Genomic DNA, 143,087 nt, shown 5'->3' on the forward strand with positions numbered 1-143,087 from the left:
TTGGGTCTTACTGATATCAAGAGCTGAAAATAACACTTCAGCCAAAGTTCAGTGCACTGAAAGAACAATCGATTAAGCTCAGTTTTATCTGGAATAAACAGACTGGACAAAAAAGTAACATGAATTAGAACTTTCATTTTCTCTGGTCTGACTGTTTAACTCTTTTGTTTGATATGGGTTAGACAAAAAGGTGAAAAATTCCCCTTCATTATAAAATGCTAAAAGGCAAAATATTCAGAATGGACACAGCAGCTGTTGTTGTAAAGGCACAATACTCAAATATTTAAATTGAGAAAAGCATTTTAAGAGGAAAAAAAAAGGTAATTTGATGGCAGTAACGCATCTCAGAAATGTTGAAAAGCAGGCAACAAAATTACGTTTGACCAAAATTAGGTTTCTTGGCAACAGGTCAGTAACATGACTGAATATAACAAGAGCATTTATATTTATAACTAGAGCATCATGAAACGAAAAATACAGCCCAGAAAAATAAGACCCAGGACTTCTGAGAAGCTGGAACCTTTTATCAGACAAGAACGGGACAACTTTCTTCTCCCTCGGCTCTCCCAGCTGCTCTCCTCAGTTCCTAAATGTTTACCGACTGTTGTTAGAAGAAGAGGGGATGCTACAAAGTGGCAAACATGGCTCAGTCCCAACACTTTTGTTGCTGCCACTTTATAATGGCACATTTTGCCAGTTTGAACGTGTTTTCCCTGATCTGTTGTGTTCACGGGATTTGGAAATGATCACTTTGTACACGGAGTCACAGCTTTTTTTGAAATCACAACAGAAAAAAACTGCCTCATTCAGATATTTTTGTCCACATTTTCTTAAGAAAGCAAGTACTTAGTCATTGATTTGCAATTTATTAATCATCATGAGAGGTCAGTGTTTTTGATTTTTTATTTAAAGAAAGCTGTGGATATTCCTAAGAGACGCGATATTCTCTTGAGGCTTACGCACTGTACAAGTCGTTCATTTCACTGTTTTCTGGAAATCCACTGGAAATAGCTCTATTTGGTCAACTAGTGTGAGAAAATACCACGATACGTGATGAATAATATTGTCATATCATTGCATCATATCCCTTATCATTAAAGAAACAAATACACTCAGCATTGTTACAGATCATTTCGTGACTAAAACCCATTAGAAACCAAGTGAGCCAGTTCCTAAAACATTCTCTTTTCAGTCTCCTTATTGCAACTGCTGATAAACACAGAAGAAAAAAATAAACCATCCCAAAGAGCCCAGCAGCACAAGAGGAAACCACACGAGAGAAGGCACTAACATCGCTCCTGCTGAAGGCAGAAAAATTGAAGAAAAAAAACATTTCTAAACCATGGGAAGCCCATATGATAATCATTTCCTGTGACCTTTGAACAAAGTTATCACTGTGTGACCTTGGCTGTTTGAGCAGCACAGGAGATGAGGAGAGAGCGAGACAGCAGGTAGCTGGATCAAGTAGCATCACATCCAAGACGGAGAGAAGAGCGATAATGTCAGCCATGTGAAGAGCGGATTAGCTAAGGGAGGATAAAAGACGAGTGAACAGCAGACTGAATATAAAGCAGAGCTACAAAGGTTTAAAAAGGAAAAACTAGCAGTTGCTGTTATTTCCTTGAGTAACAGATTAAATGTTTTCACTTGACCTTCTGTTTCATTACCATCATTCTGCAGTATATAAATCACTGGAATGTCAAGTGTGCTTTGAAGTATTAAAAGCAGCTTTCAGCTTTTCCAGGATGATATCGAGGCATTCCCAAGCAATCTGAGATGCTTTATCTCTCCAGCATTTCCTGGATCGCTCTGGGTGGTCTCCTCCTGGATGCGTAAATCTGGAATAAGTCACCTGAGAGGCATGTTAGACAGGTGTCAGGCGTGTCATACCTGACTTGTTTTGATGCTTACCAGCAGCATCACATATATTTATGCGTCACTGAAGAGCCAGTGATGCATAACTCCTTTAGAAAGCATGGGAGGCTTGATATTCCAGTGAGAAATGTTTGTTGTTGAGCTGCCTGAAATACCAAAACATTACACGTGAATTATTTTTGATCTTTGAGACAAACTAAGCTGTGTTTTATTAAGAGGTGCTTAAAGTATCCCGTGGAGGGGGATTTGTAAAATGTCTTCTCTGTCACTAAAATACCTTGCCAAGGTTTAAGAAAATAATTCAAATGACCTTTGTCGAGTAAAAGTATTGTTTGTTAGTCCAGAAATCGGTGCATGTAGTCTGTATATGTGAGGTCATTTGCAAGCCAGCTAAACATATGACTTATTCAGTAACAAACATAACAACAAATGTATAAATATAATTATTTTAAAAGGATTGGAAACTTATTGGAAAGTAATGTGAACTAAATGAACACAATACATTTTTGATTTCATTTTGGTTTAGAAACTGAATGAACTGAAGGGTTCTTTCTTTCACCACAGAGGGCAGCTTCCTTAAATGCTTGGATACGTGCTGTTCGCATTCTTGTGACAAATCATGATCTGTATTACAATCAATAAGGAGAGCATAATGGAGAGTACATAAGACCGTTGATTGAGGTTGACAGCAGAGAAGGAAATTGATTATTATAGCCCATCAATGTGTATCTAGCTGGCTCAAAGAATGCAGCATCATCATCCATGAATAAAGGCATTTTGACAGCATGGTGAGAGCAGCTCGAGAAGCTGAGGGAGTTGTAGAAGAAGGACAATAGCAGGAATTCCCAGTTCTCATTGAGAACTGAAAAGGGGGGAAATTACCCACGTAAACCTTTGTTAAACACGACTGACCAATTGCAATGAAGTTGCCTTGTCACGTGTGACAATCTAAATTAGGTGCCTTTGATATCATTAGAAAACATAAGTGCTTGTTCCAACCTTTTTGTGCAAATCATGAAAAAAAAATTCATTTTCAGCACATCACATGCAAAAAGTAAATCTATGAAAGCGTCCTGCCGCACAAATGCATCCAGCATAGCACTATCAGGTGGAAATTTCAAATGCATTATAAAGATCAAGGAAACAGAACTGAAATAGCACTGAAGAGTGATGCCACCATCGCATCAGCTGATCCCTCGTTGCTTGAGTGTCAGGATCATAGGTACTTTCATCAGCAAGAAGCTGCCTTTGCTACACTTTAAACCTGTAATCTTATTCACATTACCCAGCATTGCACCATGAACAGGAATCATATCTCAAGACCAGCGAGCATCTTCTTTGAATGAAAATGTTAGCCCAGTCTTCAGGCTGTGTGTTTATATATGCCAAATTGTTAGATGACAGCAAATACCTTATAGCTCTTTCAGTATCACCAGCAATATGTTTCACAAAGTGATGTCACTGTTTATTTTACAACTGCTAAGCAAATAAGAAGAACAAAGTTTGTGTGCAGTGTGTGTTAATAACTGTTTGATCGGATCACAGTGCTTGTAAACTGCTATTCAGCTGCTTCCCTCCACTGTAGCTCTGCTTTTGACGAACCTGCTTTCACATTGAATTTGAATTTTACAACCTCTGCAGGCATCAAACCTCTCAGCCTGTTTTTTTCCACTTTGCTAGCATGTCCCCTTTGAAGTCAAGAAGTCCACATTTGTAACAACGTAATCCTTGACAATTGCTTTATTCAAATTCATTTCATTGTGGATTTTTCCAAGAAGGTGAACATGTGTGAGATGTTTGGAACAAATGTGTTTTCTTTCCTCCAGGCTGAAAAGAAAATGAGCAAAGTAACCAATTCAAAGCTCTCAGACAGACCATGTGAGATGTGATTGAGCAGAGATATTGTGATGCATGGTGAGATTTTGTTTGCGATACAGCTTGATTTGCATGCGTTTCTGATTTAAATGGAAAGCAGGAAGCTGATTGATGCTAGTTTAAGAAGCAGAGAATTGCCTGCGTGAACCGCAGGCTTGCATCTATTTTGTCAATTTAGTTTCAATTTATACTTTTATATTTTTGTCTCTCACTAGTTAAACATCTTGCTACAATTGAGGTATCAAACGAATTTTAAACAGTCGGGTAAAATAGCTTTTTTTGCCCTGTTGAATTCTTCTGTTACCTTAGATTAGTCTGTGAATCAGGAAGCAAAGGTTGCTCGGTTTAATAGATCAGAAACAAGCTCTACGTTGTTTTTCTTTTAACAAAAACAGAGATGTGTCATAGGCAGACACAGGGCGCCATGCGGCCTCACAATAAGTCTCCCTGTGCCTGTGTAGATTCTCTCTGGGTACTCTGGCTTCCTCTCACGGTCCAGAGCCATACTTGTTTGGTTAACTGGTGACTCTAAATCTGTGTGAATGTGAGCATGAACGGTTGTCGGTTTCTATGTGTTCTATGCCGGTTCTCGGCCTATGACAGCAGAGATGCGCTCCAGCCTCCCCGCAACCCTGAATTGGATAAGCAGTTGAGAAAATGGATGGAGATTTGGCACAGAGGAGAAAAGGCAACTTCTCACTTCTCACTGATATACTGTAGCAATGAATCTCAGAGTGGAAAACAATTTTCAGATTTGATCATAGTGGGAACAAATGAGAAGATCTGACCTCTCATGTCTTTTTCCCTCAAAGGACAGGTGAAAATGACTTTTTGATCACCTGGAGAGACTTGACTCAGAAGAAAGAAGCAAGCATGTGCACAGTTGAACAGGGTTTGTTACACCTCTGTTACACCTCTGCAAATAGTCAGCAACTGTTTGGATCAATGCCCTCAGAAGCTGACTAGTGCGAGTTGAGTGACAGAATGAGGACAGATGTAGACAGGAAAGGCAAGCTTCATCTTGTTATAGATAGTGGTGGAGAACTTATGCACTCTGAAGGAGACACAAAAATTGGACTTGAGTTTGAACCTGGCATTAGTACAACATTGCTGAAAGATATGATATGATGAATGAGATCAGGAGCCATGGTTTAAATACTGCAGTATCATTGTGAGTGGGTGAATCTCAGGTTTGTAGGTCGATTGGCAGGAGAGGTGGAAACTGATCACCAGGCACAGAGAGAAACACAGAAAGTCTGCAGATGAATTTCATTCAGTTTCATATGACGGTTGCTAACTGAGTTTCTAGCTGAAGTGTCTCAATAACAGCCATGACAAAAGCTGACTGAATTGTCCAAATTCAAAGGAAAGGTCCTTTGACTCTTCGTTTCTCTTTTTCCTTTCAAACTCTAAGAAAGGAAAGATGGTAGTACCGTCCCACACTTCAAACACATCACAAAATTTTACAACTAAGAAAACTCACATCTGATCATTATGTAAATCACTTGTTTGCTGCTTATATGTGACATTTTGGACTTTGAGCAAATTGTTTTTGGCTTGTGTGAAGGCGGGTTTTAAAAAGTGATCTATAAATAAAGATTATTAGCTATAATGAAATGATAGGAAACATTCATGATCTTCGTGATCATTTCCATTATTACGTTCTCATTTTAAGCACTGTGGTTTTAGGATTATTTACATTTCGGATTGTGGTAGCAGCTTTCCTACAGTCACAAATGCAGGAAGCCCGAACAAAAGCAAAAAATTCGACTGGATCGTCCTTTCAGCCCACATGGAAACCTGTATTTCATTTGTATAAAAATTATGAACCTTTTGATGAAATCACATTTTTCAATGATTTGTCCACATTTATGAAACATGTGCATAAAATATGGTAATGTGCATTTTTATAGTGCCTCTTGAGAACACCCTAGTTTCACCCCAGCAGACGACTGTGCACATGTTCCAATGCACACAGTCCCTAAGTTTTTTTATTCTTGTCTTTTTTAGTCTGTTGTAGTTTTACTGGGGTACTCCAGATTATTGTCCTCTTTCAATGAACCAGTTTGGGCCAAACTTTAGCTGTCAGATGTAGATTTGACTCTAGAATACTTTGGTATACAGAGGACTTCATGGTAGACTCGTTGACTGCAAGATGACAGTTAGTATGAGGTGTTTGCGCTGATACGCTGTGCATTAGGCCCAAACATTTCAACTTTGGGAACAGAGAAGAGCAGCTGCTGGACTTGCAGAGAGGAATGTTGTCCCAATCATATCTGATAAAAGCTTCTACCCCTCAGCAGTCCTGGGTCTTATTTTCTAGGCTGTATTGTTTTTTAGTTTTCAGTTGGTGAAAGGTCTGGACTGCAGGTTGGAATTGTCTTGCACAAATATGCAAGGCCTTCCCTGAAAAAGACATTATCTGGCTGGGAGCATATGTTGTTGTAAAGCCTGTATATACCCTTCACCACTGATGGTGCATTTCCAGATGGGCGAGATGTCTATTCTCTAAGCACTAATGGACCCTGTACCATCAGAGATACAGGCTTTTAAACTAAGCGCTGACATTAAGCGCTGATAACACTCCCTCTCCTCTTTAGTCTGCGGGACACGGCAGACATGTTCTGACCACAGGATAGATTTCCGGTTTGCCTCAGTCCATTTTAAATGTGCTTGGGCACAGAGACGGTGGCAATGTTATGTTTTATTGTGACTAAAATGTGATCATGTGATAATATATGATCATTCTGTTTTTACTTGTGTTTTATACAGCATCCAATTTTTTCAGAATTGGATTTTTTCATCTTTTTAGTACTCTTTATTTATTTATTTATTCTTTTCACATAGTTAAGTAGCCTACTGTGAGTGCATTGGATTCTCTCTTGTTCATGTTGATTAGACACAATGTGCCACTGAATGTACACTGCAATGCAAACCACAATCCCAACAATGGTATTACAATGATTTGCCTAACAGTGTGTAAATAGTCTCATTTTTAATGGAGCAAGCATTTTAATTTAAATGTCTGCACTTGATCTTACTGAGAAGCCTGAGACTACAAAACCTTGTGGTTAGTGTGGCGATCCAGACTTTGAAGAGCTCGATGAAGAAATTAGACCAAATCAATCAGAACATAAATGCATTTGCATCTTAACACTAATGCCCAACATCCTTTAATGCCAGCAACTCATTTCCCTGGAGACTCATCAGAATGACAGATGAAGAGTGCCAAGGTAAAATCACAGACAGATGGGTCACCGTGTGGGTGTGTGAGAGATGGTAAAGGGATACGAATGTACCCTTAAACCTCATATCTCTTAATGGAATGTAATACATAATCTCATTCTCTCAGGGGTTCTTTTTCTAAGAAGAAACAAGGGAGGGAAGAATATGACTATTTTAAATGGCTGTTGAGGTTGATGTTGATGTTTTGCATTATCAGCCAATCAGGCTCTTTTGAGAGCTGTGAGGCTCTGACAAGTCATTTGTTGCTGTTCATTAAGGGAGGCCGTGGGATCGCTGAGTGATGAAATCCTGAGGATGCTTGTCTGTGATGTGGGCAGAGGCTATTGAGTGGCATCGATAATGATAAACGAACTGTGGAGTCGAAAACAAACAAACTGGTCCGTGTTCTCTCTCTAAACGTGGCTCAAAGGTCAAGATGTTATCGAAGAATTAACAAATAGCTCAGTCAGCTGACGATAGAGGCTCCTTGCTTTCAGATCAGAGGAGAGAAACAAAGAGAACATGATGTGGAAAGAGACTACAGCATATGTAGATGGAGCGATACGGCTATCATTATCATGTTGAACAAAATATGGCTTTCATTGTTGTTGGCAATTCTTACCAATTTATCCAACAGTAGCAACAAAAAAGGATTATGTGTGCAAAAAAGGAAATCACTAAGTCAAATATTCTCACTTTTAGCACCTGGTATGATATTAAGCCTGTTGTAGTCATGCCAAAAATGAAAATGAAATTTAAAAAAATGCAGATCTGTGTCATTAAATAGACTAAAGAAACAAAACAAGTTAAATGGCCGAAACAAGAAACCCGATCAAATACTTTGCATCGCAGTTTTTTTTTATTTTGTTTGCTCTTCCCCATCAGCACCAGTTCAGTGAAACAGCCCCAGAAAGCAGTCATGGAAAATAAATCCTACTACAGTGCAAACATTATCCTCACCCCCAGGCCCTAATTGCACGAAGAAGTTATAAAAATCACAGCTTTCCTATTGACCAGGAGCAGATGCTGAGTCCTTTTAATTTTCCAGGACACAGCACAGGAGCAAATCTCATGCTACAACTACAAACAAGAAGCAGACAGGCTGATGTCAGAAACCTCTTATAAAGCCCAGCTGAGCCAATTGATTGGCTGGGCCGAGTTTCCTTCCCAGCGAGCCAAAAGCAGATGATGTAATAGGCATCATCAAAACCAGCATTGTTATAGCACTGTTATTATTTCTCTCCTAATTGGGACAGAGAGGCATGTTGGGTAATTCACCAGCTCATCACAGTTAATCACACCCAGAGTAGTTTCTCTGAGATCCCACAGATGTACTGAGAGGACTGGAGAGGAGAGCAGAGTGTGTGGGGTAAAGGTAGCTGGCTAGAGACAAAAGCTACATATTGATTCCCTAAATTAAAAGAAAGCTGTCAAATACATGTTTCCCTGTATGTCGTCTACATTGAGATTCTCTTCGTTGCCTCCCCCCAGGTCTGATCAAAGCCTTGTGACAAAGCATCTCGTCAGCTTTCCTGTCAGCAAATGTCACGAGGACATGGAGTTGGACTGCAACAGTGGAGTAGTGATACAAAAATACAGAAGCCACAGAACCAATGATACCTAAAAATAAACATGCATGATACAGCCCTGTATACAGATGCATATAGTGTGTAAAATCTGACTTTTTAAATGGGCTTTAATGTCCATATATCCATTTTCTTAAAAGCCTATCCAGTTGGGATGGGCTGGCTTCTATCCCAGTAATCACTGGGTAAAAGGACTATCACAGGGCTAACATCACTTGTAGTGGGTTGTTCATTATTATACCTGTTTTACTGTATTTCTATCCATCTGAATATAATAGTGTAGAAATTTTTACACAAATATTTATTCAACAGAGAGATGGTAATTGCTGTTACTTTGTCAAGCTAATGTTTTATAGCTCAATTTCAACTGTTTTTTTTGTCTAACTTAATTTTCACACACCGACAGTTTGATGAACTCAACATAGTATCAGAATAATGCAAAGTAAGATACGAGCTCACACACATAAACTGAATTTATATGTGGATACATTTTATTTGAAATTACAATGTTTATATATTTGGATACAAATACTTGAGCACACGAATAAGGAGGTAACAAGTCAGGTTTTTACAAGGAACAAAACAGGAATTCTACTGTAAGTTATTTTAAGTTGTACATTGCTACTTTTAAGTAGCATGTAATTACCTGGTAATTTTACAGAAAAACAATATTTCCTCATATTACATCGTATTTTTACATATCTTTTTTTTTTTTACATCTTTATTTAACAGTCATGTTGACTATTATGCTGATGTGATAGATCGATTTCCTGTTATTTAACTGTCCTTTTTAGGTTCTCCTTGCTTGTAAAATTCCTGTGAAAAGTTAGACAAAGTCAAGCCACTTCATAATACGGCCCACACTCTGAAAAGTACATCGTACCAATAATGTAAGTTGGGGGAATACTGTTTGTTAAATTAACAGGAATTTCACATGGTATTAAAAATTTATAGTCTTACTGCAAAAACCTGACTTGTTAATCTGCTATTCTGCTCTAGCTACTCTTAAATATTTGTATCAAAATATAATTACGTTGTGAAATCAAATAATAAACACTGAAAATCCAATTAATTAAAGGAGAATCATGCCCTTTGTAATGGGCCGTATTACAAAGTGTTATTTATAAGTAAAAGGACTAAAACTAACCTCGACACCCAGAATCTCTAAACCAAAGACTCAAAACATCAAACCTCAGATTCTGATCAAAATAGAGAACAGTTAATGATCACTCAGAATTTAGAGTTTAACAGAAACTGTGGGTCAGAGACTCAGGATCATGACAAAATTAGACTGTTCCCACTCAATAAAACAGGAACCAAACATACAGATATAGCCCTCCTTCAGTGGGAGAGAGAGCTATCAGCTATCTATCAGCTGAATGTGTTTTGGGAGTTTGGCTTTATTAAAATGAAGTCATTAGAAGGTTTGCACTTCATCAGTAAGCCACATCTGTGGCATCTCCCAGTTACAGCACATTTCTAACAGCCTGACAGTCCTAACAGTGACAGCTGGCCACATACTTTGTATGCACCCTGTGAAAGCTGTGGCTTAGCAGCATTCTTTCTCATCACACTGATGGTTGTGGCTTTAAGTCCTAACTGCTGGGAGAAATATTCCTGTAAAAGACATGCAGTGTGGACAATATGGCAGTCTTGCAGTCAGTCCTCCGGGTCCTGCTTAGTGTACGAGAGTCTGATTATTATGTATCCCACGTCCTACATCAGAGGTGTATCTCCTGCTCTTGTTTGCTTGCTTGTTGTTTACATGGCTCTGTGAGGCTGAGATGGTTCAGATGATGGACAGGTCAGCAAAGATGCACTGTGCTCTGGGAGAAAAGCAAGGAAGACGAGACAGACTCCCAAAGGCACCTCATTCACACCAGGAGAGGAGCTGACAGGTGAGGGTGCAGGCTGGCACTTGGTGCCCAAGAAATATTTGTTTCTCTATTCTATGCAAAAAGAAGAAACAAAAGGTCAGCTTCTAACCAGAATTTCTAATGGAAATAATACAAACAATTAGTGCATCTCTGAAATAAACATATAGAGAGATTAGAAGATAACTCATCAGGACATTACAAGTGGAATATCAAATTGTTATAACTTAGGCAAAAGTAACAAACAGTAACAAAGACAAAGCAGCTTGTAAGAAGAAATTTAAATTGTTAAAAAAAAAAAACATCATAATTTTAAAAGTTAGTCAGAAGTCTCTTGGATACATTTCAGTGGTATTTGTAACAAAGTTAATGAACAGATGTATTCACTGGACACATGAAACAGATTTAGAGGGGACTGAACATCACCTTTTCACAGACCAGTGATCCAGTGCATTGGCATCATGGCCCACAGAGGTCATTAACAAGTCAGACTGGACACCCACTCAACCCTGACTTAAGCTTGTCATTTACATATCTCCCAAAATACGTGGCCGCTCGGTTTCAACAAAGAAGTTCTTCATCCTGAGCTCAGGACAGAAATAGTAAATTGCAAACTGCCATCCAAACAAACGCTTCAGCCTCATTTAAAGTTGCAGTTTGTCCTTATTAGGAAAATTCTTTTTCAGCCCTCTTTGCCCGTCAGTAACTATTTTCTCTTTTGCCTACATTTACTTATTCATTACTTATTTATTTATTTATTTATTTACTTATTTTTTTCCTGTTGAGCCATGACATTTAAAGCCCTAACGGTCTGAGGCATCTGGGAAATGTTTGGCCGTAAAAGAAATATGCATAAAAAACAACAGTCGTTTTCTCCCACAAATATTTTTGAGATGATCTTTTTTTTAACCAAACATAGTAGTTCTAGTTCTACTACTACTTTAACCTGGGCTGGAGTAAACCTTTCAGGGACCAAATCCACATGGGACACAGTGCCACCTTCTGAGGACTGATAAAAATTTGTGTACATGCTTAAATTCAAATAACTATATTTAAAAATATGATAATGTACATTATTTTCCCAACCTCCCAAAAAGTGGGGTAGAATTTTGTTGTTCTACAAAAATAATTTACAAGCTAAAAAGGGTTAGCATTTCTTCCCTCTGGATTATCACCTACATCTCCTTATGCTATCTCACACCGGAGCCTTTTGGATGCTATAACTTCCTAAAGCAAAGAGGACTTTAAGCAACTGCGGCTGAAGAGATCGCTCTTGTAGCCCAACTGCCTAAAAAGCAAAAAATTAACAAAGGCAGCCAGATGGGGTGATGCTGGGGGCTGTACAGACTTCACCTGCGAGAGTGTAGTTTGGATCCTGTGTGAAGTCACAAGTCAGGAAAGAGTCACACATCTGTTTGGAGGTGCTTAGATTAAAGAATTTTAGATTCTAGATTAGAGAGATTTCTGCCGTGTGCAGCTTTGTGCAGCCATTTAAATTTATACATTTGTTGAATGCATTTCATCCATGCCACAGTCAGTGTAGCACGGTAAAAGTAATTTTGCTTAAGGTCTGTTTCATTAAGATAAGAGCCAGCTGCATTGAAATCCTGTGTGTTGATGTTGTAAAAATATAAGCATCTGGCATGCTCAGACTCAGCCCTCATAATTTCCTGTTGTCAGCCAGGAAATTGAGTCTTGATATAATTATTTGGCAAAACAGTTATTTTCTAATATGCGCTTCAGTCCCCAGTTGTGTCCACCTATCACCCGACTCGTTGCATATGGGAATCTCATAAGAATAAGAAGGTCACTGAAGTGAAACAAGCCTTAATTAAGGCCACTAATTGAAAAGTTTTAGGTTAAACGTTTAATTTGTCACCACAGAAAACCAGGAAACCAGTATTTGCTTTGGTCAGTGTTGTTCTGGGAAAAGTTGGGATTCACATGGTTGCTAATGTGTACCACCTACCTAAACATTATTGCAGACCAGATGCACCCCTTGTTTTAAGAGGCAGTCTTTCATGGCTATCTCCTCTTTCAACAAGATAACAAACCCTGCAGATGGTTTGAGGAACATGATGGAGATCAAGCTACAGCCTCCCAGTTCCCCAATCTAACCAAACATCTGTGGAGTGTCCTGGAAAAGCAAGTCTGATCCATGGAGGGTCCACCTCACAGCCTGAAATACTTCCAAGGATCTGCTACTCACTTTTTTTCTGAGGTCTTGTGGAGTCCATGTTTTGAGGCTAAGAGGGAGCTCTTTATAACATTAAACATATAGTTCTAATGTTATGGTTAATGGGTGTACGCTGGTTCCTTTTGTTACTCTTTTCCCTTTAATTTGGGTGTAAAAAGGTACAAATCCACACAGTGGCTGAGTTTACATAGCTGTTAACAGGAGGTTATGGCAGATGTAATCGAGCTGTTACAAATGATAAATTAGATAGATCTGTGTATCTTTTGCCTCATGTTGTTGTTGTTTTAGTTAGGTTTTTTTTGGTTGCTTGTTTTTCCATGATAAGGTAGAAGACATGAGGTAAAAAAGTATCCCTTTAAAATTAAAAGCACATGTCATCCACCAATGGCATGTATGTTTGGCATGCAAAAAAGGTGAAGGTGGTGACCTCATCTAGGCTGTGGCCTTTTGGCAATTTGATACTGCTAACATGTAGCCTGTGGAGATTAAAGGCATAGTTAAGCTTTTTAGAGACAAAAATGTATCAGCTTTCCCGCTGAGAAGAGCAAAAGGTCAATATCACATGTTTGTGGTAACTAGCCTGAGGCGCTTTCTCACTTTGATCACGTTTGGTTAAGTTATCTACCTATTCTCAATATCTATGTTATACCACTGTAGAGAGACAGGCACAAAAATGGGGTTTGTTATAAACAGTTAAGAACAGAATGATATATACTGGTTATAATGATAGATACATGTATATATTTTTTGTCTGCTTTGCAAGCATAGAAACATGTTCAGTTTCAAAGACAAAAGCAAACTAACCTGTAAATCTCGAGGTTGATGTTTACAGGAAACACCTTAATGTTGGTATGACCAGTACATGTGCCTTTAACCTGTCAAAGAAACATTTAAGGGACATTTTTGATGGTCGTCTCAAACATCTCCAGCTTTGTCATATATGTTAAGGTTCATGTCTGTGATATTTAAGTCTTTTTTTTTATTCTTAATTCTCTATGTAATGATGACCTGAACAAAATTCCAAATTTTCTTGACCATTAAGTGCGTATGAGCAACAATCATAGATGAAAAAAATGCAAACAGGGAACATAACACTAAATTCACACAGGGACGAGGAAGTGAACCTAGTATACAGGAAAATCAAAAGAAATGGGATTTTTAATAAATCTTTTTAACAAAACAGATGAAAATAGATGTGAATAGTCATTGTAGGTATGATGATGTTTGTACATAGTCTCAGCAGATTGGCCCACCTGTAAAGAGGAGAGACGGTACATATAGGCACCATACGCAAGATGTGTAAATACAGCTGAATATACAGGTAGTTTGTTAACACAAAGACTGACCAGGACCTCTAAAGTTAATGATTATAAAATATAAGTATGTTGGTTGGTTGGTTGGTTGGTTGGTTGGTTGGTTGGTTGGTTGGTTGGACACCAAACTTTGTGAACACAATAATTCAAGAAAGACATGACCTTGGGTTTTCAAATTGATACCATAAGTGTATCCAGTAAAAATCTTGGACAAGTTAGAATCTCTGTGTTTTCTTCTGAATAACCTGTGATAATTCAAGAAGGAAGTAACCTAGGATGCTTAAACTTGTATAATAGGTGCATGTTTTAGGGGGCTGAGGGTTGCACTGGCAGCTATCAGTATTTAAAAAAATGTCTCTTTCATTTTTTTTCTTGCTTATTTATCAAGAACATTAATCTAATAGGACAAAAAGATGCTTTTTACCAGTTTTATCTGATGCCTAATTTTCATCTGCAGTTAGTCAAAAAACAAATAGGAAGACTGTCATTAATAAACAAATTATACTAAATACAGTGGGGCAAAAAAGTATTTAGTCAGCCACCGATTGTGCAAGTTCCCCCACCTAAAATGATGACAGAGGTCAGTAATTTGCACCAGAGGTACACTTCAACTGTGAGAGACAGAATGTGAAAAAAAAATCCATGAATCCACATGGTAGGATTTGTAAAGAATTTATTCGTAAATCAGGGTGGAAAATAAGTATTTGGTCAATAACAAAAATACAACTCAATACTTTGTAACATAACCTTTGCTGGCAATAACAGAGGTCAAACGTTTACTATAGGTCTTTACCAGGTTTGCACACACAGTAGCTGGTATTTTGGCCCATTCCTCCATGCAGATCTTCTCGAGAGCAGTGATGTTTTGGGGCTGTCGCCGAGCAACACGGACTTTCAACTCCCGCCACAGATTTTCTATGGGGTTGAGGTCTGGAGACTGGCTAGGCCACTCCAGGACTTTCAAATGCTTCTTACGGAGCCACTCCTTTGTTGCCCGGGCGGTGTGTTTTGGATCATTGTCATGTTGGAAGACCCAGCCTCGTTTCATCTTCAAAGTTCTCACTGATGGAAGGAGGTTTTGGCTCAAAATCTCACGATACATGGCCCCATTCATTCTGTCCTTAACACGGATCAGTCGTCCTGTCCCCTTGGCAGAAAAACAGCCCCATAGCATGATGTTTCCACCCCCATGCTTCACAGTAGGTATGGTGTTCTTGGGATGCAACTCAGTATTCTTCTTCCTCCAAACACGACGAGTTGAGTTTATACCAAAAAGTTCTACTTTGGTTTCATCTGACCACATGACATTCTCCCAATCCTCTGCTGTATCATCCATGTGCTCTCTGGCAAACTTCAGACGGGCCTGGACATGCACTGGCTTCAGCAGCGGAACACGTCTGGCACTGCGGGATTTGATTCCCTGCCGTTGTAGTGTGTTACTGATGGTGACCTTTGTTACTTTGGTCCCAGCTCTCTGCAGGTCATTCACCAGGTCCCCCCGTGTGGTTCTGGGATCTTTGCTCACCGTTCTCATGATCATTTTGACCCCACGGGATGAGATCTTGCGTGGAGCCCCAGATCGAGGGAGATTATCAGTGGTCTTGTATGTCTTCCATTTTCTGATGATTGCTCCCACAGTTGATTTTTTCACACCAAGCTGCTTGCCTATTGTAGATTCACTCTTCCCAGTCTGGTGCAGGTCTACAATACTTTTCCTGGTGTCCTTCAAAAGCTCTTTGGTCTTGGCCATGGCGGAGTTTGGAGTCTGACTGTTTGAGGCTGTGGACAGGTGTCTTTTATACAGATGATGAGTTCAAACAGGTGCCATTCATACAGGTAACGAGTGGGGGACAGAAAAGCTTCTTACAGAAGACGTTACAGGTCTGTGAGAGCCAGAGATTTTCCTTGTTTGAGGTGACCAAATACTTATTTTCCACCCTAATTTACGAATAAATTCTTTACAAATCCTACCATGTGAATTCATGGATTTTTTTTTCACATTCTGTCTCTCACAGTTGAAGTGTACCTCTGGTGCAAATTACTGACCTCTGTCATCATTTTAGGTGGGGGAACTTGCACAATCGGTGGCTGACTAAATACTTTTTTGCCCCACTGTATATTATCCTGACTATAGATTTATATGTACACACATAATAAAGTCATCTAACAGTAATTATTCACAGTAATATATTCATAAACATTTAACTGTTTCTTTTAAAAATGGTTTGTTGTGTCTGGTTTGGTTTGTGCTAAAGACGCCTTCCAACTCCAGAGCTTCCACTTTGATTTCTCTCCATTAACCAGACAGCCCGTCTGCTGTGAAAATCATTTGGCTCTTTGTATGTTATGACTGTGATGGTGTGTCAAATCGTTATGATGCTATGTGGAGGATGGGCTATTGTTCGCGGTCCCTGATGAATATTTTGGAGATGTGCACAGCTCAATTCCATAAATGACATTTGCTGCATTTCACTGATTAACTTTTTATGGCAGTGAGGCTGAACCTCTTTGAATTGTGTCTCCTTCTCTCCCCAGGTAGACTATTGTCTCTGTGACAACATTGTTGCAGCAAAAAATGTCAGCACTGCGGGGTTTGAGACCACCATGTTCAGATTAGATTGCAAACAGCACATGAAGACGGCACAGTGCATGTAACCATCCACTCAGGTGACATTTAGATGAATTGAATAAAACAGTTGTTTTTTTTTATCTATTTGGTTTTAGGAAAACAGGATTAAATCAAAGTAGTGAACATTAGCTTTTTTCCTATTCAGAGTTACGTTTTTGATGGTAATTGCTTGTGAAGCTTGTTCACTTTACATATGGTGTCCCTTTAGACTTTGTGCCGTTTGAAGCATGTGAAGGAATGGTGGAGATGAAGGGGAAATCTTGTTGGTTTGGACAGCTTTGGGCAGTGCTCTGACATTTGTTTGATACATCGCCGCCTCAAAGATCAGTCTGACCATTCATGCAGCACCGCAGCCGAGACCGACTGCTCCTCTCTGAGGAACTGAGCCGAGACACTCGCTGACTCAGTGGCCTCCGTGTCTCTGCACCAGCTCGCTCCCGTTTCCCTCTGACATTTTGATCGACCCATCTCAGTAGCTGACTGGACGTAGAATAACGTCTCAGGAGACGCTGAGGGATGTTTGTATTGATGTGATCAAACACACACTGTTAACAAGACTTTTGTGCCATAACTCGTCATGTGTTCACTGTGTAATTTATATGGAATGAGGTTTGTTGTGACATTATGGATTTCTTTTGTCCTCCACTCAGATTCCATGCTAGTCAGCTGTAAGATCTTTAGTTGGTCACCAGGTTTGCAAACATCTCAGGAGGGATTTTTGGCCCACTCCTCCTTACAGAAAGATCCTTTAGGTTGTTTAGAGTTGCTTGGCAACTCTAAAGCTTCAGCTCACTCCACAGATTTCCTACTGGACTGAGGTCTGCACTGGCTAGACCACTCTATGGCCTTAATGTGCTTCTTCTTTAGTCAGTCCTTTGCTGCCTTGGCAGTACCATGGACACACATCCAGTCTGTTGGACCCAGAATTCTCGTTGGATTGTAGGGGAGCAAAAACGTATTTGACTCAGTGACATAAAAATCAATTTGTCCATATAATGAAATATAGATTTCTACAGTATATACACATAAAGAAAAGGAGAGATCCACGTACAGCAGGACGGCTGAATACATTTAGCTTAACCACCTTGGATAATCTCCACTCAGGTCATCTAAGGACTCTGTCCTGGACCAGGGTCACCATAAATAGTCTTCATTCATCATGTCAAAACAAATCTCTCTGGTCATCTCATATTATAAAGTATAATACAGTAAAAGACATAAATACCTGGAAATAATTCAGGACTCCTTGAAACTGCATAGAGATAAGAGAGGAGGATTTGATGGAGAGCAGTGGAGAGAATTGTCGACCTTATCACTTGTTTGGAATAGATTTCTGGACTGTTTGCGTCTAATTGCATTTTATGTTCCACAGATGCATGACTGGTGTGAACTCCACAGAAGGGAGTCAAAGACTTTTCCTGTATTTCAGAATCAATGCTTACCTTAAGTTCATGACATAATAAAGTATAGTAAAGTGTTGTTTTAAAGTGTTGTTTTTAAAATGGGAAATATCTCAAGAAGGTTGGTATGTTCAGTCTTGCTTCAATTTTACTTTTATTTGGTGGCAAAGTAATGAACTGACTTTACATAGAAGGTCCATATTGGTTATATGTGTTGTCCTCCAATCATCATTCAGCTCTCAATGTTTGGCAGGAAGCCAGTGAATGAGTCCAGCAAATCACTTCCCCACTTTTGTCTCTAAAGTCCTTTATCCTCTTCTGGAGCTAGGCCAGTTCATTTGATGGCTTACTAATTAATGTTATTGATTTTCAGAGTAATCCTGTCATCACAATAAATAATTTCTAGAAGGGGAAACAACAGAAGAACCCCAGGGACCCGAGAGGAGCACTTGAAATCCTGATGTATTCTTCAAAGCCAGTCCTCACTAAACCATGTCGGCCCACATGGGTCAAAGCAGCAGGATTATTAGTGAGAATCCTCTATTATGAAGCTTCGTCTCTAATGAGGCCCACTAAACTCAGCGCGCAGTGAACCACAACGCCCTCAACTGCCCTCATTTGGCCACCCTCTCTTTCTTTCATTCCCTTCCTTCTGTAAATATAAAGTATTAAACAGAAAGTACAGTAATTTCAAATAACTCAGTAATCTTTGTGTCATTTATCACATTAGAGTAGCAATGGAGAGACCATGGGAAAATGACCTTATTTTACAGTAACTGTCAACACAATCCACATGTTTTTAAGTGCCATTGCCCAGAAGTTGTTTGGCACAAAAGAAACCAAGTCAAATTAAATACTGGCTGAAGCCAAATTCAATGCAGTTGAAAATATGACACACACACACACACACACACGCACACGCACATTGGTTGGCTTGATAAATTGATAAATACCTTTCATGTAAGAATTTTGTGACGGTGGAACATTGCTTGCACTTGAACTCAGAACATATCTGTGTATTATTCTTGACCAAACTCTGATAATATTGGTGTCCCTGCTGACTTCTGCATGTTGCTTGATCCATCACATTCCTCCTGCTGTCCTAAAAACTTTAACATGCACAAATGCATAAAGCCAGGCTGTAGACAGAAGTGATACTGTCTGGTATAGACCAATAAAATGACGATGTGTAGTTACTGATATACGTTGCAAGCTTTCTAATCTATGTAAACATGCGTCTTCTCATGGATCTGCAGATGAATTACTGTCTAGTTCAAAATTCAGCTAGTTCAGAAGATCGTTTTGGAGGGGGAAAGTTGTTAAGTGTAGTGCTGCAAGAGTATACAAATCCCTAATTTGTGAGATCCATCAGTAAAGAAGACAGGTTTACAAGTCTAAAGTGGGTAAAGGCTGGTATTAATAGCTAATTATTTGTGTCTTGGACATTACAGCTGTCCAGATTCCACTTCCCGTGTGGAAGTGGAACAGGCATTTACAGTGTTCTCAGATGAGAAGCAAAATTAATGTAATGGTTAACCTTCTTATGAGTATGAAAAGTGATACTGCATGCATTGGGTTTTGAGTGGACATTGAGTACAATCCCAATTCTGAAAGAAAAAAAAAACAGAAATTCAAAAGTCTCAATAACCCATATTTTATTCACAATAGATCCCTTATATAGAATTCAATTATTATGGTGCCTTTATACAGAGCAAGTTGATGGTTCTTTAGGCACTAATGCACCCCCATACCATCAGAGATGCAGGCTTTTGAACTGAGCACTGATAACAAGTCGGATGTTCTTTATCCTCTTTACACTGCAGGAGGGAGCATGCATGTTTTCCAAACAGAATTTTAAATTTCAATTCACTGGACCACAGAACAGTTTTCCATTTTGCCTCAGTCCATTTTAAATGAGCTTTGGCAAAGAGAAGACAGGAGTGTTTCTGGATCACATTTGACTTCTTCTTTTTTGCATGATAGAGCTTTAACCATTGACGGATGGCACGGTGTTCAGAGGCGGTGGTTTCTGGAAGTATTCCTGAGCCCATGCAGTGATTTCAGTGGCAGAGCCATGCCTGTTTTTAATTACAGGATTGAGAGCCCAAAACTCATGGACATCTGAGAATGATTCAAAAGAGATTTCACCAGATTCTAGGAATCTTATGATCATATTTTGCATTTAAAATACATAAATATAGTATAAATAAGTATATTATATTAATTTGAGGTGAAGGTCTAAGAATTTTCATGAAATAGTAAAATGTCTCAATTTAAATGAGCGATATTTTCCATGCCCTATTTGGAATAAATGATGATTATAAGAGATTTGCAAATCATTGTATTCTCTTTGTATGCCCATGTTAGACAGCATGTTTGTGGAACTGGGTTTGTAGTTACGCTTGTTTCTGTATCGTCTGCTAATTGAGAGCTTGGCAGAGTGGCTGTGTTTGCAGTGACTGATGTGTTTCATCAAATACTAGTTAGTTGTACAGAGGGCCTGCTTCCACTTTTAGAAACATGTGTTTCATTGAATTCTTATTTTGGTCACACACTGTTTATTTCCTATCCTCCACAGAATCACACAACACTGAATCAGGGTGATTTATTTTGCTACTTACAGGCACTCAGTACCAGCAGACTGAAAAACACACAGATTTCCCTCTTTACCTTGATAGGGAACCAGATATACGATTGTGCATGTAATCCTGGAGACTTATGGCTTCAGACAGTGTATTTGCACCAAGGCTATGATCAGCAAGGCTGCTTTGAAATATGATGGCAAGTCCAAGAGACGACCAGGCTGCAAGAGGGAGTGAGAGTGGAGGAGGAAGTGATAGCTTCAGAGAAAGAAGGACAAAGGCAGAAGGGGAGGGATGTCAAGAGGAGAGAAATAAATAAAAACGATAACATTGTTTAAGAAAACAGGTATGTGAGTTTCAACAGAGAAAGGGAGAAAGACAGAAAAGGAAAGTAAGCTAGTGTCTGAAATCAAAATAAAATGTAAAAGACCACTGAATCATTTCTGCTATTACTTTCATTGCATTAACAAAATGCAGGAACAGCAGGTAACACAAAAATCCTCATATTTCACAAAGAATGACTTTGCTGAAAATAATCTTTGGCCTTACTGAGTGCCAATCAATAACAGAGCTCATCCTACCAGAACAATAGAAAAAAATCGCTCATATGTTGCCTAGTTTGGGTTTTCCCTTTTCTTTTCTTTTTTTTTTTCTTTTTTTTCTTTTTTTTGAGTGAATTGAGGGACAGTCACCATCTTTGCCTCTCTTTAGTGCATGGTTAATCAAAAGTAGCGTCTTCCTCTATTAAAACTTCCTTACACCCTCTTTCCTTCTATGACCTTGAAATTGTTCTTTCTCTGCCATCATCAAGGATTCTCCAGCTTCCAAATCGAAGAAACGAGGAGGTTTCTGTAGGAGCCTGGAGCAGGGAATGACAGACATGTTTTATCACATGGCTGACAAAAGATCATAGACTCTAAGCTGGTGACAGTTTTTTCCCCACAGTGCTCATAGAAACCAACACATGATACCGTTAGTTCATATGCAGCATACTGTGCCTTTGAACAAACCTACCAGATTAGCTATATATTGTAATGTCAGTGTTGTTGTTGTGTCATAGTAATTTGTGTTTTATCTTAGTAAAGACACACTCATTTCAAAAATTTACTTTAAAACAGCAATATTAATTAATATATATAATATTGGTATTACTACGTTAATCAGTGTTCTTTTCAAAACCATTAAAAGCACCCCACATTTTGCAGACTTAAAAAAGACACTCGTGGTTTGATGGGAAACTGTGCAGCATCTCATAAATAAGTGATGAAACCAAAGTGACTGACTGTTTACTGCTTCCTGTCACATCCTCATGGGGAAAGGATTTGACCCATAAGGTGACACATTAACCAGAGTACCAAGGAGACCTGATAGCAGAATAAATACACAACTGGGAGAAGGGTGATAAAGTACAGGTGTTCCCAGACACCAAGAAGTTGAAAAGAACCAAAGAGAGGATGTAAAAACTACAAAAAACTGTCAAAAAAAATGACATAACCTTCAAATTAAAACAGGAGCTAGTAGAATGGAATAAATAAATACAAAGAAACAGCGAGACACAAACAAGGGAAAATAGAAAGCACAGGAAAAACTAGGGTTACAAAGGAAACTGTGACACTTCTTCACTCTTAAACATACGAAACTCATTCAGTGTCAAGTCATCTTTTTAAATTCACAGGGATCAAGTCCAGAACAGAGAACATAGTCTGTATTTCCTGTGTTGCTTTAGTTTTCTCCTATAATGGCAGCAAAAGGAAGAAACAAAAGTCAGGTGGGTGGCTACTGTACTGTTGTTGGCATTCATGTGTGACTGAGGTCTTTAATCCTATTATGGACAAATTAATCCCCTGTGATGCTTGTTATGTATTTTTCAAGCTATTATATAGTGTGCATGGCAATTCATATTAGTTTAAAGCCCCATTTTTCTTTACAGCCTTAGCACGAGAGTCTGTGGCCTCAGAGACCTATGAAGTCAAAATTAAAACCAAAGACAGACAATTACACAACCTGTCAACAATTTTTAATGGGTTCATTCTGCAGGCTTTTAAATATGATCATGTGTTTTGTGTTTTTCCCCTGCAGCTCAAGTAAAACAATAAATCTGTCAGGTGTGTTTTTGTATCTGAACTCCAACTCTAAGTGAGAGGCTTACTAATGGTACTGCCATTCAGTGTGCTGATTAGCAGCATCACTATCACCTCACAGCAAGAGATCCTGGTTCAAATGCATTGACTGGCCGAGGCCTTTCTGTTCTCAGTCTGTGTGTAGAGTTTACTTGATTTCACTCTAGCTTCCTTTGGCTGTCCAAAGACCTGCATGGATTAGGTTAATTTGTGATCAATTGGATAAATGGATAAATTGAATTGGATAAATGGGGGGAAAATGGATGGATGGCATTTAAAAAAAAAAAATAGTTCAGTGGTGAAATGATCAGCCTCTAAAATAGAATTTTGATGTACACTAAATGTCATTTTTAAAATGTCTATGCCTCATTGAAAAGCAAAGGGTTTTCTTGTATAGCGGGATATTTTTCTTTTTGTTAGGTTATTTGCATCAACACATTCATACCCATGCTTGGTCAGGGACCCTTTCTCATCTCATTACTTCAAGGTGACCGGCCTTAGTGTAATTTTCTGATGCACCCAAATAACCTTTTAGCAATGAGTTTCAATATGAAGGGAAAAAAGAGGTTCAGTTACCACAGTTGCACATCTTTGTTACAAAGGACAAACACAAAGAGAGTTACGCTTGCATTCACAACTAAAGCCAGCTTACAATCACTGCACTAATTAACCTAGCACCTGGCAGAAACAATAGAAACTCCACACAGAAAGGATCACAGCAAATTCAAACCCAGATCTTTCTTGCTAGGAGGGGACAGCGCTAACGAGTGCACCCCTACAATATCACTCACAGAAAAGATCTGTAATGCTGGTACAGCAACAGTCTTGTGTGTTTCTAGGTAACCCTGGGAGACATCAGTACAGTAAAAGAAAATTACTGACTTATTTAGTGACTTTAGAAGTACTTATGCAGGCTTATTTTAGGCTTTTTAAAATATATTTATTTTTTGTCTTGCACCAAAGTCATTTAAGCTCCTGCCAGAGTACAATATATGCTTTAATTTCCTCCAGAGCTAGTGTTGTATCTTGAGATAAAAGTGGGATCATACCAGCACAGAGAGCAGTCAAGCAAAAGCTGCAGGAAATACAAAGTGTGATAAATTAATGTGTTCCTCCTCTTTTTTGTATGTACATATTACATCAAAAATGTAATCTTAACGAGGATATAACTCATCATTGTTTGAGATGATATTTAGACGATATGTACTTGGAAACAGGATGTTTGTCCGTCTGTGTGGTTTCCGGAGTACTTTTTAGCTCCATTTGGATATATCCAAATTAAATAAGCGACATGGGGTTGTACAGTTGATCATGCCCTGCACTGTCACAAAGCTCAAACCATCTCAAACTGGTTTGTTGAACATGACAGTCACCAGATGTTAATCCAATGGAGCATCATAGTGGAACCAGAAATTCTCTAATTTTCAGCACCTTATTTAATCTCAGTCCAATGGAGCACTTTTTTGGATGCACAGCCTACAAATCTGCAGTAACGGTGTAAAGCTAGTATGTCAGTATGGACCAAAATCAGAGGAATGTTTCCAGCACCATGAGGAATTAAGGCAGTTCTGAGGCAAAAGGAGGTCTAACCTGATGCTAGAAAAGTGCCTGCATGTGTTCCATTACAGGCACCCTGTCTTGGTGGTGCTAAATGGGCATGAATGTGTCACATTTGCACTGGCAGACCGTGCTGAGGGAGAAGGACCCAAATCCAGATGCTCGGAACGAAACTATAATTTAACAAAAGTCAAGCAGTTCATTTTTGGCTGGAAAAAAGGTACAAAAAAAAGGCAGATGCACACTGAGGCCAAACTAACTAGAACTAAAGTGGAAAAAACAAAATGCTAAAAACAAAAGAGGCGAAGAACAAAATCTTGAACATGATTAAAAACCTGAACATGAAAAAACCTCAGAGACAGCTTAAATACACAGAAGGGTGGTGAGGGACGTGGACACACACGGGGAACACAGCTGACACAAATGAACATGACGCCACAGGTGAAGCAAAACTAAACACATTGAACATGGAACACGAGACTGTCAAAATAAACCAGGAAACATAATGAGACGAAGACTGTGACAGCACAAGCCTGACAATATGACATGGAAAACGCAGACATGAAACATAACAGACTGGGGAGACAGAAGGATACACAAGGAGAGGAACAGGGAAACAGATAAGGGGAACGAGGCTTAGACATAACTAAAAATCATACGTAAAGTACAAGTGACTTACACAGGAAACAGAAAACAACACAAACAAGGGAGCATGGATGAAATTTTAACTAAACAAAACCTAAGACATACTAATAATAACAGTAGAACTTACCATTACTCTAATACATCATAAGAAATCAGACATACAAAATAAACTCAAAATGCTGGGTCACAAACCCAGTGCCCTGACAGAATTTGACCATAAATGGTTGTCTGTCTCTCATGTTGGCCCTGTGATAGGCTTGTGACTTTGTGTGTGACAGCTGGAATAGGCTTTATTGTAACCGTAACATCTCCCCAAAGTTGAATGAGTTCTGGTTTTTGTCATAGTAAAGTGAAGTTTTTACTTCAGTGTTGTCTTGTGAATAACAGCACAGACTCTGCTTGCAGAAAGTCAGATCTCTGTTACAGACTCCCTGCAGACTTCTCTGATAGGATGAATACCGCTCCACTGAAGAGAAGGAAAACTGAATCGATGTCCTGAAAATGTGTGTACCTGCCACACAAAGCTGACTTGTGTGACTGTGACAAAAACAGGAATGGGTCACCACAGTCACACAAAGAAACTGGTGGAAACTGGTGGTGTTTTGTGTGGGGGAATATTTTTTTCCTCTTGTTTCCTGGTAGACGTCCAACAGCAGATCTGTGACTCAACTCCGAGTCTTACATATCCTGGGACAGATGGCAGCATCCTTTCTTTTCTGTATCTTAGCTTCGTTTGATCAAGGCTGTACACTTCAAATTTTAAACCTGAGGTGTTTTTAACTAGTGAGAGCAATGAATCACTTTGTTACGAGGTTTAAATGTTCATCGGAGGCCAGCATATAAATGTTTCCTGGAGAACATGTTCATCTCTCTGTTCTCTCAATCAACAACTGTCAGACAAAGAAACACTAATTAGGTCATAGATTATTGTCCCAGTGTTTTTAGACCTTAAGGACTGAGTGAATGTAGCGAAAATATCATTTTTACAGGAAGTGTGTGTTCCTACAGATAAACGGAGAGGTCTGACAATACAAGCATCCTTTTACAGTTGTTAGTAGAGGTGTGTATTAAAAGATTATTGACCACAGAGCAGATCCAGGTAATGTCTTGAGGGCTTAGGGGTTAGTCCACAGTGAACATCCCTAACCATATCAACTCACTTAATTGGCTTTATTATCTACATTTTTCTTTTAGTTTTGTGTTTTTTGGTGCATGGCTTTTGTATATAATAACAGTTTTATGTGTCGTGTCCAGAGACTAAGGATGTAAATCAGCACTCTTCCAAAAAAGTGGCAAGTTCACATCTTATATTTTTAAACTGTATAAAAAGAATAAACATAAAAGTAAAATCTTGGCTTTACATAAACCAAAGGTTTAAGCCTGGTTCCAGTAACTACAGCCATTGTTTCCTCATCAATTCCTTTTAAGACAGCAACTTTCCATGAATGACTTAAGCAACAGTATATATAGAGGGTTACATAGAAAGGGTTATTATATGAGTCTTTATGGTGTACTTTTACATAGCACTTACGGTTACATAGTTACATGATAGGAGTGAGAGAAGAAGAATTATCAGTATGTGTGCCGACCAAAAGTAAGCCTCTTTGACTGCCCACATTACACAAAGTACAGCTCTGTTAGATATGACAGCTTTGTCATCATGATGACTGTAAAAGCTTTACTGGAGTGCAAGGGATGGCAAGTACACCAAACTGTGATGTTTGATGACCGAACAGGCTCGCTATAATTATGACTGGACTACTCTGTCAAAGGAGTAGTAAACTGTGAGGCCTGTGGACTATGAGAAATGACAGTGCCTCTGTTTCTAGAAAAGAAGACGCTGTTAGATGGGTTTTCTTTCTTTTATGGCTTATTGCCACATTGCAGCTTTCTTCCCGTGTGGTTGCCTTACAGTTTCTCAGTCGCTTTGAAGCAATTCTCACATCAGTAAGATTATTCTCACCACTCTTAATGCAGTTCTCACATTGTGAATGTGTTTCCTCGCCTGCATTAGTCTTTTGCGTTGTGTTTGTACACAATTTCACAATGCTATTGGTTCTACACATACTTCATCACTACTAAGCACATTTTGTTATTGCTTTGAGGCAATAATTTCACAGTTCATTTGAAAAGTTTTTGTCAGTCACAACTCTCACCTAGCTTAATAGCATTGCATTAGTGTACTATACAGTGGTCTGTGCTTTGTCCTGAGTTTTCTTTTTTTTTTTTCCTCATCTGTTTCCTGATGCTTATAGTGTCATGAGTAATTTGTGACAGGAGGAGAGCAGCAGGAGCAAAAGGGAAGATTTATGAAACAGTGCAGGCCTGCGATGAGACACTGGCTCAGATTGTAGTTTTTCGCGATCGCTTTGGTGCTATTCTCACAGCAGAAAAGTCATTCTCGCTACTGTTATTGCAGTTTTCAAATCAGTAACACGTTTCCGAACCCACATTTGAGATTCTTGACATTCTTATGCACACTGCTACTGGTTCTACGCATACTTTACTATCGAAACAGTTTGTACTTTTGTCAGTTACAGCTGTAGATCACTGACTTTCCTGAATACTGTCCAGCATTGGGTTAGCATTTTCAATCAAATTACTTTGAGATTTTTCAAATATGTATGTACGAGCAAATACAGTAACACACTGTCAGAGGTTTACTTGAAACAGGTATGCTTTCAGGGATGCTCTTCTGCATAGTTTGTTTGTAACAAGTGCTTGATTGAGTTACTGTTGCCCTTAAATCAGCTTCGAGGCTCTCTGGTCATTCTCTTCTAACCTCAACAAGGTATTTTCACCCAGAAAACTGATGCTCACAGGATATTTTCTGTAAACCCTGGAGACCCAGCAGACCAGCACTTTCTGAAACACTACCAACAACAACCAACACACTTTTACTCACCTTTCTTCCTGATGCTCAGTTTCAACGTCATCAGGCTGTCTTGGCCATGTCTACTTGCCTAAAATACTTTGAATTACTGATCTGTGGTTGGCTGATTAGAGAGTTGCATTACAACAAGGCAGGCAAACAGGTGTACCTGTACACTTTATACTCAACATTAGGGCTACATTTTTACTAAACTCTTTTCAAAGTCAGCAAGGTTTTGATCAAAGTTGGAAAAAGTTGGACTGGTAATCTGGCACGCCGGCCATGCAAGTGTTACGCTCTGAAAAGGGGATAAATCAATAAAGATGCTCAGACACTGCTTCTGACAATGCTTCTCTTTCAAAAGTTTTCTGCAGCTTTATTGTGAATCATTTAGAAATACAAACATACAAAAGTATGAAACATCTTAATAACACAGCACATTCTCTGCTAGTTCTAAGATAACGTCTCAAGACAGTTTTCTTTCCTTTCCTCTTACTTAAAGGTGAGCCTGTGTCTTGTCTTTAATACACATATGCTGGTCTTTACTCTATGTAGTCAGGTTGAGTTTGAGTAAAGTACTGAAAGAAGATTTTAGCAAAATAAACAGTCATCATACCTGCACGGAGACACAAAAGAAGAAAAGAGACATAAAGGTAAAAACTAATTTTCTGTTAGTTAATTCAGTTTAATTCAAATCATTTCCATTTCATTCTTATAGTGTCAAATCACTGTCACCTCACTGCCCTTTATACAATCACCTGATTGTTTTTCTGTTTTCTCTTTTCCAGAGAAAGCCCAACAATCGTGTGATTCCATATGAGCAAACACTTGGCGACAGTGGGGAGGAAAAACTCCCTTTGAAAAGGAAGAAATGGTTGATGGTGATCCTGTGTGTACTTAAGTCCTCTGTCTTCCTCTGCTGATGCCTCATCCCTGCCTGCTCTCTGTTTTCTTATGTGCCATGTTCTCCTCTTAATGTTCTCCTCCTGGTAGTTTGTTTCTAGTTTTTAGTTTCTAGTTTCTAGCTTTTGAGTTTTGCATGTTTGTACTTTTAAGTTCAGTATTACAGCAAGTGATGCAGCATTCTTCCATCTTTCCTGTCTTATGCTGCTCTAAAAGCTAAAAGCCACTTAAATATATGAAAATAACCATGTCTTTGATACTGTAACTAAAATAGTTAACTTCATCAGGGCAAGAGCACTGAATTACAGACACTTAATTTTTTGCACTTTTGGAGGAGCATGAACCTGGACATGGTGACATAGGCTACCACGCGGCTGTGAGGTGGCCATTTGTTTTCATGATGAACATTCTGTACCAGAAATATTTCAGTGTGAGAATTTGTTTTCAAACTCTATAAAAACTTCATCTGTCCTTTGAGTATTAGTCACTCTTCTGTTGGCACATGACTAAAATCCTTAGTCTTCTGCATCAGGCCCTCCTGCAGACATTCCCTCTTTTCTATTTTTCCAGGGCTGGACTGGTAATCTGGTATCCCAGGCATTTTCCCAGTATGCCAACTCATTTGTGGGCTGTAAAAGCACCGACAGCAGCCCATTCATTCATTTTCATTACAGACACTTATGGATGGGACTTGAGAACCGGTTCTTCTTTGTACTGGTTTTCATCTGTGATTTGTGTTGTTGGCTTTGTTCATACCTAAATATTAAGAGAAAGATCGCGTGTGTCCTCATTGGGATAGTGATATGTTTTGGCATCTGGGGCTGTAGCCTCAGGTTAATTAGTGAGACAGTGCGTTTCAAATCAATTTACAGAGTAACATGAAAGTAACTGTGCAATTAAGTAACATACTGCATTACTTTTAAGAAAATTGTTCTTTGTAATATGTGCAATGATTACTTTTTTCAGTACTGACCCCAAAACTGAGCACAACTAAGAGGGGAAATAGCTTTAAGATGCATAAACATTTGACCACGCACCATGTAATTAATTTGCATGAATGTAATGTCTGTAATGTAACGTGGTGGTGAAGCCAATTGAATCACTAAGTGATACTGATAATCGGAATTGCTAAATTCTTATCAGTTCCCATCCCTACTGATACTATATTTCTCAGTCAAATCTCTTAACACGACTGGCCCTTCCCCTCCCTTTGCTGTGCGCTCACGCAGCTTGTAGAAAAAGTTTAGTGTGGAAGTACTTGCAAAGGTGGAGCTGAAAAGCTGAGGGAAAACATTAAAAAGAAACTAATAATAGATACAGCTAAATATGTCAAATTGACTATGTTAGCTGTCAGTGCTGCTACACCGTGAACAGTAGTACTGGCAACAACTAGTAACAGCTAGTAACCAGGTCTCACAGTCACAGGAAGCTGCTGCAGCTGCACCAGCTGTGGAGAAGTGAGGAAGAGACAAGGAAGACATGATAAGTAAATAGATGGAGGGACATATTTAGGAAGAAAGAGAATCTGAAGCAAAGTGAATGGCTACTTTGACCATGAGCCACTGCTAATAGCTAAAGTGTAGCTTTTAATTATTGTCACATGCTGCAGCGCAACTAAGAAATAACCCTACAAACAACTGTACCAAGCAACCTGATTAAGATCTGCTTCAATATCTATATTTAAACAAAATGAAATGAAATATAAACATAATATGTGTATGCATCAGAGATATTTATGGTGGGATTATGGTGGGCCACAAAAATGCAAGGGATGATTATTTTTTTTGTCACAGTCCAGTTAAGTGATACTTGTGCGTAAGCGCTTGGCAAAGAAAAGCAGGGAAAAGAGCCATCACTGCTGCTGATTGCATGAGATGAGTTGAGTTCTTTTACACAGGCAATCATTTGCCACTTTTGGCTGATTGCACAAGAGTTGAGATTTGATTGACTGTGATTAACTTATATAATTATTCAGCAAGAGAGAAAATGGGTTTTCATTCCAAACTGACCCTCTTTAGTAACTCAGTATTATCACAGAAATTTGATATGAGCAAATAAAATGCAATATATTAGCTAGAGCCGCCTCAGACTTCCTGCTTCGTGCAATAACTGCTTCCTCTTTGCACTTTGACGAGATGTGACATCTCACTGCAGATCACAGAGTGGGCTGCAAACTTGATCGGCTCCAGAAGGGCTGCTTGATGCTCAAGTCACTCTCAGTATTCACGGCTGCTGATTCAATAACTGATATGCAAACAAGGATGTTAGAACTTTGATAAATATCACAAAACTGAGTGAATACTCCTGTCTGTCTGAAAAGTTGTGAAAGTGCCTTTGATAGCATCTTGTTTCAGTTCCAGATGATTTGCCGGATTGCTGCTAGAACTTTCTGTGATTGCTTTGTTCCACTAATTGTTGCAGAAAAAGACTGCATGCACCCAAAAACATATAGACACAAGTTTGGATTAGGTCCATTGATAATAATGACTTGCTTTCAATATATGAAAGTTCAGTATAGCACTTCAATGTTTCAACACCAAAAAAGCTGTTGTTTATTAGATGAGATTTACATTCATATTTCACACTCTTGCAGTCAGACTAATGACCAACAATCACATGGAAAGGACTCCACCAGGTGTTGTGAATCTGTTACTACAATATAAAATAGCATGACTGCATTATTATTAAGAGACGAGTAACACATTGTGACAGCCTGTTTAAAGGTTCTTGATTGTACATGCTGCTTCTTTGTTTTTATATGCCTATAAAGTGCATTATTGTAACTAAAGAAAATGGCACATTTCACTGATTGTGGTGTAGTACAAAGGCACAGCATACTCCATTCTTTCTCCAGATAAGCCATGGCATTGATGCTAAAGTAAGAGAAACAGGTCAGTGTCCCTAAGTGTATGTATTGTGTAATGAATATAAAATAGTCAAACCTAACTACAACTTAGTATATATTGTTTTGGGGCAGTGGATTTCTCCAAATTAGCCATCTTTGCAGGGACAGGAATTTGTTATTGACATACTGCAAACTAATCTCTGCTGCTAATAAACACTGTAAAGCTGACAGCTAACAGTTCTTGAGCTTACTCTGACTCAACAACTAGCAAAAGCTTGTCATTCTAAGAAACTTCCCCAGCTTTTCCAAAACTGTATTGCTTTTGAGCAGACAGGTGTTATTTAGAAATGGTTTTCAATGTTTACTTCGAAGGCCAAGGAACTTGAATGCTAAAGATGCGACAATGAATTAGAATTAATTTTCTGAAGCAGCTGAAACTCAGTAGGAGTTTAATTACATTCAAGACTTGATTTAGCGGTACTGAGTAGCACACATTTAATCAGCATTCTTAAATACAGCCATGGCACAAATAACCTTCATTTGTCCAAAGTCTGAGGCGCTTTCATAGTTTAGTAGTTATACATTTGCCTCCCATATGAAGAGGCTGTGCTCAAATCCTGGGTAGTATTATTTAGAATTCACTGGAACATTGCAATTCGTCAAACAAGAAAATTCAAGCTGCCAGAAGTTTTGTCTAGATGTGCAAACATTAGTGTCTTGTACCTTTGGATGCTTGATGTGATTGGCTATGAAAATAATCTCTCTTAGAATACTTTGGCCACATATGAGACAACAGCAACAAATACTCAACTGCTAGTTTATTAAAAAATAACATTTAATACATATTGATACAACACTGTACAGTATAATGTGTGCGCAGGGGAACAAAGATGTCCCAGAGAAGACTGTGAGTTGGGCTGCTGGTAAGTTGAGAAGATGTGCTGGAGTTTAGTTCTTTTTTTTTTTTTTTCATGCTGCATTCATCACATGTAGAGGGACAAATGATGCGAGACAAGGCCTCCTTAGCGACTCAGCTCTGACACACTCTGGAAAGACCACTCTTTCGTTATCGTTCATCTTTTTGCACGATACGTGGATACAAGTTTCTTTTTTTGTATTTACTTCAGCTACAAGCAGAGAAAAAATTAAATTGATCATAACTGTTTAATGCTTCTCAACTGCCCCCAGTTATGAATGCAGCATTAATCCTGAGAGGAGAAACTGATGAATCTGCTGTGAAGGGATCAATCACTGTGAAGAGGAAGGACTTTAATCCATGAAAAACCAATCATAACTCTTAAGTGGAGGGAGGCCACTCCAAAAACATTTAAATGATCACTACTGTGAATGAAATCCCTGAAAAACCACACAGTTTCTGCTAATACTGCCTGGTCCTGTCATAGTGTCAATTCCTGCATCATCCAGGACTAATGCAATAGTGCATGTCGTTAAAACAAACAAAAAAAGACATCACAAAATTCCTAAATGTATAATGGGTCAGAAACAGTGGATTTTATACAGAATCTCACAAAATAGTGGTGCACTCTCCTGACAGATGTATCCTCCTTTTAATCAACATCATGAAACAAGAGTAACTTTCAGACATGCGCACAGTATCCTAATGCACCTTGGACACTTTTCTGTAGAGGTCAAACCTCACTAAAGTCAGACCTTGTAATGTGCCACTTTGTGCACAAGTCTGAAATACATCCAGTCACATTACTGGATAGATAAAAACACAAGAATGCCAAAGCGCATGCCTCTTGTGCTCTTTGACAGGTGTTCAGCTCAGCAGACATTCCTTTATGATGCCTTTTAGCTGCGTAATACAGAACAGGTAGGGACCTGTCCGAGCCTGTGTGAGAGGGTCAGGGGACGCTTCTTTCAGCAGCACCTTCATTGCAACACACAGAGAGACTCTTCTCCTGACAACAATGACAGAGAGAAATAACCCTAAAGTGTGCACATTGTTTGCACACACAGGAAAAACTGTTTGCACGACTCTTCATCTCTGCAGTGGAAGCAGTAAGTTATGTGAACACAAAAGTTTGTGTTAAAATGACATGTGCCGTAAGTTTAACAGGCTGATAAGGCAAGCATGTCTGAAAAGGGCTCATGTGAGATAGCAGCATGTAAGTATTTAATGTAACAGCACCTAATTTAAAAAAAAAAAAAAAAAAAAAAAAGAAAGTTAAGTTAGACAATAAGAAAATTGTTGGAGATAAATGTTAGATCAGACTCTTCCTTTTATATCAGCCACATCTCCAGTTTACAGGGCTTTTTGGCAACACTAATATTTTTCTTTTAAAAAAAATGCTACATTTAAAAATAAAAGTATTTTATTTTAAACGGCAGTGCTTTAGCCATGTAATACACAGGTTTTATTTACCAAACCATCACTATTAGCTCTGTTTGTTAGCTAATAAAATTAAGATGATTTTATGCATACATTGCTCTTTAGTTTAAGTCATAAAGTGAGAGATTTTAAAACTCATGTGTGACTTGGAAGTGACCGGCTGCTCATAAGCTGTGACTGTGCTGGACATTCTTGCAGATCTTGATGTGTCTCAGCTTCAAGATGTGGGTGGAAGACTTCTTCATGCTATTTATTTGACTAAAGAAAGGCTAGATATTACAGAAAGTCTAGCTAATGACGCAAATGGTGTCAAATATTTAACACTCAGTGACAAGTACAAAAAATGTGTTAAACAACAAACTAAACTGGCTAATATAAATTCTATTGATGGACTGAGGATTATTAGGTTAGAAAAAAAAAAGTTCTCCAGGATTTGCAGAATTTTTCGATCCTGAAATATTGGAAGAAACAACTCATCGTCCTAATGGCAGCAATTTGAGCTTTTTATAGAAAAGTTTCTTCAAGATTCACACAACAGATTGTATAGCAACACAGTTGCATCATTGCCCTGAGAAATATGTTCCCTCACGGCTATGGGTCTGAAGATGCCTTTTGATTTTGTCAGAGCGGCTGAAGCACTTGCCACACACAGGACAACTGTATGGCTTTTCTCCTGTGTGGATCCTCATGTGCACCTTCAAGTGAGCCATCTGTGTGAAGCCCTTTCCGCAAATCTGACAGCGGAACGGTTTTTCTCCCGTGTGGCTACGCTGGTGTTCTTGAAGTCTGCCTGAGGAGCTGCAGCATTTTCCGCATACTCCACAGCGGTAAGGTTTTTCCCGAGTGTGCACTTGCACATGCACGTGTAAGTGGCCAATGTGACTAAACGCCTCACCGCAAACTTTGCAACAGAAAGAAGACATGTGGCCTTGTAGGGGGGACTTCTGATGGGGACAGTCTACGGCGCTGGCTCCCTGGTTCCGCATGTGAGAAGCCTGTCCTCTGTTCGCTGCGTTTCCAGCACCCTTAGCACCAACCATCTGTCCGCCATTCTCCACCCCAATAATGTCAATGTTGTTCTCGTTTGAGCAGTTTGGATTGACCGGTGCAAGAGGCTGGGCGCCGTTGTTGGAGGAAGTCGAGCCTCTGTGGCCAGCTCCGCTCTCTGCCTTCACATGCCTCGGGGGACCTCGAGATCCAGGATCCCTTTCCCTGTTTTCCACACCCTGATTCTGCGGGACGTTGGATGTGTGTGGGCCATCCTGAGGATATTCATTTCCAACACGAGGAGGAGAGAACATATTCTCTGATGTGCTGCAAGAACCATGTCCCCGAAGCTGATCATCCGCTTGGTTGGCCCGCATATCTCTTTTGTCCTTGATCTGAATAGGAATGCGTTCTTCGTGCCCCATGCTGGGACTCCACTCGCGTCGCGGATGCTCACCATCCTCCTCGTCCAACAACGCCATGGATGGACGATCTGAAAAGACATTGGAAGGAAGCTGGTCAGACGAAACCACTGACTGCATTGAAGAAAATATGTTAACAGCCTGTTGATGACATTTGAAATCAAATATTAAAATCCCTTGTTCCTCAACACAAGAGCTTGAAGAAATGGTAGATGCATCTTCTTTGTTAACCTTTTTCTGTTCTTTCTTTTTAACATGAAACAGGCAAAGAGCTGAACGTGCGACACTCTTAAGTAAAACTAATAGAACAGAAATATTTCATTTTAGTTATGCCATGTTAAAAATCTGACGCGGTCACAGCTTACAGTACGAGTGACATGGTGGCATCCTAAACCTTTTGTTTTATGACCAATAATGGCAAGACTATGGCCTAAAGACATACTCAGTAAATACAGTGTATGTGTAGTCTAGCTACAAGGGTAAAGTTAAAGTGTACCATTTTAAAGATACCATTCAAAGTCTGTTGATGGTGACATGTTGGACATCCTGTCTATATAATTATTACAGATGTTTTAACTGCATATTTTGCATCAGGGTCACTGAGGTCATTGTCCCAACAACTTATTTCAATGCATTTTCCCCAGAAAACTAAAGCAAACCAGGCCTTTGTGGTGATTGCCCAACCCCACACCTCCTTTTGAAACCTGAATAACAAAAGAGTGTGCCTGTAAATTACTTTGGGTCAACTTCTTTTGTTTTAAATTATTCTATATAGATAAAGTTATGCCACATTTAGCCACTCCAATCTTAACTGTGCAGATCTGGTGAAAGTCCCACTTTCTGTCAGTGCAAAAAATTTAAAAAAAAAAATTCCCTGAGATATCTTCATATAAAGGTGAAATTTCAACCTTATGTCTGTTTCTCTTTAACATAAAGTAATGCTGCTGTAGTAAATGAAAGAAATCTCTCAGCATGACTCTTAAATTGTAAGAGATGCATATGTAATATTACAGAAAGGTTTCAAGTAGCTTGTTGCCCCAACTATGTTATAAAACAGGAGAGTTTAATTGTTAAATTTTTTTTTTTCAAATCCTTAATTGGTTTGGGAAGTTTTATTGTAGACAAAGCTATAAAACTTTCAAAAACAGATGCAGCAAAAAGTCAGACATTTATGCCGTCCTTCACATTTTCCAAAGCCATTCATTAGGCTAAACTGGAGTCTTTGCCTGGTCCATTCAGGCACCCCAGGCCTTATGTTTAACACCCCTGACTTTAAAGTGATGTATTAAAAGAAATTACAGAGGATTTAACAGGAATTTGGTAATTCAGATTAATGTGTCATGCAAACAACAGTATCTATATTTCTAATAATTAAATGGCATCTCTGCCAGCACTTTGGAACCCGAGTGAATTATGGGTGTTTGTGAATGAGGGGTTTAAGACCGGGGTAAACAAACACTGCTGACACATCACTTGTGTGGTGGTTTGTTTGCTTTTCCTTCTCCAGCATGTGTGACTGTCAGATAATGTATGCGTCTGCAAAACAAATTCGTTAGTATACACACAAGGATCCAGATACAGCTCAGTGCTAGCCCGGGTATAGGCACTAGGCTAGTAGACTAGCAGGCTGGCTAACGAACAAAGGTTGCTATCGCGCTAGCCCCTACACAACAACAGCACCAGCAGCTAACATCAACTAGCTTGTCAGCGACCAAACTGGACTTGCTTGGAAGCGGGTCGAAATTATTCTGCTGCTGCTGCTCTTCATCATTGACGTTTCTGTTTCAGTTCCTCTGCCTACCAATCCCCGCTTCCCCGCATACACTCGGCTAATAGTGCAGAAGAAGAAACCACTGCACCGTTAGCTTAGAGTGGAGCTAACCTGGCCATATTTCAATCCCAGCCTCTCGCAGCCTGCGTCTCAGATGGTCGTTCTCCCGCTCCCGGATCGCTATCTCCTCCTGGTACTCCAAAATCGTGTCCTCGACAGATTTGTAAATCTCCTGCGCAGCAAGCATGAGACGCTCAGTCAAAAAGACGTTTAAAAATTGCAGTTTGGTCATTTTTGTTTTGGGCTGCACGGAGCTCCTGCCACCAGCTAAAACGGACCAAAAAAAAAAAAGATGCTCGACCCCGTCACGTGACCCCCAACTACTTTCTTCTGCCTTCTTACCCCCAGGGATTGTCTTCCAATGATTTTTGTTTTTCGTTATATTTCCTGTGCTTTGACTTGCAGTTTTGGGGTTGTTTCATTCTTATTGTGCAGAATGTTTTCAATTTCTTTTATTCGTTTCAAATTCATTGGGCTTTTTTTTAAATGTAATTCCAACACGTATCCGTTTCTGGTGATTTAAAATTTGCACTCAGGAGCCAGCAAGAATGAGAACACACAAAAATAAGGAATACAAATAATATTTGCTGTGTTATTTATTTATTTATGTATTTATTTATTTATTTATTTATACAAAATATCACGTGTACATAAGATTTGTTGCAAGAGTTGTTGAAGCTAGGGTGAGAAGAGAGGTGATGATCAGTGAGCATTTGAGATTGTTGATGGAGAAGCACAGAGTAAGTCATAAGGAGCTGCACTGTGCCTTTGTGGATGTAAAGAGAGAATATGACAGGGTGCCAAGAGAGGAACTGTGACACTGCAGGAGAAAGTTAGAAGTGGCAGAGAAGTATGTGTGGGTGGTGCAGGAAATGTATGAGGTAGGAGTGAAAGATGGGTTCAAGTGGAGGTGGGATTGGGTCTGAGCACCTTTTTGTTTGCAGTGGTGATGGACAGGTTGACAGATGAGGTCAGACAGGAGTGTTCGTGGACTGTGATGTTTGCAGATAACACTGTGATCTATCTGGAGGTATGCTCTGGAGAGAAAAGGAATGAGCAAGACAGGGTAGAAATGTGTGAAAGAGAAGGATGATGGGTATAGGGAAGCTGATAAGAGCAAAGGTAGTGAAAGTGGGTGAGTTAGGATACCTGGAGTCAACCATCCAAAACATTGGACAGTGCACAAGAGAGGTGAAGAAGAAAATTTAATCAGGGTGGAGTAACTGAAGACAAGTGTCAGGAGAGATTTGTGACAGAAGCATAACAGCAGGAGTGACAAGGAAGGTTTATAAGTTACTAGTTAGACCTGGTATGATATACGGCTGGAAGACAGTGTCACTGACCAAAAGAGAGGAGGCTGATCTGTAGTTGGCAGAACTGAAGATGTTGGGATTTTCTGTGGGAGTGACCCGGATGAATGAATGAGATTAGAAATAAGTACATCAGAGGGAAATCTGAGGTTGAACGCTTAGGAGACGAAGTTAGAGAACAAGACTCCTGAAAACTCAGTGACTGGATTAAACACACACACACACACACACACACACACACACACACACCTTCATACATCAAGCTGCTTTTTCCCACTGTCATTGTTGCACTTTTCTATTGCACTGTTGTGTCTGCACTGTCTTGTGTCTGTATTGTTCTGTTCTGTCTGGTTTCATTGTGTTTAGTTTTGGGGGGTTTTGTTATTTTTGCACAATCGCACTTTATGTAGTCCTGTGTTGATTGTCTGTTATATGTTATATGTAGCACCATGGTCTTGGAGGAACATTGTCTCGCTACACTGTGTACTGTACCGCTGCACGTGGTTGAAATGACAGTATGCCACTTGACTTGACTTGACTTGACTTGACTACAAGCCCATTATCATCAATGGAGCTCCAGTGGAGAGGGTGCAGTCCTTCAAGTATCTTGGTGTCCACATCTCCTCAGACCTGACATGGGCTGCCCACATTCAGGTCCAGACCAAAAAGGCTAGGCAGCGCCTGTATCACCTACAACAACTGAGGAAGTTCAGGGTCTCTCCAAAGATCCTCAGGATTTTCTATACAGGCGCTGTGGAGAGCATCCTCACACAGAACATGACATCGTGGTTTGGGAACAGCTGTGTGAAGGACCAAAAAGCTCTCCAGAGAGTGAGCCGTACAGCAGAACGCTGCTGCAGGATTGCTCTCCCCCCGCTTCAGGACACCTACACTAGAGATGGCACGATACCACTTTTTTATGTCCGATACCGATACCGATATCATAAATTTGGATATCTGCCGATACCGATATGAATCCGATATAGTGTTTTTTAATCAACAAAACTGTTTTTTAAAATATCTTGCTGCATTTTGCAAGTCTGCAAGTTCATACTCAAGTTTAAAACAACAACTACACTAAAGCTATTCTGTTATACCTGTATACAAAAAAAATATTTCATAGTTCAGCAATACTGATCAATCTAATAAACTTAGACCTACACCATCCTCCCTATTCTGGTATTTTAAAGAGTACTTAGCGTAAATATTAAGCAACCTAACTAATAGGGTTCCAACTCCCAGCAACAACAAAAATAAATAAATAAAAAATAGGGAACCACCCCTCACGCTCCACCTCATGATGCTTAATCGACGTAATCAACCTTAATTTGATGCAGTGTGGAAAAAAAATGCACAGAAATCAATTATTTTTCAAGAAATATTAAATAGATTCAACATCTTTCTTCAACAAAATTGCAGACTGCACAGATGGTACCTTCCCAAAGTAAAAAGTACTATAGCTTACTAGGGTATTTATATTAGACTTAATAGTCACTATATACAGTAATTGACTTCTATTCATTTTACATCAAATTAAAACTTTGGGTGTCAGATAATTATTTATTAAAAGCTTGACATTTTAAATGAGAATAAGAAAGAAAAGTATGTCTTTGTGCACCCTTTTCCCTGTTCATGCCCTATCGGCCCCCCTGGCTAAACTTTGCTAGATCCGCCCCTGCACAGTTACCAGCCGTCAGCTACGTAGAAAAAGATCCTTGAGTAGAAAGTAATATTAAATACATTCTAACAACAGCTTATCAAGCTTAAACGTGCTTCTGTTGTTCAGCCGCTGGTTTCCTCTTTCTGGTGCAAAGTGGACCAAAAACAAACAAGAGACACGGACTCGCGACAGAAAAGCCGATCAGCTGATCATTTAAGCAGTTTCACGATTGAAGTAGCAGCCGGAGAGCGAGAGGCAGTCGCTCGTTAAGCTTAACGTGGGAATGCTTTACAAACATTCAGAGATGGACTTACACACTTGCTTTACTTCTCTCGGGGATAACTTTGTCGGAGATGAAATGCCAGGTTGCTAGCGAAGCTCCAAATGCTATCCAGACCACCGACAGGTCCCGCATGCCACAGCCGCTCTATCACGTGACGCATACTGCTCCGACTGCTAACGTTCTGAGGCGAGTTACGGCGTGTTGCAAGTTTTGTGAGGTGCTTTCGTGATATTTAATGGATCGGATTACATTTTTTATTTTTCTCCGATATCCGATCCAGTAATTTAGGTCAGTATCGGACCGATACCGATACGTAATATCGGATCGGTCCATCTCTAACCTACACCAGGAGATGCCGGACTAGAGCAGCGCAGATACTGAAGGACCCGTCCCATCCAGGCAACAAACTGTTCCAACTTCTGCAATCTGGTAGAAGGTTCCGCATCTTCCGGGCAAGGACAGAGAGACTCAAGAGGAGCTTCTATCCCCAAGCCATCCGTGCCCTAAACACACACACCCGCCCTCTCACATCATCTATAATTGACTGAGTCAGGACTCTTCCAGACACTAAACCAAGGCACAATGTACATTTCAATTCCTTTAATTTTAAATATGTTTATATTGTCTATCCTGTAAAATAGTCAGATGTCTATTCATATTAATGTACAGAATTCACCTGCTTGCTGCTACTACTGCACATTCACCCAATGTATATACTATATATATATATATATATATATATATATATATATATATATATATATATATATATATATATATGTATAATGTTTTTCCTCTACACCCCCCCCCCCCCCCCCCCCCCAAATTTTTTTTGCTCATGTCGAGGAGCGTGTCAGGCTACATTTCACTGTGTGTTATACTTGTATAACTATGCATGTGACAAATAAAGAACCTTGAACCTTGAACCTTGAAGACTGAGATATTTGACTACGTGTAGAGGGGGGAAGGTGGATACACTGGACACAAGATGTTGAATATGCAGCTGCCACAGAGGAGGAAAAAAGGAAGCCCACAGAGGAGATTCATGGACGTAATGAAGAAGGACACGGTTGGAGCTACAGAGGATGAGGCTGAGGCAGATGATCCGCTGTGGCGAAAGAAGAACAAGATTGTAACTAAACCCTCCTGACCAGCAGGTGGCGAAATCCCAACCACACGCTGAAAGAACCGGAAGTGACATGACATCAAACTTCTCCGTCTCCCACGTGTGAGAGCATTTCAGTCACATTGGTAGGTCTGCGGCTCCATCATGAAACGACCAAGTAAGTAAATAACGTTGTTACAATAATACTTCATTATGAATAAAGTGGAATAATTATACAGAGCTTTACTGGTCTGTTAATCACGCGGTTAACGAGCTAGCGGCTGTCATTGGTGGCCGGTAAACCTGTTCAGTCTGCTTTAGCGCGGCTTCCAGCTAACAACCACTAACTGTTTTATTCTTTTCTGTCGTCTTCAGAGTTAAAGAAGGCAAGCAAGCGGCTCTCATGTGCCAAACGTTATAAAATACAGAAGAAGGTAAGCGCCTTAACTTTGACACTAACTTCTAGCAGGACGTTTGAGTAAATGTTTCCCACAGGAGGCCCATGTGGACCAGACTCTTTTTTTCAAACGGATTTTTGTGTCCCCATGTAACTGAGTGACCCAGTCTTGTCGTGTATTTAGGTCCGGGAGCACAACAGAAAGCTAAGGAAAGAGGCAAAGAAGAAAGGAGTGAGCAAACGAGTGAAGAAGGATATCGGAGTGCCCAACAGTGCTCCTTTCAAAGAGGAGATCCTCAGAGAGGCAGAACAGAGGAGGCTACAGGTTAGCAGTCAAATGGCTTTTCTTGCGCACATCATCACGGGAGCATGTTGAAGGTTAATGCACAGTCCCGATCTAACCATGAAAAAGTCTGTGCTTTGATCATCATGACATTCATGTGCAGTATGTCTCTTGTGTTGGTAAAGTGTAAGAGTCTTTCAATGAATCTGTCTCATAGGTCGAGGAAGAAAAAGAAAAGAGGAGGCAAGCTAAAAAGGAGCAGCGAGCTGAGAAGAGGAAGAAAGAGAAGGAGGCTGCGAGTAAAGCAGCAGAACCCACGGCGAAGAAGGCTCGCAAGGTAAAAAGGCCATCGCTAAGACCTTATGTGTATTCAACTTTTAAGCTCTTCTCTGCTGACCTTGTCTTGTTTAAATAGGATGACAATGGAACTCAGTCAGAGAAAAAGCCTGCCCCAGACAGGAGCTCAAAACACTTCCTTTGTGCTGAATTAAACAAGGTAAAGCTACCTGCTCCCAGGTGTGGTCTAACCCTGGAGAATAATAGCTCTTAACGCTCGAGGGATCTCCTCTGTTTCAGGTAATCGATGCATCCGATGTAGTAATAGAAGTCCTCGACGCTCGTGATCCACTGGGGTGCAGGTGTCCACAGCTCGAGGAGGCTGTGCTGCAGAGAGGAGGCACCAAGAAATTACTTTTGGTTTTAAACAAAATAGGTAAATTGACTTGGGATCCTGCCTCATGTTTCACGTACAGTTTAAACCCTGATGTGTTTGCGTGAATTTCATTGGATTAAACTGGTTTTTGGCTTTGTCTGTTGCAGACCTGGTGCCAAAAGAGACCGTGGAAAGGTGGATCCAGTGTTTGCAGCAGGAGTTTCCTGCTGTGGCATTTAAAGCATCGACACAGCTGCGGGATGGAGTTGTGGTAGGTGGTGCATTTTACTCTCCACACTTTAAAAACATGAAGACTTTGCCATTCAGATTTTGCCACAACAGCCAGTAGTTCCGTAAGTTTGATTTATTTAGTTATTTTTACGCTGGATGCGTGGCACAACCCCAAGTAGATTTGTGTCTCCGCCTGGGATTGAAAAAGAGTCAATTCACCTGAGATTTTGCACAGTGAGATTTTGCTAAAATGATTTTCTTGCCATCACCCAACATCATAACTAAAAAGCGAAAGGGAGACTGATCACATCTCATGTTTGGTCAATACTGAACTGGTGACAGCTCCAACTTTCTGCTTTGAAAGCAGTCCACCGTCTGTTTAGATCACAGATGCAGTTTATTCATTTTCACGAGTTGTCTGTCATAGAGGGCTGAAATAACGAGCGTGTTTTAAAACTGTTATTCAACAGTGGCTAGTGTGAGTTCTGTGGTTACTAAGAAATGTTAGAAATTAGGGTTGTTGTTTTTTTTAATGATGTGGAGGACTGAGAAGGTTGGACAGCTTCTTCTGTGCTGTTATAACTGGTTATAGCCTCCAAGAGTAGTAAACAAACCACATGATTAATTCAGCCTGTTCTACGCAGAGCTGAGATGTGTTTGTGGATCATTTTTAAAAATCTCTATGCATGCAGACACGAGGTATCCATTTTTACAAAAGAGCAATCCTCAGCCACTTTAACTGTTCATGATATCTCTGTTTCGCTCTTCATTAGAAAGCCAAAAAGCGCAGGATAGTGGCCTCTAATGAAGTGCTGGACAGATCCAGAGGAGCAGCCTGCTTTGGAAACTGTTGTCTTGCAGAGTTGCTCATAAGCTACGCTGATAAAACGCAGAGTGAAGGTTCACTCCGAGTCGGCGTAGTCGGTAAGTTTTTCTTTTTTTTCTTTTTTTTTTTTTTTGCCATCAATGTCCTTGATGGGTGTTTCATTCACTGTCAATTGTTCAGGGTACTGAATCTTTTGCACACTTGCTTTTACCTTCAGGTTTTCCTAATGTTGGGAAGAGCAGCATCATCAACAGTATAAAGGGGTCCCTAGCATGCAATGTTGGCATCAAGAGAGGCACCACCAAGTAAGTGGCAATCTTTAAAAATCCAGTCTCTAAGTAGAACTCTTCTGTATCACTGCTTGCAATTGTTCTGTTTAGTTTGCTTTAAAAGTTGTAATTTAAGTGAATATTGGTGGTGAATACGTTTCTCTGACCCTCTCGCTTGTTTTGCATCATCATTTTTTTTTTCCTCTCTACAATTCACCAGAATGATGCAAGAGGTGCACATCGCAAAGAATGTGAAGCTAATAGACAGCCCAGGAGTTGTGGCATCGCCATCCAACCCTCCGGCCTCGATGGCTCTGAGGAGCCTGCAGGTGGAGGAAGGCGGTGAGAGTGTGCTGGAGGCTGTCAGGAATCTGCTTAAGCAGTGTGATAAGACCCAGGTACGAAGAGTTTCTCTCACAGGAGGTGTTAACATTACAAATTTGGTCGCTGCTGTAAATTACAGTTTTAATAAATTAAGGTTATTTGTTCTGATTGTTCCAGATCATGCTTCAGTATAACATCCCAGACTTCAGAAATTCTCTGGAGTTTCTGACCCTTTTCGCCAAAAAGCGTGGTTATTTGCAGAAGGGCGGCGTTCCCAACACAGAGCAGGCGGCCACCACGTTTCTTGCAGATTGGACAGGGTGAGTGTGCGCACTTTTATACTGTCTTGGGAAGGTGGGCAGCTGCAGTGCATGACTGGAAATGAGGACAAAATGCACTTCTGGAGTTCATCATGAAGACTTCTAATCCAACTCTGATCCAGATACTGTGCTGTACTGAGCTGTAAATATGCTGCTTGGCAAACTGCTTAGTGCTTTTGAATTAAAAAAAAATCCTGCTCTCTGGCTTGATGTCTCCTCAGAGCCAAACTGAGCTACCACTGTAAGGCACCAGAAAACCACAGCCTTCCTGCCTACCTGTCTGATGCCGTGGTCACTGAGATGCAGAATGGCTGGAATCTAAACAAAATAAAAACGGGAAACAAGGAAACTCTGAAAGGTATTAATGTGAAATTTTGTGAAGTTTTTTTTTTTTTGGGGGGGGGGGGGGGGGGGGGGGTGAGTGTCATTGTGTAATGTAAGGCAGACACAGTACACTATTACAGAGGTAAATGGTTCCCGGCCACTTTATTAGTTACACCTGGTTAGTTACTGGGTTAGAGCCCCTGTTGCCTTCAGAAGTGCCTTAATTACTTGTGGCATAGATTCAGTGAAGTGCTGGAAATATTCCTCTGGTTTTGGTCGATACTGAAATCCCAAAAGATTTCAGAGGAAGCAGGTTTCAGCTGATTTTTGAGTTTTGTGACATGGTCCGTTATACTGCTGGAAAAGGACATTGTCAGCAACATTAAACATAATAAATAATAAGCAAATGATGCTCAAATGGTTTTAAGAGGTCCAAAATGTGAAATGGACCAATCCATCTGACACAACTATCATGCACATTTAGAGTCATAAAATCACCTTCCTTTCCCATCTGATGCTTGTTTTGAAATTCAGGGATTGGTTGATAGAGGTCTAGAAATAAAAGTTGAGAGTGCAGGAAGTAGTTACGGTTAATATTAATGTTCTATTCGTGTGAGGTGTAAAGAATTGCAGTTTGGCCTTTTCAGGTCAGCACTTGTGAATGTATTACAGTGTTTTCATTTTTTAATCTTGTTGAAAACATTCCCTTTTGCAGCTGTTAGATTTCCAAACCAGGCCAGCAGTATAGGATTCACCTCTAAAGGGCCGACTTCAGGTTTGCTGAGTGTCGCCGACATCCCTGAAGGAAAGCCTGGAGCTGCAGCCACAGAAGAAGAAGCAGAGCAGAACGAAGAAAGCAGCGAGGTAATTACAGATGGGAAACCTGTCAAACAATAGAGCTGCTTAAAATGTTAATGATGGTCCACTCTTCTGGAAATGAGGACAAAAATGCAAGTCTTGAATTGTTCATGAAGACTTCTAATCCAACTCTGATCCTGATGACTGGAACCCTTTTTTTTCTCTTAATAAAACACACTGTATATTTTTGAGCTTGTTGAGTTTAAATAACTGAACCATCCGCTCTTCTTACAGACTGAAACCACGGAGGACTCGAATAAAAAGGAGAAAGCTGAGAAACTACAGAAAAAGACAATCAAAAGTAAATGTTTTGAAAAAGATTGCTTTCATTTGTCACTAGAATATTGGTCCCATCAAGGCAGCTACTTAACATCTCCTGCTTTCTCGTTGCAGGAAAAAAAGGAAACGTGCGTTTTCAGTCTGTCCCCATTGACATCAGCCTCTCAACAGCTATCACAGACGACGCCTATGACTTCAACACTGATTTTAAATGATTGAGCGGGTGCCTGCAGCCTGGTGGACATTCAGACTTTGGATTCAGCAGAATGCATGAAAATGATGATATACAGTCACTTGGGTGCCTTCACTTGTCCTGCTAGTGGACTGATTTCAGAGTACAGCTGGGTTGAACCCAGCTTACTGTGGGATTAATCTGAAAGTTTTCAACTGATAAATCAGTCGGTTTGTTTTTCTTGGAATGACCACCAACCAAGAGATGGACTTTATTGCATAGCATGCATCTGTATATATCTGATTCTTTACAAGATCTTTGTAATATCTTGTATTGCAGTGTAAATAGACATCGTACTACCAAGGTAATAAACCTGAAAAGAAACAATCTGTTGCCTTCTGCTGTGTGGAGTTTTCTGTTTTTTTAGATCAGTACATTTCAATATGAAAACCCTCTTTAATTCAGTTTTATTTATATCTACAGAGCCTACAGTAATACCAGAGAAAACCTGAACAATCGGACAACCCCCTATGAGCAAACATTTGGTGATAAAAACTAACTTTTCTAAACTCCCTTTTAACAGGATGAACCCTCCAGAACCAGGTTCAGGGAGGGACATCCATCTGACACAACCCACTGGGAAACATCTTAGCCTAATTTTAAAGGTATTAACTACAGTGTCTTTGTTTTGTTATTGTCCATCCCTATTAGGAAAATGAGAGCTAGCACATGTAGAGGTGACCAAAGATACCAGCATCTTCACTGTACACAACAAAAGCAACGGTATGATCACAAAAGACTGGACTTTCCAAATATTTATCAACTTTCTGCAAATCCCTCAGACATGTTTGAAAAGTGTAGCAATTTCTGATTCATGAATGGCGACTGCTATTTTTGGGAAATCAAATCAAATTCTGGATTTAAGCCTGATATTTGGCACACTGTCACAAAAGGTACCGAATTCTGAAGAAGATGCAATTGTAAAAAGATTTAGCAGATATTGGACAAAAAAAGAATCACGAGAGTTTAATAAACATGTAACCTTTATTTGATATACAAAAAAAAAGACATTTACACCAGTAAGGGAACTTTAAACAGGTAGTAGGAAAATGCTGATAATGAAGCACTAAAGTAGGAGATGTTCGTGCAAAGCTGTTCTGTTCCTGCAGAGGTGCAGTGATCTTAGTGGTTTGTGGAAAAAAAAAAAAAAAGAAAACCGTTTTTTTTGTTTTTTTTTTTGTTAAATATGAAAGCGGGACAGGTAGTGTTTATTATGGTAAAGTAACATGCACCATTAGTTTGACTGCAGTTAACCTGTAGAGGATTTATACAAGACTTAAAAATATAGTTTTCCACAGGAAGTACTGCACTGAGGTACTGACATGAGGAATTTGCATGGCTAATGATTATAATTCAAACTTAGCTGATCAGAAAGAAGCAGGAATAAGCTGTGGCTGTGACTCACTCTAACGACAGCTCAGATAATTGAGTCATTTAATATGCACATTAAGTAAATAAATCCTTATTTAGCTGCTAAACACACATACTTAAAAGCCATTTACTTTGACAAGGATGGTTTATGCTCAGCTGAGTGGGAGTAAAACAGTATTTGAAATGGTCTACTTTTAGTTTAACAAAATATTTCTAAAAAAATGCAATTCGAAGCTATCAACAATATACTCTGGATATAGAAAAAAAAAATCTCTGTTCATTGGAAGATGAGAATAGGCAGGTCCACATTCGGAGGACGATGGAACTAAAACACATGACATTTGCATAGTTCCTGAGATATGAAGAAGTTTTCCTGCTGCTACGAACCCGATCTGAAGGTTCAAGGAGCCCATTTTTCAGTCTAGCTGTCCCCCGTGTGTCTTCGCACAGGGTGAAATTTTCCTGTGGGGTCGGGAATGAACCACTTGTCCCACACATCAGTAAAGGAGGATCCTCGCCCCCAGGGCTTATAGTGTCCGTTCCAATGCAGGAGTTTGGCAGCTTTCACAAACTGGGAAGAATAGCGGCTTCCAGCACCTGTTACACCTGAAAAATGAACAGAATTGTTTCTTTTATTTAGCATATTTAACACTGAAAGCACAAAATATAATCCGTTATTGTATGAAGAGAAACATATTTTTTTTATCACCAAAACAGGACCATCCTGTATGATCATCAAACATGTGATCTGAATACTTTTATCTTTCACAGAGTTTTTGCACAATTAAAAGTCACTTAATGACATCAAAAGGCTGCTGTAGGACTAGTCTGACACTGACAATTTGCCTCTTTGCAGAGACATTTGACCACACTGGCATGTATTAGTTAGAAGTGAAGACAAGGCTAGGAGGTGGCTGTTTTAAGTCAGTTACAGCAAAATGCTCAGACTAATGAACAGCCTGCCATATATCTATCTGGATTGTTTTGGTGTGATTTCCACCATTTTAAAAATATTAGATGTAGAAATCGCTGCCTTTTTCTTGAACATAATGGAAGTATCTTATTATGTGGTGGTGAACATGGAAAAACAAAACTAAATTCATGCTTTCTTCTGAAGAGCGAAACAGTTGATGGGTGAAGTCAGATAAAAGAGTAAAAGAATAGTTCTTACATTTAAGTGATCACAATATTTTTTGTTCTTTTAAGAAAGCATGTCGTAATTTGTGAAGAGACGCGTCGCTACTGACTTTCATTACGGCACTGTAAGCTCCACAAGGTGCCATTTAGATCCATTATATTCTAAAGAAGGCAGAGAAATCTACAACTTGGCACCATGAAAAAAAATTACCTATTTAAATGATTTACCCCCAAGTAATTTACATAGTATTCATCTGGCCTTATAGACCACATAAATAATTAGATTCTGAGGCTAAATGTGTCTTTAAAAGCTTGTCAAGCAGCCTGGTCTTGTGGATGTATCTGATATCTCCACGTTGGACTTGTTCTTGAATCAGCAGCATTAACGTTTGTCAAAGTTCAACGCTGCAAGTGAACAAGAACACTGTTGTGATGTCATAGTTTTTTAACATGGAAAAAAATAAACCTGCTGATGTCCACTCAGGAAAAAAAGTTTTTTAAAAAACGTTTGGAGTTAGATTTGAGGGTTAGAACGTGAACATGGTTAAGGTTAGGGTAACGAGCTATACAGGGAGTGCAGAATTATTAGGCAAATGAGTATTTTGTTCACATCATCCTCTTCATGCATGTTGTCTTACTCCAAGCTGTATAGGCTCGAAAGCCTACTACCAATTAAGCATATTAGGTGATGTGCATCGCTGTAATGAGAAGGGGTGTGGTCTAATGACATCAACACCCTATATCAGGTGTGCATAATTATTAGGCAACGTCCTTTCCTTTGGCAAAATGGGTCAAAAGAAGGACTTGACAGGCTCAGAAAAGTCAAAAATAGTGAGATATCTTGCAGAGGGATGCAGCAGTCTCAAGATTGCAAAGCTTCTGAAGCGTGATCATCGACCAATCAAGCGTTTCATTCAAAATAGTCAACAGGGTTGCAAGAAGCGTGTGGAAAAACCAAGGCGCAAAATAACTGCCCATGAACTGAGAAAAGTCAAGCGTGCAATTTTTAAAATTAGAAATCAGCCAGAACTTACCAAGGTGTCTCACGTGCCACATGGGGTCAATGCTAGAGTGGCGTTTGTAAAAAACAATGAGGAGTGGAGGAGTGGTAACGCTATCTGCGAGGGTTTTACCGTATAGATCCTCCCTGAGAAAAGGAAAACATCACGGTTTTAAAACAAAGAAAGAGATTCACTGGATTAAATTTCAAGGTACATGTACAATGACAACAAAGGTCTATTCTATTCTAAATTCATGTTTTGTAACTAACAGTAGGATTTTTTTCCTTTGTTTGAAGTCCATTCATTATTGCGCCAGTCTGAGTCACTTACTGTGTGTTGAGCTCCATCCAGTGCTCCAGCTGCTGGGTGATGTTTTGGTTCTTCCATTCAGTCAAGTTGGCAATGAAGACCCCGGGATTGAAAGAGCAAGTGTTGGCTCTCATCCCCAGCTTCTTGATAGCTTCTTTCTTGAAATCCAAGAAGCCAATGTAATTATTCTGTTAACAGAGATTTGTCATCTAATTAAGCATTACAGTGTATGATATTCTTAACTTTTTGTTTTACTCTGAAAAGCTCTTGTGGGTCATGCCCACCTGATTTCCCGCACCACGAACAATGCCTTTGGCAGATGCCGAGTCACAGTCATCAGAGAAGGCTGCGGCATGTCCTGGTTTGAGGTTGGTTTCATAGAGCTCCTGAATGTCACCTGAGAGCCAACAGAAAAGAATTTACTGATCTAAAAAAAAAAAAAAAAAAGGGGGGCCTCATTTCATAACCAAATCTCTTCATTTCTGGAGACTTCTCACCTTGTACAATGACATCATCGTCCAAATAGATAGCTTTCTCTGCTTCGGGAATGTAAGCAGGAAGATAAAACCTGGCAAAGGTCAGCTGAAAAAAAATACAGTTAAAACAAGTTTTAGCTAGTGGGGAAGGCATGCAAACAACATGTGTATGCCTGTAGTTGTCTTACTAGTTTTGCAGCCTCCGGGGTCTGAGGATCCTTAGATATCTTCCCATTAAGTAACTCAGGCTTAAAAATTACTATCTTATATTTGACACTGTTTAGTCTAGTATTACTCAGCCATGCTCTGTAAAATAAAGAAAAGGACAGGTCAAATATGACCAAGTTCACAAACTCCCACCTTTCCGCACCTAAGGAGAGAGACGTGCTGAAATATCTTACTTTAAGTGAGCGACGGTTTCATTCAAGGTCACGATGTTGAAGACAACATTGGCTTTGCTGTTCCTGTACACACTGTTCATGGCAGCAACAACAGCACCAAGTCTGTCCTCAGCAGCGGTGATGAGAACAGGAATCTCCTCACCCGTCCTTGCCGAATTCAAGTCTGGAGACAGTTCAGACTCAAAGGGAAGAATCAGCCCTTCATCTGCACATAAAGGCACATTTAAAAATGCATTACATCAACTTTTTGTATGGCTTTACTTAAATTCACCTAACTGCTCCACGCAAGAGTGTGTGCCCCACACTACAGTGAAGACTCGAACACAGAGATAATGACCATACCTGGCTTTTCTGTGTGCAAAAAGTCACTGAGATTGAGGAGATTTCGCTGGACTATGATGAGGAAGGCAACAGCCAGCAGCACAAGAATGATCACGTTAACTGAAAGACACAGTAAGTATATAGTCCTCTCATTATTACTCTGCAAGTTTTCTATTTCTGCTTTTCACACACTCTGCAGAACTAGTTACAGCTAAGCTGCAAATGATTCAAACTGACCTACCTCTCCTCAGTCCCATAGTAATGATCTCATCCGTCCCTCCAGCACGTGAAAGGAAAAGAAAACAAACCAAATAATAAAAAGGTTAAAACATAAACATCAGAGGTGGTTTGCGCGCAGAAGGCGCAGGATCATCTGGCAGTTAATGAGGACTGCTGCTGTACCGCTGCGTGGCAGAAACCTCATAAACACGAGAAACCACCCGCAAACTAGCGGACATTAGCGTTGGCTTTTAGTACGTTAAAACAAACAAAAGTTTTGCAATTTTTGCAGAGTTTTAAGAAGAATTCACTTTGAAACCAAACTGCCAACTCAACATCATCAAATCCGCCCCATCCACACGCCTTCGCGTAGTAAGAGGTGTCTCTGATGTGCCTGACTGAAAAAACTACATCTTGTCGCGTTTTACTAACACAAACGTGTCATAAGCTACGTTTATATATATATATATATATATATATATATATATATATATATATATATATATATATATAACTAAAATAATGGAGCCACATATTTTGACTGGCACTTGTGTGGCCAATCATACTAAACCCAAATTTGACTGTACCACGTACGGCTTCGTCCAATCCGTATGCGTTGTAGATCTTTGCGCTTGCGCGGTTTCCTCCGCTGTAATTGGGTCCTTTTCGTTTTCAGACGTATCTTTTTGAAACCGGAAATTCAGTTCCTTCGATTTGTTCTCGCTAATTCTTTCAATTTTATGGTAGCTTATTTCATTTGGAAACATGCTGCCTATATTCAAGTCTATCCCCACGCATATGGTAAGCGGTAATTGGGTTATTTGATCAGAAACTGCACGGTCAGGCTCGCACTGACTTTCGTGCATGCTGTGCTATTGAGCTAAAGTTAACCTGTCTAACGGTAGCTGGCCGATGTGTCTGTGGCTACGCAGGTAACAGCTGTTATATGATTTATCCCCTAAACCTAAAATCGTGAAGAAGATCATTCTTCCTAATTAAGAAGATTTAAAAGATAGGTTTACCATATGACTCAGCAGCTATTAGTTGGTTATTGATATTGCAAATGCATTGTCTTACCTAAAGAAGCTTGATGTGTGTGCTCGGACCCATAAGACAAACTCATTACTACACTGCAACCTTCAGTCAGGAATTGAAGGGTCTTGGTGTTATATTCATCTGCACACTTTACACTGAGAAAAAGCTGTTTTAATGACGACATTGGTACTTGTTTCTGTTATTGCTTGTGTGTGTGTGTGTGTGTGGGGGGGGGGGGGGGGGGGTTAAGTAGCATAGGAGGGCTTAAGCAATCATGGTGTACATCCTTTTCACGTATAATAATAAGAGATTCATTGACACACACTCCTCCCTCCCCAAACAACTGTTTTCCAGGATTATAAAGGTCAGAAGCTGGCAGAACAGATTTTCCAGGGAATAATACTCATCTCAGCGGTAACTAACCAAAATTTCACACAATCTTTTTTTTAATTTTTACTTGAAGTTAGATTTTAAGATATTTGTGTAATTGTTGCAGGCGATTGGATTTGTGTACGGTCTGATCATTGAACAGTTCGGGTGGACAGTGTACATTGTCTTGGCTGGTTTTGCTGTCTCCTGTGTGGTAAGTTTGCCATGATAGATACATTGTGCACCTGTTACATGTTTCTGTCCTTGCTCTCCTTTCAGCCTGAGAGGAAAACATGTCAGAATTAGACACATTGTTGTTTTCGCTTGTTTTTTCACACCTGTCCAGCCCTTTAACAACATCCATCATAACTTAATTTTGGGTCTGTTCTTTGCTTTAGTTGACCTTGCCTCCATGGCCTATGTTCAGAAGGAATCCTCTGTCCTGGCAGCCGGCTTTACCAGAGAGCACTGCAGAGCCCAGCCAAAAACCTCAGGAAAGCACCAAAAAGAAGAAGCACAAATAACTCGCAGGCACCCCGTATCTGCCTGTTAATACATCTTTTTATATTGGATGTTGTACTGAAGTCTTGCAATTCACATTTGAAGCATTTAGTAAGAACCCTTTGTTACAGTGTTACCCAGCAATGAAACCTGTGTTTCACATAATAAACACCTGATACAGTCCATGTTTTTTTTTAAAATTATGTTTATGTTTGGGAATGCTGAGAATGCACATGCAGTCATCTTGTTTTAGTTCTTTTATCAATTAAATGTTTTATTCTGGTTTTCAACATAAAACAAGAAACAAGAACAAGAAAAATAAACAAGAAATACATTAAGGATTTATTAGAAATTGTTCACATGTTAATATCTACATCTAATTTACATTATTTTGTCTATAAGAAAATACAATTGAGCAGTAGGGGGAAGATTTAGTGTCCTCAACAGATGTAACCATTCTAGAAATTCTGGTTTGCATTATACATAAGGTGATATTCCTCTACAGCAAATGGAAAGACAGAGCGTGCTTAAACATGACAAAAATATTTGCATAGGGATCTGGAAAATCCTTAGATGCTTTCACATTTTGTGTTTATACTGAAATTAAGTTCATTTACATGTGATGTACACAATAAGATTATATCTGTATGACAGTCCCATGATAAACCCTGCAGTCAGAAGTGAGATCTTGCATGTTGTCTGGAAAAAAATGTAACAGTCCCAAACAATCATGTTGGTAGTGGCAGGAAAAAAATGCCTTTGAGCAGTTTTCAATTCAGTCCATGTTTGAACATGAATGCTGGTATATTTCTTGCAAAGACCATCTTGATGTGCGTCATCATTTAAGATTTGTTGCTCCAGCTTACTTCGGGGTTTCCACACAGACGATTGTGAAAAACATTTAAGCTTTCATATATAGTGCTTTTTAAATCTTAAAGGCCATATCCTCAAAGAATTTCAGCTGCCTCACCATTACAGCATAGGCTTGGTACTTCTCATCTCCCATTAGGTTGCGAAGGCACAGCTAAAAAAAAAGGAAGACAAGTGGGGTCAGTTTACTGTGACCTGGCATGTTTATCTGTACATGATCACGAGTGGTGTTTTAATGGCAAATTTGTTAGTCTCATTAGATATTCTGAATGTACGAGGCCATGAAAAAGTATTCACCTCCTTCCTGATTTCTTAGTTTTTTCCATATTTGTTATACTTTCATGTTTAGCAACATCAAATTCCAATATCTGACAAAGATATTTCCAAGTAAATGCAAAATATGGTTTTTGGATTATATTTTCATGCAGGAAAAAAGCTACCCAAACCTACTTGGCCCTGTGTGAAAAACCTAAAACTAATAACTAATTGTGCCACCCTTGGCAGCAAGAACTGCTATCAAGTGAAAACTGACAATAAGTCTTTCACAAAACTGGAAGAATTTTGACCCACTCTTCAGCCACAGTGGATGGTTTACGGTCATGCCACAGGATCTCAATCAGATTTAAGTCCAGACTTTGACTAGGCCACTCCAAAATTTTCATTTGGGGTTTCTCCCAGCTCTCCCATAAACTTTGACGTGAACTGAGAGAACTGAGGCCTGCACTTGTTTAGATATTGTTCTTGATTTTTTTAAAACCAAGAAGATTGGTATAATAATGTTTTTCTCCTCTCCACTACTATATGGTTTATTAAACCTTGACCTATCCATGTAATTTTATCTTGATATTGGATGTGTTTTACCCACTTCTCTTTTAGCGTCATCCTCCTCCTCCATCACTTCCAGCACTTTGTCCAACAGCTTGACCCCCAGGCCCTTCACCACATCTGTTCTCAGACGTTCTATGGCTCTTCTTATTTTGGCCGGACCAGATGGAGAGCCTTCTGAAGTGACATACATATTTAACACAATGGAGTTTCATAAAGACTGACATATTGCAAAGGGTTTGAACAAAGCATCTAACCTATTTGACCGAGTGACAAGTTCTCCGCTTCCTCTCGAGCCTTCCCATGAAGCAACAGGGTATCCCTGTACTTCCTGTTCAGTTTAAACTCTGGCAGTGCGGTAGAGCCAAATCTGCCTCTGTCCCCCTCGCTTACACCATCTCCAACATCCATTCTCAAAGTCTGAGTCATCATATTAACTAAGTCGTGCATGTCGCTGGATTCAGTCTTTCTGCAGAGAGACCACAAAACATGGATTATAAACACGTTTAAGAAAATTTAGGTTTTGGTTCAGTTTTATAATTCAGCTAAGTTGCACTCAATTCTACTGCCGTATGCTCTTACCTTTCCCTGCAGTCTCCTTCTGAACGCTCTGTGGAACTTGTGGATGAGCTGCATTCATCTTCATCTGACTTTTGCTCCAGCAGTTTATCCTGCTGATACAACACAGATATGTGTTTCAGACTCAGTACGATAGGATCAGATTAGCCTCACAATAGGCAGAATTTGCAGTGGGTCACTCTCAGTCAGGCCAGTGCCACAGTCAGTATGTAATGTAGCTTACAAATGAACAGTAAAGTCAATGCACTGTCACAGTGGGTGGCGTGTCTGTACCTTACTATTGGACTCTGCAAAAGAGGCAGACACAGATCGAGTAAATGGGGCACTGTCGTGCTCAGCCTTGGTGGACGTGACATCATAAGATGCCCTCCGTACAGCACTAACACCTGGGGAAGACAGAAAACTAATCAGAGACAGAAATGTAGAAACAAATATTAATTTCTGTAAATCCTTTTGTTTGTTTTGCAACAAAATGCTCCACTTTGAGTTTCGAGTATCGTACATGGTTGTCTGGCACTCTCTTGGGACTGCCTCAGTCTTCTTCTCTCTCTTGCAGAGAGGGGACGATCCTAAAAATAAAATTTGATAGAACAATATTGCATAAACTATGAAACATGACAAGAATTAAAACAGAAATAACCTTTCTGCCCCCACAGATCCAATTACACAGTATGTAATTGGATCTATTTGTTTGTCTGTCTGTCTGTCTGTTGGTTAGCAGACTAGCATTCACAGTTCGAGGTGATTTCATTTTGGTGAAAATCAGTAAAAACTGCTACCCAAAATTTATTATAGATCATCTTCAAACTTTACAACAACATTCTAGGCCTTGGGATCAGCTAGATAGATCAGCTAAACATTTGACCTTGACTTTCATTGTTAGCACCCAAAGTAAAGATTGACCTTGAAGAAAAACTTTCAAGAAATTATACTGAATAATGTAACATATGAAATGGAGCTGAACAACATATTTTCTATTTTTTCCAATACGACGGCCTACAACGTCAAATGATGCCATAACAGGCTGACGTCATCATATTGTAATAAGGAAATAATAAAATATCAAAGTTTGAGTATAGCCTTGGCCTTGCTCCTGTTTTGACACTGTTCTCTTTACTCTTGCTGACATTTGTTTCTAAGATGTAGAAGACTAAAAAATGCAGATATAGATAATCTGTTATCTCTCTCAAAAACGTTATGTCTTAGGCAAAGCAAATGTTCAGAAATTAAAAGCTGTGGTTTTAGGGGAATGCCCTCACCTGTGGTGCTGGTAAAAGTCCATCATTATGGGAGCTAACTGATTCTGAGGTCACAGTCACATCAGCTTTCTTGGTCTCCGAGTTCCTCCTGCTCCTCTTTTTCCCCTCCACAGCTACAGTATCAACAGGAAGCTGAGGTAAAGGTCTAAGAGCGGCCACCTTGGACTGAAAGGACAAAACAAGATGCAACAACTGCTTTAATTAGCCTAACTCACTCCTTTGTTACTGTCACGCATGCTGGCTGGCTAGCACTGCAATAGAAAGTGGTTAGGAATAGATCTTAACCAAAACAAATGCTAAATGAAATTTGCTGACTGGAGAGTCAGTGAAAGGTCAGTGAAAGAAGATCAGCAGCACATTCTTGAGAGCATCGTTAAGAAGGCAACTGGATTTCTTTAGGTTTGTGAAGACGGTTCGCCTCTCATCCAACAGGGACTCTCCTCCGATTATTTTACAACTGAAGAAGCGTCTTGGATGAGAGGTGAAACAGCTTTACAAACTTGAAGAATTCCACTTCCCTTCCTTGTCAAGCTCTTAAGAATGCCTGGATGATTTTGATGACTGAGAACCTACACAGACACATTCTTTTTTGTCTTGCCATTCCTTTAAAATATCATTAGAACGATAATGATTTCAGCAACATCACTCCTGTATCAGTCTTTACCTTGTCCTGGTCCTCATGTTTCTGTCTTGTGTGCTTTCCTCTGTGCTGCTGTGATATAGATGGTTCTGATGATAGGTACAGAGGAGTTAGACATGTAGCAGCTCGATCTGGCTTACTGGCTTGTAAGGGAGATTCTTCCTTAACGGGTTCCTGAAAAAACACAAATACAATTGCATTAACACGAGGCAACGTGTTCTATACTATATCTGCATTATTTAGCACTCACCAGTGGTGGAGGGAGTGGCTCTAACAGCTTTTCAGTAGATTCTAGGCTTTCCTACAGAGATATAATTGAACAAATAAAACAAACACCGAACACTCCAGATGAAAACATCAAAAGAAGGTACTTTAGGACACTTACTTGGATGTCTGAGGTAGGTAGGTGTGCTGGAGCATGCTTGAAAAGAGTCACAGTGTTGTTCTTATTGTCTGCATCTGCTTCTAGAACCTCGTTTTCTGGATTTGGGTCCTGTGGATCAGCTTTTTTAAGTAACTCCATGGTATCATCCTTATCGTCCATATCTGAAATCTTTTTCTCCCCCGAGATAGATAACTTGTCCCCAGGGTTTGATTTGGCCTGTCGCTGAAAGTCAGACAAGTCACCGGCCACCCTCCCTTCGTCTTCTCTCGTGCTGCAAACACCTGATACAGACTTCAGAGGGGGCTTTAGTGGCGAAGGAGGGGGAAAGGGATCTGGTTTCCCTCTCACCTTGCTGTCTTTGCTCACATTGTGCGTGAGAGGTTCATTAGCTGCCCGGTGATGCGACACGACAGGCTGGGGCCTCTGCACCTGTCTCTGTATCAGGTCATTGTCCAGCTGCACGGGGATATCAATATCGATATTGCTAACAGTAAGCAGGGATGCTCTGAGAGCATCAGGTGAAGAGGGTTTGAATGGCGGAGGCGTCTGGATGGGAGTGCTGTCTACCACACCGTTCCGGCCTTTAAAGTGTTGCGATTTGTCGTCTTTCTGAGTTTAACAACAAAAATAACAATCACAGAGGGTTCCTTGTTTATATGAACATCTTTAACTGAATCACAAAAAGTTTAATAGGAGTGTTCTTTCTATATAGCAGCTATATCCAAGTAGAAAACAAATACTTTCCACAAAGGGGGGAGTTTTTTAATGAGCGCAGATGAGATGAAAATAAGAAAACTCAAAAGAAAGGATTGACTGAGTATCATTACCATTACACACTGATATGTGTAGGCTTCCATCAGTCTACCACTGTGTAAATAAAAATAATATAAGTCATAGGATTCATTTTATTACGGTAAATCAGTATTAGTATTCATCCTTAACTTACCCGCTTTACCCTGGCACGAGGTTCGGGTTGTGGACTGGGAGCCAGCCTCTCAGGCTTTGGCTGACATGACATCACAGGTGACACACTGCTGGTCCTACAATCACCACTGCCACCAACAGGTCTTTTTCGTGACTTGGCAGTTTTTCTGGGGAAGTGAAAATCAAGACACATAATAAGCCTTTAAGAACAAAGAGATCACTGCACAAAGAGAGGGGCAGAAATGATCAGGTTATAAAAACATACAAAGAAAATTTCAAAACACCATTTTTGATTTTTTTCATTAAAATGACTTAGAGGGAACTTACTCTTTTGTTGCCTCAAGGAACATGGCAATTTGTCGTTTTATGTAGGGCTGCCGGAGAATGAGTTTGACATCGGGCCTGTCTTCAGGTCTCTTAGACAGCATGCTTTTGATTAAATCTCCAAGCTGGGGCTCATACTTACTGGGCATCTGTGGAAGCTGTTTAGAAACCCAGAAGACAATTATCACCGTTCAGAATAAACCACATGGGACAAGTGTTAATTATTAAAAAACAAATCCAAATGGTTGAAGACACCTATCAGTCACACAGAAACCACAGTCTGGGCTTGTAAACAAGTGAGCTTAAGTGACACTCACAAAATCACCCAAACGTTTTAGGCTCATTAAACTACATTGTGGTATAGATATTATTTTGATATAATATATTAAAATGGATTTATTCAGTAAGGAGTTCGCATGTTCTCCTCCATGTCTGTGTGGGTTCTCTTCAGATAGTCCAGCTTCCTCCTGGAGTCCAAAGACATGCATGGACTAGGTTAACAAGTGATTCTAAATTGACCATAGGTGTGAATGTGAGTGTAAACAGTTGTATGCTTCACTGTGTTAGCCCTGTGGCAGACTGGCGGGTGTTCCAGGTTGTAACCCAGACAAAGATAGATGGATAGATACTGTAACTTACAATACTTTACCTAAAGAAAACACGAATAAAAAATGAATAATAATTTTTTTAAAAACATAAATATGTTAAAATATAAAGCTCACCTTTCCCTCTACAATACGATACACCAGTGAGTTCATGTCCTTGGCATTGAAGGCGTGTTTCAGTGTAGACATCTCATATACACAGCAGCCCAGGGCCCAGACATCTGACTAGAGACAGAAAAATTAAACCCATAAAAAGATGTATGCATCATTATCATACAAAGTCTATGGGAGCATCATTCATGAGAGCGGACTTCATGACTTTGTACCTGGCATAATGTGACCTTTAAATTAAGTACTCAAAGCATAAGTACTTGTTAACTTGTCTACATTACTACTTGCAGTTTCTTTCATTTATAAGCTGGATACCTCAGCTACATAACATTTTGCCCTAATGTGGGCCAGTATTAGTGGATACATTCCTTGGTTATACTGCACAGTGTGCTAACATGTAATGAGCCAATAAAACACTATATCAGGGAAGCTAAAGTTACACATACAGTTTGGTGCCATAACCTATTTGGCAGAGCGCTAGCACTGTCTCACTTCTGTGGGAAAGAAACACGATAGTTCATTTCTTATGTGATCATCCTGGCACACTGTCTCTGTGCACTGCCAAAGCTTTCCTTCTGCATTGAAACAAAAAACTTTTAATAGCTACTAAAGTCTATGTCTTTGTCCTGCTTAGAGAACAACTCCTCTATGCACCAACGGCCTGGGAACAACAATCAAGGAAATCCTATTTATGCATGTGCTAATGTGCCCTTTAATGAAGCCCTGAGAGTTGCTGCCTCCTAGCTGATGTGTTTGACTCCATATACTACACATTTGTGTTTAATAAGTCATCCCAGTCCTTTACCCTGCTTATATAACTTCAAAGACAAGGAGTCATTTTAAACAGATATCCAAAATACCTTGTGGTTATAAGGTTTATTAGAGAAGAGTTCAGGACTCATGTAGTATGGGGTTCCTATGAGTGTGCTGGCCATATCATTCTGGTTCTCCAGTACTCGGGCAATGCCAAGGTCCCCCACTTTAATGATGTTGGTTTTCGTCAGGAAGATATTCTGCGTTTTAAGGTCCCGATGAAGAATGTTCCTCTCATGTAGGTACTGATATACAAAATAAGAGAAATAAGAGAGTGACTGTCGCTTTATGTGAATAAATGATGGAAAAAATGCATAAACTGATGCAGAACTCACCTGCAATGCCATGGCTATCTGGACAAACCACTCCACCACCTGCCTCTCGGGTAACAGCTCTCCTTTTTGTTGTTTAAGCCTGTGATAGAGGTCTCCACCTTCACAGAAACCCATCACAATGTACAGCTGGCAGTCATCTCCTTCCCAGGACTCCTTGTAAGTCACAATGTTGGGATGGCGCAGTTGAGACAGCAGCTGCGCCTCCTGCTCCGCAGCACGTCGTTCACGTTTGGAGGAGGTGGTCAAATTCAATCTCTTTATAACATACTACAAGAAACACAAACACGTGTGCTGAAAAACAAAACCTATGCACTTTGAATAGATTTTACAAGTCTATGCCTTTGTTCCTCTATAGACTAGCAGCCTGGGAACACCTTTAATGAAGTACACTGGTCAATAGTTGTTATGAAAAAATACATTAAAAAACAAAAACTAAACTATATGAATGCATACAAGTTTATTAGAAGATGCATTGAAAATTTTTATATTTTTAAAAGGCCAACCCACAATGGTACAACGGGTAGCTCTGTCATCTCACTGCTAGAAGGTGCCATACTGCTGCTTCCCCTATGACATCTTGAATAATGCCCAGCTCCCACTGTGACATATGTGAAAAATAAATAGGATGGATGGATCAGCCACTTTCAGACCTTGTTCCTCACATTGAAATCTGAGGAAATGTTTGAATATGAATATCTCGGAAACTATTAAAGACATGCCTGAAAATTTCACTGGTATTTCATAACGGGTCTGTAATTACGGAAAAATTAATAAATAAATGTCTGAGTATTGGCTAGTTAAAATATGAAAAAAAGAAAGAAAAAGAAGATTCAAATAGTCTTGTAAACTTATTTACATACATATTTGAACACATAATAAAATAACTTTCTGAATGAGATATGGTTCTATTCCAAAATAATGCTGAGAGAATTAATTTTAACATGAAATTCTTGGTCACAAAACGGCAGAAAATGCTAATTGCATCCATCTGTCACGCTGGATCGAGCAAATGTGCAAGTTGTACCACAAACAAATAAAAATATCAGAAGATGGTTTAATCCAAATGAAACAAAGTTCTGGAGTTACACATGGTACTCTAATTGTAACTGGCATAGCATATCTCACAGAAATCATTACAAATATTCATGTACATACAAACTTTGGCCCACAAAAATCGTGTTGCAGGAGGTGATTTCATATATGCTTCATCGTGAAAGAAAACAAATTGTGCAATGAAAAGCTGAGTTATAGGAGCAAAGAGTTCTGATTTATAAGTCAGTTATGAATGGACTACTTCACGTCTGTCAGACGCAATAATAGAGTATAGAAATATTATCATCACAGTGGTCAACAAGCTTAAGCTGTTGTTATAATGCCAAAGTTAGCAGAAACATTGGTTTTCAGTGGGTATAAAACCTTAACTCAGTCCGTGAGACTTTACAGGACTTATGCTAACTTTGTGCTAGCAGTACTTAGCAGGGTTTTAGGGTCTCTACGAAAACGTTTAGCATGTGGTTGAAAGGCGTGCTTATTTTAACATATCTGGGGTTTGTTTCCACTTACAACCGCTCTGTTTCTCACCTGTTTACGGTCTGTTTTGTGTTTCACCAAGTTCACCTCCCCATAGCTCCCTTTCCCAACGACCCTGATGAAAGTGTAATTATTCATCATTCCTCAAAACGCTTCATTACGAGGCCCGAAACGCCAAAAGTTTACAGGACCAGCTCCCGTCAAGCGTAACAGCTCTATTCAGTCCCGCATCCTGCTGTGAATGCGACGCAAACAAATCTGCTGGGAGAAAAAACTTCCCCCTAGGTCAGCGCCAGCGACGAGATGTTGGAAACGCAGGAAATCAGCCCTGCTGCACAGTTTTTTCGTCACTAGGCAACTGGTCGCTCACTGCCGATGATGAGGTGAGAGGGGGGAAAGGAGCGCTCAGTTTGTGACACAGCGCCACCTAGTGCCTGGAGTCACAACAAGAAGCACCTTCACCGCAGAGACGCTTTGTATGCGTTTCAGGGGACAGTGGCACAACTGTTCACCTAAAGCACCTTAATTCACGCTTCTACCCTTTGAGAGAAGAATACAAAGCGTAGAAGCCACCGAGGACGTGTGACCTGTTTAATTACAAATGTAGATGTTTAAAAACTGAAATAAAAAAATGACTGAATAAATAAAACGAATAAATACATAAAAATACAAATAAAATGAATAACGAAACAAAATACTATTTTTTTTTAACAAAACAGGCATCAAATTAGAAGTCAAATAAAATTTCTAAGATCTAAAAAGAAATATTTATTATTTGTTTCTTGTTTCTTTACATAATAGCAAAACGTTGTATGTTTAAAAAAACATATTGGGAGACAGGGTTTTCCCTTGATGACGCCACTGGTAGCACACTGGACCACTGCATTGGCTGTAACCTTTCTTTATTAAAATTACGAGTTATACATGTACTATTTCTGCTATGGCATGGAAATTATGAACCCTTTATAACAAGTCATATAATATCCTATTTTAATGTTTAAATCCCACATCCAACAATATAGGTCTAAGCTTTGTATCAGCAGAGAGAAAACTACATTTAAATGCAAATTTACACCTGACATCTGCAATGAGTGAGAACTTCAAGACACTTCAGATAATTTAAAACCAGTGGCTCTTTGTCAGGATGCAAGCTTAGATGGTGCTGAAGAGCAATTTAACAGCGTTTTATGATTCCATTGTGAAACATAAAGGGATGGACAGGGTACAATGATTTAAAAAAGGTTCAAATAAACTGATACACAACATCCTGTGTGTTAGCACACGTGTTTCAGTTCCAAGAAGACCACTTTAAGCTTGCAATGATCTTGACCTGTTTGAGGTTATGTAATCCACTAGATGGAGCACTACACCTGTACAAGCTGACACTGCACAATTTCAGCTTAGAGGTGTCTGCACAGGACAGAGTGTATGCACATGGTACTGAAAAAAAATTGTATGGGTTTATTTATTTTTGGCTTCAGTTTTAAAAATTTGGTTTGTCACTGATTTTATTGTTTCATGAAACAACAGGCAGAAGAGTTGGAAGCAAATTTTAAAACTCATGAGTTTTTACTTGCTGTAAGCAACATGCCCAGTAAACTGGAGTAGAATACTTGGACTAAATGTAAGTAACATTCCTACTAGTCCTATATGTGGTGCTATCCGATGGTGTTAGGGATTTTATGATTAACATCACTCTAGTTCAGTGGCTTTGATGGGGGTGGGGTACATTATATTTTAGGCGGGGTAGTGACACCCCATACCCCCTTTGAAACACGCTTCTGCTCATGTCTAGCAAAAAAAGCAACCCTCGTTTGATCAAACATAACGATTATTTTATTGCAACACTGTCGCACTTCTATGTGACAGCAGGCCAATAAAAGCGGCTACACCACTCAGCGTGTGCATGTCACAAGTATTTATCTAAACTTATTAGAGCTTATAATACCTAACTAGCCTACACCTGGAAGTCTGTTAACCACAGCACCTTGGCTGTTAACGTCATAAAAACCGTGACACATTGTGTTTATTACAGCCACTATCGAAACAGCACGTCGATACAGGTGTTCTCGCCTCCAAGCATTTTATTACAGGTGTGGGAGTCACGAGTGAGGGGAGGGAAAGAGGGAGGAGGCAGCTACCGTCGGTGAGACAGAGCCGTTCACCTATGCGCCACACTGCTAGAGCGGTGATTGGTCCGCTTCACTGTGTCCGTCCTTGCCCTGAGGTGACGTCAGGAGGAACCCTGCTGGTGGAGGTTGGCGCGTGCAGATTCAGCGCGAGCGCTCAGAGTAGGAGAGACAGCCGGCGGGCTCCAGGCAGAGACTCCGGACCTTCGTGACAGCACATTTTCAGGTAGGAGGGAGACACTGCGTTAACTTTCATTTTGACTCCCACCCCTTCCGACAAAGAGCAGATAGGCGCTTGAGCGCGATTTCTCGTCAGGGTTTGGACAGCTGCTCTCCCCCACTGAGCTCTCTGTGAGGTAAGCTGTCGTTAACGGGCACTTTGGCTGCATTTACCTCGCCTGTAAGGACTTTTCCGTAGAAGGAATGTGTTTATAACAGCTGAAGTGAGATTTGACGACTTTTAAAAATAACTCGTTTTCAGCGTTTTAGGCTGCTGAAGCATAAACAGCAGCCGGGGTCACGTTATATCCTCCCATTCACTCCGAGAGGACCTCGGTGTAACTAAAGCTGCTGTTTTGAAGATCAGATGCTGACATGGAATATACTAGAGACTGAAGTGATCGCTTTTTATCCTCTTCTTCTTTCACTGAAACCATATACAGGTAGATATCTATCTAAATGGCTCAAGTTTAACTTATGGTATGTCTACAAAAAGCGTTAGGCCAGAAGGATCCCTGTTATTAATCTGTAAATCAGAAATACTGTAATGATTTCATCAGTAAAAACACATCACACTGTACGTCTTCCCCGGGAAGTCCTTAAAGCAGTTTGAGTGTAACCCCATCTGTCTCTGTCGTTTATTTGCTTTCTGTTTCTCTGTGGCTTTCTTTACACACCGTCTCTCACTTTCTTAACACTTCACACACCTCCTCACCTCTTCTACTAAGAAGTCCTCTTATCATTGATAAGCTGGCCTTAAGAGGAGATTTGGTGTGCGTCACTGACAGCAGATGACCAATCAACACTGCTGTTAGAAAAATCTCAATGTGTTTGCCATGGAAGCAGTTGGGTGCAGGTCGGTTGATTGATATGCAGGTATGGATGGGCTCCATGGCGTTCAGTTGACAGCTGCTTTCTGACTCTGGGAAACACAAACTGGCTCTTCTTTCTTCTCTTTCACTGTCTGTGTTTATGCTTCTAAATATGTTCCACTTGGCACCCTGTGGAAAAAGAGCTTGCCCACATCTGCGGAGGTCTTTGTCAAGTGTTTGACCTAATGAAACTTGTTGTTGTTGTATGAAATATGTGAATGGAGTTTGTTAGTTTGTTTTGACAGCAGCTGCTTTCCCCCCCTGTGTCTTTCGTCCTTGTCAGTGTGCGCAACATTCTCAGAAACAAAAAAACTAGATTCCTCAAAAACAAAAACACTAGTTTTCCAAAGAGATAATAAAGATATCAAGATAAATAACCAAACATGTTGGGGGTAGGTTTATGAAATTTGATTCAAAAACATAGCCAGACTCATCTGAAGGTTTTAAAATCACTGAAAGATCATCTCTTTGCACTAGTGTAGTGAGCTTTCAGTGAACTCTGTCTGCTTTAACAGGAATGCATTCCTTGGACATGTCTTTGACTTTTTGTTCATACTTGGCAGCATATTTTCCCCTCAGTTTGCCATAGATGGTGTGGAGAAGTATGGAATAATAGTGATTAAGCTGAGCCAAAATCAGTTTTTATTCTTTAAAAAAACAGAAGAATAATAAACAGAACCAATTTGGAGTTTATCTGCATCGTTATAGAGACACAAGCCAAATAAGTTATTTGCAGAGCTCTGTCTCCTTAAATGTTAATTTAACTTTTTCTACTTCCTCTTTTTTTCAGTCTTTTGCATTCATTTTGTGGTGTGTTCATGTGTGTGTTTGTGTGTCTGTGAGTGTGAGAGACGGTTTAGCAGGGCCGGACAGAGCTTTTTTGCACGTGCCATTTTGTCACATTTAACTGTCGTCGTGTGTGTGTGTGTTTGTGTGTGTGTTTCTTCTGTCCACTGCGCATCACAGGAATGGGAAACCAGTGAGTACAGCAACTCTCTCTAATTCTTCAACAGGGGGTGAATGCTGCATGTCACCTACTTCTCAGGGAATGTGACTATGATATTGTGCTTTTTTCCAACCTCCAGCTTCTTCAGTCCTGTTGCTTATTTACTCAGTTGAGCAGCTTATCGTGTCCCACTGGCCAAAGTCATGCCATCCGTGGACGTTGAAGGGCTTTTTTTTTTTATCCGCTTTATGCTCATACAATACCATGCATGTATCTTTCCTCTACTCTTCCACATATTTAAGCTTTGGCCTTTTCTGCCCTTGCGTGTGTGAAACATGAACCTTAATCTGCTGTTTATAGCATTTGCCTGTTTTTTTTTTTTTAATAAAAAAAAAAAACAACAGACACCCTTGCTCATGTCTAACTGGATTAAACTCCAGTGGCTTGAAATGTGTTGTTTTGATATAAAAGTGCTGTGAAGGAGGTTTAGGTGCATGTTGGCATTTGCTGCGTAATGCTACCTTTAGAAAATGCAACCACTGGCAACAAAAGGTTGACGCATATATGGATTAAAAATTACTTTGATGTTCATTGTCACTTCTTCTCAGTGCATGAATTAACATGAATTTCCATATGAGCAAGGTGAGATGCTACAAACAAGCAGCATGTGAGAGGTGTTTTCACTCTTCCTCTGGCTTCATGTTCTCAAAAGTCTTTTGCTCTTATGCAGTTAGGGGGATTAAAAAATACAAAGCCTTTCAGAACTGTGAAGAATTTTATTTTCAGTTGTTTAATTCATTGTTTAGTCTCTTAATGGAAGTCATGTTTTACTGTAGCTTTTTATTATGCAACCCAACCATTTTGTATACAGAAAACGAACATCTTTACAATCAAGGGGTCATGACTGTGTAGTTGCATAGTTCTCATAAAATATATCTTTTATATATATTTAAATAAATAAATATTTCTTATATAATATTATACTGTTAAATGCCTGACTTTCAAAAAGCACGTGTACAAATGATCCACGTGAACCAAAAGCTCAGACTTCAGATTGCTCTTGGGTCTGTATGTTGTAAATAAAAGAGAGTTATCATCTCAACAGCTCAGACCTTCTGTTTGCAACAGGTAGTCAATCAGAAGAGTTTTGGCTTAAAGGTAGTGGAGCAATAACTTTGTGCTTTGGAATGTGGACAAACTGAGGGGCTGCACCAAATCCTACAATGCGATAGACAAGGATTATTTTGAACAGTGAATCATGCAAAGCTTCTGTGGTTGGGGCCAAGAAACAACTATGATGGTAGAAATGATTGCAACATATCAACTTTAAGTAGTTGTTTTGGCAGTGCAGGTTCAAGGTCCTGACTTGAAGTTACTCCAGGTTATTTTGTAAGGAAAACATTAAAGTAAAAATTGCTAAATGAATCCACAGTTTCCATAGAAAGAGACAGGTGGTGAGCATACACATGGGAATTCAGTTAGTCTGCTCTTTTATTATTTGTTGATTCTTCACAGTAGTTACAGGACTACAGGCTGTGCAACATCAGATGTATCAGTAAAGTATTTACACATGGTTAACCATACTTCCTTATACAACTATCCTCACTTTGCATGCTGGTTTTCATGTTTAATTTAGAGACACTTCCTTTTTACTTCATCTTCTCTAAATAGCGCACCAAATGATGTGGTGTAGAATGACTCATATGTATTTAAATGTTAACGGTAAGCTTTGTTCCGACAGGCTCATTTGGTTGGTTTGTTCCTTAGATTATATCGGAAATTGAACATGAACACATACAAAAATTAGCACTGAGAATTACTCTGTAGATTAAAATGAAACAGTTCTTCCTGTGCATATATGTGCACTTTATGTCTGAGCAGGCTATTTTGATATATTCAAGCTAAAGGTAACACACCGCAGCCAGCCGTCAAAGTAACCAGAATGATTTCCAGCTTAGCTGCCACCTGCCATTAGACACTAAAGCAATTTAGACGCTCAGATACCATAGCAGCGCCTTTGGGTTTCCATGGCGACATGTATGAAGCCAACTTCTGGCATTAGTGAAGGTAACACGACTGTCGCTGCGCCTGTCTGTGTGCGTCTGTATGTGTGTGATCATGTGAAAACCCCTGGACACACGTGGGAAAAAAAAAAATCTTTGAATTCATGCTACTGTGCGTGTACACCAATCAGTGCCTGCAGCTAGAAGAGGCCATGACCATTTGTTCTGAGATAACTGCAGTGCTAAGCCTCGCCTTGTTTATATGGCTACAGTGCCTCTCGGCATTAAAATGAGCTGATTCTGAACTAATTGGAAGATGATTAACTGCGCTGTTATATCGCCTTTAGCAGAACAACACTGGCCCAGTCCAGAACAATATGTTATATCATCCCATATAGACAGACTGTGAAGTTGCCAGGCAGGCAGCAGGAACAGAGGAGGAGTGAGGCATGCTGATATGAACAGGGCTATTTTAGTCTTCGAGATCTTGAGGCACTTTCTAGGTTTAGATTATGATAGCTGTGACAGCAGGGTCCTCTGTGATCCCTCCCACTCTTCAAAGTGTGGTGAGGACAAACATCTGAAAGTTAACTTCTGGTGTGAAAAATGAAGTGAGAAGAAAACAGGAAGAAACAAACATTGTTTCAATGAGAGCTGCATTTATAACTTTTTAATGGTAGAAGGGTATTTATGGAGGGCTTAATACCTTGGCCGGGTATATGAGTGTGAATCTAATTTTGTTTGACTTTATTTGAGTTCACCTAACTTGCCTGATGCTCAACTTTAAATAGATAAACACACGTTTCATAAGCATAAACATCTGAGTTTCAGTTCTTCATAACAATGTGCTTCTTCAGAGGGGCTCATCTTAAAGTTGGACTTGTCAACACAGCTTTGCAGCTCTGTGAAAAAAACATTGCGTGAGGATGACAAATTTATATGTTATCTGGATCCATAATACAACCAGAGTTGTATGCAGCTCTGATACAACTGCAGTGGTAAGAAGTTAAGCACTTGAAGTTATGTACTTAGGACATACAGCAGCAACTGAACTGCTTCAGGTCACTGTTTGGTTTACTTACTAACCTGGCAGATACAAGACTTGGCTTTTGGCCCTGTCTGCAATGAATTCCTCTTTTGCTGATTATAAATTGTATTGCACATGACTGCACTGATGTAACTTCACAACATCTCTATATAGTTGGAAGTGAACTTTATTGTTTGCCATTTTGAAGCTTTATAGCGCTGCATATGCTACATGTTACAACCACTTAAAAGGAATCACCAGCACACAAGCAACCGTGACCAGATATTTACCAGTGTTTTTGTGTAAATGACCAATTCTCTCCTGGCCCTGTGCTTAGAGTCCTATGCCATACAATGTTGACTGTGTGAAAACGCAACAGAAACATGCAGCTGTTGCTGTAACAAAGTGTTGCAATGGTTTGCCTGTAGTTGCAACTCAGTGTGGTTAGTTTTTGAAAGGCGCTGTAGAAAGGTCTGTGATCTCATTTGTATGAGACACAAACACACCATACAGTGGAGGACATCGAGGTGATGGTATACCTGCTGCTTGGTCTATGACTTTTTGTCATACTCAGTGTGAAAGAAGAGGGCCAGAGAAGGTGGCGGGCGTTGTGTGTAGCCATTTCCCTCGTTGCCAGGATAAAAAAATGGCGGGTATGATTCTTGTGAAGGAGTCGGTCTCATAACTCATCCAGTACCGTCACTCCTTGACCAATCAGTGGCACGGAGTCTGTTGACATCACAACTCGACTTGGCTCGATTGGAAACCTGGTCTAGTAGGTACTAAAAAGTACTTGGTATAAGGTACTATCACCTAATGGAAAAACCTAAAAACCAAGTTGAGATGAGTCATGTGGATTCTAGTGGAAAAGTGGCTTAACAGACACCCACCTGGCTTATACACACCCTAATAAATCAGCTAAACAACTAATATATTCCCAACACAGTGAAATAATGCTCACATAGTAATGTGACCTACATTTGGATATGAAATGTTTAATCTAACTGATAAGGGTAAAAAATAGATTTGCAATAAAAAGCACAAGAGATGTGAGCCCTGAACTATCAGTGAAGTATTTATGGCAGTTAAATGCCGATATTTATGAATATTTTCTCCTTATCCCCCTTTTTCCTCACTAGCATTGTTTCTGAGCGTCCCAACAAGAAGATGCCGCTGGATGAGGACTGTCATGCCTGGAAAAAGAAGACCACGGACATAAAGGAGAAGTATGACTTCAAAGACGTCCTGGGCACGTAAGTGTGTCTTTGCCACAGTGTTGAATTCCTTCGTGCTGTTGGTTTGCGAGATGTCTTTGTCACACTCTAGAAGACATTGCAGAACCATGAAGTGCAAAAATGGTGTGCTCTTTAATGCCTGTCTATTCACTTGTCTCACATGGACAAAATCCAGAAATATATACTTGACACTAGATTTCATTTTTTTTATAAAACCATTATACATGTAATTACCTAGTAAGTGTTGCTGCTTGAAGAATGTATAAACCATAGTTGGTAAAGGGCACTCAGCCGTGAATGTATTGAATAGGCAAATGATGCACCCATACGCGGTGTTATGCAACCATCCGCCTAAAAGGGCTGCCTTTTGCAAGCCAACTTCATGCTGGGCGCTCTTGTGAATGTCAGGTTTTTAGTTTTGTGTTCCACCTTTTGTTTCACCTGCCTTTTTCTCTTTGAAGTATTATATCTACTCAAACATGGACTTATTTTCAGAAAAATCATCTGATCAAAGCCCGTGAATTTAGCTAATGACCTCACAATTACTTGTTGTGTGTGACACTGATTTTTACTTGTATTTGTTTTTTTACCCAGCATCTAGTCTCCCACAGTTTGTCTTCACTTGTCAGGGTCAGTGGCTACATTTATCTGCTGCGTATATAGTCTATATGGTTATCAGCAGCTGAATAAATAAATGGATGTATGACAAACCCTGTAACAGATGTTATTGTTCTCTCAGACTGATTAAAAAAAAAAGGGTCATCAAATATGATTTGGAGGTTTTCAGTATACCATGGCAATCTGCCCAAGTAAAGTCTATGTATGAGGAACACTGCCGTGTCACCGGTATCCTGTTGATCTACCTCTCTGGCCCAGTGTCAACAATCCTGCCACAAAGCATTACACTGAGATGCTGATCAGCTGCTGCTTGTGTGCAAATGAATACAATGTTAGACCTCTTAAAGAAGTGTATTTCTTAGTCAGTACACAAGATAAACACACAGCCTCGTAAATTTAAACCTGTTTAATGTAGTGTCGACGAAAGGCCAAAATGATACTCCTGAGAAGGATCAGCATTAATACTGAAGTAATCTATTGATCTACTTCGATTATTCTTATTCTTATATTATAAGATTGTTAAGCCAAAGGACCTCTCAACAAATTATCACTATTTTATATTGCTGAACAGCCAAATGAGGAACACTTCATTCTCTATTCCCCTGTAATATACTGTTTAACTGGGAAACATGTTTTACGTAACAGTGATTCTGTGATTCTGTAAATGTGTGGCTCACTGTTTAAGAAAGCATAAAGTCAAACTGCATAGCTGAGTGTCTTTGTTTATTCCAGCACATATGTCATTATATGAGACTAGTGACACATAAAAATATGTAACAGACTTGGATTCTCACTTCTTAGTCTGTCACTGTGTTTTTACGTCTGTGTCGCTGGTGAGTGTGAAACACTAGGAAGGAGGATTGGCTGCTCTGAAAACTATTTAAGCTGTTTTTCATCAAACCACCAGCAGTCTTTGCCTACATTCAGTATTATCAGTACTTGCAGACAAGATTGCTATATCGCTGAAATATTTTTGGATGTAGTGTCCTGCGTTCAGCTGGCTGCAGATTTGTGCTTGTCCCCTTATTAATGATCTGTTTGCTGTGTAATCTCTCAAAGTGTGTGCGTGCGTGTGTGCCTGTGTTATATGACTTAATATTTCTTAGTGTGATTCACTTGGGAATGTGACCTAGTTTGTTTTTTTTTTTGTTCCCATAGAACATAATGTTAAATTGATTTATACTTTCTTGCTTTTGTTATTTCATGGGACAAAAAATGTGAAAGTGGCTTCTTTCATGAATAAGTCATAGCATGAGATGTTTAAATCCTGCAAAACATAGCATATAAATCACAAACATTAAGTTTAGGATTTATTCACATGGGTGTGATTGTGATTATCACTTTATCTCAAATGGTCATGCTTGATTTTTGAATGGCAACCCCGCTGTTTGTCATTTATAGAAACTTGAATCATTCCTGACGTATCTGAAGCGCAGCTACACTATATGTGCTAGTATGCAGGAATCCCACTGTTGTAGCTGCACACAGTATGCTAGTCAAATCTTGATGTGATTTGGCTTTTATAAAAATATAATTTATTCTGACATCAAGACTGTTTCTGCCTTTCAGAGGTCATGCTGGGATTGAGATCGTCCTCCTGTCCAAATAGTCCCACTGTCTTTCCCACTATGAAATGTTTTCCCAAAATTACTTTAGCAATTTGGATCCCATTTTTCCCCTTTAAGCCTATACTGTTTTGTGCATGCATACTTGTAACACTTAATGCCTAGAATAACTCCTGGTTATAAGCTCGTTAAGCATGGATGCCGAGTGTCATAAGACAGGATGTTTGTCCAAGGTGTCTTGCTTAAAGCGTGTTTTCCATACACCCACATCCTTGTTAGTTTTGGATTAAGTTCTGTGAACTTAGATGAAACCTAATACAAGGTGAAAGCTAGCTGGTTTTGTGAGTTTATAAAACCTCCCCTTGCTCCTTTTGTGTCACGAGTTGACATAAGTAGAAACATATTCAAAACCTAATCATAATATGAAGAATACATATATATATAACCAGCTGAGCCTGGTTGACAGCCACATACATGAAAATCCTTTCAACCCTCTTATTGTCATCCCTCTAGTTCTCCACCTGCCCCCGGTTTGGGGCTGAGCTTGTTTATGGAGAGATCACCGGCTCAATGCATCACTCAGCTGTTTGCCACATTCATTTGCCTTTGCTGGATTGTTGTCTTGGTAACAACAAGAGACACTTTCCATAATGGACTCAAACAGTCACTATGGAAACAAAGTTTTTGATTCGCTATTAATAATCCACCACCGGGTTCATGTGTGTGCTTTGTGAATCGGATTAAAAATTAAATTTTTTTTAATGGAAACACAGAAAATTTGATGCGCTTCTATACCTTTCTCTACACACGTTTTGTGTTTGTTTGGTTTTTTTTTGGAACCTTCCTTGCTCATATTTTGACCATGATCGGGGTGGTCACTGATGTAAAACCATTAGTATTAGTCTTAAACATTAGTCATCAATTTACCTGTCCTGAATTTGCAAAAACATTCAGTAAATGCAAAATAATCAAATGTGTATTTAAATGACTTGTTATTTATATATGTCACATTTATTTCCTTCAGGGGTCTTCAATGACACAGTTATCCCAGCACTTTAGGATGCTTGGTCTGTTGCAGTATCAGTGCAGATACCTTGGCTTTAGGTTTATGCCAATACTGAATACTGATACAGCTCCAGTGTACATTAACAAGCTTTGTTTCTCACTGTGAGGTAAAGACTGGAAATCATTCTTTTATCTTTCAAGCAGCATCAGGTTCAAATTAAACTTTTTTTCAAACTTCACAAAGCAAATGTAACAGGTACATGCAATGGTATAAATGTACTGAACTGCTTTTTATGATCAAAATAATACCAAACAATGGTACACACAAACAAATTGTACTTTTGATGTTGATCAAAGTTTTTGCGCTTGCTGTCCTAAACGCTCTTGCTAGTGTCTCTCTTCTCTTTCTCTGCTTTCCATTTTACCCCTGTGTACCCCTCTGTACACACATGGAGTGTAGCTGGACAGAGAGACAGGTATTGATGAGTGTAATGAAGCTGATGGCTTACTAATGCTACTGCAAGCACTATAAAATCTTCCTAACAAGTGTAAAATCGAATATAGCAACATCCAAAATGTTAACAGAGAAAGAGAGAGCGAAGCTGAAATGGAAAGCACACTCCTTTTATTGTGGCCAACTCACTTGACCATTGTTTGTTGGAAATCACCTAGTCAGTTACAAACTATAAAAAAAAACCCCAGAACTTGTGGCGTAGCATAGGGCTGGGCCATATCATACCGTTCACGGTAATACTGGTATAATGTTGGGCAACGATAAGAAAATGAAATATCGCGATAGAATATGGGTAAAACGTGCATCGTTGAATGAAACGGATGAACCAGAATTGGTTTGTAAAAATGCTGCAACTTCACTGGTGTGGAACTGGTTATGCTGAGGATATGTTGGCCAATGTTGGCCAATTTCCACTGGAAATGCCTTTTGGTTAAACTGTCAGCAAGGAATTTCCATTTGCACTGTTAATTTTTTATATTATATAACTTTAATGCACATAAAAAAACAGCTGCTTGTGAAAAGTGAAAATACATTGATGTTTTTTTTTCCACTAATAAAATTGTGGAGTTGTAAAGTATTTTGTCTAGTGTCAATTATATCGTCAGTTATATCGTTATCGCAAATTTTCAAATGTATATCGTGATAAATATTTTTGGTCATATCGCCCTGCTCTAGCGTAGCATGTGTAAAATACTCAGTGTCACTTCCCTGACCCATGTCTATTGGTGCACTTTTTTCTGATGAGTAACCTATTAAATATAGAAATGAATTAAATAAAGCGCTGTGCAAAACTCTTAAGTCACCTTTCTTAAAAATATATTGTTTAATATTTTGCTTGGAAAATAGGTGCAATAATTTAAGGAAATGTGTATCAACATGCATGGAAATATGGTATATATAAGGTAAAACAGAGTTTATATAATTCTAATGAACTTGAAAATCAGTATTTGGCACGATCACCTCTACTCTTAAATACAGACTGACCTCTCTTAACCAAGCTTTCTGGTAATTTCTTTAAGCACTCTTCAGGAATAGTCCTTCAGGAATAGTCCTTCCATGTATGCTTTTACTACACTGGCAGTGTGTTTGAGAAATGGAAATGGCTGTTGTCAGTCAGATGGTATCCTGATGATACTGCATCTTGTCTCAAAATCTGGTGTTCCTTTTCTGAATTTATAATAATTTCACCAATTTTGACAAGATCTCCAACACCGCTGACTGAAATGCAGCCCCAAACCATGACAGAAGCTCAACTATGTTTTACAGATGGCTGTCTCCTGACCTCCTTTGTACATACTAACAATTAGAACTAAAAAAAAAAAACTTTTCACATTTGGATTCATCACTCCATCAGACCCTTTGGTCTAGTTAGTCTAGTTATTGTGCAATTTGGCATACCTCAACATTTTCTTCCCATTTTGCTATCCTTAAAAAAATGGCCTTTTGACAGCCACGTCCTAGCTAAGTTATCCGTTTTATGAAAACAACACTAGTTCATCTTTCGAGTTAGGAGCCTTTTTATATTATATGATTCATAGGTCGGTGTTAAGTGGCTTTGAAAATAGTCAGGTACAAGAATTGGACTGAAAATGAGTGAAAAAGCAGCCAGTCTCCAAAGAGAAACTTCTGCAAGCTATTGCCAAGACCACTTTCAAAATTACAAGAAAGTCTGGCTCCTTGGAAATAAAATAAAGAAATTGGGGGTAGCTCAACCCTATTGCACAGTACTCTAGGTCAGCCCCATAGAGTTTTGTGTTGTTACAAATGCCCCATCCAGCTGTCTGATCAGTATCTGATATAAGTGTTGTATCAGTGCATCAGTCCTATGAACCACATAACAGCTGCTTGCATTTGGTTAATCCCCAGCTGCAGGCACATGTTTCAGTAATCAAAACAGATGGGGATTAATAAAAACAAGCAATGGTACTGCAATCAACTTAAATCCTCCCTTAAGTTAACACCCCCAACCTCTCTCTCTTTCTATTTGTCCTACCCAACTCAAAACTTGGATCTCGGCTGTCAGAAAGCCAACCTCATTTTTGGCTCCACATCTCTATCACCTGCTCTCTATTTCCTGGTTTCAAACTGTGTTCAGTGTTGGATGGGGGATCCCAGTGTATCCTGCTGCCCTTTGATTTTCAGCTGAAATTAAAGCGTTCATTATGCAGGGTTGAGGACACACAGCTGAGCATAATGCCACAGATCCTCTTCAGGGCTTTTGTTAATCACATATAGAGTATTACAGTTACGTTTCTAGTTAAAGATCTGGTAATATTAAAAGTAGCATTTGTCACAGTTACCTTGAATTCAACAAGGGTAGGTGTGCAAGGCTTGGTGTGTATGCAGTCATGCATACATATTCAGATGTTTTTGACTGAGAAGTTTGAATTTCCTTGTCTCTGCTGGTACTTTCCTAACCTTTTATTTCAAATATTGACTTTCGCTGCTCTCTCTACAATATGTTGGTAAGCATTTGTCATGAGTCATGTTGCCCCGGGTGTACTGCTCATTGTCACAGGCCCTGTATTTGGAAAATAGGAAATATCTTATATATTGTGTAATGTATTATTATAGAGCCTTTTCAACTTAATATAGAAAATATGAGTGAATCTGCTGTCAGTAGTTATTTATTTGAAACTGTTTCTATGTTTCAAAGACTAGATGACCTATTATGTCATTTGAATCCCAGTGTCCTCCATTATTTCACTTTTTCCCCCTTCTTTCTGTTGTTAAGATGTTGATCTTTTCACTGTAGTGCCTATAAACATCTCTTTGCAAGAAATGTTCCCACACTTTGCCACAGGCTTTGAGATTTCTTTAGTGATGATAAACTGCACAAATGAACCATGCTGACTTTTTTGACATTTAAATGGCTGCACATGTTCTCATGCCGCGAGCAGTAAGGCGGAATTCTTGGTATTTTTAGCCTAGAATACATTGCAAAACATAGAGGAGATAAAGCAACAAGAGACTGGCTATAGGAGGAAGTGGACAGAAAAAGCAGGGGTGCATGGTGTAATCATCTAAAATCGTTATGGCTGATGGATTGGCCACTGCCTGTCTTCGTCAGTCATGTTCTATGGTGACCCAGTGGCCCTCGTTGTTTGTAGGATCTGCTATTGGCTGCAATTGATTTGGTAAGAGTTGTGTTTTTGTACATGCGGGGGTGATGGAGAGGCACAGAGAGTAAAAGGATTCAACACTTGTTTTTCTTTTCTGCCCCGTTGTGTATGTTTATAGGCACATGCAGTATAATTATAATAATCAATAAAACCTCTCTATTTCTGTTATCTCTTGTTGACCTTCAGCTCCCCCCATTTGACTTGGCAACTCTGAGAATGAAAGAGGATCCATTCATCACTTCTCTTCTCTTTTTACCAAGCAAAGAGCACAGATATTTTTATGTGCTAGACTTCAGAGTGAACTTATATTGTTTAGTGTCTATTAGATGGATGAGATACTAATCTTTTTAACTTCATCAGTGTGTATTTCTTTGATATGAAACTGTGTTGCTGATGAATCCAGCATTTCACTGAGAAACAAGATTTTTGTTGATTTGTTGTACAGAATCAACAGTTAGTGCTGGGACACAATCTGTTAGTGAAAAGAGGAACCTTTTGCTCCACTTGTTACCTCATACTCATGCCTCTGGGCTATTACATGGGTTTTAACACTGATTTGCCTCTCTGTCTAAGGGCTCTCTGCTCCTGAGTGGAAGGGTTCAATAACTCAGCACTAAATGTTCATACGTCTGAGTGGGTTTATTTGGGCACTTTTACGCACAGTTTCATTTGTGAATGACGATGATTTGCATGACCAGAGATGAGGCTTTGACCACGCTGTAGCATTAAATGTTCTTACAGTAAATCATATTATTGTTTAGAGCAGGAAAGTCAAACTCATTTTACACCATGGGCCACATTCAGCCCACTTTGAGCTTAAGTGGGCTGATTCAGCCAAACTCCCCTTTCTGTCAGTGTAAAGATGTTTAACTACGCATTTAATCCCATTTATTATCAGAAAAAGAAGTGCAGCTTCAACAGTACAGCTCAGTTTTTCTACAAGGATAAAAATGCTGCCGTAGTAAATGACAAAAATCTGTCAGAACTCATAAATAAATGTATAAAACTACAGAAAAAAGTTCTGTTAGCTTACTGCCTGTAGGAAAAGCTGTTTAAAACAAGCAAACAAAAATAAAAAACGCATTGGAGTCTTTACTAGGTCAGTTATGGCCCCTGGGCATTATGTTTGACAACTCTGATTTAGAGAGACCACGGTCTCTAAAACACGTACTAACCTCTCTTATAGTATATAAATCTTATAGTAAATAAGGGACATGCCTTTGTCTGGATCTTGCACTCACCCGTTCAAAGTTTCATTGTCATTGAAATGACTGTTTCGATGACAGTCAGTTGCCATCTTCAAAGTGACTTTGGCCAGCAAGGCAGTGATAAACAGCAACGAGGTAGAGTCAGACTGTGGTGGCCAGTTTGCAGCTGAATGGGATCAGATTACAGATGTGCATTGTGTTTGTGATTAAACTGCAAAAATCACAAATCAGTTGTGGTATGTTGCAAACCTGTTGCTACCTGCATACACAGGAATTCACATTAATTATTTAGTGCAGCCAGAACTTCAGAGATTTGAAATTAAAATTCAGAAATCCCTGCACAGTTAATGATACTGTGGCTTTGTGGTGCAGTGGCCCACTCATGTGCCTAACATGGTCCCTGTTTTAAGACTGGGAGGAGACACAAATCCCTTGGGGGGATATGCAAATATGAAGAGCCATCTAGTGTGGTGACACGTAAATAAGGAAACAGCTGAAAGAAGTTTCTTCAGATGGTGACGTAGTTGCTGTAGGGGCCAGTTTAACTGCAAAATGTCAACTTTGCACAATCAATTGAGTCGGAATCGAGCAACTTGCAGCGTAGACAAGTTGCACTCATTGGTTCTTACTGAGTCAGGTTGCTTGCACCTGATTGGCGATCTGTATTTTTAAATTAGATGGCAGTTAGTTGAATTCTTTGCCAATTTGTCAGAGAGGGATTGAAGTGAGTCCAAGATGTACTGCAGTTGTTTGGACGTTGCATCTCATTAGGTAACCTGTGCAGTCACTTTGCAAATGAAAGTGATTGCCCAGAAATTGAGTGTGTATTACATCCTCAACCACAGTTAGTTGCCACAAATATTGTGTTTACATAGTATTTCCATAATCTTGTAAAGTAATACAGTTCCTATACATAATTACTATATTTATATTGTCTGAATTTGGATGATGCTGCTGAATCCATATTGCTGCAATTTATTACTTCGTTGCTGTGTTGTGCAATATTTCCAAGTAATAAGTGAGCAATCACCCCACACATCCCTATGCCAACATATTTATAGTCTAAAGTGTAGTGTGGAGGTTCAGACACACATGGAGTTTGAAGGAAAATAAGCACAGACTCACTTTTACTACAGCATTTGCGTGTGAAGTTGAATCAAACGAATTCAAAATGATGATTAACAAAGCCGTTCAGACAAAAGAAACAGCCACCTTTATGGAGCAGATGAATCTCACAGCATGAGAGCTGCCCCACTTCATCTATTTTTCATCTCTCCGTGCTTCTTTTTTTCTGTCTGTGTCCTAACTCTCCCATCTCTTCATTTACCACCATATTTATCCCATCGTATTCCTGTAATAGTGCTTATTATAACGTCAGTTTTTAATCTTCACATAAACCCCCAAAGTATAAATTTTTCTGTAACGTTATCACCTCATAGCTAGCTTAAAAAGAAGACTGGTTTTCTTTATTTTTTTTAAATTGAGCCTGAGCTGCAGAATAGATGATATTAAAAGGAAGAAGGTGGATGGGGCTTTGCTCCAGTACTGTAAAGCATAGCACAAGACAATACATTACTGTGTCCTTGTAATAGTGTCTCTGGCTTATTCTGTCTTTTCGCTGCTCTTTCAGTTTCAAATTCCAAAAATAGTAATCAAGTGGGACAGATTTTTGCATTCTAAATATGCATTCATTAAGACACTCTAGCAGCCATAGCACAGATCAGTGGAGTTTAACCATTCCTTGGAACAATGACAGTTTAGAACTATTTCCAACTCCAGCACAATCCTCAAAATCCATCCCTGCTTATGGCACCTTCAGCCCTTCAGCCCTGCCCTGACCTAATTCAAACAGAAGTCTGCAACTCAGCATGGCATAGCCTGCAGTTCCTGAATCCACACACACACACACACACACACACACACACACACACACACACACACACACACACACACATATATGCCCACTGTCTGGCCCACTTAGGCAACTCCATCTGCTCACAGCAATATATCCTCCTAACAGCTTTTAGTACACTCGCAGGCTTGTCATGTACATCTTCCCACAGTCCTTCTCCATTGTTATAATCCTTTATTGTCCGTATTTCTCACATTTCAAGCTGTCCACATATCAGCAAACTGGCTTGAAAAGACATTCCATGCGCTTATTATCTCCAATCCAAGAAATCCTTAGGGATGCGTGTTCTTTGCTGTCTAACTTAATTATACTCCGCTATATGATTTGATTGGGGGATTTTGTTTTCATGTATGTGCTTCAAAGCAATTCCTGCCAGTAAGTGGAGTTTAAACAGTGGAAAGTTGGGTCTATTTTTATCTTAAATGGATACTAAAGCTCTGGTAGTAACAGAGTTTAGGCCTCTAGATAGCAGTGAGCTATGTAAACATCCACCAAGAGTAACCATTTATGTCTATTTGTCCTTTTTCCGGCCAATTTATGGCAAATATTCATTCCTTTTTAAATTTTATTTTTGATCTCTTTCAACACTCAAACTACCAGCAAACTACTCTGTGTGTGTGTGTGTGTGTGTGTGTGTGTGTGTGTGTGTTTTTGTTTTTTTTAGCTGGGTAGAGCTTCTTGTTACTTTGTCTTTTGTCAATGCCTGTCCAATGGCGTACTGCAAAGAGGTGCGTGCTGGAAATTTAATTTGTTTACCAAAGAGAGTCAGAATCCATAAATAATCAAGCTATAAAATAAAATCAATTAGTGAAGACTTTAAAGGCCTTTAAACACAGGACACGTAAAATATTTAGTAATCAGACCACTATATTAAGCAACAAGAGTCCTTGTGGCTTAACATGCACATCGGTAGTGAATATACAATGATATGGAAATATTAACTTAATACTGTTTTACCTCAGATAAACAGCTAGGCGCAATCACCTCTCTGAAATGATTTCTCTGGCTCCTCAGTTGTGGTCCCAACTATGCCAACAGGAGCTCAAACTGCCCCATTGACTTCCTGAAATATGTACGAAAGCATTCATGATACAGCTTCAGCTTCTGGAGCAAATCATAAAATTCTCCTTGCTGCTGTCTTTTCATGGGAATTGGATGAATCCTGAATCTCTGAAACAGCCGGACCAGCTTATCAATGCAAAATACCAACTTGATTTTTTTACAGTGCACTTTTTGAGGGTAAATCTTCCCTAAATGTATGTATATACTTAGCATTTCCATGTCAAAAAGTTTTAGAAATTTCTTGTTGCTTTTTTGCAACTTGCTCTGCATGCAATATCTTAAGTTATAGTTGAACATAATCTTTACTAGCAGGTAGATGTATATATGAGCATTCAGTATATCAGGGCAAGGTTCAAGGTGTAATGGAAGCTTTTGGGGGATTGTTGTATGGCTCTCCCAAATACCTTTTTATGGGCTCTGGAGAACGGCAAAAAATTCAAAGTTGGATTTTACTTAATCCAAAATTCAAAATAGTGTGTGTGTGTGTGTGTGTGTGTGTGTGTGTGCGTGTGTGTGTGTGTGCGTGTGTGTGTGTGTGCGTGTGTGTGTGTGTGCGTGAGTGTGTGTGTGTGTGTGCAAGTGTGTGTGTGTTTATCATTAGTTTTGTTTTTTCCCATGGACACAGTGAACAGCTTCTGGCTTTCCCAAAAAATACTTTAAGGACAACAAGATTTGTGAAGTCAAGCTACCTCATGAGGTGCATTTTTAGAGAGCTACCTGCTGTGGTGACCCCCCTTGTGGATAAGGTAGCCTCTAAAAGTAGCTTTTTCTTTTAAAATGGATACAAAATTGAATGGTCAGCCAGTCTAAGTTTAACATTGATTTATTATTGGAGTAAGAAATATGCTCATATTTCTTAGTGCCAGTTAAAATCCAGGCAGCAGTGTTCTGAATTAACTGGAGTTGGTAAGGTGACCTCTTACTGCACTGGCCATAGTTCAGACTTGAAACCTTCAGTTATTTTGTGATGACAGTTTAAGAGTGTTTCATTTTGTTATTTATTGAGGAAATAGCAGATAACAAAACCAAGAATTTCTATCCTCAGAAACAATGTTAGCTGCAGAGGCTACGTCATGAGATGATTGGTCCAGATAGACTGTGTATCGTCAGAGTGGCTTAATTATTCTCAGTGAAGGACAAATTTTTTCTGCTGAAAAATTTTCATGCTACAAACTGACCATTATTGATGCCAGCACTTGTGTACTTGTAGATTTAAAGCTGTTTTAATTTACAAATAGTATTCCATATAAAAAGTCAGAAAATATCTTTTGTTGGTGTCTCATGAACAGATCAGATGGCTAAAAGTAAATTGTTAGTGTTTCCAATATTTAGATTTGCAGTTACAGAAATATTTGGATAGTAACCTAGAGAGGACATAGGAATCATGGGATTGCTGTCTGCTATCACCATTCAGAGACTGACAACAGTACAGACTTCAGGAGCAATGTTTGTCTTTTGGTGAATTAATGAGTTCACTCTAGCCAGTAGCTCCCCATGTTGCTCATAGCTCTAGATGTAGCAGTTTAGTTTTCTTGGTTTGGTTATGTAATATTACTTCACTGAACTGTAGTGTGGATTGTACTGAGGTATTACACTAAAAAACATAGTTTAGCCATGGTGCTGGTCTTTGGTGCACTTTGTCAATATCAGTAGGTCATATTTTACACCATCCATCCATTCGCTTCCGCTTAACCTTTTCAGGGTCACGGGGGCCTATCCCAGCTGTCATAGGGCGAGTGGCGGGGTACACCCTGGACAGCTCGCCAGTCTGTCGCAGGGCTAACACATAGAGACAGACAACCATTCACACTCACACCTATGAGCAATTTGGATTAATCAATTAACCTATCTCCACAAGCTGGACGGTGGGAGGAAGCCGGAGTGCCCGTAGGGAACCCACGCCAACACAGGGAGAACATGCAAACTCCACGGAGAAAGACCCCAGCCTGATGGTGGAATTGAACTCAGGACCCTCTTGCTGTGCAGCAACAGTGCTAACCACCGTGCCACCGTGTTGCCTTATTTTATTTAATGGTTTTTAAATGGTTTATTTAAACCTTTTAAAAGTAAATAAATCTCTTTTTCATTTTACTTTTCACATTTGTGATACAGTATGTGTATACATCCTCACTCGGTATGCAATCACAGCAAGTCTTAGCCCCATAGGAAGGTTTAATGCTGCAGATGTGTAAACTAGGAGAACAGAATGCAAACATACTCATCGCAGCTCCACACCAATACAATGCTTTGCTAGTTTGTGTTCAATGCAAAGGGGTAATGGTGGGCTTTCAACGACAGAAAAGGTTTGGAGGATAATCTGGAAGCTTCTGAGTTTATTTGATCTTCCACTTACTGATTTTCACTTCCTTTTTTACTTGCTAGGCACACTACTGTGTTACGTGTAGTATAATATTGGAATATAGTATAGGAAAAACTTTCAGTTTGAGTTAAAATATGCCAAAAGTTAACCCATCGTATTGGATGGGTTAACCACTGCCTTTATGTGATTTGATGCCAAGGGCTCTTATACATGTGTCCATATGTGATGAGTTGGAAGTGAGAGATGTATTTGGATATTGTCATAACCTGCTGCATCAAGGCGCCAGTGACAAAGGAGGCACGGTGTATAATTTTGAGATATTAGCCATGTATAAATGGTTGTTTTGATCAGGTGATTCAAAACAATAGGCTGTAAACACAACATAGGCAACATTATTTACTCATGAGGTAGATGTGGTTAATGTAGGCTAAATTCTGGCAGTTTTTGTGTGAAGTATTTTTCACTGTCTCAGATTTGTGTCTTTGCCTTGATGGAGCAAAAAAAAAATGGTAATTCAAGTATTTTAAATGGGTCTCCCTTTAGGATTAGATGACCACATTTTACTGATGTGTTGTGTCTGTGTGCTGTGTTGTTATATGTAAATCGAGAGTGATTGTGGTTTGATTGTGCTGTTCTTCATGTTTGGGAGGCCCACAGAGCAAAGATGGTCTTTTTATGTTTCAGGTCCAGTTTCACAGTTGGGTATCTCTCAGCTCTTATTGGGCCAGATGGTCCTTCCCTATGTCTCTCTGACCTTTCCACAGTTACAGTTTTGTCATCTGTTTACATACCTTCTTGACCAACTTCTCAGCAGGACAGATGGCAGAAGTGCTGTGAGTTTGAGAAATAAGAAATGTCCTTTTTCCATGGCAGACAGTCAGAGAAGATTAGTATTCTCAAAACGTCACTGCCACATAAGAAATACTTCCTTGTTGATTTTCTTTTTTTAATGTTTGCTTTGCAGAGTTCATTTTAATTGGCATATGTGCTGTACATATCTGCATCATCACTGACACTTACTTTATACAATACAACAGTAACAAAATAAAAAAGGTGTTGTGTTCAAAATAGAAGAAACAGAGGGGTCTGCTGACATTTGACCATTTACGATGAATAAAATTAATAATAATAATAAAAAAACAGCCCAGCATCTTATTCAAATGTTTGGGTGGGGTGTAAAACCAACAGAGACGGAGTTTATGCAAATATTTAAACTGTATGAGGCCTAAATGTGTATATGTCTTTTCTATATTTGACTGTATACTGTATGTATATATTGAAACCACTGTGTAAAGTATTTACACAGTGTTTTTCTGAGAAATGCCCTACTGTTTGTATAATGGCAAGCTAGTCCTCATTAAGGGCTTAGCAGCTAATAGCTCTCCAGTCGTACCATGTCTGCATGCCTGTGTGTGCGTGAGGGTGAGGGGACTGAGTGTTTCCTGTTTCTGGACACAGTTCCCATGGTGCTGATTAGAACATCCTGTTTGGAACGGGAACAGCTCTGTAAACACGTTTGTTTACCTTATAATCCAACTGAAACCTTGGTTAGGATTAACCTTCAGCAAACTCACCCGACACAGCCATCCTTTCTATATTCTTCATGTTTTTTTAGGCTGCACGGTGCCAGTTGCAGACACATCAAATAATACTCAGATAATTTACTGTAAAACAGTTGTATAACAACAGTACTTGAGGGTTGCTGCTACATTTCTTTGGCATCCCCTGTGTGGTGACAAGCATAGAAGGCAGTTGGCTGAACTTGTGTCTGCTTCTTCTGTTTTTATTAAACAGTGGCTGTCAAGGCTGCTGCTCAGTAAAAGTGTCACTTTAAAGGACCAACGCAGTGAAGGACTGTTTCCTGATATTCAGAAAATAGGGAAGTAATTTTGGGAACTACATAAAAACAATGACCAGTCTTATTTTGTGATGGGAAGTCAAGAACGTAAAAGGTTTTTTTTTTCTTGGGGGGGGGGGGTGTTTATGGCAAAATGTGGTTAAATATAAATATCAAGTTATTTTAAACAATTCAAGTCAGGCAAATATACATCAGGATCATTTCACATGGCAAAATGGTTATACAGTTTTTATCTTGCGAAACAAATAAAATCCCCCCCCTTGAATATCTGTAGTCAAAGACCGTCTCTGTGAACCACTATTTGACACTTCCCAAGAGCCCTTTTGGTTTGTCAGTGGAAGCATGGAGAATGTCAGCTAAATTCTCCAGATGCTGCAGAGGAATTTGCAGCAGTGACAACCTCCTCCACAGAGCTGGATTTCTGCCAAAGCAGATGGCATTCCTGCACAAGTTTTAGTTTCTTGTTGACACACGACCACAAAGCCTCACTCACAGTTAGTCTTATCAAGATCTGGGTTCAGGGTTCTTTGGGTTTTTGTAGTTAACACCACCAGAGACCTGCATGAGGGTCACTGCATAAAGTTTGTGGAAGGACCCGTTGTAAAACATATATATCTAAGCTCAACTACTGTTCATTTGTTGTCTTTACGAATTTTGCTTGATAACTAAAAAAAGGTAATTGTAAGCCCTCTGTTTGCATATTCAATTTCTTTAAACGTAAGCAGGAAGCAAGCAGTTTCACTGTTATTTTGTAAGGAAGCCATTGCCAGTGTTATTCAGCGTGCACCAATGCCTGTCATGTCAAAATTGAAATATCACAATGTCATGCATGGCAGCGTGTATTTCAATAGTAGTAGCAAAATGGGAACCCAATTTTTGAGTTTGTTACACTGATCATGGGCTTTATTTCACTACGAAAGTAATTTCCTAAAGCAAAAGACACAAACAACTGTTATAAATACTGCAAGAAATGCAAACAGGAACACAAACGCTGAGCCAAAATAGGACTGCAGGCGACATCTATCACTGCTCAGTGCACTCGACCTTTGCCAACACAGTGTCCCTTTATGGAAAATCCTGATATAACTCATGAGCCATAAATTACATTAGGCAAAATCAGCCTTCTTTCAAGAATTTATTTATTTTATTTAAAATTAAAATTTGAATTATGAATGTAAATGTGTTTTGCAGGATTCTTTTTTTCTAGGATTACTTTACAGAGAAGAGAGAGTTGCTTGTTTTTCAGATGTCGCTGGTATGAAAACAAGTCTTCATGTTTGGCAGTAATAATGAATCTGTAAATCTCTAGACTGAATGCATGTCCTTCCTTTCTGTCTACACAAACAACTGCCTGGAACCAGAGCGATAACAACCGATTTCACTTTTGATCTGAGTTTTTATCGTGCCATTGGTTTTAAGAAAACAGGGACATGTTTGAACATGGTATTGGCAGCTAATACTGAAATGATCATAGATTTTTTCTTTTTGAGAAAACAAAAAACAAACATTGTTCACTGTCAGTGTCTGTTGTAGTGTGAATTACTGCTTCACCGCAAGACATCATTGTGAGTTATTTCAAGCTATGTAAACTTTCCTGTAAAACTACACATCATTTACTAGAATTCAGATTTCCTTCAGGTGAGATATAAAAAATCAGATTTTTGTGTTTGTTGTGTAATGACTTGCCCTGACACTCCTACCTGAAGAATATTGGATAAAATCATTATTTTTATTGTTCTAAACATTTTCACTCTTGTTATTACTTGCTGTTTAGCACTGTGTTGTGTTTAAATGGACTTTATAAATAAACTGACTGAGAGTGATGACCTCGTGCAATAAGACTTTTGGAAGAACCACCATTGCAAAAATGACCTATAATTAGTCTTGCTTATTTATTTATTTTTATTTTATTAAAATCATCACAGTTTGAAACAGTAAGTTACATTACACATGAAGAAACCAAAACGTTGCATTGAAGCTACCGTGACCTTGTCTCTGTTGTATTGCGGTGTCAAAGCCTACCATTGTGGCTCAGGAGTTGTAGCTATTGAACAGCACTGGAGCTGAGTCAGAACTCTTCGGGCTGTGGTCAAAATGCTCGAGGTCCACCTCCACTCTGAAATGGGTCATGGGAAAGTGCTATTATTCTTTTGCTACTCTGACTTCAGATGCTTTACTTGTTTTGATTTTCCTGAATACAGAAACCAAGAGAATAAAAAAGAAAAAAGTGTAAAAGGCTGTCAGATTTGTCGTTGCAGTACTTCAGCTAGTCAAAGCCTGGGTTCTTTACGTAAATGATGGTAAAAGGCAAAATTCAATTCAAATTCAATTCAAAATGTATTTGTATAGCACATTTAAAAACAACGGAGTTGACCAAAGTGCTTCACAATCGGTTAAAACAAGAGAAAACAATAGAGAAACAAATATAGACAGGGGTGCACATAAGTGGTCCGCAGGTGCGCATTCGCTGTCAAAATAAAAGACGCGCACCAGATAAGAAGTTGCAACGCGCGTTTGCGTACGTAAGATTTTCTTTGTTTAGAACTCTTAAAGATGCGAAGAAGCAAGCTCCTTTAAGCAATTAGTTTGGTGCTCCTCCACCACCAAAGAAATGTCCGAAGGAGTCCAAACCGCAAAAGAAGCACGTAGTCTCGGAACAGTGGTTGCAGGAGGTGAGCTGGCTTCAAACAAATGATGAACGCACAGAGATGTGGTGCAGAATATACCGTGAAAAAAACGTGCGTTGCAACTTCTTATCTGGTGCGCGTCTTTTATTTTGACAGCGAATGCGCACCTGCGGACCACTTATGTGCACCCCTGAATATAGATAAATTAGAAACAAATACAGATAAATAAGAAGACAGTGAATTTTATAACATAACAGTAAGTTTTATGAAGCCTGCAATACATCCAAAACGGGGAAAAATTCTGAGGCTATTTTTTCCCCATTTATTGTTCATATGGACTTTCATATACACCATTATTCAATCTGTGACAATGTAAACTGTAGCATACAACTGATATACAGCATTACATGAGTCAGACTTAAAATCCTTTGGCCAGTATCAACATTTGTCACTGAGATAAACCTCGATATTTAATACTGGTGCTTCCAACTCATCCCACCAGGTTGTAGTCTTTCCAAAACTTGACTCAGCACGCCAAAGACTTCGGGAGGCGGCTGATATTAAAAATAAACACAATCTGGCATCAGCAGGCTAAAATTTATATTAGCTTTTAGATGCTGGTAGCCAAGAATTACAAAAGTTAGACCAGTTTAACATCAGAGCTGGAATTTCGTATTTTCTGTAGAGTGTCAGCGACGCATGTGAAAAGCTGAAGCCCCTGGGATGAATAAACTCAGGTCTAACAGACTTGTGTGTTTGTGTTTCAGCGGGGCTTTCTCTGAGGTGGTCTTGGCTGAGGAGAAGAGGACTCAGAAATTGGTGGCCGTCAAGTGTATCCCCAAGAAGGCCTTAGAGGGCAAGGAAAACAGCATTGAGAATGAGATAGCAGTACTGCACAAGTAAGTGGACTTCTGTGTTTTGGTGAGTTGGCATTAATAGGCCCTATATGTCTTCATTTAAAGAAGACATATTTTGAATGGATTTGCTTAAAAACACGAGAGAGATCAGAAATTATTTATACATAGAAGATTAAATTGTTATTGTAAAAATCTGTATTTTGAAGCACTGCACATTACGTTAGGAAGATCTCCTGACTGTGTTTGTGACGATGAGAGCAAATAACAAAAGATGTGGGTAAGAAGGTAGGCTGTGGCATTTAAATGTGCCAAAGTTTGGCAAAAAAACAAAACAAAATTAAAAAGAAATCACCCACTCCATTACACCACCACACACCTGAACCGCTGATCCAAGGTGGGAAGGATCCGTGTGAGCCTGTGTGAATTATAGCATCAGTTTCCTCTTCTTAGCTGACACGATTAGCTTCTGTAGCCTGTTATAGAGTCGTTTTACCCCTAATTACTCTAAAAATAGTTTTTATTTCTACTGATTTGGAGTTTCTCAGGTAGAAACAAGGATTGGGGTTCATATGAGGTGTTCAAGTTAATTATTGTATATGATGCAACTATTAATGTAATTGACATTATCTTTTGAGATCATGCTATGTTTCATGCCATCACACAAAATGAAGATTGACAATGATTTAAACCAATGATTTTCAGCTTCTCCTGGCAGCAAACACATATTGAGTCATTTGCCCAAGTGGTTTTCTTTCTACCTGAGAAACAGGCATAATGTTGAATATATTAAAGCAAGCGGCAGTTTCACTCTTTGCTGTTATGAAGTTTTTCAAATGTACCTTTCTTTAGATGCAGGGAATTACAGGCCACAGTGAAAATGGCTGATCTACTTTGGGTCCCTAGTTATTTTTAGCGCTCTTGTTGCCTGGGTTACAGGAGACGAGGTGACGTGAGGACGGAGCAATGAGCATGTTGGGGTTTAGTTAACAGTCCAAATTTGACAAATGAGGTAAACTGAAGTAAACTTGGATTGCAGATCAGGCCTTGCTCTTTGTGAAGTTTGCATAGACTCGAAAAGTGGTTTCATGAATCATTGTAACACCTCATCCAAGTACACAAAGTTGGGAACGGGGTCTGAGTGGGGGAGTATTTAAACTGTTTATAAAATATACGTTTCATGAAGCTGTACTAATATGTAGCATCTGGACAGAAGCATGCCGTTGTAATACTTGCAGAAGTTTGGCACACTTGCTAAAATGAGCAAGACCTTTACTAAAAACACTTCTGGATGGCAGCATCCAGAAAATGAATATCTGAATCAGGAAATTCACTCCCAACTCCACCTTTTTTTTCCTTTTCCCCCAAAATTCATGCATTTTTTTTGTTTTTTTGATATACGTGATCATGTAACGCTTTCATTACAGGGGCTTCATAAAATGTTTCTTAAGAAAAGAGGCATATTTGCTGTCCAGTTTTTTAATTCTTAAATCACCCAACTCCACAGTTTTTGTCCAGTCACCCTACTAAAACTAAAGTGAAAAATAAAAATTGGGCCCCGAATACACAATTTCATATTATTTAGGATTAGTGGGCCCTTTACAGATGTTACCTGTGACATTTGCACTAGGGTGGGATGCTCCATACTAAAACTTCAATGCTGTGTTGAGCTTATGAAGCGCAGATCTTCTGAAACACAGTGCAGTTCAAAACACGCACATAATGTGATCACAGCTAATTCAAGTTTTGGTGCGTTCGCCCTCAGTTGATTGTTAGTATCAACTGAGGGCGATACCACACCAGGTGTCACCACAAACTTCCAGAAAGTTTGAAAGTCAGCAGCAGCTGGACCGAGACCAGGAGCAGGAGTGGCAGCAGTAACCACAGCTCAGGACTCAGCAGAGATTGTAGGAAATTTTTGACAGCTGGGTTAGTGAAACTCATAGCACCCATAGTGCAACTGCTGATGCCACTGTAGAGGTCACTGATGATGGCATGAATAAGGTGTTGTTTATCCACACCTTTAGAGCTTGGCAAAAAATACCCGTGTATACCCACAGTAAGTGTGAAAAGATTTTTGCCACGTCTAGGGAGGTAAGTTACAAAAAAAGAAGCCAACTCATCCGCAAAACAGCTGAAAAACTAATATTTGTGAATAAACATATTTACATAGACGTTAATTTTTCATTGGTATAATTAGCTACATTCGTTCCACTGTAAATGAAACATCTTCTATAAAGATCACTGAGGCCTACACTCTACACCAGGGGTGGCGGAACCCCAGGCCTCAAGGGCCGGTGTCCTGCAGGATTTAAATGTGTCCATGATCCAACACAGCTGATTCTAATAGCTAAATTATCTCCTCAACATGTCTTGAAGTTCTCCGGAGGCCTGATGATGAACTAATCATTTGATTCTGGTGTGTTGACCCAGGGTGATATCTAAAACCTGCTGGACACAGGCCCTTGAGGCCTGGAGTTCCCCACCTCTACATCTACATCTACACCCTACCTACAAAGTAGGTGACATTGAAATTGTTGTCACAATAAACAAACATTTTATAAATTGGTTTGTTTACATTTCACTGAATTTCAAAACAGCGGAAACAACCACATTTATGTAAACTTAAAAGGGAGGAAATAGTATTTGCTTACAGTCACAGCTTTGTTGTTTAAGGTTCTTACAGGTTTTTCTCCTTTTGTTGTATGGGCATTTCTTCAAAACATGTTCATAATTATTGATAGAGTGGTAGAAGTTTGCAACACTTTTCTCTATGGTCATTTAGAGAAGAAGAGCATTGTCAACCTGTGACAATATCAAAACTGGCCAGTAGGTGTCACTGTAGGGATGAGTGTCTCGAAACAGTTGACACAATTGCTTTGAATGTTTGCACAAAGCCTCACTTTACCCATCATTAATGTGCACTTTGCGCTTTAGCTTGGAGAAGTCAGAGTATCCGTGACTTTGATTGCAAAGACTAGGCTGTAGTCAGGCCCACAATATGTGGCAGTGTTTCTTGATCCTGTTTATGAAAAAATGAGGTTTATTTAAAGTTTATGTGTTTCCAAAGTTTGTGTGTGCAACTGTGAACCTTTTTCAGGTTCACTTTTTTTTTCTAGGTTTTCCGTTTTATGTATAATAATGTTATTCATTAAGTTTAATCATAATGAGTTATTTTTTTGGCTTTGAACCACTTTTGCTATCTTTTGTTGCTCCTTCCTAATTTTTTTTTAAGTGTTGGTGGCAAAACATTAAATGAGCTTTTTTTTTAAAAAAAAAACAAAACAGTTTGATATATTTCTGTATTATTTTCAACTAAATATAGGTTTTAAATTATTTTTAAATTATTGCATTCTGTTTTTCTTTTTCAAAGTGTACTTATTTTTTTTAGAAACAGTGTTGTAGGTCATAAAATCACCAAAATAAAATTACCACTGTTTAACTAAAACAGGCAAACAAGAATACAAAACTGATTATATACATAACCAGTGAAAAACAAGTCTCACCATTGTGTTACACCCATAAGAGACTCTTTCTCTCCACATTTTACTCTCTGCCTTAATAAATACTTTAAAAGCACAGTGGAACAACACTGAAACAGAGTAAACCTGCTGTTTGTTTATGACCGAGGGACACAGCTGTCGCATTAAATTGCTTTTTAAATAGTCAGCTGCCACGTTATGTGGCCACTCGGTCTCTGCCTTCACTCCCTGTGAGGCCAGACCCAAACCCGTCATCCTCTATGGCTTTTGTTATTTCTCCCACTGTAAATTTATTGGTGTGTATTTAATGCTTGACACGTGTTACTATGAACTGTATAAAAGAGGTCAGTGTATTGAATATATGATCACCAAGCTAGTGTAGAAATATGTCTTTCCTGTTTCGCTTTTCTATTTTGTCTTGCTAATAAATGTTACACGGGCTGTTCGTCTTTCCCCCGTTCTATCTAGACCAAACATTTACTGAAGCACAGACATTTGCAAATACAGTGACTAATTGTACTCTTCGAGTCACTTGTAGCTGTGCCAGTCGGAGGAATTTCTGTGAAGTCGCCCTCTTACTTTGTTTCAAATCTGGAAAGGGTTGCAGCAAAGCCTGAATATCATACCTTAAGCATGTCTTTGGCTCCATCTCATTTAACACTGGACTGGACAGATAAGAAGACTACACATGTTTGTGTCAGACCACAAGCTTGTATCTGACACCTTTACTACAAAGTGAATTCACGAGATGAGGCAGGCAGTGGGTGATGTGACTGCATATTCTGCTCAGTGTCACACAGGGAACCTTGTTGCCAGTAGAGTAGCTGCTTCCAACACAGAAAAGTTGTGGAAGATTTTCAAGTGATTATACAGTTCTTAAAATGAGAAGTTATTTAAAATGTTTTATTTGCGTGCCCATGAACTGAAGTAACTGCATTCAAATTAAAACATGATGGGTAACAGATTAACAGTTCTGTTTTGGTGGCTTGTTTCTTTTCATTTGACTAATTGAATCTCTTCTGATCTGAAAAAAACATATTTACATTTTCTCTGGAAACACTTTAAAATTTTATAAGAGTTTTATAAGAACCATTCTTTCGTTTGTGGTTGGCCCACTCAGTGCTCTGGAAGAATACAATAAAATACAAAAGGTGTGAACAGAAAAAATAAATTTTTAACTTTAAAGTCTAAGACAGCAAAATACAAAGGGTGGGTTAAATAAATCAATAAAAAATCAGCAGCATTTAAAAATCACTAGAATTTCCTGTTTTCTTACTTTCACTCAAGTGTCAGTTTTGCTTCGTGCTCACTGCAAAGTTGGCAGCTCTGTTCTCTAATTTGCTGACTTTCTGTGATCCAAGCTGACAGGGGTCAGCAGAGGACCGAACCTTAAATAGACACTTCAGCTTTCTGACAGTCACAATGACCCGTGTCCACCCGTAGGTTCATTGTCCACACAAGCACAGAATGTGTACTACATGTTGCAGACCATATGTAATCGTGTGTGTGAAACTGTATGTGAGTCTCCACATGTCCGTTTCTCGCTCCACACAGAGCTAAGCTGCTGAATGAAGGTGGATAAGACTCATTGCTGTAATCCAGCGTGAGCACAGGATGACGCATACATAGTTACCTTGGGTACATCTCAGACACATGGTTTTATGTTGTCTTTGTCTTCCTGCCTTCAACTCGGTAACCTTCAAACACACACCTTAGACCAGGCACTGAGGTAACAAACACTCAGAGTGCATGATGAAGGAAAAGGAAAAATCAAAAAGAATCAAAGCTGAAGTAAAAGGTAGCACTATGGGGCAATATTTTTATGAGTTGGTTCCTGTACCAGGACAAACACCTCTTCTTGAGATACAGTACTGTGAAAAAAGATTGAGTTACCCATATTTCTTTATATTTTGCTCCTAAAATGGAACTAGGTGCAGTGATTTATTGAAACATGTGCAAACATCAGTGGAAACACAGCAAGACCAAAGATCAACGCTGAGTTTGTACAGACTTATGAGCTTGAAAGTCAATATTTGGCATGAGCACCTTTATTCTTTAACACAGTCTAATCTCTTTTAGGCAGCTTCCTTGTCATTTTTAAGCAAAGTTCAGGAATAGTTCTGCAAGCTTCTTGAAGGACATTCAAAGCTCTTCTTTGGATGTTGGCTGTCACGTTTTGTCGGCGATCGTGGCTCAACAGTTGACAGTTCGTCTTGTAATCGGAAGGTTGCCGGTTCGAGCTCCGGCTCCGACAGTCTCGGTCGTTGTGTCCTTGGGCGAGACACTTCACCCGTTGCCTCCTGGTGGTGGTCAGAGGGCCCGGTGGCGCCAGTGTCCGGCAGCCTCGCCTCTGTCAGTGCGCCCCAGGGCAGCTGTGGCTACAATGTAGCTTGCCATCACCAGTGTGTGAATGGGTGGATGACTGAATGTAGTGTAAAGCGCTTTGGAGTACTTGGGGACTAAGTAAAGCGCTATACAAGTACAGGCCATTTACCATTCACCCAAGATGATCCCACACTGCTTCAATAATGTTGAGGTCTGGGCTCTGTGGAAACCAATCCACGACTGATAGTGATCCACTGTGTGTTTTTCTTTCCAGGTATGCTTTTACTGCATTGTCAGTGTGTTTGGGACCATTGTAAAGTTGAACAATGAAGTCGTTACCAGTCAGATGGTCTCCATGGTCTGTGGAAACCATGGAGACTGTAACCAAACTTTCTGCCAGTTTTTCAAAAGTGATTTACTTCTTTCCAACATACAGTATTGAGTGTGTTCATTTGGTCAAAAGTGAATCAACAGTTAAAGTAAATAAAAAAATAAGAATTATAGCTATAGAACATATTGCATGTTCAATCAAAATCTCCAAACCATGAGAGAACCTCCACTGTATTTTGAACATGGCTTTTGATGCTCTCTCTTGTGCCTCTTTTCTGACGTCCATAAATACTGACAACAGTTTCAAGAAAATGTTTCACATTTGGATTCTTCACACTATCAGACTTTTGCATTTTCATTTCAGTTCTTGTGTAATCTAGCGTATGTCAGCCTTTCCTACTTGATTCTCTTCCCCCAAAAAATGTCTTCTTAACAGCCACCCTTCCACTGAGACCATTTCTGATGAGGCTTCAGTGAACAGTAGATGGAAAAACCAGCTAAATCTCTCAGGTCATGGGCCAGGTCTTTGTTTTTTCCTTTTTTCTTGAGGACATGACTGTCAGACACTATTGATCTATTTTAGATTGTTGGTGTCTTTTTTTGTTTTTCTTTTTATGCCTGCCATTTCTTCTTTTGTCCTTCACTTCTTACATTTTTCTTGATATTTTTTTAAGGCCACGCTGCCTATCAAATGTGTTATGTATGTATTTTTTTTATTTTTTTAGATTAGGTTGTCTCTAAGTAATTTTAGAACCTCGTAGGGACATACAGCACACATTTTTTAAAAAATGTTATCACTTAAACCTCAGGATAGAAAGAGCATGCATTTTCCTTTGTACATGACTGTAGATGGATGTGTTAGTAAATCACTTTTAAAAAACTGGCAGAAAGTTTGGTTACAGTTATTTATTGACAGTAGCATTTGTATGAGACACATATTGCAGGTGTGCTAACATTACACGTTGGTTAGACAGAGGTACAAGAGTAATCTTAATCTGATGAGTCCATCTCGCATCTGTATCTGCAGACATTAACAACTGAACTTCTCGCCTGCTTTTTCCTTTTTTCCCTCTCTTCACAGGATCAAACACACCAACATTGTGTCTCTGGAAGACATATTTGAGAGTAAATCACACCTCTACCTTGTCATGCAACTGTGAGTATTCACATATGTGTGGGACTTTGTGAATTGTCTTTGCGTGCCTACTTGTGTTCTCTCCCACACACGGCTTGTCACATGCCATGAATTGCACCCTGCAACACATTCACACAGGCATGCTTGCACGCACGCACGCACACACACACACACACACACACACACACACACACACACACACACACACACACACACGAAAACTCTGTACTTTGCCTACTCATGAGCAACAGTGGGGAGTTTGCCCTCATACTAGTTGCCAGTCAGTGTCCCACCCACCTCAACTAGTGAAATGTCAGAGTGAGAGATGAAAAACAAAGGCAAGATGAGGATTAGAAAAATTATTATTAATTTATTAATGACTGTAAAATTAGGGAAATGAAAAACAGCAGCAAAGAGGGAAGATGTGACCTTGAAATCCAGATGTTTTACCTCATTCGTGGTTGTTCACTCTTTCATGTTGTGCTGCATCACTATCCTGTTCAGTTTTATTTTACCTCTGCCAACTGGTGTCAAACAGAGGCTGCACATATATGTGAAAATGTACGCAGGAATAGGAATGTATCATGGAGGGAACTGAATATGTGGTTAAAGTGACACGGGGACACTGGCCGAATGAGTTCAGCAACCCAGCTTTCCATGCACTGCTTGTCTAAACATCCATATCATCTTCTCTTTTCTTTCTTTAGCTCGTTGTAAGATGTTAAATTTCCTGTGCAGGTATTCATAATGTACTCGAAATTCCTATGATAGAGTCACGTTGCCATCTAGTGGCAAAATATGAAGCAGACATTGTAAGATTGACTGACTGTTTATAATTTTAGACTGAAAGCATTTTTCCCATGTGGTTTGTAAGAAAGTAACTTTATCTGAAGTAGTGGTTTATAACTAACTATAAAAGATTTTTATTTGCTGGAGTTAGCAGGGATTATCTTTTTATATCTCGCTTTTACACTTTTAAATTTCCATGCTTCCCTTCTATTTTGAGTCCCCCTCTCACTGTTCTTTTCTTCTTTCTTATCCACATTGAAAATACAGAGTGTCTGGTGGGGAACTCTTTGATCGTATCATAGAGAAGGGCTTCTACACAGAGAAAGATGCCAGTAAGCTCATTCAGCAGATCCTGGATGCTGTCAAATACCTCCACGACATGGGCATTGTGCACCGTGACCTCAAGGTGAACCAGGGATCAGAACTATGTTTGAAAAGATTGACTTTGTGTGGCAAATGGTAGTGAATTTGAGTTTATTCTTGTAGGTTGTTGTCTCTCTTTTTTTGTTTTTTCACTACAATATAATGAGATATGGTTTCATTTTCATCAATGTTTTTGTGCTATGGGGCTTTATCTTCTGTGTTTTGATACCTAATGGTGCTGTGTATTTTAAACCGAACCTTTGAGGATCTTTAGCACACATGCATGCACGCACGCACGCACGCACGCACGCACGCACACACACACACACACTCCTTTAAAGGAATTGGCAGAAACGTTCTTCCCCCCAGACTAAATACATGTCTGTTATCCCCCCTTACTGTATGGCTTTGCTGATCATTAACAAAAGTAGAATTAGTTATTAATTGTGTGTCCAGTGATGTTGGATTTCAGTTTGCAAGACTTTTTATGGTTTTTTTATGATGCATTTTATTTACGTTCTGTTCTGTTGTCCCTCCATCCAAAGCCAGAGAATCTGCTGTATTACAGCATGGATGAAGACTCCAAAATCATGATCAGTGACTTTGGTCTGTCAAAAATTGAGGGCTCTGGCAGTGTGATGTCAACAGCCTGTGGAACTCCTGGATATGTCGGTAAAGGAGTCAAATACTAGAAATCTGTTTATAAAAAACAACTTTAGGCGTGTACACCACCTTTTTCTCAGATCTCAGCTTTAACACAGTTTAATGGCTCAGAGATGGTGTACTGTGTATGAAAAAGTGAGACAGAAAGCATGCTAAACATGTATCAGACACTATGAAGGCTAAGTCTTGTTATATTGTGCCTTAATAGCTATGACCTTGTGTTTCCTCAGCCCCTGAAGTTTTGGCTCAGAAGCCCTACAGTAAAGCAGTTGACTGCTGGTCTATTGGTGTCATAGCATATATTCTGTGAGTACATGTTTTAGATGTATCTTTATACAAGATGAATCACATCTGCAGAGATACAATATTTTAACAGTCAGGTTTTGATAAGGATTAATCAGAATGCAGCATGTTTTGGATTCAGCAGCAGCAGTATTAATTTTAACATTCAACTAACAAGCAAAGGATTCATGGTTGGATCCCAGGAATAGACACTAATCCCTTGGTGGTTGCATCAGGAAGGGCACCCAGCATTAAAATCAGCCAAATCAAAACAAGCAGAGCTACTAAATAAAGGAGTGATTAAGGCTTTAGCATCATAGAAAAGCCGAAGCGTGTCTGTAAAGGGAAGTGTCAGCCTGTGCTGTCTCTGTGTTTCAGGCTGTGTGGTTATCCTCCCTTCTATGACGAGAATGATGCCAAACTGTTTGAACAGATCCTGAAAGCAGAATATGAGTTTGATTCTCCGTACTGGGACGATATCTCTGATTCAGGTACAGTACAGACATGAGACCTCTCATAAAGAGCTTTTTGGAACTGATACTTTTCAGGCTGATCACACTGGAAACTGTGATTAAAGAAGGAACACACCCTTTTAACAAAGTTTCCCAAATCACCAGAGGATTGTGTTCTGGGTGTGTGTTGTGGAAACCATCAAATTAATTCATTCTTTTTCTTTGAGGTCAGAAACATCCTCCTCTTTAAATCAAATCTGATAGTTCTGGATTACACAGAAAGAGATGAGCCACTAGAAATTTATTAGAAATTTACATCCTTTTTCTTATATTGTTACAGTCTCAGCCGGTGCTTGTCTGCATTTGTTATTTGGGATTGTACACTCCAGAGTGCTCACATGTCCTGGAGAAACTTCAAAAACTTTCTTTGATACGGTTTCTAGTCATTAAATCACACCTGGAAATTACATTAGATATTGCATTCCACAAGCGACAGGAAGAACATGGTAATTATTTTGTGTCTACACACGTACATGCTGATTTAAATGTTTTACTACAAGTATCTTTGCCAGATTCATAAAATATTGCCTTGTGAATGGGTGGCATTCATCCAATAGTGAATATTGTGAACGGCAGTTTTGCACGCCAATGTTGAATACTTCTCTCTGCAAAACACAGACCCTCACAGTGAGCAGAAAAATCTCCCACCTACCTGACACTCCATTTGACACAGAGTGCCAGACGGAGACTTGATCTTTTTGTTCCTTCCAAGCCTAAAGTTTACCCTGCAGGCATTTAACTTGCAAGATCAGGCAACGATCAAATGTAAAAAAATAAGATAAAATTCCTACTTTTGACTCTTGGCGTCAAGTTAAAACACTGAAGTATTATTGCATTAATAAGCTTAATCCAGTTTTAGACTGATAGTACAGTATGGTTATTAATCATTCATTAAACATCAGTTTTATGCAGTTGATAATGTTTAAAATGTATATTTTTTTACCTTTTCAGCTAAAGATTTTATAGTACATCTGATGGAGAAAGATCCCAGCATACGTTACACTTGTGAGCAGGCTCTGCAGCACCCCTGGTATGGCTCCTTGTACACATAATTTTTCCAAAGAAGAATAATGTTATTTTGTTAGTTCAAATCTTCAATAATTACACTTAAGTTTTGTAAATATTGTAAGTGTTTGGACTGCATGTCGGTTAATTATGTGTGACCATATCTGTAGAACAATTCCTATCCGGATTCCTATCCGTTATGCACACAAATAAAACACATTCGCACTGAAAGCCATTTCCTCTGTCAGGATTGCTGGGGATACTGCGCTGGACAAGAACATTCACGAGTCTGTCAGTGCGCAGATTAAGAAGAATTTTGCTAAGAGCAAGTGGAAGGTAAGTCTGCCTCCCAGTTCTACTTACATGTTGCATTGTTCTTTTCATTTTTAGCATTAAAGGAGAGGACAGAGATTAAAACTGGTCTGGTTTGCTATATTTTAACTTAACTGTACCGGGCAATTAAAAAATGTAATTAGGGTTAGGGATTTCAGCTACAATGACTTGATCCTCGGCGGGTTAAATTGCCATCCAGATCCTAATTTGTCCAAAATTGGCAAGTAGATTTTCCTCCTTTCTTGAAGTTTCATTATTGCTTCTCTGCAGCAAGCGTTCAATGCCACAGCAGTGGTTCGTCACATGAGGCGTCTCCAGCTCGGCACGGGACAAGAAGGAGCCAACCCAGCTCATCTGCTGATGCCGGGGGAAGATGCAGGTGGCTCCTCTTTGGCTGTGTGTAACATACTTCACCGTTTTTAATGTCAGGTAGATTCATTACTCATATTGTCTGCTTTATATCTCCCAGAGGCTTGCTGTGAGGGAGGGTGCTCACAGAACGTCGACAGCGGAGTAGATGCTCTGTCCAACTGTCCAACATACCGCTGCCACCCGACCAGCAGGGTGTGATCCATACCTGCTCCACCTACTTATCTAATTGATCCCAAGTCACTTTCCAATTTAAACTCCCTCAGTGGCACCAGAGGCGCTGTCTCCCCACTTATCTGGTTGCTGGACTACTGAGTCATTCCAACCTCTCGTCTGCAGGGGGAGCAAGTCAGCCCAGCCTGAAGAGGAAAGTCATATACCCGGTTGAAAGTGGAGGAGGTGGAAGAATTGATGATAACGATGATGATGCACCACAGTGGGTGATTTTTGGGATGAGTTTAAAAGGAGGAGAGGATACCAAGCAAGTGGGGGAAGGCGAACTTTTCCATCATCGTTCCTGGGGGGGATTGTTTTTGCCGAAGCAGAACAGAGCTTGTTGGACACTGTTTTTAATTGTTGAGGTTTTTGTTTTTTGAATTCAATTCGTCTCATTGTTTGTTTTTATTGTTTTGTATATTTGTGTGTTCCTTCCTACTGTTAGACTTTGAAGTACAAATCCAGAAACAATATCTGCATGATCAGGAGATAATTTCCCAATGCATGCTTTCCTATTTCTAAAAACATACACTGTTTCAGTAATCGCAGTACGAAAACAAAACAAATGACGCAGTGCCAGAACGACGGAGCATTTCTGGCATTTTTTTTGCAGCATTTGAAACAAAAACTGAGTCAAATCTTGTAATATTACAGAGCTGCATTCTGTGTCTTTAAGTCATGCTTTTAGACAATCAGCAACAGAATAGTTTATGCAATGAAAACTCCATTTATTTACTATGTAGCCTTTCTCGTGGTGATACAGTGTTTCCATGCAGTGGTTAGGCTCTCTGAGAGGGAAAAGCTTCTCCATTTATCTTTTGTTCACATTTGTTTTTCAACCTTCAACCTCTTTAACCGCTTGCACACAGGGATTTCTCTTTGTCTAAGGTGCCTTTAGGATATACACTATGATGGGTCTATTGGTGAGAGTTGTTGCAACAGAACCTCTTTCTGGAACTTCATATTTTGTACATGTTATACTTTGAGCTTTAAGATGTAGTTTCACGGTTAATTACTGTAATTTTAGACTGGATGCCTGAAGACAAAATGTAAGCTAATGATATTTTTCATTAATTGTTAATGAAAATAACATTAAACTCCTTACAATACGACAAGGTAAATCAACAACAAGGGACAGCTTTGACGCTGGTGTTTACAAAGACCCACTTTACACCCTTCAGTGCATTTTATGTAAGAATAAAAAGTAAATATTTCACATTTATTACATTCAGTTCCCTTTAAAATCCTACATGGACAAACAGAGTTTTATTGGTCCTTTTACTGGCTTTTATAATGAATCTTAGTATGTAAATGCTGGAGAATCTATAAATGTTCATTTAGTGTGTTCATATTGGTTGCTGCAGATGTTAAGGTGTTTTGTGTGCATTTAATTGGATATTCTGTACTTTTGCTCTGGGACCTGTTACAGTGGGTCCTGTCCTGAGCTCAGCGCTGTCAAAAGCAGTAAAAGCGATGATCTCTGCCCTCACTGCTCTCTCATTGACTTTCAGCTGATCATTCTTGCTCATGTAATTTAGTGCTGGTTACATATGTTTGCATGATGTTGTTTGAAAATTGTGACCGTTTCTTAAATTGTACAGCCACCATGAGATGAATGCAGATAAAAGGAAGATGTTTCTTTTTATTTGACAATCGTTTAATCCAAATCCTGTCATGCAAATGAGTAAAGGGCAAAGAAAAAAAATAGTAACATTTCAACAGGTTCAAACGAGTTTAGTGTGCTGCTTCAAAAAATAATTGTTGAAATTTTCTGCATATATTTGGGTAAACATTGGCAAATTATTTTTTTCAGGAATTTGTTGTTGTTTTTTTGCGTGAGTTGTTTGTATGTCATGAAGCAGAGGAAAGCAAACAGACGTGCAGACAGACTAATTTTGGAGCAGTCAATATTAAAACTGATCCCGTGCTAATGAAAACAGCTCTAATTTGAGTCGTTGTTGGCCGTGTCTCCTTTAGACAGCTACAACACAATAAATAAAAAAAGAAATGGATTTAAAATGTTACTTCAAACCCTCCATGTAAATATTCTTTTCTTTTAGCTGCTCCTTTTAGGGGACACCACAGCAGATCACGTTGCTCTCTCACCCCGTCACTTGCATAATCCTTTGCATGTCCTCCTCCATTAAATTAAAAACTTAATACCCATAGAAAACATATTGCAGGAAAAAGAAATCTAGTGATGATGAATAAGAAGATGGTTTGTTGTATTTAACATGCAAAAAAAATACTAACAGAAGTCCTTGAAAGTTCTAATTTGATTCTCTGCTGAGGCAACAAATTGAAATGTGCAAGGAAATTAAAGATTTTTACATCAGGGTATAGGGTAATAAAACACATGATGGGGAAATATAACTGTTATCTGCTCAGTCAGCCATGTTTGTAGGAAAACTGCCGGAATGATATCGGGAACATGTAGAGAAAGGATGTGCTAATGACCTCACAGTTGGTTTCATACGTTGCTACTGCTCTTGACAAATTTCATTTATATATTTTACACTGCGCCAGTCTAAAGGAGCGAGACAGTCTTTCTCCTCTAACAGCTTGTAGAGAATGACCAGTGTGTGGTGACAGTTTGTTCTGAGTGTTTGTACCATAATTATGTTGCCTTTTAATAAATGCTGTTTTGGGCTGCAGTACCTACTGTATACACAGATGCAATGCATCATGGGTTGTTGAAAAGTGACTATTGCTTAGTGTGAAAGCCAGTGATTTGTAAGGGAAGCATACATTAAAATCCTTGTCTATGCATTATGGAAATGAGTTTGTTTGTCCGGGGAAAAAATACATGTTGAATGCTACATTTATACTTAATATGTAGAGTTCAAGTGTGCTGGAAAGTGGAATAAAAGGATTTCATCTAAGGTTAAATGACACCTCAGCACATGTTTTATATCATTAGTTATGATGTTAACTAATGCACTGACTTAAGATTTAATGCATTTACATATTCGATTTAAAAGGAGTTAGCTCGATTAAACACAAAACCTTAAAATCAAAAAATTGAATTTTTTCATTAGTCTGATTTTTAGTTTATTTTTTTTAATTCAGCAGGATTGTTGGTTGTTACTTTCTGTCAGTTTACTACTAAATAACCAGTTATATGTTTCAGTTACAGTACACAGCTGGGGAGGATGTGAAAGTAATTTTAATTTCATTAGGCTAAAGGCAAACTCCTGCTAGCGTTAATTACCACAACAGGTTTTTGTCTTGTTGTGAATACACAGCACTGTGCAAAAGTCTTGAGCCCCTAATAATTTCTTTATTTTATGCTAGGAATATAATAGGAATGTGTGCAGTGATTTACTGAAAGGTTCACACATACATGGGGGTACAGTATATAGGACAAAAACAGTTTGAAAGTCAATATTTGCTGTGACCACCTTTACTCTGAAACACATTCTGAGCACTCTTAAGTCAACTTTCTTTAAGTAGTCTTCAGAAATAGTTCTCCGGGCTTCCTGAAGGGCATTCAAAGCTCTTCTTCAGATGTTGGTTGCATTTTCTTCCCACGCTGCTTCAATTGTCATGCTGAAAAATTAACCCACTGCCAGTCAGATGCTTTCCAGATGGTATTATATGATGGATCAAAATCTGATGTTGCTTTTCTTCATTCATAATTCCATCAGTTTTGACAAGATCTCCAACACTACTGGCTGTCAAACCGTGAAAGAACCTCCATCTTGTTACACATTATGTTATCACTTCATTAGAGTGTTGAAGCTGAATTTGAAGAGTCACAGTGGTGTGGTGGTTAGCACTGTTGCCTCAGGAAGGTGCCATCTGGGCCTTTTCTGTGTGGAGTTTACATATTTGTCCTGTGCACATGTGGGTCTCCCCCCAATCCAAATGATGGATGGCACTCCATAAGTCCTGTTGCCACTAATTTTCAGTCCAGTTCTTGTGTAATCTGGCATACCGCAGCCTTTTTTCCCTGTTTCCTTTCCTTAAGAATGGCTTCTTGGCAGCCACCCTTCCACTGAGACCATTTTCTGATGACGCGTCAGTGAACATATTTGGCTCAACTGAAAGGACCATATGCGTCTCTCAGGTCCTGTGTCTGGTCTTTTCTTATTTCTTAAAGATGTGACTTTGTAAATTTCCCAGACACAGTATAAATGCACAAACAGTAAGCCCCCATTCTGCCCTTTGATATTTTTTTTTCTAAGTCTTAAGAGCTGTTTCAAAGTCAGTCTTGTTCTTTGTCTCGAACGGCAAATCTGCAAAACAATAACACTACAATGGAAGTGCTACTTTACATTTCAGTGGTGAAATTCAGCAACAGTTGATCTCATGAAACAGTTCTGTGACTTGAGAGGTTCCTCATGAATGTTAATTTAACAGTCTGCTACTTGAAGCCTCTCTCATCCTCTCCAAGGAATGCTGGGTAACTGCGGCTTGCGGTTTGGCCGCCAGAGCGATGCGCTGGTGGGAGAGCGGAGAGTGAGAAAGAATCTGGTGGTCGACCTCATTCAGGAGACAGTAGACGAGTAAAAATTATGTGGTCAAACCATGAACACGGGAAGGATTCAAAAATAATGGGGGATAAATTTCACTGATCACAAGGTAGAAAGTGCTGAAAGAAGCAGTTTATTTATTTTTAGATGTGGAAGACTGAGGGAAAGTGAAACCTGACACGACAAACTTGTAAAACTAAGGCGAGGATGCGCATCTTCATACTGGGGTTCAATTCCCATTAAAACAGAAAAACAAAAGCATCAGCACCCTGGTGAGGATTGTGCATAGTCCACATCCTCCTCGCAGCACATGCCGTTGCCCATGCTTGTAAGGAATGTGAAACGCAGACTTGATGCAGTTAAGAGCCAAAAGAGAGCAACACTGCTATGACAGACTTGGTCTCATCATTTTCAGGTTGATTTATCTGCTGATGTTGAAAGCTGCAAAGATTTATGTGTCGCGAACAGGGCCCAAATCAGACCTTAAAAAAACGCTCCACCCAAACAGTGTCACAGCACTGTGAAGACGTGGTGAATAGGTAAATAACTATGTCAGCATGCTCGAAATTTCTAAATAATCCATTAGCATGCTGCCGTTGAGAGGTGGATATATAACCTTGTTAGCACAAATACAAAGTATACAACTCAGGCAAAAGCTGATCCATTCTGTAGCTGAGCTTTTACAGTCTAAATCAAACCGATCATTCAAGGTGACTGGCATTAAGTTACCCTCCAATAACTATGAAGATAACTGATAAGATACTGTAGGTCACTGGAAATGAAAGACGAGCTACAACTCTGTGAGTTTATGCCTTCTGGGGGAAAGTGGTTCTCAGATTAAATGCCTCTTTATTAAGCTTAATTACTCAAGGTTTTACCTTACTGTGTTGACTAAAGGTTTGAAATTAAATGTGTTGTGTACAAAGGAAAAAAAGCACTAGCACACAGGCCTCACGTCTGTCAGCAGGAACCTATTGTGCTAATATCTGTCAATGCTCTCAGATTTGTACGACCGTTACATCCATGCTGTCCATCAACACATGTGATGTCACAAGTATGACAAGTTTTTACTGGTTTGAACTGTTCGCTCTTTTCCCACCCTTTTCCCTGAAAAGAAAACCATTCGAATAAATACTTGTCACAATAATTCCTGAGGCCATTCGGGAAAACTAAACGAGAGGATTGAAAACTGCGATAAATAAATAGGAAAGTAGGTGCATGGATTCAAAAGGGTGCTGGAAACTTTCCTCTGTGGTTTTTAATCCATATTGACATGATAGCATCACATAGTTGCACACCCTAAAGGTGCTATATTAGGTTTACATTGGGTGCATGTGGTGGACTCATTGTCATGTTCAAGAAACCAGTTTGAGATGATCTTTTTTACACTTTATGTTATCCTGCTGGAAGCAAACATCAGAATTCTGTTAATGTCAATCACTATGTGACCACAAGTGATGGACATTGTCAGCAGCAATAGTAAGGAAGGCTGTGGCTTTTAGACGCAGTTGATACTGATGGGCTCAAAGTGAATATGGTGTGGTCTTCTGCTGCTGTAACCCATCTGCTTCAAAGTTCAAAGTGTGGTGTGTTCAGAGATGCTCTTCTGCATAACTTGGTTGTTATTTGAGTTACTTTTGCCTTCCTATCAGCTCAAAGCAGTATTTTTAATCAAAACTGCTGCTCACTCGATATTTCCACTTTTTCTAGATCATTCTCAGTCAAAAACAGAAAAGGTTTTGTGGGAAAATTCCAGTACATCAGACTTGCCTGCCTGAGAGTAACAACCACACCACAGTCAAAGTCACTTAAATCACCTTTCTTCACAGTTCTAACGCTCGGTTTGAACTTCAACCAGATGTCATGACCATGTCTACAAGCCTGAATGCATTTAGTTTCTGCCAAGTGCTGAATATCTGCCTGCAATAGCATTTGTGCATGCATAATAGCAAATACCAATTATTCTGCTCTATTTTAATTCATGCTTTCCCAAACTATTTTTGAGTCTCTGTTCCAAAATATATTTCTTTGGTTCTTTTTGGACCCACTACTGAAGTCTGAGAAAAAATCTGGGAAAATTTAGGCTAAAAATGACAAAGTGAAAACGTAATTGCCTTCGTGGAGGTCACAATTATTTAAGTGATATTCCATTCCCAGACAAATATGCTGGTGATTTTTATTTGAAACACTTGTATGATCTCACCAAGCTCAACAAGCAGTTTAAAGCAGCATGCTGAAGGAATAATGAGAAAATATTTGCAAAGTTTTACAGAATCTCTAAATTATTTTTAGAGATTCTGCACACACTCACACACACACACACATTAGGAAGACCAACAAATGCAGTGAGCAAGCAGTGGCTTGACAAACAAATAGCTGTGTGGATGGCTTTAGATACCAAATAAACACAGAAACAAACACACACACACACACATTCACTTTCCGCCCTTTTCAGTTAATCGCTGACATGTTTTATTCACTCTAAGTTGTGCATTTGTCTTGGATGCAGCTTCAGATAACCCCCAGCGTCCTTAGCCAAATATTTTCTTTGGAAAAACAGACAAATAACCTTAACGTGCACAGATTTTCCAGTTGCATGTCTCTTCAGTTCTGTGGCCTTGCATTGCTTTAGTTGTAAAACCAAGTTGTTTGAATTTGAACAATCCCTGAGGTGCTGGAGCACGGCGGAAGGCTCGAGACTAAACTATGCAGTGAGCTCACCCTCCTCTTCATGCCCTGGAGATGAGTGACATATAGTTTGTGAACAATTCACTCACTGTGGATGAGTCATTTTAGCAGAAATGAGTGGGAAAGGATGAAAAGGGCTTTCTTAGGAGTCTCATATTTAATAGTAGTAGCCAATAAAGCTGAATTCCAAGACAATATTGGCGTGCGACGTGTGACGACTTCTCTGAAAAACATTGGCTGTATCCTGAGACCTTCTTGGAGCACTTACACGGTGAACTGTAGGCCCTGAAGCCGAAGAACCACAGTTTGTGAAAAGCTGCAGCCCCTCAAGTCCTGCATGACTCTGCAAACCACAGTTGGTAATAATAAACAGGATGGAAAGAAGGATGAAAAACGAGAGATGGAGAGCATCTGGCAGAAAGAGAAGAGCCACTAATTTTCCACTTTTGGGAAAATTCAGTCTGCAATTAGGGTCCAACATCGCCAGAAACTTGACATCCATGTTACTTACATTAGCAATGCGGGCCCAGACTCCGGCCATGAGGCGATGGTAGACAAAAAGGAAAGCCTTTGTCAGGAGGAAAACACAAGCAGTGCAGGAGAGATGAGGTATAAAATCATTAGAGAGGTTTTTTCTACAGGTTTTGCACATCTATAAAGGACGTGCGTGGATCAACGTGGACATCAGACGGGATCCGGAGAGGAATTCTGAGTTGCCTGAGGTCACAGTGGGTGTTAACTCTGTGAAATCAGTGTCCGTGTGAATAAAATTTTCAGATAACCCACTTTTACTCATTCATTCAGGTCATTAGCACAAAATTGTGCTTACGTTAAAGAGCAGCCACTGAAAAGCCTGCAGAAATGAGAGCAGCTCTTGTTCCGTTGGTTTTAAACACACTGCGGTCCGTGTTCACTACGCGCTCTTTCTCAAGAAAACCGGCTCGAGCAGACACAAAGGACATTCTCAGCCCGTTACACAAAACCATGCACATGTGCGAAATTTAAATAAATAATTTACTGCCATATTGAGATTATTGTGTTGAAATCTGGGGCAACACAAGACCTCTCTACAAAAATATGCACAATTCAAAAAAGACCAATAAGGATAATACATAATGTTTGGTATCATGAACACAAAAATACCTTTTTGAAAAAATCTGTTATAAAATTCATGGATTTGGTCCAATTTAAGTTAAAATTTATTTTGTCTGCTGATTCACATTATGTGTATATACATGTGCTGTTGTATAGAATAAGAATATCATTATGTAGGTGATATAACAGAGTATTTATCTGGGGGCAGCACTGGATAAGCCACTGCTTCTTTCCTGCTACCTCTCCAACACCTTCTCTTTGTGTTGTACAGACCATTTTTATTTGTGTTTTCCATTTTCTGTTTGTTTTATTGAAATTGTAATTGTTCTAAAAGAAAGAAAGAAAAAGAAAATGACTGCTTGTGCATTCACAGACTGCAGGTCTGAAAAGCTTTTTCACAGTGACCAGTTTAAGTTCTGGTGATATGTTCAGGCTTATTTTACAGGATAAGTGTGTGCAGAAGGTGCAAGCAGTGCTGTTGATTGCACTAATATTAAATCTGCTCTGACACGCTTAATGACTCGTGCCAATATTTTTTTTAATTGCTTTAAAAAAATAGCATTCACAGCTGTGTTTTGTTTGTGCCGTGTATAAACTGGGTTTGGATAAACATTATGACTGGGATTTAGAAATTAAGTCAAGATAGGAAAGATAGGAAAGTCTAGGTTTGAGTTGCCAAGTATTGGAAAAAGAAAAGAAAGGCTCTTGAAATGTTTGCTCTCTCTTAAACACAATGGAAATCATGACCTGGTTGCTCAAAATCCACAAACCTTCTTCTGCAGAGTGACACGTTGGTGGGTATAGTTTGGTGGTGGGGGAAAAAGCTCCTTCTATGACAAATACAACCTCAAAAAGGAAAAAGATATATATAATTATATGGTGCAGGTCAAAGGTAAACATTTGGCACTGTGGGGTAAGCTGTCCCTTTAAGCTCTGCAAAAAATCTGATCCACTGATTTCTAAAGCTGTAACATCCAGCCTACAATTACTCATGCCTGCAATCAAGTGGAAGGATCCATCACTCTTGCATAGAAAAAACAAAACAAAGCAAGAAAACAGTCGACCCACATCACAATACTAAATCAGCTTCAAATCCTCAACAAATCGCTCACAAAAAAAAACCAAGAAAAAAAACCTGTAAACATCTGGAGTGGAAAATATGGCAACGTTAACGCAAACTCCCCCAACTATTAGATAGAAAAACAGAATAGCATTACTAACAACAAACACATGAACTTGAATTCCTCCTGTTTGCCTTATGGACCCAGTCAGCCACCCAGACAAAGAAAGGAATCAGTACATACAAGTGCACCCAGAAAGAAAGGAGGTAAAAGTGGTAAGAGGAGAAGAAGCTAAGTGGGGGAAAAAACAGTTATCAGTGAAGGTTAAAGCAGCAGCTTACCTTCAGCCAACTGGTAGAGGAAAAAGAAAGAAATACAAAGAGTTGGAAAAGAAAATACCTCCAAAGAAGATAAACTGTTTGTGCCCCTGAAACGATTTCTGAAAGAAAGATGTGTGATTTAGTCAGTAAATGCAAACATGAGAAATTATTTCCCCGAGTGAGCAAAATCCACATACTCAAACGTGAGACAGAGCCCATTCATGTGCCACACGTGGACACATGGACAGACAGCAATGAAAAATCTCCTCCCCCTTTGCTGAAAGTACAGCTGGTTAAGTGTAAGGAGATGTTGAGGAAATGTTTGTAGATGTTATTGTGGTGGCAATGAAAAACTGAGAGACAGAGCTGTGTCTCAGTGTTTAGCCTTTCTAACAGTATTATCATAGATTTGGATCAGTCAGTTAGACCACTGTAGTCCTTAAAAAGAGTGCAGACATTCATACTACAGAGAGGATGGCTGTTACCTAAAAAATTGATATAACCACCATAATATCACCTGTTGGTTTGTGGACGCCTCAATTATTTTAATCTATGTCAAATATTTATTTATTTATTTTTGTTTTTTGGAAGCAGAAGTAATAAGCTAATGCTAGTTAACTTGGTTAATCCACAGTCACAGAGGCCTAGAGACCAGTCGTCGACTCCCTGGCAACCTCCAGTCTTCTAGGAAAAATATATATTCCACAGCCAGTTGGTGAGTGGTTTCTGCCTGTCGCCTGGTGCAACAAAACAAAGCCTGATTGAAATTGTTTTGGCTGCTAGCAGATTGATGCTGCCACCCACAGTTTGCATGAAAAATGCCAACATGTCTGCAAGCACTTGTCACGTACTCTCTGAGCTGTAGAGAAACTTGTGAAAGGTCAATGCAAACTGGAAGCAAAGAACGTTTGCCTCCCTAGAGAATGTTTGCAGACGACTCAGCATCCTCTGTGCAAACTACAGGTGACTGGTGATCAAGGCTTGTGCAAGGAGGTATTCATTGCAACCAGTTTTAACAGCTGCCAGTAATCTCTGACAACAACTTGCCAACTAGTTGGGTCACTTTTTTTTTTCTTTTTGCCTGTCCCATTTGGTTCTTTAGCCGTCAGAATTGTTGTCTGAAGACCAACAAGGATACCCAATGGATTTACTTTGCCAAATGGATCATCACGGCCTTGCCGTATTGGTCCATTTGATCGACCTTTGTTGTTATTATTTATTTTATTTTATTTTCAGTTGTAAACCAAGGGAGAAAGAAAGATGAAGGAAAAGAAAAACAGAAGGGAAGAGGGACAGTGAGAAAGGGCACTTAAAAAGAGAAAGAAGAGAAAAAAAACTCTCCTGGATCACCTGTTGAGAGAAAAAGAAGAGAAAACAAGCAAAAAAGAAAAAAACCAGAACAACATACTAAACACAACAACATCACGTTAATCTAGCTAAGTGTAAACAGCAGTAAATATTAAATATTGAATGTTGTTGTGTAGCAAGCAGGACCGACAGCGCACAATGTGCTTGGAAATAGCAGCCAATAGAGGTGTAGTTTATGTCTATGAACAGTGAACACCCGTGTGCACACCTGTGTGGATCAGCGCGCTTGTATTCAAAAGGTTTCCCCATGTAATGGTCTGCTAGAGGAAGTAGAGAGCCATAGCCCCGTCCCCCAGGGCATGAAGCAGGCATGGAGGAGATCCAGGCCCCAGACATCCAGAGGCCCCAGAGTGCGAGAGCCCAAGGAGGACCACTGGAGGGGCATCCATGCCACCCTCCTGGGAAGAGCTGAGGAGAGCCCCAGATGAGGGGTCACCCAGTAGCCACGGAGCAGAAGCCAGAGGGGGCTGCAGTGGCATGCCCGCCGGTTCTGCTGGCAGCCAGCTGTGCCAGAGTGAACCGAGCCGCAGGCCCAGAGGCTGGAGGCCCGAGGGCCCCCTTTACCCCAGAAGAGGCCTGACCGAGCAACAGGCACCAGGCCCCGCCAAGTAGTCACCGGGAGTGAGCTGGTACATACCTGAGCGCCCAGCCCCGGACACCAAGAACCACCAACGCACCGACCCCTGAGGGCATCAGTTACCGGCAGGGAGTGTGGTGAGGGGAGATAGGCCTGGGAGTTCCCAGATAGGTGGAGTGTAAGACCTGACCTGACACATAGACACAGACAAACAGGCACACACAGATACAAACATGCATTCCCACCCTCATGCACACATATACAAATACTCAGCACTCACCCAACGTAGGGATAGACATACATGGACACTGTACACACAATCACACTCCCCAAAAAAACTCTATACCCTGGGTCCAGGTACCCTCACCCCTGGAGGGGGGAAACGGCACCTAGACCCAGGAGATGTTACCCTTTCCCCTTGGGGTGGAGGCAAGCAGACCGCCCCAGGCTCTGCAGCAGCAGGGAGGCCCCGCATCCCAGATCCCAATCGGACGGCCAAAACCTCCATCCAGCCCCCCCACCCCGATGGCCAGCAGAGAACAGGGGTGTGTGAAGACCCCAAACCTCCCTCCTCTCGCTCATGTGTAGTGTGGCTGTGTGTTATTCTAAGGTGCATTTAAAACACGGGCGAGCATGGTGGTGCTGCCAGAGAGCAGCAGGTGTTAGCACAGCCCCTCCCGAGAACCCTCATTGTCTACATGGATTTAAAATTGAGAGGTGGGCACGAGCACCAGAGGTGGGGTTGAATACACAGACCGTCCACTGGACGCCGTTAACGTGCCCACCCTCAAGGCCCTATATGTATGTGTTATGAGAGTGTGAGTAATGTGGATGTCTAAGTTGTGGAATAAAATTGAGGCACAGGTGGCCAGAAGGGGATGGGGGGATGCCTCCCCTGCACCCTGGTGACACACCCGCACCCCAGTAGGTACCCACGTCCTTCGGCACCCACCAAGGCAAGGGAGCCCAGGCCCATCCATACCGGGGTCTACGGCAGCAGGACCGCCCAGCCCCACAGGACCTGGGGCAGCCCACCCGACCCCAACGCAGAGGAAACTGTACCCACCCTAACATTCAATCATCTCCCAGACTGCACAAGACAGTAGGCACCCAGGTTAAGTTTATTCTCCACCTCTCCCATGACTCTCCCCCACCTGCAGAGTGGACTCCTGCAAGGATGGATCAAACTCCTTGTCAGTTGAAGAGCCCCCTAGTTAGGCCGATGCGCCAGAGGCCCCCTGCGCCAGGGCTGAGCCCCTGTGCACCCACCCGCCCACATCCTCGGCGACACACCAACAAGGACCGAAGCCCCCAAGTTCCAGCCAGAGCCCTAGCACGGAGCCCCACGCCTGCCCCGGATCCACTCAGGGGGCAGCCTGGCTACCAGGGCAGTAACCTACGTCTGCCCTCCCCCAGGCCTGCTGCACGCAGCCACAAGGAGAACACCCTCTAAGAGCAACCAGAGCCACTAACCAGGTTATGACCACAACCCCTGGGTTAAGCCCTCCAGGGATAACGTCCCTAGGGATTCTCCAGACGCCCTAAGCCCATCCCAACCTCCACATCCACCACAATGGCGAAGACGGGAACAAACCACGACCTTTGGTTATTGGGTCACATTTTCCCCAGTAACCAAAGGTTCCCAGAAAGCCACAAATCAAGCTTTACACCTGTGTCTAAGGGGTCTAAGCAGGAAGTATCCATATACTCTATTACACATGAAACATAGCGCTTACAGCCATTTATGTTGGCTTCCGCCTGTCATTCAGGGTGGGTATACCTAGCATAAACTTAGTCCTAATAAAATGAATACAATTTAAATTCATGATATATATATATATATATATATATAGGTCCCTCATCCAGCTCGAATGACTGTTTATTCCGGGGCTGTGTTTGTTGAGCCAGCTGCCCAGCAGGTAGCTCAGTTAGCCGCCCAGCAGCCACTAGCTCTGTTAGCCACTCAATCGCCACCTCCATTACAGTCACAGCCAGACCTATTAGACACTTGGTTACAATCCATAGCTCAGTCAATAGCTCTGTTGGCAAGAGACTCATCAGCTTTATTATCAGCTCAGCCACCTATTCAGCCACCATCTTCACCAGCTCCGCCTGTATTACAAGTCGAGTCCATCCAACCGGAAAAGCACTGTATTTCACCTGTTCATGTCGCTGCCCGAGCTGGGTCAATGCTCTGTGCAGCTGCAGTCTGCCTTGTGTTTGCCAGAGGCCCGTGTGCCTGCTGGTTCTGACCCGTACCTGCCAGAGGCCCGTGTGCCTGCTGGTTCTGACCCGTACCTGCCAGAGGCCCGTGCGCCTGCTGGTTCTGAACTGTGCCTGCCAGAGGCCCGTGCGCCTACTGGTTCTGACCTGTGTGTTCCAGGGGCCCCGGTACCCACTGGTCCAGAGACTGTTTTCGCTGGGGGGCCCGAGGAGCCCGTCCAGCCTCCTGCTTCGCCTGCTGGGGGGCCCGAGGAGCCCGTCCAGCCTCCTGCCTCGTCAGCTGGAGGTTCAGGAGAACCTAGCCAGCCTCCTGTCTCGTCAGCTGGGGGGCCCGAGGAGCCCGTCCAGCCTCAAGACTCGTCAGCTGGAGGTTCAGGAGAACCTAGCCAGCCTCCTGCCTCGTCAGCTGGAGGGCCCGAGGAGCCCGTCCAGCTGCCAACTGCAGCCTCATCATCCTCGCCAGCTGCAGCTTCATCCACGCCACGGGCAGCAGCAGCTTCTTCCACGCCTGCAGCGCTACAGTCTCCGGCTTCCACGCCGTCGCCTGCTGCAGCCTCATCATCCTCGCCAGCTGCAGCCTCCGAGCCTTCATCCTCGCCCGGTCCAGCTTCGTCTTCAGCATCGCCTGGTCCGGCTCCAGCCTTCATGTCTTCAGCATCGCCTGGCCCGGCTCCAGCATCCTCGTCAGCATCGCCTGGTCCGGCTTCTGCTTCAGCTTCGCCTGGTCCGGCCTCTGCTTCAGCATCCTCATCAGCTGCCTCGTCTGGTCCAGCCTCTGCTTCGGTCTCGTCTGGTGCTGCGACGGCCACGCCACCTTCGGGTCCCAAACTGCCGCCTCGACATCGGCGGTCATCTGCCAGGCCGCTGGTGGAGCGTCATCGTCAACATGGACGACCTCCTAGACGCCGCCGCTGCCTTCCGCGCGGTCGGCCTCCAGACTTGTGTCATCGCCGCCGTTGCCGTCCGCACGGTCGGCCTCCAGACTTCTGTTATCGCCGCCGTTGCCGTCCGCACGGTCGGCCTCCAGACTTCTGTCATCGCCGCCGTTGCTGTCCGCACGGTCGGCCGCCTGAACAGTTTCCCTGTTGCCGCCGCTGCCGTGTGCACGGGCGGCCCCCTGAACTGCCTCCACTCCGCCACCGCTGCCTTCCGCTCGGTCGGCTTATGGATCTGCGTCGCCGACGTGGCCGGCCTCAGAAGATGAACTGTCCTGGACTTCTGAGCTGTCAGCCCCTGGGCCGGCCTCCTGAACTGTGTTTTTGTCCTTGTACTCCAGCATGTGTGTTTTTGTTTTGGACAATTCCCTCGGTCCGCTGGAGCTTGTTTTGCTCTGTGTTGGTCCCTCCGTCCTGGGCCCCCGCCGCCCGCCCTGGGTTGGTCGTTTGTTTTTGTTTTTGGCTGTCTGGTGCCAGCCCTTGGAGGGGGGGTACTGTCATGGTCCTGGGTCGTTGACCCAGCGTTTTGCGTTTTTTCTGATCTGTATTAGTTAGGGTTAACCTGAAGTTTGGTGTATTGTCAGCCCTACCTGTGTCTGTCCTTGGTGCTCTGTTCATGTCCCCGTGTTGTGTTGTACATCAGTCTGTTTCCTGTTTTATTTTGAAGGCTCGTGTTCTGGATTTCCTGTTCTGTTCTGAAGGTCTGTGTCTGTTATTGTGTTCAGCTTGTCTCCTCCGGTCCCCAGGTGTATTAGGTTCAGCTGTTCTTCCCTCCTGTGTGTGATTACCTGATTACCTTGTGTGTGTATATTTAGTGGGTGTCGGTCTGTGTTCGTTGTTGGCTCGTCTGCGTTCATCCATGTATCACTGCGTTCCTCCGTGTAGCTCTGCATTCTATGGTGTTTCGTTCCTGTCTCTGCGTCTCTCTGCCCCGCACCCCTTTTGTATGGTCTCAGGTTTGTCTTTAGTTTCTCCCAGTTTAGGTTTGTAATTGCTCATGTTGAGTTGCCTGTTTTTGCCACCACCACCACCTTGTAAATAAACATCACTCTGTCATCAGTTCGCTGCATCTTGGGTCCTCCTTTTCCTCCACACCACACGGCTCCCTCCGCCAGCCGTGACAAAACGATTAGCACATGAGCATTGTTGCTGTGAATAAGTGAATAACTGCGCTGTTTCTCACTATCTGTCAGAAAACCACTTTTTAACTTCAAACAGCTTCTTATTCTGGTGCAAATATGTCAGACAACAAACATGTGAGCAAATGTTTATGTGGTCAATACTTGAGCCTATCCCACCTGCAAAAGGGTGAAAGGCAGGGTACACCCTGGACAGGTCGCCAGTTAACCCAACCCCATTACCTGCATGTCTTTGGAGAAAAAGCCAGAGGACATACAGAGAACTGTTACCTCACAGGTTTTAATAAAGTTAATTTGAAACACAAAGCTCTGGGTTTCTTTGCTCTAAAGGAAAAACTGCATACCCAAGGGCCAACCCAGATAATTATCTACAGAAACAACAAAGTCAGTGTTAGGTTCTGAGGCTCAGAGTTAAAAGTTCTCTGCAGGACTTCTTTATGTGAAGCAGTAACAGACTGCTAAGTGTAAATGCTTGAGAAAATCTGAACTGCAAGGTGGGGAAAACAAAGAATAAAATGCAATAACCAATCAGAAAATATACTGGAATTATTAATATAAAAAAACAAAACCAGAGAAAAATAACAGCATTTAAAAAGGAAAATGGGGCCAGATAAACGAGCCGTGTTCACAGATAGCCAGGTCCTGTCGAGGTGGACCACCACTGTGCAAACGCATTGCCTGACATCTGTTTTGCAGCTTGGTTGTGCACGGTGGTTTATGTTGAGAAAGCGGTGTGTGTGTATCATCTTTGGCTCAGATCCATGTGATCTTGACAGTTGGCTGCAGGCAAGGTTGTCGGATGCGATGGTTTCACAGGGAGAAGAAAGAGTCAACAAAGCAAAGACGAGGAGTGTGGATCTAGTCTCTTTCTTCGCTCAAGAGGCCACGTGATGCTTGTGAAGAAAAGCATCATGGTCTGGTTTACTGCAGAACAACAGAACTGCAAGAGACTTCCTGACATAAAATGTGTTTGAAATGTGTCCGTTTTTCATTTCTCCTCTGGACACACAAAGAGAGGGGGCTTCCCCCCGTTTTATGCGACAGCAGCATGTGGAAGAAATTTGGTTCAGCTCTCTTGGAAATTTTGTTGAAAATTTCATCTGCCAAGATGATTTTGCATTGTATAAATGTTCATTGTGAAAGTTCACCAGATTCAAGGTGGACAAAAGTTTGAGAGCAATGGGTCAATGCAGGGTTGATTTATTTTTAGGATTGATGTTTCTTTTGGGGTCTGTGAGAACTTTTGATTTATTAGCAGCGAATCACACTAAATATGTTGTGTATGCCAGAAAGCATTTATCATTTTTGACTGGAAAACACAGAAAGCAGGAAACATTACGAAATGAAATCATTACCACTCTGCAACACAGCTCTTTCAGTAGTGGCTTTGTTCTGCTGTTTGGCTACATTTATTAGAAAGTATCAGTGTTGCAGATGAAAAGAACTTAGGAACATTAAACTCGGTTGGACTTCTGAATGCAGTCATGTCAGGAAACGAAGACAAAGAAGCATGACTGCCTTAAACTGTTACATGAAACCTTTTTCTTCTGCTGCTGATTGGACAGATCTGGAAACAGATCCAGAGACCAACACTGCAACGCTGACTTTTTTCAAAGTTACAGTACTGTGCAAAAGCTGTGAGTCAAGCCTCATTTCTTTATATTTTCCTTCCAAGGAGCCAGCCTTTCTTGTCATTTTTAATTTAGTTCAGGTTTCCTGTAGGTGTTTTTCTTTGGACATTGGCTTCTTTTTCACTCATTATCAGCTCAGTCTTTGTACCTGACCATGTTATGTTTTTTTTTATTCAGAACTGGTGGAATTATAAATGCAGAAAAGTACCATCACATTTTCATCCATCATGCAATAGCATCTGTAAGGCATCTGATTTGCAACAGCTTGATTTTTTCGGCATGACAAAGATCACAAATACACTGCTAATGAAGTAAAAGCAAAAAAACAAACAAAAAAAAAAAACACAGGGAAACTCTATCAGTCATGGATTGGCCTCCACAGAGCCCCACTCGGTTTTTGGCAATGTGTTGAAAAGAGGAAAATGATGAAGCATAAAGATCTGATTGACAAATGAAATAAAAACCTCTGACAACTGCAACTTTCTGTAAAAATTAATTTATTCCAAAAAGCTACAGTCACTATTACAAAAGCTATTGTATCGGCGAGGCAAGCCAGGTGTTTACATTGTAGAGAGAGCAAGATCATATCAAAAGCAAATACAGAATGTATAACAAAAGCAACCTTTTTTTTTCTGACACAGAAAAAGCCAATCCCGTACCATGCCAGGCTCACTGGCTGGAATTAATGGGTGCTCAGCACCCTGTTATATACGAAAATGACACTTTGATTCAGTACAAATCACAGATTAATGTGAACTTGGAAAAATGCACTCTTGGGAGAAACCCCCCCACAAACAAATACTGAATTTAAAAATATTTTTCACACCTTATTCTTTGGTATATTTGTTGCTCCTCGTAAAGAGAACTAGATCAATATGCAGGCCTGTAACCACTTACCCCACACATGCTTATTTTAGCTCACCAGCTTGCACAGCCAGTAATTGTGAGCATCTGAAGTCAACCTAATGCCATGCACTTACAAACTTCTGAGTTAATAAAAGGTTATTTGTACCTCAGCACTCGCAGGAAACATAGGATCATTTAAAACAATACATGCCACACTGTCACATATCCTCTCAAAAGTCAACGTTTGATTTGAAGAATTTTGACAGCAAAACCAAGAAAAAAAAACAAACAAATTCTAAAATGTATACAATGCTTGTGTCCAGCACAGAAACAAGAAATATCAGATTTAGATATTTCATTTCCAATGTTTGAACATTATCTCCCTGTTGTTTGGGCATTCAAAAGCTTTGAACTATGAGCTTTCTAGTAGTTGTTTGTGCGGCCACTTGAAATAAACTGAAACGGTACACACTGGTATAAGTTGTGGGTAGGTTAGGTGACAGTACAGTCGTGCAGAGAAACAATGATGTCACTGGCACAGATCAACTGAACCACAAACTAAAGAGTGAGGCACTAAACTTTGTTGCATGAGCAAAGCAGAGGAATCATCCTGCGGGTTAAAATGAATGCTTCTTTGGAAATAAGGCGAATCTTGTGGAAGACATGAAGAATACAGTGGCTTTCATGCTTATTCAGAGTTCTTAGATCTTTCTGTCACCTCGCCCAACATTTCACTTGCTATTGTTTCAGTTTGATCTGCCACTAATGCTTCACAGAGAGCACTTCTCCGTTAGTTAACAGGAAGAAGCTCTAATTTTTTAGCTTTTTGGAGAGGGCCTTTTTAATCGGCTGGTTCTTTTGGTCCTGGGTCGTGTCCTGATCGGGGTGACTTTGCGGCTTCTTCGATTCGTAAATCTGTTTGAAGCTGAGGGTTTGCTGCTCTTTTGTTGTTTCTCGCTGAGCCTGGCGTAGCAGACGTTTCATGGTCTTCACCTTTTCCCTCAGGTGGCCGTTGGCTTTCTCCAAGGAACGCACTTTCTGGGAGAGGGTCCTCACCCTCTCTTCCTCCTCAAACAGAGCCTTCTGCACGGTGGAGCACAGCAACTGCGAGGAGAAGGAAAACAGAGCCAAATACGTTTGTATTACCTGAAAAAGCACGAGATGTCTTACTAGGTAAACGTGAAAGGTTACAGTTAATCTCTCATTATTCCAGTGTTAGCCTTATTCTGCAGGCTTTCCCACAAATTTTCATCCTGCGCTGCAACTTGAGTGAAATCATAGTTGGCGCTTTATCCCACAATGAATCATGCTAAATGCTAGAGTCAAGTCAAATCTCTCTGTGATACATTTAAGATGTAACACCTACTAGATCTGTTGCTCTTGATGCCAGAATCTAATGAGAGAATCATTCATGTTTTTAGTGCCAACAGCTCATAGGTCTTCCAGTGTTTTAGCTTTTGTATAAACAGCAGAGAATTTCTCGCTGTGTAACTGTGGCAGTGAACTGTTTTAAGCATTATCGTGTAGCACAAGTCCCACTCTTTATGTAATACTGTGGGCAACGGTGCAGCTCTATAGCAACTAGGGAAAAATTGTTACACAACATACTTTTCCCATTTCAGTGAGACACCACTGTGAGATGGAACCTGTGACAGACATCCAAAGGCCTGGACCATTCCTGGGTGAAAAAACGAGCTCCAGATGCTTCAGAATGCATGCCTGTCTGCTTGAGTGTGGATTTCCGTAGCAGATCCTAATGCTTCCACACGGGCCAGCATGAAACACTGATGTAAATTCTCCTTCATCAGATAACCACCACTCATGGTTTTTCAGGAAATGTTAAAAATGTGCTGCCGGCTGCCTGCCCACATCGCTGCTTAGTACATTACTTCTCGTTATATTAGCTGTGGGTTTTGCCCATGTGCTCTTCCATATGTCCCAGAGCGAATTCTGTGGAAATATTAAACTTTACAATGCAAAGAATGAAGTTTAGGAGCTAAAAGAAATGTTTTATGAAGCATAAAGTGTAAAGTGGCACATCTATGTTTTTGCGCACACGTTCAGTTAGAGGTGGACCAAAAGCAAACCTGCTGAACCTAGAACGGCGCCATGGATGGATTAGATGATAGCAGCTAGTGCGAAAAATTCATAAGTGTAATTCATCTTCAACATACTTTGTATTAAACTGTTAAAGTCTTTTGGGAAATGAGCTTGGAGAGACATGAAATTCAAATTTGTATAATCAGGATTTGGGAGATATGGTTTTTCGGTTAGATAAACATCTCTCCTGTATGACACATGGTGTCAAACTACAGTTGTAAGGATTTATAAGAACGACGGGAAAAAAACTTTCAGCTTCTGCAAAATTTTCTAGTTGATTGCCATCAAGTGAAAAACTGATAAAATTAAGATGATTTAATTACAATTGTTAATTATATGTTTGTTTTTAATATCTATTTAGATTTACAGTTTTTTCTGAATGCTTAAACCCTAACTGTGATTCCTGTAGCACAATCTCTAAAACTATTCAGACTTATAGCAAAACCACTCACTGAGTTTGCAAAACTAAAAGCACAAAAACTGCTTTGCACTCAGTTTGCAATTTTGTAACACACACTTTGCAAAACTGTAGGCACAATTCACTGCACAACACTCAATTACCAAATTTCCAACACACTCCTAGCAAAAGTATACACATGTATGGCTATCATTAACACTAATTTGCCAACTGTCTGGCACACTTTCACATGTCAAAACTTTCTTAGATAATTAGTTCACTTTGCAATCAGCCTAAGCACTATAATACAGGTAAGCTCTGTGTGCGGAGTACAATGGAGGGAGCAGAAAGAGTGAGAAGTAGAGGAGGCCGAGGAAGAGGACGTGGAGGTGAAGAAGTAGGATGAAGAGGACGACAAGGACAAGGAGGAGCAAGAGGAAGACGAGGAGGGGGGAGAGGAAGAGGAGGAGGGGGGAGAGGAAGGGTAGGAAGAGTAAGAAATAGAATTGCTGATGACATCAGAGCTACAATAGTGGACCATGTAATCAACCGTGGAATGACCCTGAGGGTAGCTGGCCAACGGGTCCAGCCTAACTCGAGCCGCTACACTGTAGCAAGCACCATAAGGACATCTTGAAATGAGAATCGGTTAGTACAGTCACTTCGCACAAAGATTTGTAGCACTGCCATATGCCAATGAGAAACACACCAATACCATTAATGTAAAAATACTGAAATTGTTACTTTACAGAATTGCTAGATGACCAGATGCTGGGGGCAGAGGAAGCATGTTCACTGCAGACCAAGTAACCCATATAGTCATTATGGCGATTGCAAATAATCCTATACTTGGAAATAAACACTTGTGTTTGTTTTGATGTGTTTGAATAAACACCAGTACTTGAAGTTTGGATCCCTCTATGCTTATGGATCTATGACAGAAGTATGAGCTCAAACTGACATAGCCTACCTTGTGCACAGAGAAAGCAAAAGCCAGATGTGTTTTGTATTCATACCATCAGTGTGCAGTTGGCGCATTGTGTGCTTAGTAGATGATGGCTTGTGTGTACTGTTTGATACGGAAACACCATTTTTACGAAGGTGTGAAGAGTTAACCTAGCTGTGTTTGCTTTTGCAAGAGAACTACAATGTTTTGATTATTGGGTGACAGGTTTTCTTATTTGTGTGAAGAGTTTTGCAAAATTAGCCAATGGTTACAAAAAATGTGCTTAAGCAATCAGAAAAAACTGTAATGTAAGGGACAAAATTTGTGTGTGTTGTTTTTATTTGTACACCGACTCCTCCTACACAATAAAGAGCTGAGCAACCAAACTTGGCACACAGGTACATCTTAGGCCCCCAAAGGGCTCAATTTAGTGATTGTCATGTCATCAGGTTGCCTGGCAGACACATACGAGTGTGCTAAAATCAACTGTTTTTGTCTTTGCGTACGTACATTACCTCAAAAAAGCATCGTATCATTTTACCTTCACGCCTAACAGCACAAACCGGCCAAACATACTGTAGCTTGGGCATGTCGTAGTGCATTAAATATATTCTGATGTTTAAACCCCAGAATGGCTCAAGCTCAACATGCAACACTGTTAAAAAGATCCTGCCTGCCTCTTCTGTGAACCACACTTTTCTTCTTTCTTTCTGCATTTTTTCTAAGGTTTCTCTAAAATGCATCCAACCAGCACAGACAATATCCAGGACTTCTAATGTGTCTGATCTAAATCTGTTTTAACCTAATTACTGAAGCAGTGTAGGATGATCTTGGCACAGAGCTTTGAATGTCCTTCATTAAACCTGGAGATCTATTCCTGAAGACTACTTAAAGAAATGACAAGAAAGCTTGATGAGAGAGTTCAGGGTGTGTTGAAGAATAAAGGTGCTCATAATAAATATTGACTTTCAAGCGTGTTAAAGTTTTTGGTGTGTATATTGTATTTTTTTTTTCAGATGTCTCAATAAATCACTTCCCTATGTCACATATTCCTAAGAAAATATAAAGAAATGAGAGGCAGCTTGAGACTTTTGCACAGTTGGACCGTATGCAACCTGAAGCTGCGGTCTTCCTACATTGTGTGATCAGTGTTGGCTCTGTGTCCTATCACTGGCTCAAGACTGTTTTTGGCCCGTTAACACTAATATTTCACCATCAGTGTGAGAAACAAAACTGTGGGAAAATCCCTGCTTCTTAAAATAATGTTTATGTTACTAATAACGTTTAGTGTTAAATCACAACATGACGTCACCCCATCTGATTTACTCCGGTTGACACTGGACTATAAGATGCAGGACATATTATCCAGTCTGATTTGACTTCAGGTCAACTGTCCAAACAGCGGTCGCTGAGTAGCACTAAAAGCAAAGTCTGTTTTTATTTTGCTAGAAGGAAATTTAATCACCAGAGTGATATAACAAAGCGGCACCGATATCAAGACGTCACTCTGTAATTATAATCACAAGCCGGATCAAAAGAAAAAAAAAGTTTTCCATTAATGGAAATACAAAACTATGTTTTCTTTTCTTTTTTTCTTTTTTTTTAACCCATGGCAGATTCTTTCTTTTATGAGTAGTCAGCAAATGAAAACCAGACAGGAGTGAACTGATCTGAACCGGGGGGGGGGGGGGGGGGGCTTATGCCAAAAGGTTTAAATTCATTAAAGGACATAAAAGAGCAGTGAGCGGCTGGAAACCCCTTCAAAACTGACTCAGTCGAGGTTTAGGAGAAGCACGTGTAGACACAAACATGCTTTAATCATTTCAGCAGTGACAGCAGGGGCGTGAAGCGGAGACTGAGCTGGTTCATTAAGGTCATGTTATAATCTCATGTGCATCATTAGAAGCATTACAAGAGTAAGAGTGTGGCACTGCTACACCACCGATCTGCAATCATGAGCTTTTTTTTGTAGAAAATGGCCACTTACTTTGAAAATATTTTAATTATGTTTGTTCTACTTTATGTAGCGACTTTATTCAGGATTCTTTGTATGTTTTTGTCCTTTGTCCCAATTTTTATCTAGCCCAGTGGTTCTCGAGCCACTGCAGGGATGGCACGTTTGCTGATGCTATTACGCTAACCTTCATTTAAGTAAAGTTCAACTGCTGGATGCAGGCTGTAAATTGTGGGGTGTGAGGAATCAACCTTTGTCAGCCCCTGAAACGAGGCGTGCCAGAAAAAAGTTTGAGCACCGCTGATCTAGCCAAACCTAAAGAAACGTGCTTCTGGTTTCCCATGCTGTAAGAACACATTAAGGTCCTTTGAACAGGATGTCAAACTGAATACTTTTCACATTTACCACAATGCTTGTGGCTATCATGTCCTATAGTATACTTTTTTGCCTGAAGTACTATGTGGGAAGCCACCAGAACTTGCAGCAGCTAAATGAGAAAAACACTCCCCTTCTCACTAACTGGATTTAAACAGATGACTTCAAGAGAGTCAAACATCAAGTCTCTCTTGGTGGGTCTGAGTATCTGCATACCCGGCTGTCCTCCTGAGCCTCCCACTCCGGGGTAAAGGTGTGGACTTGAGTTCCAGGCGTGCAGTTGGAAAACTGGAAGAGGCTAGCAAACATGCGGTGATTCTCTGCGGTGTCGATAAAGATGGGGTCCTGAAAGTTCACTCCGTGGGGGACGATGTTGTAATTCTCATCCATCCTGCATGACAGAAAGGGGAAAGAGTCTGTTGATACAGCGACGAGCAAGAGTGAAATGTGGGCTTTCAGTAAAAAAAAACAAAAAACCTCAAATGTGTGGAAACAAACAGATGCACGCAGACAGAAGAATAGATTGTGTAACATTTAATTATCACCAGAAGTCCACTCAAAGCAAATAAATGGACTTGTGCAAAAATCGCTATAAGCATTTTGCACAAGTCCACTCAGTCAATGTTTGTTTGTTGTCTGAGAATTTGGGCATTTAGTATTTGTATGATTTTCATATATACAATTTCTTTATCTGGGGGAAAAAAAGAAACACATCTCTAGAGAATTGTTAACAGGTCTTGTTCTATTTTTATGCAAATTGAAGCATTATGCGGATGACTCAAACCAGCGAATGACAAGCCAAAGGCTTTTACAAAACATGTTTCATATCTTCAGGAAGTCTTGAAGCAGTGGGTTTCCATACATCTGGATTCCATCTCATATCCCTCAAGGGACATCAAAAGTTTGGCTGTCCCTATAGGAAGCTGTGTGGGTGTGTGTTGTATATGTGGGTATCTGTGTGTATGTTGAAAGAGCGAGAAGAAAACTGATGTTTTGCTTCAACAGAAGATGTCAAAGGTGAGATGTAATCACAGTCACTGTGAGGTCTGAAGAAATGAAAATCCTTTTTCTTTTTTCTTTTTTCACAGAGTATCGGTTTAGTACATGATCGAGAGTGCAAAAGCAGCATGCGTACTTCAAAAACCTTACTTTGAGTAAAAGTAAGTATAGCTTTCTCCTCCTTCAAGGCTCGGTGTTAGGTTACCTCATTTTTAATGTAAAAGTTACAAATCCTGAAAAAAATGAACTATAAGCTAAGGTTTTTGCATCGAACATATGGCTAAAGCAGAACACTCAATCTGTCTCATTTAAAGGTCCCGAGGGAGGTCTTCAGTTGCATTTTTCTCCATGCTCAGCTCTGTCCAGGGAGCTTATACTCATGATTGATTGGAAATACTATTTTAGTCAGAGACTATGCTTTTGGGGCTTTTGCAACAGGAAATGAACATCCACTGGAGACTGTGATGAGAAGTTTTCAGTTTGGACTTGATACTATAGTGTCTGGGACTTGATGTTGTACTCCACTAAAACTAAACTGATCTGTTTCAGGTTCAGGAAACAGGAGGTGCCTCGACCTCGCACATAGCAGAACATGCAAACACAATTTGTTTAAGCCATATGTCATCTCCCATCTAAACCATTTGATTTAATACTCTCTAAATATTTGGTTGCTGTGGTGTCAAACACCACACGAAACTGAGACTAAAATCTATTTCTTCTTTTTTTTAGGGTGCTAAAAGAATCGTTGGAAAATAAATCGATTTGCTACGTTTGCAATCACCAGGAAACTTAGTTGGATTGTTTAAATATGTAAATATGAAGCTACTAACAGCATAACAGCATATGGCTTCGAATAATCATCCTCTCACTCACCAGGCCTGTGCTTTCCAGAAGAAGTAAAGGGTGTTCTTCTCCCCCACTTTCGCCAAGTGCACGCTCACAGGGGATTTTTGGATCTTTCTATTAATGCTTTATGTCTTGCTTAGTCACACACTTCCTTTGACTTTAGGAAATGCTGCTCCTGGCCAGCCAATTAACCCCCAGATTGCATCACCCCCTGTTAAACTGTAAGGTGAAATTTTCAGGCTTTGTTCTGATCTCTGCAATTTTTTTTTTACATGAAGTTACGAGTCTTGCCACACACTGTCATTTGATATGTTGTTATGACAGTGTAATAACTGTTCCCATCCCAGTAATTACTTGGGTTCTTGAGCTTTTTTTGTTTTTTTTAAAAACCATCTGTTAAAAGCAGTACACTGGCAGTCTTTGTATCCTAGATGCCCTGAAGTTAAAGGAAAATGTGGGCAAACATATTTGGGGGTTTTCCTCCATTATATTTTTGGTAAACATTGACAAAGACCACTGTATTGCTTTACTGAAGTAATCATGGCTTTTTAATTATCTTCAGGTCTCCACTTAAACACAACTCTGTTGCGACTTGCTCTAGGAAGTTTCCGATAGCGGTCACCTGCCCCGATTACAGGGATAACATCCGGATGGTTTTCACCATCGCAACAGGGGGACGGCAAAGCTGTCCCTGAAGGTGTGATTAACTCAGGCTAGTAAAAAAAATCATATGAAAGTCTTTTTGCTATCACCACTCACAGCAAAACACTATCACACATGTGCACGTAATTCTGCATATATGAGGTGTAACATGTGCTATAAAACATTATTGTTGTTGGCTCTGCCACATACCCTCATGTGGGACAGACAAACTTTAAACTTGAGGAATGCATTTTTAGTACCCCTCTCTGAATATCCTGTCTCTTCATCTGTAAGGCGTGTCAGCACACGCTCCTTTTGTCAGGTGACACACTGGTGCATATATGGAGGACAAAAGGTGGTCGTATTGACCGCTGGTGTGCTCATAACTCTTCACAAATTCTTTGTAATTTACCTTCAAGCTCTTGGAAATGTCTGGCTCTGTAATTACACTAGCTGGAAAGCAACAGACGTTTCCTGAGCAACAGTGTTGTTTCTGTCCAACACAGACATTTAGGAATTAACTTGTTGCATACTTTTCTTTTCTTTTCTTGTCTTTTTTTTTTTAAATCTGGAAATTGGTTGGTTATTCGGCACATTAACCAAATTTGGGATGGTGTCACAGACAGATAATGACTGAAAGAGAATATGCTGTATGGGGGACAGGTGCCAGTTATCTGCCTTTGAGTGAACTTCGAGTGCGAATTCACTAAATCTGTCAACAATACTTTGTTTCCATGACAGATCTCAGCACAGGCCTGATGAGGTGCTGGTTTTCATTGGAAAGAGTGCTACGTGACATCTGTGGATTTTGCATTATTCATAGAGAATAAATCACATCTGCACTTAATGAGGATGAAGAAAACTTAAACCTGCTAGTGATCATTATTTTTCATCATATAAAGCAATGACATGGCTATTGACTAAACCTTTTGTTCTTCTATTCTTTAAATATTTAACTGTCTCTTGTGTCAAAGAGGACCTAAGAAAAAGATGGACAGGTAGCCAACTTAGTCAGGTAATCATCTTCTGATTCTGATGTAATGCAGTCAAATGCACATTTAAGCGTCTTTTTGACCTGTAGGAGATCATCTGTCAGGGACAAAACACACACTGCATATTTTAGTGTAAACATATAAAATCCTTAAACGCTGTCTCCCTTTGTCTATATTTCCACATTGAATATATAGGATGTGTGAAATTAAATGCAACATTTGAGCTAAGCATCTTGTACAGGAGGGCCCGATTCCTAGTGTATCGTTTACAGTCTTCTTACCAAATTAAACTAGGCGCTTGCAACTTAGGTGAGCATGGTGTTAAAGTCTTAGGAGTGAAGCTTAACTGAGACTGGCATCAAATCAGACTACAGCTATCTGTTATCACGCGTGATTAATGCCATACCAACTTTATTCATCTGTGAGTTCACCTTAGGAAGAAGTAGTAGTTGTTGTCTTTGGTGACGCTGTAGGAGAAGCAGGGGAAGTAACCGAGGCCGGTGACATTAAACCTGGAACCCGCAGGAACCTCCAGCATGCTGCCCCACGCCTGATCGCACAGGAGCTCAATCTCGGCGGAGAAGAGCAGGTCAGTGTCGTGCTGCCACGGCAGATAGTTATACACGCTGTACGACTCCTTGTGCAGCGCCAGCACCTTGGCAAACACGATGATCTCGGCCAGCTCGGCACGGCACGCTTCCGTCTGCGGTCTCCAGTCATGGGGTAGCTGACACCCCCAGCTCCCCTCGGGACGGACGGCTGCAAAAATAAACGCCAAAATAATCCACATGTTGTGACAACGAGGAGACAACCGTGAGTCAGGGAGGCGCACCAAGGCGCGCAGTGCTGGTGATGGATGAAATCACTGAGGGAAAAGAAGAAGAAAAAAAGCTGCAGGGATTTCGCTACAGGCGCATACTTCCACCAATGCACAATTAATATTTAGTTTCAGAGTAAGTTACTTAGGAAAAAAATTTTTTTTGAGCAACAAATTAATCCCGTGTATCCTTCACCGTGGTCCTACTACTGCCTCCAGCCACAATTCTTTGCAAGTGGACCAGCCCATTCACCTCAGCATCCCCCTGTAAAAACGCTCCCTCTCACCTTTAGGATGGCAGCAGGAGGAGCAAAGACAAAAAAGGTGCTCTTTCAGTTTCAAACCTACATTTTCCTGTGAAAACACAATAAAGGCACCTTCAGTGCTGGTAAACTCGGGTATTTAAAGCAGCAAACCCATCGTGAAATCCCAGCAAACAATAGAAGATTACGGGTTTTAATTGAAACTCACTAAAGAAAGAATAGTGGCGCCCTCTAGTGACTATCCGCAAGATAGCAGAGGTAGAACTGGAAAAGAGTTGATAACCTATACCAGTTGCATGTCAGTGGCAAATATCCAGCATCCATCTATCCATTAATCGTGGGGACCGCAGCCTAAGAAGGAAAGCCCAGACCTCCCACCCACTCCAGCTCATCCGCGGAAACACTGAGGCCGAGAGTCCTGGGAGGCCTCCCTCCCGCTAGGACATGGAGGGAACACCTCGCCTAGGAGGCATTCAAGTAAGACGAACGTTCCACCCCAGCTGGCTCCATGCGATGTGGAGGAGTAGCGGCTCAGATCTGAGTTCCTCTCATTTACATGAATTATGCGGATAGTTTTATAAATGTCGATGATTTTACACAAACGAACCCAGTGTGGTTACAGAAATCTTTAGATGGAGTCATAATTGCTCTGAAAGATCTCTCTCAATCTGACGCATTGCTGTGCGAAGTGTAATTCATTTACAACTGTTAAAGTTGTATAATGAGAATTCCCAGTTTTGGGAGTATTTCCTATTTTCATTTCATACAACAGCAGCTTCCAAATGAGTTCTGCACAAATCCTGTATAATAAGGAAAAAACAACTGCTTTAACATAAATAGAAACTGATTCAGTCAGAGTAAATTTGTTTTTCTTTTATAACCTTTCACACACTATTGAAGAATTGCAGATTTGAACATTAGGTTTTAAAGGTCCATGACTTAATGACCTTCTACCACAATAGCTTCGTACAGAGTCAGTTAGACTGAGTCGCTCCTCAAACAAAGCTACTACTTTTTTCTCCTTTGGATAACTTTTATGAAGTGTTTGAGAATATTTTATAACTCTTAAACCTTTCCGAGTATAGCTCTGATGTGCTCCTTCGCACAGTTCTTACTTCCCTGTCGCTCTGCAAATCCATCAAATTCTTGTTGTCCCTGTGGGATTACTGCTGGGGATGGTGGTGGGCGTGGGTATTTCTCAGGTAACAAACACAAAGTAGCAGCACCTGAAAGGGGGCACAGTATTCCAGCGTATGACAGTCTGCAAGAAGACATGGCGGTAAAGCTGCTGATTGTGATGCTCACGGTCAACTACATCTGTGACGGAGGTGAAATGTTTTTACGATAGGACAGAATATTTACATCTAGAGGAAATTCGGTGTTAAATTAATGTATCTGCCTCACCTGTTTGTGTGGCAGCACTGTTGAGAAAATCAACAGCGTCTGACTTTTTGCAAAAAACAAGAGAGGAGGAACCATCAAGGTGTTTCCCCGGAGGCTGCAGCAGCACCGAGCTCAGTGAGGCTGAAGAGCTGATAGACGTGAACGCAGGAAATGTAAGTAAGGAGGAAAGTGCCACAGATTTACGCCCACACTTGTAGCTTATGCTTACTTTGATTTTAACAACTGCTTCTCTGATAGTAGACAATACAGACTATTTTGGAACTCTCAGCACGAAACGAGTGAAACATCTTCACATGCTAAAATGTTATTGTTAGAAAATGAGCTGAATAACCAGCACATTTCAGATAAGGGAGTTTAAGGGAGATAAGGGAATTTATGCTGAGACATTCTGTACTAATTACTGATGCATTTCCTTTTCATTGTTTCGTTTTAAACTGCATGTAGAGTGTATGTCATCTACAGATCTTTCACACCACAATCCTCTCTGCAGTCCTCAAAAAACAAAAAACAAACAAACAAAAAAAAAACCCAAAACAAGTGTAAATGTCAGTAGCTGCAGACACTGTGAAGAGAAATATTTTAGGTAAAAGTAGGCCATGTCCCCATTTGGCCTGATGGACTTGAGATTCTATCCACACGAAAATAAACCTAAAGAACAAAGACAATGCCCAGAAACTGGACTCCTAAGTCGAGAAGCACTCCTCTGTTTAACCGGCATAATGTGTAACTTAGTCAAGCAAGGCACTGAGACATGTATCATTACCGTGTTCCTGCATACCAGGCCTGGAATCTGAAGACACCGCGAAGCCCATTAACACTGACTTTGTTACTTAGTGCATTTGCTACACGTATCAGATAACCAGCGTGAAAGCCAGCAGAGAGGTGGAATGTGATTAAGTGGGCTGTCTGTCATGTTGTACACTTGGGTATTTGTTGTGTTGCTTTGCATAAATCTAACCCATACAGCATTATTATTATTAACAGAGACCTCTGCTAGAGAGAGCTCATGAATATAACAACTCATTTACAGGAGGAGAGTTCCAGCCTGCGGTATAATGGAGATGCTTCCCAGAAGGACATAAACTATGTAAGCTGTAATTACTTGAAGTTGAATCCTGCATTTATTATCCTATTAAAAAGAGCAAAATTTTTTTACAATTCACAAGAGGTTTGTGAGTAGAGCCTGGCTGAAATACTGTTGTCCTGTAGCAGAGCCCTGGGAAGGAAACTGTGGTGGATGAAGGATCTGGGATGTAGCGAAGAGAGAGCAGAGCACAAGATGACCGTGTTGTTATTGGACAAAAGGAAGCTTGGGTTTGATTGATGATGTTTGATTACACCGACAAAAAAAATATACAAAAATGATTACAGCAGAATATTATCAGTAGTCTTTAATGAAATACAGCATAGAGGCATGACATATTTGACTAATTTTGCATGTTATTACCAGATACAGATATGTGTGCACTATTGAAAGTCAAGTCTTCAAACCAATAATCATCTTTCACGCCACCTTTGTGTTGTGTTTCTCAGCTCACGTAATTTTTCAGTGTTGTTTTATTCCCTCATAAACTGAGATCTACAACTGTGGTCAGAAGTTTACATATACTCATCATGGGCTTAAATGTTATGGTAATTTGGTGCTTTTAATGTATTCTTTAAATTCTCTTATTCTTATTCTTTTGTTTTCAAAGTGGAATAATTGTAAAGGTGTAGTTGAAGAATGTGGAGGGAGCCCTCAGCCCGATTTGCAAAATCAAATAAAGCGTGCAAATATTAAGCAGCAGCTTTAGTTTACCTCAGTTTTAAAAATAACATGTAACCTGGACGTGTGTCCCTCTATCTATAAAGAGATGATCTATACTGCTCGCCCAAGTGCAATGTCTACAATATCCGAATCTAGGTTTGGGAAGGAGATTGGCGGTAGCAACTCTGTAAGAGCAATGAGACTTCCAACCCACATAACACGCACGACCACAGGTTTATGAAACAAAGTTTGCTTTATATATTTCCTTTTGGATCAGTTCCCTTTGCTCATCCTCAATGTAGGGATACCTTCAAATGCAGTAACCATCTCAAATGCATCACAAAAATAATTGAAACAATCAAAATAGATGTAAGACAAGAAACACAATATTTCAACACCCCAAAGAAAAGGAAAAAGAAAAGAAAATAGCATGTGAGTGTCCAGTTCCTTATGGTGTCAGTTTATTCAGTTACCCACTGTCCTGGGTTAAGAACTGAAAACGACCTGAATCTCAGGCGGAGAAAAAGTAGCAAAGAAAATGATAAGGTATCTCTCAGGTGGGCTTCCTTTTGTTTTTTTCCCTACCGCCCTCCTGGTACGGCAGGCATCAACGTGTCGGCGTCCTGACACAGAGAAGGCCTCCACAGCAGCAACAGTGTCTTAGACCCACGATACCAGCTCCTCACTTGGCACCCATGGAACTGTACCTCAAAAAAAAACCAGTCTGCACACAAATATGCAGAATGTTAGATGTCCACATTCCTTAAATGTCCTTGTTCCTAATGTCCTTGGTTCTTTTGAAATATTAAAATAAATCTGCAGCTTGTGACACATTAAAAGTAAATACACCGTATTACTGTGCATCACCCGCAGTTACAGTAACAGCACAGCTATTGCACGTGAACTGCGCATAACCACTTAGCTGGCCGCGGCTGAACTAGCAGGCCCAAGAAAGTAAAAACATTAGACACTCATAATAAACAAAACTGTCACAACATTGCAATACTATGAAAACACATCTTAAACATCATTAAACACATTTACTACTATTCTGACTGGTTAGTTATTTTTTCCAGTGCATTGAACTGCAATAGCGGTGCTAAGTGAGCTAGGCTAACTCACCAGAATAGTTCAAAAAGTTCAAAGAAATACTCCGGCTCCTTTCAGGTAGGTACCCGTCTGTGGTTCACCGCTAACGACAGCTCTCTCACAAATGTTAATTAAACCTCTTTCCTCTCTTTCAACTGGAAAAAACCGTGCTCCGCGGCAGCATGGAGTTTTTCCTTGCCGTCCTTTTTCCTCTACACCACACCTTCACGCGCACGGAGCTGCAGATGGTGCCTTCAGGGCAAGCCCGGAAATTAAACTATCAGACAAGGACTACGATGCATTCAAAGAACCCTGTACTTCTGATTGCTGTAAATCTTACCAGGGTTACATTCTCCCCCTCTAGACTGCATGAGTCCCAGCATGCATACCTGCCCCTACCGGTACAGACACATGTGAAATAGCAGCCCCTAAAGCCTGAAAGAATGAACTAATGGCCAAGGTTAAAGGCTCCCCCAGCTCATCGTAGGTGAGTTTCCGAGGCGGACGTCTCTCCCTAGTAGAACGCCGGACACTTGCGTTCTCGGACTCTTGACTCTCAGATACTACATTGTCAGTGTCTGCAACTACAGGGTCTGTGGTGATGAGATCTGTGTTCTCTTCATCAGGTGAGATTTGTGTCACATCAGGTTCAGGAATATCAATGACAATATGGTCAGTGGCGTGTCTAGAAAATTTTTGTTGGGGGGGCCAGGTAGGGGCACAGATTTGGAGAAGGGTGGCAGATTTAATTGGCAGATAATGTTTTAAAAAAAAAATTCTACCAACCCTTAACCATAATTCAATAATCCTATAAACCTAATAACCAAATGCACTTTTAACTCTTATTAGAATGAGATTTTAACCACTACGGTGCAAAGTTTTTAGATACTGCGTTGATAAAGTACAAGAGATACAATCAGTGCTTTGTCAGTGTTTACTCAGCAGTCAAGGACAGCAATATTTGCATAGTATTTTTACTGACATGTAGTGCACATGTTTTGGGCAAAAACATTTTTGAAAATTAAAATACGAACATTTGTAACAAACAATTGACAAATTAGCCAGTTCCAATGTAAAACTTTATCTGCCTGTTAAAAAAAGAAGATAATCTTCTCACAAACTGGTGTTTGATTTTGAAACAGGAAAAAAGTGGGGAAACAAATGAAAAGACTAACATTTGAATGAAACCTGAAAGCAAGTAAATACTTTCTATGCTGCCTTATCGTAAACTTTGGTAATATTGATAAAGAACAACACTGGCTGATGATAAAATACAGTCAGCTGGCATGGTGACACTGCCAGTATTAACCTGCAGGGCTGGACTGGGACAAAAAAATTGGGCATTTTTACTACAGACCGACCCACCAGGTAGTAAAGCCATAAAGACTTTGACTGAAAACAAACCCTGTTGTGACAGTGATGTACAGTCTTGTTGGTATATGTATGATTTCTATACATTTTACGTCAGATAAAAACTTTGGTTGTAAGATTTAGATAATTATTTAATAAAAACTAGGTATTTTAAATGAGAATAAGAAAGAAAAGTATTTCTTTGTGCCCACCTTTCCCTGTTAATGCCCTACCTGGCCCCCTGGCAAAACTTTGCTAGACCCGCCCCTGCACAGTTACCAGCTGTCTGCTACATAAAAAAGGATCCTGGTGTTATTTGTCTCTCAGAAACAGTTCATAACTTCCCTTCAACTCATTCATGTCACCTAAAAGGTAAACCTGTTTCTCCATCACCTGTTCAGCTCTGATGGTTCAGTAAGGACATCTCCTGGTTTCATCTTCATGTTTCCCTCTCACCACATATCTAAACAGACATCATGACCAGCAGCTTTACAGCTGTGGCTCCAGCAAACATCAGCTGATACTAGAAATTAATATTAAATACATTCTAACAACAGCCGATCAAGCTTAAACGTGCTGCTGTTGTTTAGCGCAACATCTGCTGGTTTCCTCTTTCTGGCGCAAAGTGGGCGATAAACAAGAGAGAAAAGCCGATCAGCTGATCATTGATCAGTTTCATGATTGAAGTAGCAACAGGAGAGGGAGGGGGAGAGAATGAGAGAAGAGGCAGCTGTGCAGCATAAAGACAGAATAAATCCAGCTTTGTGCCTTTTTTCCATTCTAGCTAAAGTCCGGGACAAACTGCGTCTCTTCTCAGCTCAATACGAAACGTGTAATATTTTCTCTGAATGAGGGACCATTCCATTTTTTTAAGGAGCCGTTGGCAACTCTACTAACCTTATGAATAAAATAAAGTTCACTATCAGTAACATCATAGCACCCACCCAGCTGTATAGAAACTCCGTCAAACTGGCTAGAACGCAGTATGAGTTATTGCAACTGACAGTAAAAAGTCAGCAACATGAAAATAAACTCCACCTAAACTTGGTTTATATCTGACCCAGATAGACTGCAGGTCATAACTTCTTACCTGAAGTTCAGTTCACCTGACACTCGGACTGGTGGCTGCTTCGGGTCTCTCCTCCTGCCTCCCCTTCCCTCATCCACCTGTTGCCTCTGTGGAAGCCCCGTCATAGCCACCACCAAACAACGGAGTTATTTCTACACATCAACCTGCATCTGGCCAATCCACCACCTCTCATTGTTCATGCCATTACAAAAAAAATAAAAAGTCACTGGGGATATGCCCGGTATGCCCGATGGCCAGTCCAGCTATGTTAACCTGCAACCAAATCTGCAGCTCCATACAGCAATGTTACGACTTAGATTATATCTTATAACGCATAACTCTTATGTTAGCTGCCCTCAGTAGCATACTGTCTGAAATATTCCACAGCTGCAATAATTCTTTAAGTATTATTTTTTTCCTTGGTATTCTAATTTCACCGAAGTTTACTAAACTCAACAAACTTGATATTACTTACCGGGACATTTATTCTGTCCTCATTTTCTTTCACCGAAAAATTGTTTCCTGCAGTGCCATCTTTCGCGCTTGGCTCTCCTACCTTTGCTAACGTGATGCGCATAGCGCAGAAGCGATGCTGCATTCACTTACACTCGGATATCTGAGCGTCACCGTGAAAACATAATCGGACATTTGATATTTGATTGAATTTTATTGTTTTGCCTTTGGGGTGGCACCTGGGGTGGCCAGTCTGGTTTGGGGGGTGGCCTGTGCCCCCCCAGGCCACCCCGCTGGACACGCCATTGAATATGGTCCGGAGTCCTACAGTGTGAAGTAGGATGTGTAACTGAACCACTATTCTCAGAGCTAACATAAGGAGTTCCTGGTTGAAGCTCGTGAGTAGGTCTTTCAGGTAAGTGTGCGGAACTTTGGGGCACAAAAGAAGGGGTGTCTGGGTTTAATACCCTGGAAACTGGCTGAGGCTCATTGAAGCCTCCTTCCCTCTGCAGGAAAGGACCCTTCGTGATGATTTCTGGCATCCATGTATTAGGATACAGTTCATCTTCATCACTGTACGACTCGCCCTCCTGACAATCAGTGTCCCCTTGCACGCCTTTTGTTGTTTTGCCCCTCAGTCTCATTTTCCTCGATGCGTCAGTGGAAGAACTTTGCTCTCTGATCTCAGTTACAGGTAGGAACCCGCACGGCAAAAGAAGGTCTCTATGCAACGTACGGTGTGGCCCCTCCCCTGTCTCAGGTTTGACTACATAAACAGGACTGTCGCTAATCCGTCTGACAACAACATGGATTTTCTGTTCCCACCGATCTGCCAGTTTGTGTTTCCCCCTGATATTCACGTTTCTCACTAAGACCCTATCCCCTTCTAAGAGTTCAGCTGCCCTGACCTCCCTGTCAAACCTAGCCTTGTTCTTCTCTCCCATCTTCTTGGCATTTTTAGCAGCTAATGAGTAGCTCTCCTGTAGGCGTTGACGAAGGCCCTTGACATACTCTGAGTGGGTCTTGTGACTTGCCATATCAGGTTGGATTCCCAGGACAAGATCAATCGGCAGTCTGGGCTGCCTACCAAACATTAGTTCGTAAGGCGAATAGCCTGTTGTACTGTTTCTCGTGCAATTGTATGCGTGGACCAGAGGTTTGACAAAATCTCTCCAATGATATTTGTCTCTTTCTTCCAGGGTCCCTAGCATACCAAGGAGGGTCCGGTTAAATCGTTCCACTGGGTTTCCCCGGGGATGGTACGGGGTGGTACGAACTTTGTCTGCTCCAATCAGTGTGCAGAGTTCTCTGATCGTCTTAGACTCAAAGTCCCTGCCCTGGTCGCTGAGCAGACGACTGGGGAACCCGTAGTGAACAATAAAGTTCTCCCATAAAGCCTTCACAACAGTTCTGGCTTTCTGATCCCTAGTCGGCACCGCCACAGCAAATTTTGTAAAGTGGTCGTTGATGACTAAAATGTTTCTCGTGTCTCTATCATCCGGCTCAAGGGATAGATAATCCATACAAAGAAGTTCAAGTGGATAAGTAGCAGAAATGTTTTCCAAAGGCGCGGCCCTCTGAGGCACAGCCTTCCGCCTGAAACAGCGTTCGCACTTTTTGCACTTCTCCTCGATGTCTCTGGCCATTCTCGGCCAGTAGAACCTGGCACGAGCAAGCTGAAGTGCACGCTCAGAACCGAGATGGCCAACATCATCATGCACTCCTTGCAGTGCCCTCTCTCTGAACTGTTCGGGTAAGACCAACTGATACACCAGTTCGCCTCGCTCAGACCACTTCCTGTACAGGACACCATCCCTGAGTTCAAGTTTTTTCCACTCCCTAAAAAGAAGTTTGACATCGGGATGTTCAAGGTTTGTCTCTCTGAAACTGGGTTTTACAGCTCTCCTCACAAAGGTGATGACACGTGAGAGAGACGGATCATTATTTTGAGCATTACACCAGTCAGAGTTAGCCATGGATGGTAAAGTGTCCTCATCGAAAACATCAGGCACTACAGAAGGGTCGACAACAAGAGACTCCGCAATGACAGGCTGCTCTGAATGAGGGTGACGTTCATCTTTAACCATCACAAGATGACGTTGACATAATGCAGAGAACACCTCATGATCCATGTCATCTCCTGCTTCCATGAACCGTTTTTTCATGTCCTCTATTCTCTCTCTTTCTTTAGTGAAAGCTTCATCCTCAAGAGGCGGACCTTGAGGCCGCCGGGATAACCCATCTGCATCGCGGTTGGCCTGCCCTGCTCTGTACTTGATGGTAAACTGGTAAGTAGAAAGAGCGGCTAACCAGCGATGACCAGCAGCATCTAACTTCGCAGATGTCAAGACGTATGTGAGGGGGTTGTTGTCGGTAAGCACAGTGAAACTTGACCCATAAAGGAAATCACTGAACTTTTCACAAACGGCCCACTTTAAGGCCAAGAATTCGAGTTTGTGCGTAGGGTAGTTTCTCTCGCTCTTGGAAAGACCTCGACTGGCATACGCGACAACTCTGAGCTTCCCCTCCTGCTCTTGATAGAGCGCTGCCCCCAATCCATCGCGACAAGCGTCAGTATGTACAACATATGGTAGTTGTGGATTCGCAAAAGCAAGGATGGGCGCAGACGTCAGTTTCTTGATCAGGGTTCTGAATGCACTCTCACACTCCGAAGTCCACTCCTCACCGAGCGGTGCATTAGGGCTCACAGAGTCGTGAAGCGTTCCCTCTTGTACACTTTGCCCCTTTTCTTTGGTGGATAGTAGCCTGCTGTCAGGCTATTAAGAGGTTTGGCTATCTGGGAATATCCTTCGACAAACCGCCGATAATACCCAGCGAAGCCTAAGAAACATTTAAGCTCTTTCCTATTTGAAGGACGAGGCCAGTCTCTCAAGGCGGATATCTTGTCAGGGTCAGTATGAACTCCTCGTGCATCCACGACATGACCAAGATACTTTACTGACGTCTTAAAGAAGTGACATTTCTCCGGAGAAAGCTTTAGACCGAAATCTTTAAGACGGTTCAGCACCTTCATGAGTCGTGCTTCATGTTCTTCCAATGTGTCTGAAAAGACAATCAAGTCGTCCAGAAACACCAATACCTCATTGAGATGCAAGTCACCGACACACCTTTCCATAAGGCGCTGAAAAGTGCTTGGTGCGTTCGTGACACCCTGAGGCATGCGATTGAATTCAAAGAAGCCGAGGGGACACGTGAAAGCGGTTTTAGGCTTGTCTTCTTCGGCCATCTCAACCTGGTAATAACCAGATTTAAGGTCCATGACGGAGAACCATTTAGCACCGCTAAGGGCAGCAAAGGTCTCCTCAATGTTCGGAAGAGCGTATGCATCTCTGATGGTTCGAGCATTTAGCTTCCTGTAGTCGATGCATAACCTGATAGAACCATTCTTTTTCCGGACCAAGACCACTGGGGATGCAAAAGGGCTCTGTGACTCTTTAATGATTCCTGCATCAAGCAGTTCTTTAAGATGCTCCTTGACTGCCTCCCTGTCACTGGGATGAATAGGCCTTGGCCTCTCCTTAAAAGGAGTCTCGTCATGTAGCCTGATGTGATGTTTCACTGCAGTGGTGTGACCATATGACAGGTCATCCACAGCAAAGACTTCTGGAATAGATCTAAGCTTGGTGATGATACGATCTTTCCATTGTTCAGATATTGGTGAATCATCAAGATTGAACTCGAGGTTGTCACTGTCAGGCTTATTGTGATGAGAGTCACCTTTCACTGGTCCAAGTGATGTGACCTGCTGAGCTGCACATATTTGAGCAATGATGCATTTTGGCTGCAGCGTAACATCATGGTCACTAAGATTGCGCAGGACGACCGGGACCTTGCAGCTAGACTTAAATGGAATGTCCATCAGAGCAGCTTCAAGGAACACGCCACCTGGCAACCTGTGATGTTCATTGGGTTCAAGCACAAATGTGGTCTGACTGTTCCTTTTCAACCTGACATCACCTGTGATGCAGCACTTTTGTTTTGCAGGGATGGTGATGGGGTTTCCACCATGTAACCTGACAGGATGAGCATGGTTGTTGAGGTCATGGATCTGGGCAATATGCTGGAAGATCACTGCAAAATCTCTAGAGAAGAGTTTGCAAACAACCTCTGGACCATCCTGTTCAAGTACTTGTTCATAAAGTCGTAATAACACATTGGTACCAATCAACAGGGGGGTCCTGCTGTTGAACTGACACTCTGGCACCACAAGTGCTAACACGACTAGCTCCTCTTTCCTGCCAGGAACAGACAGCGGGAAAGTGACACGCGCTTCTATGTAACCAAGATAGGGGACCTGCTGTCCACCTGCTCCTTCGATTTCAAGAAGGGCATGAATTGGATGTATAGGTAAGTGAGACAGATGGTTCTTATGGAAACACTCGGACACTGTTGTAACTTGTGAGCCGGTGTCCATTATGGACTCACACTGTACACCCTCAAGAAAGACAGAAGCCGCACAACGAGGACCTACAAGCCCTGCAGGTATAGATCGCTCTGTGCAACGGTAGGTTTCAGTCATTGTGTGGGTTATGACTTTCTTCTGTGTTCCAGCACCATCAACTGATCTGTTGGGACAGGGGTTATCATCAACTGCAGCTCCTGGACGTCCCACAACAGGAGCTGCTACTAGTTTAAAGTGAATGGGGAAGCAGCCTGCTGAGCTAAAAACTTATCCTGCCTCTCCCGGAGTTCTGCATTTTTCTTGCGAACCAGTGCGGGGTTGGGTTCATTGGAGCAGTGAGCAGCAATGTGGTTGTCTTCCCCACACTTAAAACAAAACCACGGCCTCGGCATTCCAGGCACCTTAAGGCCCCTCTTCATGTTACTACTACTGATTGCAAAGCAGACGGTCTTTTCAGTACTCTCTCTCTCTGATTTTGTGCTAGTTTTTCAACTTGCTTTGTCAGTTCAGCTATCTTGTTCTCAATATCAGAGGTTTCATCTCGCTTTGCTTTTACCACTAGGGGAGGATTACTATCATGAGTGAGGCTCGGTGGCTTTTTGTTTAGCTTTTCCAACTGTTTAGTTAGCTCATTTACTTTCTTTTCAAGCTTTGATATCTCATTCGGCTTTGAGTTAGGCAGTGGGACAGGCTCACAGTCATAAGAGGGCATATCAAAAACATGGTGGGCATACATGTTAGCTTTCGAAGCACCTAAATGCTTTTTCATCCTATCTAGCTTTGTGGAACGGCGGTCTTCCTCAGTCCTCAGCATGAGGAGGAATTCAGGAAATGTTGGTGGATTTCCCTTTTTGCACTCTAACTGTAAGCCGATGATGATGCTCTGATCCCAACAGCCCCTACAAAACTGTCTGAGCAAATGATCATTGGAATTTCCAGCTGAGGCTCCCCCTCTAGAAATTGCTCTTGTGAGGAGGCTATGGAGCCTGTTCAAGTATGTTGATGGCTTCTCTCCACTATCTTGGTTAGAGCCGAGAAATGCCGCAAACAACTCCTCTCCATCCTCCACAACACCAAAAGCAGAATCAAGTTGAGTGATGTAGACACTTGGTGGTGAAGAGATGCCAAGAGGCTTCACAACATCAGCTGCTGGACTCAGCAAGCTCTCAAGAATCC

The 143,087-nt window shown here is 40.5% G+C and overlaps 7 protein-coding genes, 1 long non-coding RNA gene and 1 other non-coding gene across 17 annotated transcripts; 5 read left to right on the forward strand and 4 right to left on the reverse strand.

Moving 5' to 3' along the window:
- Positions 1-32,301: 32,301 nt before the first annotated feature.
- On the reverse strand, positions 32,302-37,393 carry LOC146574043 (uncharacterized). Its single transcript, XM_085273607.1, has 2 exons — positions 37,146-37,393; positions 32,302-35,334 (listed from the first exon to the last, which is right to left on the reverse strand). The coding sequence occupies exons 1-2, from the start codon at positions 37,324-37,326 to the stop codon at positions 34,415-34,417; spliced, it is 1,101 nt and encodes a 366-aa protein (XP_085129733.1). The 5' UTR covers positions 37,327-37,393; the 3' UTR covers positions 32,302-34,414.
- A 4,087-nt stretch (positions 37,394-41,480) lies between these two features.
- gnl3 (G protein nucleolar 3) lies at positions 41,481-46,776 on the forward strand. Its single transcript, XM_085273608.1, has 15 exons — positions 41,481-41,630; positions 41,828-41,886; positions 42,034-42,174; positions 42,350-42,469; positions 42,548-42,628; positions 42,709-42,844; positions 42,952-43,055; positions 43,789-43,939; positions 44,059-44,146; positions 44,331-44,508; positions 44,612-44,754; positions 44,976-45,112; positions 45,794-45,942; positions 46,171-46,237; positions 46,330-46,776. Exons 1-15 carry the CDS (start codon positions 41,618-41,620, stop codon positions 46,428-46,430), a joined length of 1,668 nt encoding a protein of 555 aa, XP_085129734.1. The 5' UTR covers positions 41,481-41,617; the 3' UTR covers positions 46,431-46,776.
- LOC146574045 (small nucleolar RNA SNORA47) lies at positions 43,554-43,686 on the forward strand. The gene has a single exon (XR_014892597.1). It is a non-coding gene; the product is annotated as a small nucleolar RNA SNORA47 (small nucleolar RNA).
- Positions 46,777-47,412: 636 nt separating the features above from the next.
- glt8d1 (glycosyltransferase 8 domain containing 1) lies at positions 47,413-52,055 on the reverse strand. Its single transcript, XM_085273615.1, has 9 exons — positions 51,705-52,055; positions 51,485-51,583; positions 51,143-51,347; positions 50,930-51,047; positions 50,763-50,847; positions 50,550-50,662; positions 50,287-50,453; positions 49,990-50,102; positions 47,413-48,424 (listed from the first exon to the last, which is right to left on the reverse strand). The coding sequence occupies exons 1-9, from the start codon at positions 51,718-51,720 to the stop codon at positions 48,240-48,242; spliced, it is 1,101 nt and encodes a 366-aa protein (XP_085129741.1). The 5' UTR covers positions 51,721-52,055; the 3' UTR covers positions 47,413-48,239.
- Positions 52,056-52,325: 270 nt separating this feature from the next.
- On the forward strand, positions 52,326-53,770 carry spcs1 (signal peptidase complex subunit 1). The gene is made up of 4 exons (XM_085273616.1): positions 52,326-52,483; positions 53,072-53,131; positions 53,214-53,300; positions 53,485-53,770. The coding sequence occupies exons 1-4, from the start codon at positions 52,448-52,450 to the stop codon at positions 53,608-53,610; spliced, it is 309 nt and encodes a 102-aa protein (XP_085129742.1). The 5' UTR covers positions 52,326-52,447; the 3' UTR covers positions 53,611-53,770.
- Positions 53,771-53,848: 78 nt separating this feature from the next.
- nek4 (NIMA-related kinase 4) lies at positions 53,849-63,128 on the reverse strand. Of its 5 annotated transcripts, none has more exons than XM_085273614.1 (16): positions 62,839-63,128; positions 61,258-61,524; positions 60,970-61,167; positions 60,116-60,223; positions 59,397-59,551; positions 59,092-59,236; positions 58,146-58,754; positions 58,011-58,061; positions 57,785-57,934; positions 57,121-57,285; positions 56,364-56,430; positions 56,135-56,247; positions 55,865-55,953; positions 55,540-55,751; positions 55,323-55,459; positions 53,849-54,611 (listed from the first exon to the last, which is right to left on the reverse strand). In XM_085273614.1, exons 1-16 carry the CDS (start codon positions 62,926-62,928, stop codon positions 54,513-54,515), a joined length of 2,655 nt encoding a protein of 884 aa, XP_085129740.1. In that variant the 5' UTR covers positions 62,929-63,128; the 3' UTR covers positions 53,849-54,512. The 5 variants fall into 5 exon arrangements, with proteins under 5 accessions (XP_085129740.1, XP_085129739.1, XP_085129736.1 ...); XM_085273613.1 differs by having other exon boundaries at positions 55,865-55,956; XM_085273610.1 differs by having other exon boundaries at positions 57,121-57,312.
- A 1,874-nt stretch (positions 63,129-65,002) lies between these two features.
- camk1b (calcium/calmodulin-dependent protein kinase Ib) lies at positions 65,003-104,454 on the forward strand. Of its 3 annotated transcripts, XM_085273617.1 has the most exons (13): positions 65,034-65,142; positions 66,974-66,986; positions 71,123-71,236; positions 89,797-89,928; positions 97,102-97,176; positions 98,212-98,350; positions 98,853-98,979; positions 99,201-99,276; positions 99,631-99,743; positions 100,716-100,794; positions 101,018-101,105; positions 101,373-101,481; positions 101,572-104,454. In XM_085273617.1, exons 2-13 carry the CDS (start codon positions 66,976-66,978, stop codon positions 101,670-101,672), a joined length of 1,164 nt encoding a protein of 387 aa, XP_085129743.1. In that variant the 5' UTR covers positions 65,034-65,142; positions 66,974-66,975; the 3' UTR covers positions 101,673-104,454. The 3 variants fall into 3 exon arrangements, with proteins under 3 accessions (XP_085129744.1, XP_085129743.1, XP_085129745.1); XM_085273618.1 differs by lacking the exon at positions 66,974-66,986 and having other exon boundaries at positions 65,003-65,142; XM_085273619.1 differs by lacking the exons at positions 65,034-65,142; positions 66,974-66,986 and adding an exon at positions 65,149-65,272.
- Positions 104,455-120,770: 16,316 nt separating this feature from the next.
- ccdc3b (coiled-coil domain containing 3b) lies at positions 120,771-130,432 on the reverse strand. 2 transcript variants are annotated; one of them, XM_085273622.1, is made up of 4 exons: positions 130,401-130,432; positions 129,728-130,161; positions 126,034-126,208; positions 120,771-121,149 (listed from the first exon to the last, which is right to left on the reverse strand). In XM_085273622.1, exons 2-4 carry the CDS (start codon positions 130,084-130,086, stop codon positions 120,856-120,858), a joined length of 828 nt encoding a protein of 275 aa, XP_085129748.1. In that variant the 5' UTR covers positions 130,087-130,161; positions 130,401-130,432; the 3' UTR covers positions 120,771-120,855. The 2 variants fall into 2 exon arrangements, with proteins under 2 accessions (XP_085129748.1, XP_085129746.1); XM_085273620.1 differs by lacking the exon at positions 130,401-130,432 and having other exon boundaries at positions 129,728-130,359.
- A 1,189-nt stretch (positions 130,433-131,621) lies between these two features.
- On the forward strand, positions 131,622-134,163 carry LOC146574051 (uncharacterized). Of its 2 annotated transcripts, none has more exons than XR_014892455.1 (4): positions 131,622-131,704; positions 131,796-131,932; positions 132,811-132,867; positions 132,990-134,163. It is a non-coding gene; the product is annotated as an uncharacterized LOC146574051 (long non-coding RNA). The 2 variants fall into 2 exon arrangements; XR_014892456.1 differs by having other exon boundaries at positions 132,993-134,163.
- Positions 134,164-143,087: the final 8,924 nt, after the last annotated feature.

Source organism: Mchenga conophoros, linkage group LG5 (assembly GCF_057382185.1).
Source record: "Mchenga conophoros isolate Kocher_MC1m ecotype Shallow Benthic linkage group LG5, M_conophoros_male_GT1.1, whole genome shotgun sequence".
NCBI lineage: Eukaryota > Metazoa > Chordata > Actinopteri > Cichliformes > Cichlidae > Mchenga > Mchenga conophoros.

What these genes read in the sequence shown, in the direction of transcription:
- nek4 (XM_085273609.1), bottom strand. Translation starts at nt 62,928, where the DNA reads ATGATGAATAATTACACTTTCATCAGGGTCGTTGGGAAAGGGAGCTAT. An exon ending in ACAAAACAGACCGTAAACAG is followed by an intron (nt 61,525 to 62,838) that starts GTGAGAAACAGA and finishes TGTTTCTTGTAG; the next exon opens with TATGTTATAAAGAGATTGAA. An exon ending in ATCGTATTGTAGAGGGAAAG is followed by an intron (nt 59,552 to 60,115) that starts GTGAGCTTTATA and finishes GTTTCTAAACAG; the next exon opens with CTTCCACAGATGCCCAGTAA.
- LOC146574043 (XM_085273607.1), bottom strand. Translation starts at nt 37,326, where the DNA reads ATGACCAAACTGCAATTTTTAAACGTCTTTTTGACTGAGCGTCTCATG. An exon ending in TGGGATTGAAATATGGCCAG is followed by an intron (nt 35,335 to 37,145) that starts GTTAGCTCCACT and finishes ATGTCTTTTCAG; the next exon opens with ATCGTCCATCCATGGCGTTG.
- gnl3 (XM_085273608.1), top strand. An exon ending in TTTGTGCTGAATTAAACAAG is followed by an intron (nt 42,629 to 42,708) that starts GTAAAGCTACCT and finishes CCTCTGTTTCAG; the next exon opens with GTAATCGATGCATCCGATGT. An exon ending in ACAGAAAAAGACAATCAAAA is followed by an intron (nt 46,238 to 46,329) that starts GTAAATGTTTTG and finishes TTCTCGTTGCAG; the next exon opens with GAAAAAAAGGAAACGTGCGT.
- camk1b (XM_085273617.1), top strand. An exon ending in GAGATAGCAGTACTGCACAA is followed by an intron (nt 89,929 to 97,101) that starts GTAAGTGGACTT and finishes CTCTCTTCACAG; the next exon opens with GATCAAACACACCAACATTG. An exon ending in TTGTGCACCGTGACCTCAAG is followed by an intron (nt 98,351 to 98,852) that starts GTGAACCAGGGA and finishes CTCCATCCAAAG; the next exon opens with CCAGAGAATCTGCTGTATTA.
- spcs1 (XM_085273616.1), top strand. Translation starts at nt 52,448, where the DNA reads ATGCTGCCTATATTCAAGTCTATCCCCACGCATATG. An exon ending in GAATAATACTCATCTCAGCG is followed by an intron (nt 53,132 to 53,213) that starts GTAACTAACCAA and finishes TAATTGTTGCAG; the next exon opens with GCGATTGGATTTGTGTACGG. An exon ending in GTTTTGCTGTCTCCTGTGTG is followed by an intron (nt 53,301 to 53,484) that starts GTAAGTTTGCCA and finishes TCTTTGCTTTAG; the next exon opens with TTGACCTTGCCTCCATGGCC.
- glt8d1 (XM_085273615.1), bottom strand. An exon ending in TTCGTGGTGCGGGAAATCAG is followed by an intron (nt 50,454 to 50,549) that starts GTGGGCATGACC and finishes CTCTGTTAACAG; the next exon opens with AATAATTACATTGGCTTCTT. An exon ending in TGGATGGAGCTCAACACACA is followed by an intron (nt 50,103 to 50,286) that starts GTAAGTGACTCA and finishes TCCTTTTCTCAG; the next exon opens with GGAGGATCTATACGGTAAAA.
- ccdc3b (XM_085273622.1), bottom strand. Translation starts at nt 130,086, where the DNA reads ATGTGGATTATTTTGGCGTTTATTTTTGCAGCCGTCCGTCCCGAGGGG. An exon ending in AACTACTACTTCTTCCTAAG is followed by an intron (nt 126,209 to 129,727) that starts GTGAACTCACAG and finishes TCTGTCATGCAG; the next exon opens with GATGGATGAGAATTACAACA. An exon ending in AGGCTCAGGAGGACAGCCGG is followed by an intron (nt 121,150 to 126,033) that starts GTATGCAGATAC and finishes TTCTCCTCGCAG; the next exon opens with TTGCTGTGCTCCACCGTGCA.